Here is a 144,179-nt window from a genome sequence, read left to right as displayed (position 1 = left end):
ACTACAAATCACCTTGCTTTTAGGAAGCATTTAAAAACGTGGCGGCTATTTTACTCCGAAATCTTTATTTGCACTACATCCATTTCAGCCAGTGCCAGGGCACCTGAATCCGTAACTATGTTCTTAATAAAATTGCAAAATACATATGCCATCAGAGGTCTTGAGATGGGCAACAAAGCCTTAGCCAAGAATCTTGACCTGGAGAAGGCTTTGCAGACTAAGAGGAGGGTTAACAAGCACGGATTACCTCAGAGGAGAGTGAGGAATCAAAGCAAGAGTCCCTTGAAGACAGAGGAAAACCGACCAGAGGAAGCGTTTTCACCTAAACCATTTAGGGCTGGAAGCAGCACAGCAGTCCACAACTTTATACATTTGAATCTGCAGCTTGATTTTGGGAATATGAGAATATGAAACTAAAAGGGAGCAGAAGTTCATGCTGGCTACTCTCACCCTGAAGGAGCAAAAACAGTTGCAGCCCTTGCCTTGGATGAGAGGAAGGAGGGTACATTATCCTTCCAGGAACAAAAAAGGCCCTAGTGTCTCTAGAGAAAATCCAGTGGGAGATTGACCTGGAAGCCAGGAGGGCCTTGGAGCATGATATTGGTGTTGCTAGCAAAAGAGTGTTGAGTCAAGAAATATCGCTCTGCCGTAGTGTTAACAAGCTATGTGGTTGGTGATGACATGGAAAAATAGTTCATTTCTTTTGGAGAGGCATCACCTTGCATGAGTATGAGGATAAACACTAGTAGATAATACTCTGAGGGTGTTATGTGGTTCATATCCCAAATGAGGCTTTGTGGAGAATAAAGTCAAAGGCACGGGAACCAGTTGCCCTTTGAAATACTCTGTTCAGCTGATTTAGATTTGTTCCTCCCTACAGCAATGGCATTTCTATTTGAACTATAAATATTGCATGTTATACATACACATTAGTCACAACTCATGCACAGCAGACCATGAATAGTCAGGGGGCACTTTTTCTGGCAGGTTGTATTTCCTGATTCTGTAGGCTAAAGTTCAAGGGCCCATTGTGAAGTTTTTTGGTAAGAGAGAAATCTGAGATTGAGAACACCTGGAATCCAAATGCACACACTTGGGAAATTTAGGGGATTCTGCAAGTCAGATATAATTTGAGTATTACTAAAAAATATGAATGTTTGAAAAATAGGCTCATTTCAATGTAAAATTAATTTGAAAAATCTGCTGAAGGGTTACGTTCAAAAGGATTACTCTTTGCCACAAATAAGCTGGCATATTATCCTTTCTCACTGGAAAGATTGTGAAAGAGAGAATTTGAGGCCATACGCCTTGTATACGCAGATTTTGAAAGGAACAGTATGCAGAGAAGTCCTGAAGTAATTAATCCAGTTAGTTTTCACCTATATTGGCAGTAATGTTTGCTATATGATTTAAGTTGTGAATGTTAAGGTACTAATCATTGTTGTCTTTCTTATTCTCAGTGAGACTAATTCAACTCTCATTCCAAAAACATGATCCAATAGTGAATGCAACTACTAGTCCACGGAACAATGCAGTCCATCATGTATGATGTGGAAGGATTCTGTCAGGTAAATTGTTAAGAAGTCTGTTGGAAGAGAGCCTACAGTGAGGTCTACTGTCTTCGCTGGATCTATTTCCCGCAATCGGTTCCCTACTCCCCTTCAACACATCGTATCATGGTTTGGCATATATGGTTTGTTAATGGCTACCTTATACAAAGTTGTTAGAAGCGGCTGTCTCTAGTTGGCAGAGGTATACACTTCTGACAAATAGGGACACACCTTTTCTAGTCAGGGCAAGGGGATCACACACTTAGATAACCCCTGCTCACCCCCTTGGTAGCTTGGCAAAGCAGACAGGCTTATCTCAGAGGCAGTGCGTTAAGCATTTATGACCACATACAGTAATAAAGTGTATACACTACAAATGGACACGACACAGTAGTTTTATAAAAATAAGTATGTTTATATAACGCTTAGCACAAGCCCAAATAACGGCAAAAACTATACCACAATCTTAATAAATACTCTTGGAAGGAAAAATAATAGTTCAAGTACGGTTTCTTCTTAGCACAAAGTCTTTAGTAACAAAAGCAACTCTTCTTCTTTAAAACACAGTTCTTGGCAACAATGTAACCCACACGGGAGTCACACGACGTTGAGGCAAAGTTAATCCAAAGGTTCGGCGTCGACCGCGAGGAGCGCTACGTCGAGCCCGGAGTCGCACAGACCCCCACAACACAGTACCTTGGAAAAGCGAAGCACACGGTGATCAGCGGCGTCGAGATGTCCGGCGTCGCGTCTTCGGCGTCGATCGGGCCTCGGAGTCGGGGCGATCTGCAGCGGCGTCGACAGATGTCAGGCAGGAGCAGCGCTCACGAGGCGAAGCAGGATACGGCGTCGTCGTCGATGTCGATGATGATGTTGCAAGAGTGAGCAGCGCTCACGGCGTCGAGAGGTTCAGGTTTCCTTGTCAGAAGTGATCTAAATTCTCAGTTCAGGGGTCCTTCTCTTATACCCCTTTTTGGCTTTGATCCCTTTGTCCATGCAGGGGAATTCCCCCCCCCCTGGGTTTGTTGTGGGTATTGCCAGGCCGAGGCACCTGGCCTATTCACGGTGCAGGGCAGAGTCTTCAGCCACCCAGCAGGAGTGGAGCCAGCATTGTCACTGGCAGGGGCAGGGCCATCAGTCGCCCGGTAGGAGGTGGGGCCAGGATCGTCCCTGGCAGGCACAGAGCCATCAGTCGCCTGGCAGGAGGTGGAACCAGCATTGTGTCAGGCAGTGCAGGCTATCAGGAGCTACTCTTCCCCTACTCTCAATGCAAATGCCCCACTCACCCCACACTGACTCATTCAGACTTCTGGAGCCACCCAGCTCCTGTCACACGCACACCAAACCAGCAGAGACCAGTAGACAGTCAGACAAGAAAATAGCCACTTTCTAAAAGTGCTATTTTCAAACACAGAGTCCAAAAACCATCCACCCACATGGATGCGTTATTAAACCCTGAGTTCAGGGATACCAAACTCGACATTGCACCATGCTCCCCGAGCCCGCTAGGATTATAGCATTAATAACCCTGGCAGCCCATTCTAACTCATGGAGAGCAGGTTACCTTACAATAGTGAAAAACGAATATGGCTGTAATTCACTATTAGGACATGCCAACCTTGTCAGGCTTGTCCTACCTTATGCTTACAATGCACCCTGCCCTTGAGCCTACCATAGGGGTGACTAACATGAAGTTAAGGGAAGGTTTAGGGACTGGCAAGTAGGTGTACTTGCGCAGCCCTCGTGACAGTCAGACTGCACGTGGTCTAGCAATGGCAGACCTTCAGACATACTTTTACTAGGCCGCTCTTGTGGGTGGCACAACACGTGCTGCAAGCCCACTAGCAGCATTTGTATTTACAAGCCCTGGCACTCCGGGTGCACGCTACTGGGGACTGACAGTAAACCAAATAAGCCAAAGATGGAATTCAATCAATACATCGATTTCACATAGGGAGCACTTGCACTGTGGCACTGATCAGCAGTGGCACAGTGCCCAAAGCAATATACCATCAAAAACATCGTAAACAGCGGAGGCAAACCAAAAAAAATGGAGGAGAGACTCATGCCAATGATACCAGGTCTAACACGTGTCCCCTCCAGCTGAAATGTGGGGAGAACTACCCTTACCCTAGGGAGTCCTCATCACTAAGGCTGAAAAATCTGGACAGACCATCAGCATTGGCGTGATCTGTACCAGGGCGGTGTTCCACTGTGAAGTACATCCCCTGTAGGGAAATGGACCACCTCAACAGCTTTGGATTCTCACCCCTCATCTGCATCAACCATCTGAGGGGCCTGTGGTCTGTCTGAACCCGGAAGTGAGTCCCAAACATGTAGGGTCTTAGCTTCTTCAGCACGCAGACCACAGCAAATGCTTCTCTCGTATCGCACTCCACCTCTGTTCCCTGGGAAGTAACCTCCTACTGATGAAGGCTACAGGTAAGTCTCGGCCCTCTTCATTCACCTGAGCTAGTACAGCCCCCACGCCATGCTCTGAAGCATCCGTCTGGACAACAAATTCTTTAAAAAAGTCGGGTGCCTGGAGTATGGGTGCTGTGCACATTGCAGTTTTCAGGGTGTCAAAGGCCGTCTGACAGGCGTCAGTCCAGATCACGAGTCTTGGCTGCTTCCTGGAAGTCAGCGAAATCAAGGGGTGCACACTGTTACCATAGTCCTTGATAAACCTCCTGTAGTAACCCGTGAGACCTAAGAAGGCTCTCACTTGAGTCTGGGTTTTGGGCGGTGCCCACGCCAGGATGGTATCAATCTTGGGTTGCAGGGGGGCCACCTTGCCGCTCCCTACTTGGTGCCCCAAGTACACCACTGAACCCTGCCCAATCTGGCACTTACTGGCCTTGATTGTGAGGCCTGCTCTGCGCAGGGCCAACAACACTTCCTGGAGGTGGCGCAAGTGTTCCTCCCAGCTGGCGCTGAACACTGCGATGTCGTCCAGGTAGGCGGCACTGAAAGCCTCCAGTCCAGCCAATACCTGGTTGACCAACCTCTGGAAGGTGGCAGGGGCATTCTTCATCCCAAAGGGCATAACCCGGAACTGGTAGTGCCCATCTGGTGTGGAGAATGCTGACCTCTCTTTTGCCCCATCAGTCAAGGCAATCTCCCAGTACCCAGACGTTAGATCAAACGTACTAAGGTACTGGGCAGCCCCCAACCGATCTATGAGTTCATCAGCTCTGGGGATGGGGTGCGCGTCAGTCTTGGTGACTGAATTGAGTCCTCGGTAATCCACACAGAACCGAAGTTCCGGTGAAGCACCAGGCGCCGCAGCCTTCGGGACCAAGACCACTGGGCTGGCCCAAGGACTGCTAGAGGACTCAACCACCCCTAAGGCAAACATTTTGGAGACCTCGACCTTGATGTATGCTCTGACCTTGTCAGTCACTCTGTAAGCCTTGTGCTTCACAGGAGTGCTGTCCCCAGTGTCCACATCGTGGACGCACCACTGAGTGACACCAGGAATCAAGGAGAACAGATCGGGGAATTGTCCCAACAGTTGGCGACAATCCTGCTGCTGTTCAGGGGTCAGTGTGTCAGAGAGGACAACACCATCCACTGACCCATCCTGCTCTTTTGCATACAGGAGGTCAGGAAGAGGCTCACTCTCCTCCTCCATTCCAGCATCTGTAGCTAGGAGCATGCCCACTTCGGACCTTTCTAAGTGGGGCTTTAAACGGTTGACATGCAGGACCCGCAAGGGGTTCCTGGGAGACTTCAAGTCCACCATGTAGGTGACATCGCTCTTCTTCTCCACAACCTCAAATGGTCCTGTCCACCTGTCCTTGAGCGCACAAGGTTCCACAGGGGACATGACCCAAACTTTCTGATCTGCACAAAATTCTTCCCTGGAGGGACCACCATCCTGCTGCCAGTGGGTCAGCTCAGGCAGGTCTCCCAGTTCAGCAATTTGTTCCCCTGTGGGCTCCAGGGCATCCCCCTCAAGGGCTGCCTCCTCCTGGACCATAGAAACTACGGGGGGCGGTTTCCCGCGCCCCCTGCCTCTTCTCTTCACAGCTGGGTCCTGGGCCATACTTTCAGGCTCCAGGACCCCATCAACACCCTTACTTGCTGTCATTGATCGAGTGGTTGCACACACCCACTCTGGCACACCCAACATTTTCAAATGTGTCTCCCTCTCCACCTTAGCCCAAGGGGAGTCTTCCAAATCATTGCCCAGGAGACAATCAACAGGCATGGCGGGCCTTACAGCAACCTGAAGAGTACCTGAAACCCCTCCCCATTCAAAGGGAACCTGAGCTACCTCACACTCTCTCTGGGAGTTGTCAGCAGCTATCACAGGGTAGAATGCGTGGGGGACCACCTGCTCTCTGGACACCAAGTGACACTTGACAGCTGTCAAACTCGCTCCGGTGTCTCTGAGAGCTTCCACTCTATGGCCATTAATGGTCACCCACTGCCTATATTTATTGGTGTTACTAGGCAGAGGGGGTGGAGGGACCATTTCCATGTCTCCTAAAGAGACCAGGGACATTTCTGCGGGACCCCTCCCACCAGGGGCAACCATCTCCTCCCCTCCCAGGGCTACACTCGCCAAGGGACGGGGGTGCACGTGGTGGTGCATTAGAGTTCTTCAGGGGACACTGAGGATCATAATAACGGTGTCCCACCTGCTTACAAGCGTAGCAGGTCATTGGGCCCCTATGAACAGGTTTACCTGTCGGGGCCTCTGACTTCTTCACAGGGGGAGGCTGGAAACCCTTCCCTTGGTTCCCTTGGGGATTACTTTGGGGCACTTTCTGGAACTCCCTCTGTTTACCCTTGTCCCCCCCACTCTTCTGCTGGGAACCCTGCCCACCTTCGGCTGTGTCTCCCACTGGACCCTTGTGGACCCTGGTACTGACCCAGCGGTCCGCCTCCACAGCAAGTTTTCTAGGGTTAGATATCTTGCTATCAATAAGGTGATGGCGCAGCTCTGGAAAACAGTTATTAGACAAGTGCTCCCAAGCAAACAAATCATAAAGAGCATCATAACTTTCCACTTTGCTGCCCTTTACCCAACCATCCATGGCTCTGCAAAAAAATGACACATATTCAACCCACGTAGTACCAGGCAATTTCTTACATTCCCTAAAGGCCTGTCGGTACTTTTCTGGGGTTAGGCCATACCTTAACATTAAAGCATCCTTCATATGAGTATAAGACGTCCTATCCTCAACAGGCATGTCTAACAGGGTATCTCTTCCCTCATTCACAAAGCGACCCCACAACCCCGCTCTCCAATCCTTCTCAGGGACCCGGTGGGCCAACAATGCTAACTCGTATGCTTTAAACCATTGACCAATATCTTCATTCTTCTGAAAATCTTTGATCACATCTTTAGGAAAATAAAACCTACTTTCTGCAGGCACAGATGGGATGCTGCCACAAGAGGGATTCAATTCTAAATTCTTAGCCTTGAGCTCCATTTCCCTCACCATTCTCTCACGCTCAAAAGCTAACTTTTCTCTTTCAAACTCCAATCTTTTGATCTCCATATCAGCTTCTCTCCTGCTTCTCGCATTCTCTAACTCCAACTGCCCCTCTATCTTAAGTTTTGCCATCTCTAACTGGTATGCTCGCTCCTTCGCCCTGTCTTCCAATTCTTCAGGAGAAAGACCCTTGGAGGACACACTGCTGCCGGGAGGGGATCCAGGCCCATTCATGGGCACTTCCTCTTCCCCTTCCCCTGTCGGTACCACCACCGGATCAGAGGGATCTCTGGCCTCTAACCAGGCCTCCAATGCTTTGGAGTATTCTTCCTTAATTTTGAGGCCTGTTGTAGGAATTTTAAATTGCTTGCAAAAGGATTTCAGCTGCTGTAACTTGTAATCCTTTATCTTACTCCTATCAAACTCCTCCACAACAACAGGGGTAGTGCCTCCAGCATCACTCATGGTCAAAACTGGCAGTTTCAAAAATCAAGCTTCAGGAAGCGGAGAACAAAAATAGGATATCCAACCAAAACAGATTGTGGCTGCGCTATGGTCTGCTTTCACTATGTAGCGCACACTAATCACTGCACATGGGTCATCAATGCAAAGTTTAAATCCTCACCGCTGCCCCACCAATGTTAGAAGCGACTGTCTCTAGTTGGCAGAGGTATACACTTCTGACAAATAGGGACACACCTTTTCTAGTCAGGGCAAGGGGATCACACACTTAGATAACCCCTGGCAAAGCAGACAGGCTTATCTCAGAGGCAGTGCGTTAAGCAATTATGACCACATACAGTAATAAAGTGTATACACTACAAATGGACACGACACAGTAGTATTATAAAAATAAGAATTTTTATATAAGGCTTAGCACAAGACCAAATAACGAAAAAAATATACCACAATCTTAATAAATACTCTTGGAAGGAAAAATAATAGTTCAAGTACGGTTTCTTCTTAGCACAAAGTCTTTAGTAACAAAAGCAACTCTTCTTCTTTAAAACACAGTTCTTGGCAACAATGTAACCCACACGGGAGTCACACGACGTCGAGGCAAAGTTAATCCAAAGGTTGGGCGTCGACCGTGAGGAGCGCTACATCGAGCCCGGAGTCGCACAGACCCCCACAACACAGTAGCTTCGAAAAGCGAAGCACACGGTGATCAGCGGCGTCGAGATGTCCGGCGTCGCGTCTTCGGCGTCGATCGGGCCTCGGAGTCAGGGCGATCTGCAGCAGCGTCGACAGATGTCAGGCAGGAGCAGTGCTCACGAGGCGAAGCAGGATACGGCGACGTAGTCGATGTCGATGATGATGTTGCAAGAGTGAGCAGCGCTCACGGCGTCGAGAGGGCTCGGTGTCGATGCGATCAGCGGCGGCGTCGACACAGGGTCACTTGGAGCTGGAGCCGAACTCGCTACTCACTGGCGTCGCTACTGGCGTCGATCGGGCCCGGCGGCCGGCGTCGAAGGTGCGGGACACGGGAGCTGCACTCACAATGTCGAGCTGGATTCGGCGGCGTCCGTCGGCGTCGAGATTGCTGGATTCTTCAGAGGTGCTGGATTTTCAGGTTCCAGCAACAAGCACTTTCAGCAAATAAATGAAGTCCTTTGACCCTGTGACTTCAACAGGGGGCTGGCACTCTTCCAGCCCTTGGAGATTTTCCTTGGCAAAGCTTAAGAGTACACACTCAGTTCCTCTCTCCTGGTTCCTTGGCAAAAATAAAGAAGCAACTGCAGGATTCCCCCAACAAACAGCACACTGGCAGAAGGTGTAGGCAAGTCCTTGGATCAGCAGGCTTCTTGTCCTTGGTTCAGGTTTCCTTGTCAGAAGTGATCTAAATTCTCAGTTCAGGGGTCCTTCTCTTATACCCCTTTTTGGCTTTGATCCCTTTGTCCATGCAGGGGAATTCCCCCCCCCCCTGGGTTTGTTGTGGGTGTTGCCAGGCCGAGGCACCTGGCCTATTCACGGTGCAGGGCAGAGTCTTCAGCCACCCAGCAGGAGTGGAGCCAGCATTGTCACTGGCAGGGGAAGGGCCATCAGTCGCCCGGTAGGAGGTGGGGCCAGGATCGTCCCTGGCAGGCACAGAGCCATCAGTCGCCTGGCAGGAGGTGGAACCAGCATTGTGTCAGGCAGGGCAGGCTATCAGGAGCTACTCTTCCTCTACTCTCAATGCAAATGCCCCACTCACCTCACACTGACTCATTCAGACTTCTGGAGCCACCCAGCTCCTGTCACACGCACACCAAACCAGCAGAGACCAGTAGACAGTCAGACAAGAAAATAGCCACTTTGTAAAAGTGCTATTTTCAAACACAGAGTCCAAAAACCATCCACCCACACGGATGCGTTATTAAACCCTGAGTTCAGCGATACCAAACTCGACATTGCACCATGCTCCCCGAGCCCGCTAGGATTATAGCATTAATAACCCTGGCAGCCCATTCTAACTTATGGAGAGCAGGTTACCTTACAATAGTGAAAAACGAATATGGCTGTAATTCACTATTAGGACATGCCAACCTTGTCAGGCGTGTCCTACCTTATGCTTACAATGCACCCTGCCCTTGGGCCTACCATAGGGGTGACTAACATGAAGTTAAGGGAAGGTTTAGGGACTGGCAAGTAGGTGTACTTGCGCAGCCCTCGTGACAGTCAGACTGCACGTGGTCTAGCAATGGCAAACCTTCAGACATACTTTTACTAGGCCGCTCTTGTGGGTGGCACAACACGTGCTGCAAGCCCACTAGCAGCATTTGTATTTACAAGCCCTGGCACTCCGGGTGCACGCTACTGGGGACTGACAGTAAACCAAAAAAGCCAAAGATGGAATTCAATCAATACATCGATTTCACATAGGGAGCACTTGCACTGTGGCACTGATCAGCAGTGGCACAGTGCCCAAAGCAATATACCAGCAAAAAAATCGTAAACAGCGGAGGCAAACAAATAAAATGGAGGAGAGACTCATGCCAATGATGCCAGGTCTAACAAAAGTTGAGAGAGGCATTCAGTACCATACTTCTCCAGCATATGTATTGGGTCTTGCCGGATGCTGTCATTCCCTCATCCCTTCCATAGGGTAGAACATAAGCTACACTCACATCTATGTTAAACTCTATCAATTTTTAACTTCCACCAGGCTCCTTTCCAAATGCCCTTAAATCTGCACAAATCATGTTACCCCTACTAGCTAAACTTGATACCACAATGACCTTGTCAACTACTGTCAATCACACATGTGCAATTCCTCAACAAACCTAGTAGCAACACCTTCCCTCAGAAGTATTAGTACAGTTTCAGACTGTGATGCAGCTCAGAAAAAAAACTAAAATCCAAGCAGCGACGCCCACATTCTCATCTACTTAAATTGCCTGCAACATTCAACACAACTTTGCTGAGTATACTTGAACAGAGAATGGGATACAAATAAACCACAGTAGAGTGCTTGAATTTGTATTTGAAGAACAGATCATTGTGTAGCCAAAGAGAACACTAGGTCAGAACCAATTCTAGTAATACATGCCATCCACAAGGTTCCATAATTTCACCTGTTATTTGCAATATGAACAAGGAAGTTCTGAGAGTTCCGCTGGCTGATCTAGACTTGGGTGACTCCCAATATACAGATGCCATGTAGCCTTATCTAGGGATCATATTTGCCCACAATGTTGCCTAGCTGAAGACAAGGCACACATCTGTAAGCGACATAGTATTGCAAACGGTGTCCTAATGAATAGTGCTGAATAGGAGGTGGTATATATTGCACCCGGTACATTTTGTTACTCCATTAAAGGGGGATTATTGAACAACTTGGGGTTATGATGCCTGCAGAAACTCCAAATTTTGCAGTGATCAGAATTTTACCCAGTATTTATAGAGAGGACCTAAGAGTTCATCCTCATCGTTAATGGCACTAAACACAAGATCCAAATAAACTTCCACTCATCCGTAGAGCCAACTCACTTGTTTTCTATAATGACTGAACCATCTTTTTACAATGCAAGGAATATGTGTAAGGAGAAATAATTGAAAGATGAAACCAACACATTTCATAGTTGGGATTCAGCTAGATTTTTCAGAGTACCTTGTATAAACTACTTAAGAACTGTAAAAAGGGAAAGCTTGTCGATACATTTGAAAGAATATCTACAGATATGTTTTGCATGCTTTTATCCACCAAAATTCTTGACCCACATAAATTGCATATTACAAGACATCTCAGAGTAATAGGCATCTTCTGTTACTGTTCAAATTGACTTTTACATAAAAACATACTATCATTTAAGACAATGCGCCTTTTTGATATCTCAATTGAAAATATAGGATCTTGTGGTAGTCATCAACGGAAATAGAGCCTGCCTCACATGATTTGCAAAATTCTTCATTGATGGGTGGAGAAGTCATCAAACATGTTTTGGTTTGGCAACTGCTAACTGTCCGGGATTATGCTACACTACATCATATAGAAACAGAACAGGAAAAGTGAAATGACAAAGGTGCATCCAACAGGATACATACATCCTAACAGATCTCCTTCCTGGGGAACAGGAGGTCTAAGGGACTGACACAGTACTAAAGAGTCTCCTTTATGAGGGAATGGATGGGCTCACTGTTTTAGCACCAGATACAGGGTCTCCATCCTTTGTGAATGAGTAAGCTCAACAAATTATCAGACAAATATTGGTTCTATTTCTTTTTGAGCTACCAGGCTGCTCGGATTGGCAGAGATATGCGTTGTATCTCTCCTTTGGACCTAGATGGTTTTAAGGGAATAGCCATAGGGACCTAAGGCATCTGACTCCTAGAACTGAATGAAACAAAGGATTGGTGCATATACATGGAATCTCACTCATTGGGAACCAGATGTGATCAGGAGACATGCACAGTTATTTAATATCTCTTACCTTGAGAGCTAAATACATTTGAATCATGGTGACTCATTGGCACATTTTGTACACTCTGTAATTGGACAGAATACGAGGATGGTAGATGGCTACAGGTGTTGCAGCTTCTCAGGATGGATTGTATGTGAGATGCATAACTCCAGTTCTGTATCTTTCGGCAGAAGGAACATGAGGTTAAAGAGGCACAGTGGATCCTACACAAAGGCAGGCCCATACATGGGTCCATGCTTAAAGTTTGTTTTGAATGATGTTAATTTTAATGATGACAAATACATAATGCCATGTACTATTGCATTGCCTACTATTCCAATGCATTGGGTTGTTGATATACTTCTGCAAACAAAAGTATCATAGCCATAATACAGTTTCCCGAATCTTCTCCATGTCTCCATTACCCTTCGCTAATCAACTGGATTGTGTGTTCTATCTTAGTGTTAATGTGAGACCACCCAGCTGTCTCAAGGGGTGTTGCACAGGCCCCTGCAGCCCATGTGGTGCTTGGGTGCCCCAACCCATCAGGGTCCAAAGTCCAATGAATATTTGTCAGATATGGAAGACTCAGGGGTACCGCTTGACATTCTGCGGTTGGGGCATCCTTTTGTGTTACGTCACTAGCATGTTTCACCCCATTCATTTACATTCATCCTTCAACATTCATCTGTGGCGTTCCAGCAACAGTGGTGCATATTGTTGGCCGAAAGGTAAGCGACATGACAAGTATGAGGTAGGACTAGAGTAAGACAATCATGTCCTGGTAGGTGGGCAGTGGGTGCAGAAAGGGGAGAGACGTGTGTGGGCCAGGCTCAATGAGGGGAAAGGATTAGCCTGATGTATCTCGGAGTGTGGGTGAGGTGAAGGCCTGTGAAGAGAGGCTGGAAGAGAGCTGGCCTGACAAGTATAGGTCATGGGTCGCAAACTAGACTGAAGAGCAGGTCATTACCCTTTTGACCAGAAGTGAATAATGACCAATATCCAATAGGTTTCTCACCAGAGAACACACAAGGCCACCTATTAGGCAGCACTGGACAGGAAGATTTATATTACTTTTTGTGTGGGGCATTGACATGGTTTTGTGTTGTCATCACAATGTGAAAGTTGTCATTTGTTTTGTCGAATTTATGTCTTATTGTCCTTATTCAGTCAGGTTTGCAGTTGAGGCTGCAGAGTTATTTCCTATACCAAATGCGATTCTTTATTGTGAGAAAGATCCCGAAAACACCGAAGGGCTTAGGAAATTAATTGTGTGCAATTACCTTGTGGGTAATTATGGAAAAAGCAGGATAAGGTGCTGCAGTGGGACCTGCAATCCTCTATAAATGCTTCAGAGGCAAAGCAGCTGTAGAACAGACAGAAGGCTTGGCAGGGAGAGGGCATTTCCAGCTTGAGCTTGAGCATGAGCTGATGAGATCTGATCAGATCTGATTCGGAGGAGAAATCGAAAAGGGCGCCCCTCTCAGAAGTGATAACAATTGTCGACTTTACATATGATCGTCTGGATCCTGGCTACTGATATGATTCTTTGAAAGGTGAAATATGGGCTCTACCCCTGCCTAACAAGTCCATGTGCTTCTCCAGCGAGCTCTCCAATGGGACACACGGCATTCTTCAGAAGGACAGTCAGACATTGCACAGAACTCACTTGGCTCATTCTAGATGCGAAAAGTTCCATGGAATTGTGAGTAACCCTCACTTAATTGTCTTAATCACAAAGTCTTCAAATAAGAAATGAGAGGACAAAGAAGTAAAGCACCGAGTTTCTTAGCTCAGGGCAGTGAGCTGCACCATCTTCTCGCAGTTGTGTGAATGGCAATAATGTGATTGGATTAAGTCAAATATAGCTCTATTCGGTGCTTAATTTCAGCTGGTGTTTGTTGGTGCACTCACTGGCCCTCATTTTTAGAGACAGGCGTTAGTTTTTAATCAACAGACTAATGGGGAAAGACAGAGAAAGAGAAATACCTGAAAATGCAACAAAGGGATGAAACAGGGATGAAAAAAAACCTGAAAGGAAGAGATAAAGGGCTAGGTAGGGTGTGCTGCTGGATGAAAAGAGCCTGAGATGGAATAAGGTCTAAAGATGACCACAGCTATTTAATTTTACCATTCATAAGCGCTGGTCACAATCTTCTGAGCAAAATTGTGGCCCGACATCTATTTTAAATTATGCACTGCCCCAATTACTGCTAGTGAGTTATAGCAATGAATTAGTCTGCAGAAGGGATGGGACTCTCTGTCATGTTGGTAACACAGTATAAGGCTATACCAGGGCTTCACCACTCGTAGAGACAAGATATTCATAGCTCAGATAAGCCATTTGTTATGCCCTAGCTCATTGTCTCAGTGTCTTGGTCAGGTTCACTGGCTGAATATTTGAAGTTTAGCCATGATAGCTAAAGTCAGTGAAAGACATAAAAAACATAAAGCTTAGACATTGGACATTGGACATTGGACATTGGACTTTCTAATACTAATTCATCTGCCAGACTGGACACTACTACAGAACAACCAATAACTTCCTAAGTGGGTGCCAAAATAATTAAATAAGCAGGGATTTTTTTTTTAATAACCCTTATAATAAATTATGGTGCTGATTTGGAATCATAGAGGCAAGCAACACAGGTCAGTTGGTCTACACAAATCAACTTCGGGACATGGGGCCACATTTACTAAAGACTTGCGTTGTGCTTGTGTGGCACAAGTCGCCGCATGACAAAGCAAGTCCCTAATGACATTTGGAAGGCCATGAAAGGATGATTAGCGCCGCCTTGTGAGACTTTGTAAAGAAATGTAACAACACAGCAGCTAAGGCTGGGCTGCAATATAGTTTGTTGTGGAATGTGTTCCATGGCTGGCGCAAAGGCGTTCCTGAGCATCCACCCATGGAACTTCCTGCAATCCCAGGTTCACTAAAGGCAGTAATCCCTGGATTGTTCCAAAATGGTGTGCCTACCACAGAGAGGTGCAACAAGGAGAAATATCTTTAGTTCTCCTCGTTACTTCCAAGATATATGCATTTTGCATCACACATAGAAGAACAAAATTGTCTTTTAGGATTATTTTTATGTTGGAAGGTGTCTCTTCCTATACAACCGTAATAGCCTGACAAAGGGTCCCTGCGTTTGCACTAGGTAGCACACAGTGCGCCAGTGCTAGGAGACAGAGGAAAGCACCATATTTTAATATATGTGGTGCATTTCAGCTCTTTCATTTTTATGCAACGCAGGGCAGTAGGTTTCCTTGCAGCTTTGCGTTGCATGAAATATTAGTAATTCTGCCCCCCATAATCCTTTCAGCTGCATTAAGTTTTTTTTACATTTGTATTCTGTTGCTGCATTTGGGTCTTCCCTTTTCACTTCCATTTGGGAGAACTGACGAGGACCGAGGATCCTCTGCACACAAAATGGGTTTGAGGGTCTTTGAATTGGCTGAGCAATATCTCCCAATCATCCTCTCTGTTGTCAGTCAGATGGAGGCATGGACTGTGCATGAATTGCAAGAAACTGCCCACACATAACGGATTTGGTTGTCAGTGTAGTCTGAAGCTTTGCAGGTCCCTGGCAGGAGGTGACAGTCCGCCCACCTCAGAACTCTTGACATAGACAACCCCGTTTACTGCTACTCCAGCTGCCATATGTCTGTCTTCTGCCACCCGACTTACCAGAAAACAGAGCTGATCCGAAGGAAGAGGCATCTGACTGCCCGGTGACGTCCCCTTGGTGACTCATACACAACTCTTGGCACAACTCGTGGGTCCTTGGTTTCTAGAAACTGAAGAAAGACCCCCTCAGCTTAACGGAGCTGACACATTGCCCCCTCTCTAATGGCAATGGAGTGGCAGTGACCCAATCTCCTTTAAATAGATCAGCTACACGTTAGTAATTCAAGTCAATTTTGTTCCGATTGCAATTTATGTGAATTAAGTGAATGAACGAATTTTTATTTTTGCATAATTACGTAAAATCTTTGCAAAATTGCAGTACATTATCCAGAATTACAATAAAATACGTATCTCACGACATTATAAAACATTTAACTAAACGTGTATAATAATTTAGGACTGACATTCGGTCAGTAATACCAGGCCATATCTAAAATGTGACCTTGTTCTTAAATTCATTGTAGCCTGAAACAAATTCAATGTAGTTCGTTTGAAAACGTTTGGATCTATTTGTTCATTCTGACTTGCTTTTTTGTGCCTAATTGTGCTGAAAACATGCGGAAACCAGTATTACCTCAAAACGTCCTTAACATAGCGATACATTATCACCCTTTCTTGATAATATGGCCCATAGTTCTCTCACAGTTCCCCGAAGACTCTACTTTCCTACTTTGTAAGTCGGTTGTTTTCTTCAGGTTTTTTCTTTAATATTAGTTGCATTTCAAATAAATTGATTTTATAGCTAATTCATTCAAAGTCATTTCATTTCTCACTATTTGATTCGAATTAAGGTCCATCGGCTGATTCGCTCGTCAGAGAGACCTAAAACAGAATTTATTGAATGAACTTACGTCATCTCAATCCACTTGTAACTGAAGTTCTCAAATCCTGAAAGAAGCCACCTGTGGGCAATATCATAATATGGCCCCTGGTTTTCATGTTTTCTGTCACGTTCTTTCCTTTTCTCACTGAAACTCTTTACCATGTCTCCATAAAGCTCTCTGCTACCCTGTGTCCAAGGTCTTGAGGCACTACATCAAAAACCTAAATAAATTAAATGAATGGCTTAGAACTATTTGACCCCCTCTGCTTGTCTACATTCTGAATGGTCATTAGATCGGCCGCCTTGCCAGACACAGGGCACGCGATTCTAGCAGGCACACGACTCTGCTCATCCCTCAAAGCCTTTTCACAACTTCAGCCCTTTGAATTCTTTTTTCTTTAGCTCAATCTGCCTGTGGTGCTTGGGAAGGGCGTGAGGATGCAAAGAAACTGTGCAATAAGGGAACTGCAAGTTACTGCACGTCAATACGTTATAGTCGGACTCAGCAGTGCTTACCTCTGTAAATTTTGCATGAAATATTTTAAGTGTGAAAAAACAAACACAATTTGTGTTTTAGATCATCAAAATGAAAAGTAAAATGTTTGTTTTTCTCTTTATTTGATGTATTTTCACTATATTTTTGCTTTTGAACACGTGTCTTAGGTCTGTATACAAGAAGTGTCCTCGGCTAAAACAATACGTAGGAATGCATAGAAACGGGAGCCCTGTGCATTGGAAGGAGGTGCTAGGCCTGCTGATGCCCTGTCTTGTCATGACATCTTTTGGCCACAAGGTGGAGTCCAACTGCCTCCATGGTCGACCGTCTGTGGGAGGATTTTCAAGAGCTGGAGACGTCCTGATCGGAGCAACATTCCCCGTCCATTTCCAAAGTGTGCAGCAAAAGCTCACCTTCACAAATGAGCCTTCTCAGACTGTCTGCTTCAAGTAAGAGATCACAATTTTATATAAAATATAGCAATAATTTGTATCTATTTGTAACTTTGTCGCTTCCCAAATGCACGAGCAGGTGTAGGTTAGTGCTTATTTTGAACCGGTGGTTTTCGGGGCTCAACATCGGCACTTATGACAGTTTGCTGCATTAGGCGCTCTTTGTCTCATATAAAGACGACCATAACAACAGGTGTTTATTAATTCAATGCACCTTAAAAATGACTAATACCTGCCGCCAGAGCAATTCTTAGAGCTTTGGTGGCCTGGGATAGTCAGAATTGTCACACTTGTAGGTGTGTGATGGTTAGTAGTTGTGCTGTTCCTGTTATTGGCAGCGCAGGCAGGGGCAATGGGCGTTGCAGGTGGAAGTGGCCTCCTGAAGTGGGCCCTGGTACTTCTATTTTGACAAATTAAGCACTGGTGTAGGTCACACAGAGAAGTAAGTGTACCTGTAGGCAAATGCACAAATCTCAATGCGAGAGCACCACAGGTCCCAGGCAAACCACATTCTATAAAAATAAGCAAATAGGCTGACAGAAATAAGTATGGGAACAGTCTAAGGAATAGAACTTGTCCGGGAGAATAGGTCATGAGCTCTACAGCAGACATTTGTTCATCAGTATCCCTTTGACGTCTTTCTTGAATGACACAATAGAGGGGTTTATTCTAATTACAGGGGTTAGAGCGTTCCATATTCTCGGGGCAATACCTGAGAACATTATACGTTTTCTGTTTATAAAGTTTTGGTGCTTTCAGCAGTAAGGAACTGGAGCTCCTGGAAACTCTAGTGCCTCAGATAGCTCCAGATTTTGGCCAGGTACCTAGCTGTGTTGAAGTTGATGGCTTTATGGGTCATGCAGCCAATTTTCAAATGAATCCTTGCCTCATATGCAAGCCAGTTTAGAGATTTCAGATCAGGAGTGACGTTGTGTAGTTCCTAAATATCCTATACAGAATCTGTGTGTTCGGATAACATAAACTGTGGATTTGGTGGCAGACTGGTTCTGAGCACCCCCACCGAGAATGTTAACCTGTTTGCATTAGCTAGCTCTCAGTGCCACTAGAATCTCCTCTTATCGGGGAGAGAATAGTTTCTAGCAACCTTAGAACATGACAACCCTGATTCCTCAGAATTGTGGAAACAATGTACTACCTTTCGCTTAGTCACTCGTGCTCACTTATTCGGTCTCAGAGAGTTTACACAGAAGAAACCGTCAGGCGTATCACAATAAGAATTTATTGCACAATTGTTCTTCTAGTGTAAAATAGATGTGCTGCAACAACCTTTAGATAGTAGCAGATATACATGATTAGCAGTACAGTGAAGATAAAAGGATAGTACAGTTCTACCATCTTGCAATAATCATTAATACATACGTGAATATAAATTCTTGATAAAAAAGAAAGTGCATACTCCTATGATGCCTGTCTAGATGTACCTAAGTGTACTTAGCATGTGAGTCGGTGGGCAGCCAAGAATCCCTCTAGAATTTAGTCTAACCCCAATTCCTGAAGTGAGAGAGTGTGGGACCCCGTCCTGATCTCGAGTTGGACACCCTGCGAGGGATGTGTCAGATCACAGTCAGCTGGAGCGTCTGCATGCAGGAGCCTAAGTGTCTCTGGTCAGTGTGTCAGTGTGTCAGCTGGGAAGTCCTGGTCTCCTCTATCCCATACTAGTAAGATGTGCTGTATTTATACAGAAAGAATCTAGGGTTCCTGTGTCCCTCGCTTCTTGTATTAGCCATTGTTGGATTTGAGTATGACATATGGGGTGAACCTTGTACGTAGATATTATGCAGGTGGTGTAGCCTCGGCCTGGTTTCCAAGAACCCTTATGAATATTCATTCATACTGTGTGAGTCTATTGATGAAGTTATAGGACATTATTGTTCAGGGAAAAAAACCCTCCTTCTGTGCCCACGACTAGAACTAGGTAAAGGTTCAATCCTATAAGGCTTGTTACTGTGTAGCGTAAGGGAGGTAATGTAGGTGAAGGTGTATGATATTACCAGGGCCTATATAAGGATACCTATATGGAACATAACTGTGATAGTTTCTTTTCAATCCTTTGATGAGCCTAGCTGTGGATTGAAGAGAGTCCCTAAGTGGTGCCAGCTTAGCTCTGGGAAGGCTGCATGGAGTTGCACTACCATAGTCCAACCAGGGAATCACCAGGGGTTGAACAGCTGACTTGAAGTCATCCGGGGGAAAGAAGGGACTTATTTTCCTTAGGATGTTCATGTGGAAATTTGCCCCTTTGGTGGCAGAGCTGATGTGCTCCTGCATGTTCATGTTCTGGTCCAGCATTATTCCCAGAGATCTATTTGACTCTATGATGTGTGGCACGTAGTTCAGAGCTGTCAGTTGTTTCATCCAGTCAGCAAAGTCGGTTGAATGATTGATCTCTCCTTAGAAAAGATGTGAGAGGTGGAGGTGGAGATTTCCATTTGTAGGTTTGTGGATTGAATTTTGTAGTAAGTAGTGCTGTTGTCGTACTACTTTATGTAGTACTACTGTAGTACACGTTTACATTCTACAAAATGCAGTTTGAGAATCAGAGCTATTATGTTTATTTTATGGAATGCATAAAAATGGACACATAGATGTCATAAAAAAGGCTTAAGTAATTGTTTTTAATACAGAGCAGTGATCTATATCTCTTTCTTCCTGCATTTAGAAGATACAACTGCAGAAGTCGGGGAGTTTTCGTATTATGAATATTGGCATAATTTACTCTGATGGGAATGCATAGCTTTTTCATGGAGTTACTACCTTTCTTGCAATTATGGCTCATGTGGATAATGTGATGCATATTGCAATATGTAACGAACAATGATTGTGCAAATGTTCTATTCCCTGGCCCAACCTAGGGCTCAATTACGAGTTTGGCTTTACGGGAGTAGTCCACCATGCTGATGGTCTGCTCCATCACCACCAAACCCGTGGTCAGGCCACCAGCCATATTACGAGTTCGCTCATGTCTGGCTATTTTTAGTGGTGCCTCTGAAAATGGGCACCGCAATTGGAGCACCAAAAACAGTTCCTGCATGTACTGTAAAGTCCATGATGTGCAGGAACTGGGGTGCATGCACACAGGTGGACACATGTTGTGCCCTGGTGCATGCATCCCCATGCAAATGGCCAGGCCCCCTTTGTTTCAAGACCACCAACCTTTTAATTGAGGAAAGGCCTCCTTGACACCGCTGGTGGCCTTAAACCTGAAATATGCTTGGGGATGCTGCAGCAGCACTACCAGAATATTACTCAGGCCCTGACCGCCACTCCATCACCAGGGAATGGCAGTTCACTGTTGACTTTGGCATTGCAATGGTGGTCCGACTGCCCAACTTATAATGAGGCAGTTGGACCACCAGTGCAGCAGTCGCTGGACTGCCACTACCGCACAACCGTGAGTCTGGTGGTCTATGGACCGCCAGACTTATAATAAGGTCCTTAACTGTTTCCTCTTCACTAAACGTGTACATCACTCCTCCCTCAATATGGGCCTGTTTCACAAAGATACCTTTGGTTGTAAAGGTAAGTTTTTGAGCAAACTTTCCTCTTTCACATCTGTCAGAAATCTACAAATGGGTTTGTGGTAGGCGTAAATGGATTTACGAGTGCAGACATCATCATGAGTGCAGAGAAATCTGCATTCATAAATCACACTAAAGGCATGGTTTTCTTTGAAAGCTCGGTAATGGACATAAACAAGGCCATTTTTGGCATTCCCAAAGTTTGATCCAACTTTTTACTGCTTGGACATTGTTGCAGAATTACTCGAGCCAGGAGCTGAACAACTCCTCTACCAAAACTGAAGAAGGCTAGATCCCCCACATTTGGTGGAGGTGTATGCTGCGGTCTTTCTTTTCTGTAAATACTTTTCAGTACTTATTTCAGCAAGACTAATATTGGGGTTTCATGCTAAATTCTGAATAGACCAAAAGACACTTATTAAATAAATGCATTAGGCCAAGCACAATACTAGCCCCCTGGAAGCTAGGCGTTGTTGATTTACGGGTGCAGAATAAAAACAAGAGACAATAAAATCCACAATTAAAAAGATGAATGCTTAGAACGAGACATGACTTTATTAAAATGCATAAACACAACTCTGTGACGTCACGCTACCAGACGATTTCTAGACATGGAGAATCCGTTTAGGGTGAACATTCAATGATTGGAACAAGATAACGCCACGCTAAAAGCATAGAAGCAGCAAGTTATAAACCTGTGATTATAAAGGAAAGTATACAATTCTGCATTGTAGATTGAATTCTGTCGAAAGGGATCAAAAGTCATCTTGTAATTACAATATATTAAACAACACGTTGAGATAGTAGTTTGGGAAAAGAGCTGAATGAATGAAAGAATGAAAGAATTCCTAAAGCACATGGTTACTGCGAGAGTGTCTGAACAGTGACAAACTGTGGGGTCGGAGCATTCCAATGGAACTCTGTTGGCATGGTAACATTGATACACAAAACAATGACTGTATGAAGAATGAATTGAATAATTTATTTCATAATTACTCAAAATCATTGCATATACCCACTTGTATTATCAATAGACCTTAATAAAGTCTGCTATTAAAAACAATACCAAACCGATAAGAGAGACAAAATAATGTTAAAGAGGAGTAACGAAAAACCTTTTGTGGCAAAATCTGATGCTAAAATGGAGCACTTCATGAGTTATTTACACTATAACATGTGCAAATTTAAAAGCAAACAAATATCATGCTTCAAAATATCCACATTTCTTTCACAGATGTGGTTAACTGAGTGCTGGCAATTTTGTTATACGTGGATGATGCTGTCCTCCTGGCCCGCACCGCACATGGCCTGCAAGCTGATTCAGATATACCTATCTTGCAGACAGAAAAAAGAACAAAAGGAATACTGGACCCCTACACCACCCCCTCCTACCGGGAGTACTTAAGGTGTACTTACCCAGCATTCCATCAGTTTTTTTATCTGTCTGCCGAAAGAATAGGACAAACAATATGTGTGCCGCTCCTGTGGGTCCAGAGTGGTGTCTGGGGATGCTAGTCTCAGCAGGGCAGGGGTGACGGGGGCAGGTGAGCTCATCTCCTTGCCAGCCGCGCAGGCAGGCAGTCCTGCAGGCACCATGGTGGAGATTGTTTGGGCAGGATGTGCGCCCTGCTCACCCAGTCAGTTTCTGTATTGCTGTGCACTGGGGTCGAGGATATCTGGCGCCTCCATCCACACGCTGAAGGCCGAAACGACTTCCGGGTCATGTGGTGGCTCGATGGTAAGCATCTCCCGGGTTGCCTGTGATATGCTCTTCTTGGTATGTTACTGATTTCCAGGCCTGATAACAGAATGGGGTCCAAGGAGCGTGGGTTAGTGAGCGCTTCCTAAGTAACCTGACTTCAGCCTGGGAAGTGCTGGGGACACAGGCTTGCTGAGGGCTGAGTGGGATGTATGACAGTACAACGCGATCATTTTGATCGCGGTACTTTACATCGCGGATTTTACAATGCAAGTCGTTACAACGACTTGCGTTGGAGAGCGCCGATTGAGGATTATTATAATTTTATATTCCAACACCAGTCCACGTAACAGTAGGGAAGGTGTTGGAATATAAAATTACAATATTCCTTAACCAACAGCGCCATCCAGCGCAAGTCGTAGTAACGACTTGCGTTGTAATGGCAGCGTGGTAAAGGTCGTGCGGTGGAAACACCGCGTTGTAAACGACGTTTACCGCTGAGGGCGTGCCTGTGCGTCCCGTTGTCGGCATCTTCTGGTTGGTAGGAGGTAGAGGCTGCTGTCAGCTGTTTATCCTGGGGTGAGTACCACTTGGTATTTTTCGTGATGCCTTCCTGTCTTGCTGGGTAAGTTCAATCCCTGCAACCATTGGTAAGAACATGTAAACCGATAGAGCACCTTGACATGGGGAAAGCAGTTCAGTTGGTTGCTTTTTCTTTGCGGGCGGTTCAGCCATGCCAACTCCTGCCCCTTCTCATTTACAGGAGTGCCTCAGTAGAGTATTTGTCTGCTGCAGGGATATGTTGGGTAATGTGTTTAAGTTCCTTGGGTCCCCGCTAGGCCTCCTGAGGTCGACGCACTGAACACTGTTCTCTTTGGTCCACCTGACCTCTTTTATCCGCACTTTGGTTCTCGCAGTGCTGAGCAAGGGGCCGCTTCTTGTAAGTGTTGTTTTGTGGCCACTTGTTTCTGGGTGTTCCCTGGCTGGCCTTCCAGCAGGGTGTGGGTGTCAGCCAGTGGGGACGCTTCTTCCTGCCCGCTAAATGGCTAGGGTTGGGAGTCCTTGTTGGTGGCTTCCGTTTTTGGGCACGTGCCAGGCTTATTCCTAGCCATTCTGGTTGTTGCCCGTGACTCCCAGGACCAGATATTTCTCTGGTCTCACTTTGTGCCTAGTTGGTTGATGAGGCTGTGGGGTATCTGGGGTGCCTTCTTGGTATCCACTGCCACCCCTGTTTTTTGTTATTCAGTTGTCTCAGGCTTCTTGCACTTCCTGGACAAGTGTGGCTTCCGGCCTTGGTTTTAGAGTTGGCTTGGTTTCCAGGGTCATGCCTGCTTCCACTTCTACTGCTTGTGTTTGTGCCTTGTGGGTTACAGGTCTGATTCGTGAGTTTTCTACAGTCTGTTGGCACTCTAGTTTGTGTGGCGTGCACAAAATTTTTTGCTGTCACTCTGTTTTTTTCAGTTGACTTGGCATGTGTACTTGGGATGTGGTGTTTCTGGAGGGTGGCCTTCAATTTTGTAGCTTTTCCGTCCTCTTCTTTTTTGGTACGTATGGGCCCTGTTTTTGTTCTGCTGTGTGTTTCCTTATGGAATGTCTTTGGACTCTCAGCTCTTCCTGCCTTTATATCCTGGGTTCACTTTGGTCCCGGTCCTACCTTTTGGGGACAGGCCAGTGGGTCCTGTTTGTAGTCTGGCTTGGCTGTTTTTTTGGGGCTCACCTGCTGGTACGATGTCCCCAAAAACCCATCACATCTCTCTGGGTTTTTGGGCTAGGTTGGTTTGTTGCCTTGGTGTATTTTTTTGGGGTATGCTTCTCCCTGTCCTCTCCCTTCTTCTGTCTCATAATTTTTCCCCTCTACAGTCCTTGGGGGTAGTGTTGCTGTCTCAGCTTTGGCAGGGGTTTTTTCAGTGTTTTCCCCTTCTGCGTTCCCTGGCGACTGTCTGGCTGTTTTGTGGGATGATTTTACGGGCAGTTGGTGCGGTCTCATTTGCGGACCAGTGGGTCTGCTTTCTTAGCATTTGGGTCCTAATTGGGGTTCCTGGCTGAGTGGAGATGTTTCTGTGGTGTTGCCTGGGTTTCCTTACTGGGTCTGCTCTCTGGTGTTGGGACTCGGATATCCGTCCTTGGTATTGATGATGCCGGAGGGGGGGCGTTGCCTTTTCTTTTGGCCTCAGGTTTATTTTGACCAGTGTTGGTTGCTGCTTCTGTTCTGCAAGGTGCCATTCCAGAGCCCTTGTGGATCGTGGGGCAAGCCTTGCTGTTTACATTGATGCACACATCTTCCTTCGGGTAGCCTGTCTCTTGGTTGTTTCTTTTGGAGCTTCCTCCCGGGGGATCGGTAGGTTTCCTCTGTGTCTGTTGGTCTGTGGATCATGCACAGGTTCAGCTAGCTTCCTCACTGTTTGGGGCGCTTCCTCCGTCAGTGGTGCTGTGCTTTCTGCCTGGGACATGGCTAATTATTAGACTACTTTTGATTGGGCATGCTTTTCGGTACTCCTATGTGTGCCTGTTTAAGCGGCCTCTTTTTCCTTTGTTTGGCGCTTTTCACCTGCATGTCTTGAATGCTAATTCCCTTTTTTCTTTTTTTTGGTTTTTGAAGGCGTGACCAGTGGCGGTGCGTCCATTGGGGGCGTTGGGGCGTTGCCCCACTAGCCATGGACGACCGTCAGGCTGAGGCAGGATGGGATGTACATATTATAATGTGAGTGTAAGCGCGCACGAAACTTCTCTGCGGCCGGCAACCCTAGCTCAATAATTACCGGGACAAGGCTGGCTGGCTGACATCATGGAAGGTGTGGGGGCGGGGCTGTGGCAGTGATTGACAGCACATACACAGTACAGCAAGCAGTCTGCAGAAACAGCGCAGCTGCAGTCTGCGCATGTCAATGTCTGGCTACTCGATTTTTCGACTTGCCCGCGCATGCGCTCATGTTACAGTACCTTCCCCTCCCTCCCCAACAGCGAGTCAGAGGGCAAGGGACCCGGGCCCCCGGGGTCTCATAAGGGCAGGACGTAACCCTGCTCTTAGCCAATCCTGGCGCAGTGGTGCTGCTAATGCTGCGCCAGGATTGGCTGAGACTCCACCGCGCAGACTGGGTGCATTTCAAACAACTGATGATGGAACACTCGAGTCTCTGAGGCGGCGGCACGGCGTGTGATTCGGGCCGGGGTGTGGAGAAGGAGCGGAGCCGAGGTCCGTAGGAAGGTAAGGTTTTCTTTATTTTATTACCCTTGTCGACGCCGTCCCCTGTGCAACACTCCTGGACCTGTACCGAACTCTCTGGTGGTACTGGGGGTCTGAGCCTCACTCTCCGGCACCCTCCTTTTGCTGTCGCTTCCAGGCTTTGCAATTAAATAATTTTGCGGCAAATAAGTAACATAGCGGGTTTAATTTCAGGCGGGGCGCGCTCCAAGAGTCCCTGCGTTCCCAAGAGGAATGTGGTGGGGCCGGGGCAGTGTGTTGTTGGGGGGGTGGGGAGGGGGGCGGGGCACACCTTTCAAGTTCCCCAAAGACTGAGAAAGCTCCTACCTGCTTCCGGGGTCCCGATCTCACCATCTCCAAGAGCAGCAAGAAAGTGCAGAGCAACCAGGAGCTCATCCTCCGAGGGCAGGAGGGACCCGCGAGCCTGGGGGGAGAGAGGAGGCAGAGGCAAGGAGGGAGAAGGGACCGGGAAGACAGGGTGAGACCGGAGAGCATGGGACAAGACAGGGAGCAGGGGACAGAACAGGGAAAGACAAGAGAAAGCGGGGCAAACAGGAGAGGGGCAAGACAGGAAAAGACAGGAGAGAGGGAGGAAAGGCAGAAGAGAGTGGGTGGACAAGACAGGGAAAGACAGGGGAGAGGGGGCAGGCAGGAGAGGGCGCAAGGGACACAACAGGAAAAGACAGGAGAGAGGGGGGCAGGCAGGAGAGAGCGCAGGGGGCAAGACAGGAGAGAGGAGGGACAGGCAGGAAAGAGAGGGGGGCAAGACAGAAAGGAGAGGGCGAAGGGGCGCAGAAAAGGGAAAGAGCAGTAGAGAGTGGAAGGGCGAGATTTTGATCGATACCTTATCACTATTGATCCAAACCTCGATCTGGTCGACTGAACCTTTGTTGCCTGTCTTTGAGGAAGAAAGTGCATCTATTTCCAAGCTAGTTCACCCAATAAAGGACTCTGCTCCCAAAGATCACAAACAACTTCTAGCTTTCAAGAGTTTATTGTAAGGATAGGATAAGCTGCAAATACAGGCATCTCAGAATGAGATTCACGAGATACACAGGTCCAACTACATACATGTGCTCTCTGAAAGCCCTCAGACGAGCAACAGAAATTACTAACACAAGTTCTAAGAATAATAAAGCTATCAGCATTGACGCATATCTCTCCTTCATTTAAGTTGGAGGAAAACGCACAGGTTAGGCTGTCCCTACCCTGCTCTAGATGGTATCCCTACTTAACCAAACCCCAACCTAACAAAGGTGTCAGCAGTGAATGACCCCCAAGGGAAGTCACTCACTCTAAGTCTCTTGGTGAAAACCTATAGTTCTCCAGTCATGACCCCTCTCTGCCTACCCATCCGCTCTCTAAAGGGTCCTCAGGTATCTGCTCTAACTCCACCCAAGGGTGCTGTCCCTAATACAAAACAGTCAACAACATTTGAGACGCCCTCACGAGACGCCCCTCACGTGGTGTAGCTTCTGGCTTTTTCCATGATGCTTTGTATTGGGCCTCATACGTTGGAGTTGACCTTGCTTCTCAAACTCTTCTCCGGCCCGCTGATACCCCTTAAACATTCCGGAACCCTCCTCCATGTCTGGGCCGTCTACTGAACAGACCTCTATTCATATTATTTATAATTGGATTCCCCCTTTTCTCTTGCAGACAGACATCTGCAGCCAAGATCCCAACTCTCATAGACTTCCAAAAAGGTTCGCAACATTTCTTGGCCCAGACATGTACGTGTAAATCAATGTTAAAACATTTCAGGCCTACAGCATTTCTCATAATGATTATAGCATTCAACTTCTTCATTAATTAAAGCATGTTAATACTCTTATTCTATTATTCAGTAAACACATCTATAAATCATGGCCCATTAATGCAATGACCAAAACATTAATGCAATCTATGTCGTGAAAAGAAACACCTTCCCTTTTAGCTCTGGCCCTGAGGCCTACCACATTCTGCGTTTAACCACATGCCATCTTACATTTTAACAGCTACACGACATGGATTCAGGAATAATCACATCTAATAAAATCATATAGTGTCACACATTTTCTGTATTAGTTCCACTTCTACTTAAATCTCTACATTAGCTATACATTCAGAATATAATTGCAGATACTACTAGCACTCATGGCATTTCTCCTCATGATTTGTGCTTACTACATGTAAGTGTGATGCACTCATACATTTAGGTCAGTTGCGCTCTCTCAGTTCCCCCCTTTGATGACCTCTCGGGGTCATCACTAACATTTAAACTGTAGTTATTGCTAGCATAACTTGTCTCTGCGCTTCCAGAGCCCTCAGACTCCTGTACTGATTATCTTGTATGGCAGCCAATCTCTGCAGCTGCTCTCTTTGGGCCCTTTCTGACCTTCTTGCTCTGTACCATTTGAATACCCTCACCAATCCCCACACTATGATCCCACAGATCAATATTATGATGATAGGTTTTAGTATATACCACACAAAGCTTTTGCCTAAGGTGGAGATCCACCCTCCAACTTTACTCATTCCGTGGCCCACCTTTTCCCAGACATTTTCTCTACTCAAGTCTTCGATCTCCTTGTGAATATCAGTTATGTTCCTAATAACTTTCTCAAGGGGCTTTGAATTGTCTGGAATGTAAGTACAACATTCCTGGACCTTCAAAGCCTTACAGACTCCGCCCTCTTTTGCTAGTAGGACATCTAACGCAAGACGGTTCTGAAGAACCATAGCCCTTATCGATTGCATCTCTCCTTCTACCAGCATTAAGGACTGAGCAGTGCTGGCAGACAACCTGTCGACGACTGTTGCCAGTCGTCTAATTTTAACATCATTAAGGATTAGTCCCAAAAGAGGGAACATAGCTCCAAAGACATCTCCAACCATTTCTGCATCTCCTACATCTCTCCTTCCCCTCGACGATGTCTTGCCCTCAATGATCTCTAAGTCTTGTGCATGATATATTTTGGGGAAGACAATTGCTAGGTAACATGATCCATACCAGTTGTCAGGTAGTCTCACATAGGCATTTCTTCCACATACAAAATACACATTTGGAATCACTTGCATTCCCTTCAGGAAATCTTTAGTATAGTACTCTATATTGAAAGCATGTTCACAGTCGACTTCTCCCACGTATACATTTTCATAATACGTTTTGGCTCGGTGAAGACATAGCTTTCCTCTCTGCGTCTTATCTAAAGCTATTGGACCACTACTACCCTTTCTCTTGTGTGCCTTCTCTTCCTCGGTCCAATCTGTTTTCCATTGTCCTGATTTTTTCAAAATCTTTTGTCTCCTGTAACGATCATCCACCTGCCCTATGAACTTCTTCTCGACTTCTGACACCTTGCATGTCAGGTTATTTCTACGGGCATGTGAAGTATCTAAGGTAATCCAAGGAATGAAGAACTTGGCCAATCTGTCTTCACTCTTCCAGTAGTCCCATTTGTTCATCTGCTTATAATTTGGGACTTCTGGCAACACTGAATCATAGTTGGAGAAATAGTATTCAAAACTATCTCTCTCATAAAATATACTAAGCAATAAGCTACATGTAATGCCATATGTCAGCGGGAGGTGATGGTACCTAATGCCTTCATCTACAGACGCCGGCAACTGCATGCAGACGTAACAGTCCTTAACCTCCATGGCATCCACGTATTCATATAAGAGTTTAGCATAAGCATTTGACCTAAAGTCTCCTTGGGACTCATCTACGTGTAACCTGCGGGCTTCTGCAGCTAATAACGCTTTCTCTTGAATGTTTTCCCTTTTCTCACCAGCAACAGTAGGTGTAAGCGTTTCTACAGATTTCACATCAGTTACCTTCGCCTCTTCCTCATGTCCCTTTACATAAGAAATTGTTACCACTAAAGCTATCAATATTATCACTCCTACTATTAGTGTACCTATTATACATTTAGCTCTGCGGTTCTGGGTGCCGGCTTCCATTTCGTCAGACAATATGGCTCTCTCTTATCTTAGCAAAAAGTTCTTTTCTTCTCGTTCCTTTACAGTCTCTTTTTAATCCTTTTGTCTTTAGAATCCACACAACTGGAAGCTGACAACCTTCTTCGCAAAAGTCCTTTAACAGTTCAATAAAGACAACCCTAGCCCTTCTCCATCAACTCAAGGGAAGTTCCCTAAAATTCTCTGCTTCCTGGGCGCTAGGTAATCTTCTTTTTCTGCTCGCTTTATTTACAAAGTCCTTTAACAATCTACTATCAGGTTTGTGCCTGCAGCTTCGATAGCAAAGTTCAGTATTTCCAAACGAAGATTGTGCTCTTCATGTGCTGTTATCGTTGTACCAAAGTCGGGGAATTGCAATTCTGAGAGAAACATGTGTTTTAACTTGCTGAGGCGGGGAGGTCTGGGGAGCATGAATGTTAGTGACCCTTCTTGTTCGACTCCGGGTACCAACAGTCGTATTTCCACGGTGACGATGGGCTCAGAACTGGACACCACCACCGCTCGGATCCTCCCTGTCTCCTGTTTCACAGACATTTGTCGCCAGATATGTCCACTCAGGGGTGGAGTATCTTCTGCTAGGCACACGCACTCTTCTTGACCTTCTTCGGTCCGGTGCTTCAGCGCCCTGAGCACCTTCTTCCGGGTCTGAGTCTTCTGATATCGGAGGAAGGGTTACCTCTGGAGTTGACCTCAGGCTAGAGCTCCTTCTTTGCGGCCAATTAGCTTCTCCACGTGCCCTTCTACTCCTTCTCCTTCTTGTCTGTTCTCGCTCTCTGTCAGACCTGTCAGTGTCTGACTCGTACTCCCAGCTACTTTCTCCTTCTGTAGCGTCGTCTGTTTCGCTGTTGTACTGACCGTCCTCAGCTTGGTCAGACTCGTTCCCTGCTTCCGCTGGCACCTCTACAGCTTGGCTAGCCCCCTCTATGGCTTCTCGGTCCTCTGCTGGACGTCTATCCGAGAGAGGAGCTGTTTCTTCCCGAGGTGCTGGAACCCTTCGCGTATGTGACGCGTGGATCCAATTGGGCAGGCCTCCCACCTTCACAGCCGTGTTCGTGATCAGGATGATCTGGAAGGGCCCACGCCAACGAATATCCAAGCAGCTTCTTCTCACATGTTTTTTCACCAGGACCCAGTCCCCAGGATACAGGTCATGACACGGGCCCTGGCACGATGGAACCTCGGCAGCCTGCACCTGAAGGGACACAGAACGAATGGCGTCAGACAGCCCCTTACAATAGTCCAGGATCATATCATCTGTGATATTTAACAGTGCAGTAGTTGGGACAGATGGCAGCCTCATTGCTCTCCCCATTAACACCTCATGTGGTGACAACCCCGTTCTTCTGTCTGGGGTACTACGAAGGCTCATGAGAACCAATGGCAGGGCGTCAGGCCAACTCAGGGTCGTTGAGGAACAAACTTTTGCTATTCTGGCCTTGATCGTGCCATTGATCTGCTCCACAATTCCTGAGGCTTCTGGTCGGTAACTGCAATGCAACTTCTGATCGATATTCAGAGCTGCACAAATCATTTTCACAAGCTCGCTGTTAAAATGCGTTCCCCTATCTGATTCCAAAAAGGCCGGCACCCCGAAGCGCGGAATGAGTTCCCTAAGCAATAACTTGGCCACTGTGAGGGTGTCGCACCTACGTGTAGGGTATGCCTCAACCCATCTGGAGAATACACAAACAACCACCAGGACATAGCGGAGGCGGTTGCACCTCGGCATTTCAATGAAATCTATCTGCATTCGATTGAATGGACCTCCAGACCTTCCTATGTGACTCAGTGCAACTGGTGTTCTTTTTCCTACGTTCAGCTGCTGACAGGTCACACAACGCTGGCACACTGCTTCTGCTGCTATTCTAAACTTAGGATTGTACCAAGTCTGTCTAAACACTCTCAGCATAGCATCTCTCCCTAAGTGTACGGGACCATGTATGAGTCTGGCCATTGGACTCACCATCTCGTTGGGCAACACTGCTCTGCCGTCTGCTGAGACCCAAAAATGGGACTCACCCATTACACATCCTGCCTTTTCCCATGTTTCTTTTTCAAAATCAGGAGCATTTTCTTGCATGTTTGCCAGTTCATCCCAAGTGTCAACAGTTTCCAGTATCATGGCTAATTCAGTCCTTACATTTATTCCACCCACTTCCACCTCTGTGAAAGAGTACCCTTGCTCCGCGCAATACCGCGCAACTTCATCAGCATATCTATTGCCTTTCGAAACGAAGTCCTCATTTCTGGTATGTGCGGTGCACTTTACAACTGCTATACCTGCTGGGCATTGCAACGCCTCTAACAACAGGCGCACAAACTCTCCATTGCGAATGGGAGAGCCTGAAGAGGTCATGAACCCTCTTTGAGACCATAACTGCCCGTAATCATGAACCACCCCATAACCATATTGGCTGTCGGTGTATATGGTGACTCGAATTTGATTGCTTGCCAAGCAAGCACGTGTCAAGGCAATAATCTCGGCTACCTGAGCGGAGTGTACTCCTTCCAGGCACCCAGCTTCCACAACTCCAGCAATTGTACAAACAGCATAAGCTGCTCTCAACTGCCCAACTTCGTCTCTTACACATGAGCCATCGACAAAGAAAATTTCGTCTGGGTCGGTCAGTGGCTCATCTACGATGTCGGGTCTGGGTTTGGTGCATAGTTCAGTCACATCGAGGCAGTCATGGTCTGTACATTCATCATCATCCTCGATATCATTTGGGAGTGGCATCAAGGTGGCAGGGTTCAAAACAGAGCATCTCTTGAGGGTCACATTCTCTGCAGCAAGAATAACTTGCTCATAGCGCGTGAGCCTGCTGTTGGTCAGATGCTGTGTTTTGGTCCTGGTCATCAACAGTTCAACAGAATGGGGCACGCACACCTCTAACGGGTGCCCCATGACGATATTTTCACATCTCTCAATGCTGACACCCGTTGCAGCAACGGATTTGAGACATCCGGGCAACGCTGCGGCTACTGGGTCTAAAGTAGCCGAGAAATAAGCAACTGGTCTACGGGCATTCCCATGGATTTGGACTAACACAGACAACGCGCAACCTTCTCTCTCACAACAGTAAAGCAAAAATGGTTTATTGTAATCAGGCATTCCCAATGCCGGAGCACGACACAGGTCCTCTCGCAGCTGTAAGAATGCCATCAAACAGTCTTTGTCCCATGGTACCGGATCGCTCACCTCCTTGTGCGTCAGTTTTTGCAAGGGCTTTGCTTTCAGTGAAAAGTTCGCGATCCACTGTCGGCAATAACCCACCATCCCTAGGAACATCCTGACCTCTCTCTGTGTCTTAGGCGCATTCATTTTCATGATCGCCTCTATCCTATCTGGTGATACCTTTCGTTTTCCTTTCTCTATTCTGTGTCCCAAGTACTGCACTTCTGTCAGGCAGTACTGCAATTTTCCCGGGGACACCTTGTGCCCATTGGCAGCTAGGTGATTTAACAAAGCAATGGAGTCCTCCCTGCAAGCTTCTTCTGTTTCTGACGCCACGAGGAGGTCGTCTATGTACTGGACCAGAACTGACTTCTGGGGCAGCACTAGACTTTCAAGATTTTTCTTCAAAAGCTGGTTAAAGATCGATGGGCTCTCTGTATACCCCTGAGGAATGCGACACCATGTTAGGACGCGACCTTCCAGCTTAAATGCGAAAAGAAAATGGCTTTCTTCGTCCAGAGGGATCGAAAAGAAAGCCTGACAAAGATCGATCACAGTGAACCACTCAGCTTGGAATGGAATCTGAAACAGTATCACTGATGGATTCGGTACCACTGGACAACACGAAACGACTATGTTATTAATCTTTCGAAGGTCCTGCACTATCCGAAATTTCCCATTTGGTTTCTGCAGACCCATAATCGGGGAGTTGCATGGACTACCCACGATTTCTTTCAGTATTCCCTGTTTAATCATGGACTCGATCACGGGTTTTATGCCTGCAATCGTTTCTGGAGTCAATTTATATTGGGGTGTTCTTGGGAACTCAGCATGCGGTTTCACTACAATTTTCACTGGGTCCACCCCTTTGACCAATCCTATCTCTTCCCCAGTGAAATCCCATACTTCTGGTGCCACTGTCTCTCTCAAGTCCCAGGGGAGCTCATCTACTGTCAAAGTAGGGTACAGCTCCACGCATATTCTTGAGTTTGCAACTTTGAAATCTGCATCATCATCATTGGTCAATACCTCCACTCCCTGAGGTGTACAGTATATTGTACAATTCAATTTACACAACAGGTCTCTCCCTAGCAGACACACAGGACTTGAATCGCAAACCACAAACTGGTGCTCATCGCTGTACTTCCCTATTTTCACCTGTACCGGTTCTGTCAATTGGCTGGTTATTCTCCTGTTTGCGACCCCTACCACTTGTATGGTCTCTCCAGACATGGGCAGGTCTGGAACTGCAGCTGATCTGATCGTGGATCTAGTGGCTCCTGTGTCCACCAGAAATGTCGTAGGGCACCCTGCTACTTCTGCTTCAACATAGGGTCCCCTCTGGTCCACCTCCAAGGCTGCCCCGAGGGTGCAGTCTTCTCTTTCCACTCTCTGTCCGGTTAATGGGTCCACATAATAGCACTCTTCTCCTTCTACAAACAGGGGCATCTGTCTATAGGTCTTACCCATAGTCCCTACTCGGGGAGGTTGCGGGAACTGGGCTCGGGGAGGAGCCCCCCCCCCTTTGAGCACCTTTCCCTGGTATGGCATCACCCCTCTTGTAGGCGCGCTCTGGACCTTTTCCTCCTCTATCTCTTGTTCTCCTATCTCTACATTGTAGGGACACTCGCGTTTCCAATGCCCCACCTCGTTACACTGGTGGCACCTAGTCGTTTTCTTCAAGGCAGCTATGTCTATTCTGGGTCTAAAGGTGGAACTCTCCTCATTGCCCTTGTTCTGACTGTACTGCTTCTTTCCTCCTGTACCTGTTCCTTGCTGCTGTTGCTGCTGTCCCCCCTTCCCTGCTGCCTGCATCTGTACCACCATCAACTTTTCTTTTAGTTTCTTAGCCTTGGAGTCTATCTCATCACAGCAGTACCTGGCATACCTCAGTATTTCGTCTAGGGGTTTACTTTGCCAACAAATCGAGTGTTGCTGAATCATTAAACTAATATCCGGTCTCAGTCCCAGGACGAACTTGGACACGAATTGCCCTATGTCTTTTGGATCCATTACATCCAAGCCGCTATACTGTTTAAACGCCTTCAGCAATCTCTCGTAATATTCGTGGACTGTCTCTTTAGGTTCCTGTCTGGTTCGGTCTATTCTGACCCAATCTATGTCTTGCATTGGCACTTTCTCTTTCAGCCAAGTCATCACTCTCTCGAATTTTGCCATCACAATCTCGGACGGCCCATTAGTCTTAGCATCTCTCTCTGGCTCTGTTGTGGGCCACTCAGCGCTAACCTTGCATGCTGTCCACAGATCTCCTGGTACTACAATGTCAAACAGCGTGTTCAGATCTATCCATAGGACCTTTGAGATTTTTACAAATCTCTCGACTTGCTTGTACCACTCCACTGGGTTTTCCCGCAATTTGGGGAAGGAGGTGGTAAAAGCAGCTAAATCTCCCCTACTCCAAGGGACATGCACATAGTTCCCATTTGCGACTTCACGCAAAGGGTATGCTTCTATTCCCTGCAGTCCTCCTGGTGTCATACCAAGCGTGCTTCTCCTGACGGTCCCTTTCTTGGACCACCTCTCTTCCCACTTATCTAGAGCCCTCCATGTCCTTATTCCAGTGATCAGTTCCCTTATGTGCGTTTTCAGCCCAATCGTTCTCCTCTCATCTAGGTCTCGATCTGTGTAATGTAGCCTGTGGTTACCCTGTAATGCTTTGGTTCTTGACAGGTCCACCATATATTTGCCTGCTAGTTCGACTAACTTCTCATGGATTGCTCTCGCCTTTCGAGTAATGTCCTTTGCCATATACAGTATTTCATCTTGCTCATACATTTCCATTCTTTCTAAAGGCAGGGTACCATCTATCATGTCATCCAGGTCTGACCTTAAGCTGGCGACATCGAGTCTCTTGGCTTTTATCTCAGCTCTCAATATGTCTTTCGAAGGGGGCTCACTAGTCTCCCTACCATCCCAACTTCGAGCTCTACGTTTGGGCTCGGGAGAGTTAATGAGTGGTCTCCCTTGCTCCCATCTCTCCAGGTCCCATGCTCGGCCATCCGATCTTGGAAGGTGATGGAACACGGGCCTGTTACCCCCACTCTTGCTCTGCCCACTCTCTTCTTCTTCTCTCCTTTCACCGTACGCCTCTCTGTTATTTTCCCTCTGGTCGCTACTCTCCCTTTGCCTAGTATCACTCAGTATCCGATACGATCCTTCCTGGTTCCCCATATTCCCTGGGCTGCGCTCATTTCCGTCATCACAGGGACTATGGTGCGACCTCTCACAACTCCCATTCAGTTCTCTGGTGCCGGGCACACAGTGTGGACACTTAAAGCTGTTTCTGTACTCTTGCGCTCTCCTCTCCCCTTCACTGAGTATTGGGCGCGACACCCCTCCACTCCCGGGGCCCCCGTTTTCCAGGTCTGTTCTATCTCCACTCCGGGCCCAATGGGTGACTCCCCTACTATCTCTCTCTCTACAGTCCCACTCCGGGCTGCTCTCCCCAGCCCCGCAGTGAGTCCGAGCTCTGCTGTCCTGACTTTCCCTTTCAGCTTCTGCAGCTATGATGCTCTTGTGAGCCTCCACTGCCTCATCCCACTTCTTCATGTACTCATTTAGCTCTTGAAAGGATTTTCGTCCAGATCCCCTCAGATCCACTGGCCATCTAGGGCCCCCAGGATCCCCTCCTGGATCCCCTGCTGTGTGCATCGGGGTGCTCCACTCTCTTGGTATCGGCATCTGACTTGGGGAATTAATCGTATCGTTCCTCCTTGCCGTCCCTGCTCTTTCTCTGTCCTTCCGTACCCGTTCTTCCCCTCTTGCTCTCTCTTGGTCATATATCGATATTATAGGACCTATGGTAACAGGTACCTGTAGTGCATCTGGTAATGCGTAGGATGTGGCGCTCTCCGTTTCCGGCGCTCTTTGTACCACAAACCTCCCGACTACCTGTTGCACCTGACTAGGCTGGGACAGCTCTTTCTTTGCCTCAGGATCCCACTCTGAACTGGGAAGCGGTCCATGCTCTCCTGCATTGCCCCCCTTTTCCCCTTCACTATGCTCGACCTCTCCCCCTGCTCTATTATACGGGGGTGGCCTGTCTGTCAATAATCTGTTTATCAGGCTATCCTCTGTTTCGCTCTCATCATCTTCTTCTAGGGGGCTTTTATTTCCGGGCACCTCTAACACTGGGTACAGTTTATTTACTTCCATGTTATGCACTCTCCATCTTTTAGCATCCGCATCCCACCTGGCATCCTGCACTGCCCTTACCGATCGTTTCACCCTTTCTTGTCGTCTGTTCATATTCTTTTCATGCGCTGCCCTAATCCATGCATCAAGAGCTTCAAACTGGGTCGGTCTAGGCAAGGGTCTCATTGAGGTCATGACTGATTTTAATCGATGTAACACCTCTAATCTGAACGTCCCGTACTTCGGGAACGTCAGTTCCTCATTTCCTTCCGTAATCTTACTCCACTCTGATATCCAAAGGATCGTATGCAACCCAACATTCACTGCCATGTAACGAGCCGGCGTACCCTCCGGCGGGGCTTCTTCCCCTTCATACGATCCCCGCTTCTCTTTTTTAAACACCGCTCTCAGCCATTTAAAACACTTCATAATTATGCGCACAATATCCAGCCTCGCTACTCTGTTTACTTCCTGATGACAATCCACCAATCCTGTCGCGGCTTTGCTAACTTGGCCTATCGCAGCGCGGTCTTTCTCCGGTCGGCCAATCACGTCGCGACCCTTTCTGACGTCTTTGCTAGCTGGCCTATCACAGCGCGGTCTTTCTCCGGTCGGCCAATCACGTCGCGACACTTTCTGACGTCACTTTTCTTCGCTTCGCAGCAGCACCCCTCCTTTCTCAACTCGTCTCCCGGTCATGCATGCGTCCCATTCATACACCGAAAAATGACTACTTCCGACCAAGCGGTCACTTCCCTCGACTGTACGTCCACAGTCTATATGTAATTGTCAACACAACTGACGAAATGTCTATCGTCTCTCTGATAGGTTGCTCACACACACAGTAACCTCCGACCAGCGCCCGTTACTCACGCACTCACTCTTACGTTCCCCCTATCTCGGTCTTTCGGGTGATCAATGGTACCTCATGACCCCCTTCACACTAGTTAACAATTACTCTGGGTGTCCGATACACCCGAACCACTTAAGCTCTCCTTGAACTTAAGATTTCCACCGGTTGCGCGCGCTCACAACCTGTTCCACAGTCACTCTACAGACATTCAACTCCGCCAGACATTACAACATAGATACAATACAAAAACACCGCAATCTAACACGCATGACCCTTTATACTCACTCTCGACCGATACTGCTGCTTTTTCTGTCTCACGTCATCCGGATCTTCTTCAGCGGGCGGTTCTTCCGATCATCGATTTCTAGGGGCCTTGGGGTAAGCTAACCTGGCCTAGGTCACCGTCCTCAAGAAGGCAACCATCCTCTATAGCTACCAACTGGAAGGGCGAGATTTTGATCGATACCTTATCACTATTGATCCAAACCTCGATCTGGTCGACTGAACCTTTGTTGCCTGTCTTTGAGGAAGAAAGTGCATCTATTTCCAAGCTAGTTCACCCAATAAAGGACTCTGCTCCCAAAGATCACAAACAACTTCTAGCTTTCAAGAGTTTATTGTAAGGATAGGATAAGCTGCAAATACAGGCATCTCAGAATGAGATTCACGAGATACACAGGTCCAACTACATACATGTGCTCTCTGAAAGCCCTCAGACGAGCAACAGAAATTACTAACACAAGTTCTAAGAATAATAAAGCTATCAGCATTGACGCATATCTCTCCTTCATTTAAGTTGGAGGAAAACGCACAGGTTAGGCTGTCCCTACCCTGCTCTAGATGGTATCCCTACTTAACCAAACCCCAACCTAACAAAGGTGTCAGCAGTGAATGACCCCCAAGGGAAGTCACTCACTCTAAGTCTCTTGGTGAAAACCTATAGTTCTCCAGTCATGACCCCTCTCTGCCTACCCATCCGCTCTCTAAAGGGTCCTCAGGTATCTGCTCTAACTCCACCCAAGGGTGCTGTCCCTAATACAAAACAGTCAACAACATTTGAGACGCCCTCACGAGACGCCCCTCACGTGGTGTAGCTTCTGGCTTTTTCCATGATGCTTTGTATTGGGCCTCATACGTTGGAGTTGACCTTGCTTCTCAAACTCTTCTCCGGCCCGCTGATACCCCTTAAACATTCCGGAACCCTCCTCCATGTCTGGGCCGTCTACTGAACAGACCTCTATTCATATTATTTATAATTGGATTCCCCCTTTTCTCTTGCAGACAGACATCTGCAGCCAAGATCCCAACTCTCATAGACTTCCAAAAAGGTTCGCAACATTTCTTGGCCCAGACATGTACGTGTAAATCAATGTTAAAACATTTCAGGCCTACAGCATTTCTCATAATGATTATAGCATTCAACTTCTTCATTAATTAAAGCATGTTAATACTCTTATTCTATTATTCAGTAAACACATCTATAAATCATGGCCCATTAATGCAATGACCAAAACATTAATGCAATCTATGTCGTGAAAAGAAACACCTTCCCTTTTAGCTCTGGCCCTGAGGCCTACCACATTCTGCGTTTAACCACATGCCATCTTACATTTTAACAGCTACACGACATGGATTCAGGAATAATCACATCTAATAAAATCATATAGTGTCACACATTTTCTGTATTAGTTCCACTTCTACTTAAATCTCTACATTAGCTATACATTCAGAATATAATTGCAGATACTACTAGCACTCATGGCATTTCTCCTCATGATTTGTGCTTACTACATGTAAGTGTGATGCACTCATACATTTAGGTCAGTTGCGCTCTCTCAAGAGTAAGAAGAGAGGGATTACAGAGGTGCCGAGGGGAGACAGAGCGAGAGGATGGGACATGAGCAGAGAGCGAGGCGAGAAGGAGACACAGAGGAGAGGGACAGAGTGTGGGAGAGAGTGAAAAGACAGAGGAGAGAGAGACCCCGGGAGGAGCGAGGACCGAGGAGAGCGGGCGACAAGATGAAAGTGAGAGCCCAGGAGAGGAACAAAGTGTTGGCAGATAAAAGGAGGGGCGAGGGGAGCGCAGGTTACCGAGAAGAGGTAGTGAGGAGGGAGGCCGGGGTAAACTTCAGAAGGGAGTGAGGGGCCCGCTGTGAGAGAGCAGGAAGAGGAAAGACCAAGGCAGGGGGTGAAGGAGCGTGAAGGGGGGCTGGGAGGGGATGAAAGAAGGAGCTGCGGGCGAGTGGGGAGGGGGAACGAAGTGAGGTGAGGAGGCTGAGGAAGAGTGAGGAGGGACGGAGGCTAAATCATCAGAGCGGTCAGTCCTCCGCAGCTCAGAGTGAATCGCCTCTCTTCTCTGCCGCTCATCAGTGCGCTGGTAATTATGGTGCTTAGAGTCTTCCGTACATTTATTTGCTAAGTGAATATTTTTAAATGTGTAACGTTCATAACAATTATGTAGCGCTTCGAACTGTGCTTCTGGTATTCACAGCACAAAAACAGTGTATTTGAATATTAACTTGTGGTGCTAACAAGGATCAGATGATTGTGGCACATTGAACTGTGTTGCTAAGCTGATTCCTCTGAATAAAAAATACACTCTGTGTTGTTTGAGCAGATGGTGGTAAATCTAAATAATAGCATGCTGCGTGATCAGCTGTGGCCGAGTGGAGACAGCACTTTTGCTGAATAGTTTCTCTCCCAAGGAGTTTGTGGTTGTGCGTGGGAAATTAGTTAGCACTGTAGCACACTAGTCTAGCTCTTAAGCTTTAGTAGCGTAGCTGCCTGGTACGGGACAGCAAGAATATTGATAGTAATAACAGGCATTGGTCACCGAGGCTGAGAACCTGTATATGCCTCAGCCTTGGTGCAATATGATGATGGCAAATATTGGCCAGATAGTAAAGGAAATCCACACAGCTGTAGAGCACCTAGGTTCTGTACGAGGGTAGGCTCTGGCCAAGGTTAGTACTGAAGGGGAATCTATGGGTCATGACACGGCATGCAAGGAAGCTTGTTGCAATCAGTGGGCCCATGTCAGCTGGGAGCTCTCTAATTTGGTGTTCTGTCTGTGCCAATGCAGTGCTGTGTGAAAGAATTGTATATTATATATACACTGTATATATCGTAGACTTCTGTTTCCAAACTGTTCATATCCTGATGAGAGCCACTGTGTGTTTGTTTGCCTGATTTGTGAGGTGTTTGCACATGGGAGCTGCTGTGGGGTGGAGCACGAACTTTCCGCTGCCATTTGTTAGAGTAGTGAACAAACAAATGTTCAGCTTACTTTTGTTTTACCTTCTGATTTAAAAAACAAACAAACACTTTTTAGGAAAAACAATTCCGACATGTTTTTATAAGATGCATAGATCACTTGAAGTGCCACTATTGAGAGCTCTGAAGCAAAAGGTGAAGCCGTGAAGCCAGTGCGAATATTTCATGGTGTCTATTGGGTCAAAAAGGTGTTCAGAATACTTGCTTAGTCATCCAGTCCTTGGCCTCCCTGCTAGCAAGCAGAGCAATGGTCACTTATTCCAGTTGCAATTGTGATTCCGTGCAACTTTGTGTGAAGGAAGTTGGCAAAATATTGAGAATGCAGAAGTAAATCTAAATGCAGTACTTACAGGTGTGTCGGTGTGTTGTACGTTTGTGAAGTGAAGGAGATGCAGGGAAGTGCATTACGGAGTCAGTGAAAGGAGTCTTATGAAGATAAGATATACATATGGGCAAGATGTAGAGAGAGTCTCCGGCCTCGCTTTGACATGGTTCTGCTCCTTTCTCAAAGACAGATCCTTCCGGGTGTCAGCCCTCCATTCCTATCCAAACCCCATCCGATTGCACAGGGAGTTCCTCAGGGCTCTGCTTTGAGCCCCTCCCTCTTCAACCTTTACGTGCAGCCACTTGCAGCAGTGGCCAAAGAGTGGGGCCTGACGCTGGTGTCCTACGCTGACGACACACAGCTGGCCATCACTCTCACGGAAGGCCCTTCCATCTTGGCCTCTAGATTTAGGGATGGCCTTGCGGCAGTGGCCCAATGGATGACGGATAACTATTTACAGCTTAACGCCGGAAAAACAGAAGTGCTGCTCCTTGGTAAAAACACCTGCCACTGGAATGAGCACTGGTGGCCGTCATCCTCAGGCCCCATTCCCCCTCCCAAGTCCCTTGTAAAAAATCTAGGAGTCTGGATGGACGCCTCACTTAGCTGTCAGACACACACCAAGAAAGTGGCTGCTACGTGTGTTGGTCTGTTGAGGAGTCTCAGCCCTATACTTGGCTTTTTTGACGCTAAAGTCCGCCAACTTATCATCCAAGCGACAATCCTTTCTCGCTTAGACTACGCCAATGTTCTCCTCCTAGGTGCTAACAAAGGAGAAATAGCACGACTGCAGCGCGTGCAAAACGCTGCGGCAAGAGCACTAGCCGGCCTTCCCCGCAGATGCTCGGTTAGAGCCACTATTCGCAAACTGCACTGGCTACCCGTTGACTCCAGGATCCATTTCAAAACCCTTATTATGACCTTCAAAATCCTTAAACTTGGAAGCCCTATACTCCTACGACCTCTCCTCACTCCTTATGTTCTACGACGTGATCTACGATCCTCCAGCCAGCACCTTCTGAGCATTCCCCGCACAAAGCTCTGCCGCATGGCGGCCGCTTCCTCAGGGTTATGGGAGCCAAGCTTTGGAATGCTCTTCCTCTAAATATCCGCTGCATAGAAAGCCTGCCCACCTTCCGCAAGGCCATTAAGACACACCTGTTCCCCTCTCTCTAACCCACCCTCTCTTTTCCCTCTTTTCCTAGCTCAGGTTGGGGTCTGTGGCCCTCATTGGCGCCGGGACGCCTCCTTGCTGGGGCAGCTGTTTGCGCTTTACCAAAACCATAGAATAGAATAGAATAGAGAAAAGGGTGCACTAATCTAACATAGAATGAGCATGACTGCACTATTGAGGCACTCTGAACATCACTACTACCCCTTCCACATCTGACCCAAAACAGCCTTTATTTTTAGATAACTGTGCTCTGCCTGTCACGATAAAAGTTGTGCTGCAGCAAGTCATGATGGCTTTGCTGAACTACTTCATGAACAACAACTGCATCATTTGCAATGTTCATAAAGTATTCAGCTGGTTTTGATGCTGTAGAGGACCATCAAGGGGAGCTAATAGAATTCAATCAGGATGGGGGTGATGTGATCATATTTCTTCATCCCCTCAATGAGACTTGCAGACTGGCTACTCCCAGAGATGTATTCGCCAAGCCACCTCTTTCTCAAATGTGCTTGAGAATGCACCATTTTCCCACTTTTTTCAAAATGTTCTCGTGGGAGAACCCCCCGACCCCCCATAGGTGGTTCGGCCTCACTCGCTGCGCTCACTCGCCACAGTGCAGTATTTACGCCTCACCACTTTCAAATGTCACCAGCCGCCACTGGGCGTGACACTCCTGCTTCGGTTTTCGGCCTGTGTTGATCCATCACCTTTGGGCGTAGTTGCCTCGTGTGATGTGATTTGGTGCTTTCGCTCTACATGAATGCCTGGTGTCTGGCTTGAGTATTCTCAATCAGTAATGAATAGGACGAGAACAGAAGGGACAATGGAATGAGGACAACAGGACCAGGAGTAGTGAAGATTACTGGTAAGTGATAGGGCATCACTTCTCTTAACATCGTAACTTCCTAGAGAGCATTGTCCCATTTCCAGAACAGTAGACCCTTGCATTTTCGACTTTGACTACGATTTTTTCAGCATTTCCTGTTTTGGAAAACATCTGTTTGACATTATACTTACATTGTATTTATTTTCACCAAATGCTTCTGATTAAATGTGCTTTAAAACACACAATTTTCCAATTAAGTACTTTGGAAAGAGCCATACACTCGTAAAAAGGTGTCCTTGAATTCAATATTTATGACCAACATTATTGGTCCAATGTGATTTATACCATACAATTTGCCTGCCACTTATTTTACCTAGATTTACTTGGGACACAATCTCCAAATCTCCTTGTTCAAATAGTGTCCATTTTCTATTAATAATTTCCCTTGTTGCTTGGAGAGTTGCCCACGAAGTTCCTCTTTAGGTTTCGGCTTAGCAGCGCATGCGCTGCATGCGCTGTCTCAGCGAGACTAAAGTAATCTGTATGTTGGCTTAAACTTAGTGTCATTTGTTATGCAGCTTGCCATTGGTTTAACTCTGGCATTGCTGTTGTAATCTAGCTTTCTGTTGGCTGTTAATACCATACCTAACTTCCGGGCAGTCCGGAAGCAGCAAGCCCTAACTACAGTTTCCCTCCACAGCAACACTCTGAAGGGCCACAGGGAACTTTCTTTTTTCTCTTCAGCAGCGCCCACCTTACAAGTCACATGCTGCTCGGGCGCGCCTCCAGCAGCAGAGTGGTGATTAATTTTCGGCCCTTTTCTTTTGGCTTCCCCCGCCCCCTACTTAGCGCGTGGAGAATCTCTTTGTATTTAACTGAACTATCTACGACAGGCGCAGCTCTCCGCCCTCCCCCAATGGAGGCTTGCACCGTGCGGTGACGTCACAGTGATTGCCAGCTCTGCCCGTGCTGGTTCTGAGGAGGGGGCGGGGCCAGTCCCTCGCCACAGCTCGAGGAGGCAGCAGCTCTGCCGAGTCGTTGTCTGCGGCCGCCTTCACTCCTTCACTGGGCTCTGCCTTCCTCACTCCGTTGGCCTCTCCTCCGGGCTGACCCAAGGGCAGACATTCGTCCAGGTCATCATTGTATCAAGTATAGAAAAAGAAACAGGGTCCGCAGCCCATTGGAATGAGCACCAGAAAAGCCTCGACGATAGGCGCATGGCTGGTCATTATTCTTCACGTTTTTCCGCCTGTCAAAAAAGTTGCAAAAATAATTTTAAAAATTCTGCGCGTTATTTTTACCTCAGCACCTTTGTCTTTCATGCACTATTTATTTCTTAAAGCTTATTAGACGTTCCATTGGGATCGCGTTTCAGTCACCGCAGTGTGTTTTGTGCCGAAAGCAGCTTGGATGTTGAGCCATAGTTTCTCTTTGCTGAATGTTTTTCCGCAGTATTTTGACAACAGGAAGTTTTTTTTTTTTTCGTTAATCCCTTCCATGCTCATGACGAGCTCAGCTCGTCATGGCATATACCTCTCAGGTGCTCATGACGAGCTGAGCTCAACATGACCCCTCCCGTTTTCGTTGCTGTCCTGCACAGGAGGGTAAACTAGCAAGCAGCGATGTGGTTAACTCTTGTGGAAGTGATGGAGAGTTCTGCGCATGCGCCTTGCACTTTCTGTGCACTTGCTCTTGGCAGTGGTAAGTTTCGTGTCTTCCACACAGCACTATCCCTTTTAGAGTGAGCGCGCCTATGGCTGCCCTCAGATGGCATTTTAAGCTCCCTGGCATGGGCAGGAACCAGCTCCGGGGCTTCCTAGTGCCACCATGCCAAGGCGCATCACTCGGGCGTTTGCTGGAAAGCTGGGGCAAGTCGGGACATGGCACCAGGGGTTTATGGGGGCTTGGAGGCAGGCAGTGCTCCACTGGTGGCATATACCAAGCCAGGGCTCCGTGCTGCCAGTACCCCGAACCCTATCTACATCCGAACCCTTGGCTCCACATCAGTATCGGTAACGCCGGTCTGTCACTCCTCGTGATCACTCACAGGTGGGCCCGGCAGACTCCGAAGCTGGCTCTGGTTTTTTCTTGTGCCTCGTTGCCAATTTTCTGCAGCTTTGTCTCCAGGCCATGGGTGCCTTTTAAATTGGCACCCAAGGCCAGGAATTCTTCACCTTTATCTCCCATGTTGGAGTTTTTGTTGTTGCTTTCCAGTCGCTCATTGCCAGTGTTATGCATCTTTGTCTCCAGGCCGCAGGTGCCTTACTCTGTCGCACAAGGCTATGTATTCTGCACATGTTCTCTCTCATTTTCCAGTGCTGCTTCATTGTAGCTCATTGCCAGTGTCCTGCATCTTTGTCTTCGAATGATTGATCAACATCAGATATGATCTGAATGGTTTATAAATCCACATGTATTAATATTAATTTATTTATAGGGTGTGTTTTGTTGCAATTATTGCACACAATGAAGCGGTATAACATCAATATTTCACAGAGAACCATGAAATAGTGGTAATACATTACAGTTGCCTGTGAAATACATTTTGTGGCATCATAATAAGATCCCCATACTACTCTGCAGAGCCTTAACATTGTCAGGGCTACCGGTATTATGCAACATGGAAGACCAAATTATGCAGCAAAATGCAATCAAGTGGCACATTCTCTGACAGTATTATATTTATTAATTTGAGGTAGAAGCAATATTTTGGTGAAATATGCAAATGTTGCAAATATGCAACAAATGCATTAAATCCACAATTATGTGGAAAACACCGCAGCCACACATGTGCCTAATTCCACTGGTCCTCACCATTGCCCACTGTTTTGTTAACAATTTCTTCAACAAAGCCTAAACAGTCTAATTCTAATCAGTGCCCATAGGTAGCTGCACATCTTTTCAAGCTAACTGCCCCAAAATAAAGTTTAATATAAAAAAAAGCATAATGGGTACCACGTATACTGTGGTCCTATATTTCCATCGACCTCGTGATCCTGGTTTATCTTTTCTGATATTTGGGCTTATGAAGCATTATATAGCAGGTATTAGCGCAGAGCATTTAACAAAGAGCCATTTTTGCCAGCGTGCTGCCCTCACTCAATAGGCATGTACTTGTACCATGGACATTTAATCTCATCACCAACATGGTTATTGGACTGGTAAAGTCCCTCTGGCACAGCTCAGTTGGATAAATACATGTACGATGAAATATCCTTTCACCACCAATAGGGGCAATTTCCTTCATCTATGATCAGATAATTTCTTGCAAGGATTTATGGCGTGCTCTTATAGACAAAATATGGCTTCTTGAAAAGATTTCTGTAAGTTGATCTAAAGTTAGGCAATAGAGCACGGATACAGCTGACGGTGATACACACTTACACAGACAGTTCCGGACACACTCACGAATGCACACTTCTGCCTCCACTCAAGATATTGCATCTTATTGCTATTGACTGAATTCTTCTAGAAAGGGGGCATGTTGTGTACAGAACTACAACTATCCTGGACATGAGAGAGGTGTGGAGTGTTAGAAAGGATTTTTTTAAGTTAAGGGGAGATTTTATGAGGGAACACAAGGTGCTGGCTGATTAGTGACCGAGATTTGAACTGATGCTGGAATGCATTGCTAATGCCCTTCATACATCCTTACAATGTTCCAGACAGCTGCTTGGGCACAATACAGCCAAGCAAATCCTGCTCAGGAGTTTCAGTGAAATTGGTATTCAAGGGACAGCCATGCAATGGCCATGGAGTTTTCTGACACACAGAACTCAGACTTGGGCCCTTTCCGATCCAAGACGACGGTACTGACCAAGGGAGTTTCCCAGGGATCCTGTCTCAGTCCCACCCTATTTAACATTTATGTTGCCCCGCTGGCAGGAGTAGTAAGGGATTTAGGGTTCACTCCTTTCCCATATGCTGATGATACCCAGGTTTTACTCTCCTTTCACAAAAACTACCCAAACGCTCAGTCCATCTTCTCAGAAGGTATGAAGACCATTGCCTGCTGAATGAGAAACAATTTCCTCCAGCTTTATGTGGGAAAAACTGAAATTGTGCTGTTCGGCGACGCTTCTTTGAGACTGTCCCCGAGCTGGTGGCCAGCGGAGCTAGGATCCACACCTACCCCCAAGACCGCGGTAGAAAATGTAGGGGTCCGCTTGGACCAGAAGTTGCTATTGAAGGAACAGGCCTCTACCATCATCAGTGCCTGCTTCCATGTCCTAAGCTTCCTGCAAAGGGTATTTCCCTTCTTCCCCCGGTCCACTCGGAAAACCCTCATTCAGACACTAGTATTAAGTCACCTTGATTATTGCAACGCTTTGCTGAATTCACCGAAGGAAGCATCTTTGAACAGACTACAAGTGGTCCAAAATACAGCAGCCTGGCTTATCTCCAATACTCCCTCCAGCACTTCTTCCCTTCCCCTCTTGCAGAGCTTGCATTGGCTCTCAGTGTGCAAGTGGATCTGTTTTAAGATATGTTGTATTGTACACAGATCCCTAAATGGTAAAAGCCCCAGTTATCTGACAGAAAAATTCACAAAATACCAGCCTCCCAGGGCACTTCGGTATGGCTCCAAATCTCTTCTTGTAGTTCCTCGCTGCAACCAATACCAGCAGGGAGGTAACGCGTTCTTCCATTTAGCCCGACCTACTGGAACCAACTACCCATCCAGCTGCAGGAGTGCGCCGATCACCGGCAGTTAAAGAGGATCCTTAAGAAGGCACTGTTTTAATAGGTCCCTTCCTTGGCCAATGGAAGCAAAGTCCTAGTGCGGATAGACCTCTTACGGGGTGATTCAAGCGCTTTACCAACCATAAATGAAATCAAATCAAGCAGATTCTGACAAATACTGCTTTCATACATGTCTGCCCAAACCACACCAAAGTGCCATACATCATTGGATTTAAGTGGAGTTACACATTCAATATAAGCTAGACATCCTCTTCCTAGGATAGGACCTCGTGTTCAACAGACCCACCTGGCTCCCATCACGACTGATAAATGTATCTTTAGATGATCAAGTTTGTGTCTGTGGGTCTCTGAAACTTGTAGCAGTGCATTCTGGGACGAAGAATTCAAGAATCTGATATCACATACTCCTTCTAACACTCTTTATTTCTCTCGCATGCTAGGATAAGGTAGCTGGTCTGAACTCCATTGAATGTTGTAATAAAACAAGTATTAACTTCAGTGCTATGACATAGGGCAAAATGGTTGTGAAATTAATATTTGTATTCACTTAGATAATCCGTTGTATATTTACTTGAATACTTATAAAGCACAGCCTTCATCCGAAGTCATATTGACTCTAGTTGAGATGATCAGAAAAAATGGAACTACATGCCCAACAAATAAAATCAGCAGAAGAGAAAGGTTTGAAGTGATTTCCTAAACTGCAAGTATTTCCGGGTGTCCCTCAATGACAGAGGAAGGAAATGCCAGATGTAAGGGCCAAGTTTGGAAAGATAGAATTAGATACGACCTACAGCCTATGCTGTTGAGAGAGCGCAAACTGATTTAAATATATGAGTACATCACACTTACCTGTAGTAAGCAAATCATGATGAGAAATGCCATGAGTGCTAATAGTATCTGCAATTATATTCAAAAACGTATAGCTAATGTAGAGATTTAATAGAAGTGGAACTAATACAGAAATGTGTGACATTATATGATTTTATTAGATGTGATTATTTTGAATCCATGTCGTGAAGCTGCTAAAACATAAGGTGGTATGTGGTTAAGAGCAGAACGTGGTAGGCCTCAGGGCCAGAGCTGGAGCTAAAAGGGAAGGTGTTTCTTTTCACGACACAGATTGTTTTAACGTTTTTGGTCATTGCATTAATGGGCCATGATTTATAGTAATGTTTTCTAAATAATAGAATAAGAGTTTTAACATGCTTTAATTAAATGAAGAAGTTGAATGCTATAATCATAATGAGAAATATTGTAGGCCTGAAATGTTTTAGCATTGATTTACACGTACATGTCTGGGCTGAGAAATGTTGCAAGCCTTTTTAGAAGTCTATGAGAGTTGGGTTCTTGGCGGCAGATATCTGTCTGCAACAGGAAAGGGGGGATCCAATTATAAATGAATGAATAGAGGTCTGTTCAGTGGACGGCCCAGACATGGAGGAGGGTTCTGGAATGTTTAAGGGGTATCAGCGGGCCGGAGAAGAGTCTGAGAAGCAAGGTCAACTCTAACGTCTGAGGCCCAATACAAAGCATCATGGAAAAAGCCTGAAGTTGCACCACGTGAGAGGCGTTTCGCAAGGGGCGTCTCAAATGTTGTTGACTGTTTTGTATTAGGGACAGCACCCCTGGGTGGAGTTAGAGCAGAGACCTGAGGACCCTTTAGAGAGCGGATGGGTAGGCAGAGAGGGGTCATGACTGGAGAACTTTAGGTTTTCACCAAGCGACTTAGAGTGGGTGACTTCCCTTGGGGGTCATTCATTGCTGACACCTTTGTTAGGTTGGGATTTGGTTAAGTAGGGATACCATCTAGAACAGGGTAGGGACGCCTAACCTGTGTTTGTTTTCCTCCAATCTAAATGAAGGAGCGATATGCGTCTATGCTGATAGCTTTATTATTTTTAGAACTTGTGTTAGTGATTTCTGTTGCTCGTCTGAGGGCTTTTCGAGAGCACATGTATGTAATTGGACCTGTGTATCTCGTGAATCTCATTCTGAGATGTCTGTATTTGCAGCTCATTATATCTTTACAATAAACTTTTGAAACCTAGAAGTTGTCCGTGATCTTTGAGAGTAGAGTCCTTTATTGGGTGAACTAACTTGCAGATAGGTGTACTGTTTTCTTCCAAGACAGGCAACAAAGGTTCAGTCGACTAGATAGAGGTTTGGATCAATAGAGATAAGGTATCGATCAAAATCTCGCCCTTTCAGTTGGTAGCTATAGAGGATGGTTGCCTTCTTGAGGACGGTGACCTAGGCCAGGTTAGCTTACCCCAAGGCCCCTAGAAATCGATGATCGGAAGAACAGCCCGCAGAAGAAGATCCGGATGACGTGAGACAGAAAAAGCAGCAGTATCGGTCGAGAGTGAGTATAAAGGGTTATGCGTGTTAGATTGCGGTGTTTTTGTATTGTATCTATGTTGTAATGTCTGGCGGAGTTGAATGTCTGTAGAGTGACTGTGGAACAGGTTGTGAGCGCGCGCAACCGGTGGAAATCTTAAGTTCAAGGAGAGCTTAAGTGGTTCGGGTGTATCGGACACCCAGAGTAATTGTCAACTAGTGTGAAGGGGGTCATGAGGTACCATTGATCACCCGAGAGACCGAGATAGGGGGAACGTAAGAGTGAGTGCGTGAGTAACGGACGCTGGTCGGAAGTTACTGTGTGTGTAAGCAACCTATCAGAGAGACGATAGACATCTCGTCAGTTGTGTTGACAATTACAGATAGACTGTGGACGTACAGTCGAGAGAGAAGTGACCGCTTGGTCGGAAGTAGTCATTTTTCAGAGTATGAATGGGACGCATGCATAACCGGGAGACGAGTTGAGAAGGAGGGGTGCTGCTGCGAAGCGGAGAAAAGTGACGTCAGGTGGTGTCGCGCAGTGATTGGCTGACCGGAGAAAGACCGCGCTGTGATAGGCCAGCTAGCGAACACGTCAGACAGGGTCGCGACGTGATTGGCCGACAGGAGAAAGACCGCGCTGTGATAGGCCAAGCTAGCAAAGCCGCGACAGGATTGGTGGATTGTCATCAGGAAGTAAACAGAGTAGCGAGGCTGGATTTTGTGCGCATAATTATGAAGTGTTTTAAATGGTTGAAAGCGCTGTTTAAGAAAGAGAAGGGAGGATCGTATGAAGGGGAAGAAGCCCCGCCGGAGGGTACGCCAGCTCGTTATATGGCAGTAAATGTTGGGTTGCATACGATCCTTTGGATATCAGAGTGGAGTAAGATTACTGAAGGAAATGAGGAACTGACGTTCCCGAAGTACGGGACGTTCAGATTAGAGGTGTTACATCGATTGAAATCAGTCATGACCTCAAAGAGACCCTTGCCTAGACCAACCCAGTTTGAAGCCCTTGATGCATGGCTTAGGGCAGCGCATGAAAGGAATATGAACAGACGACAAGAAAGGGTGAAACGCTCGGTAAGGGCAGTGCAGGATGCCAGGTGGGATGCGGATGCTAAAAGATGGAGAGTGCATAATTTGGAAATAAATAAACTGTACCCAGTGTTAGAGGCGCCAGTAAATAAAAGTCCCCTAGAAGAAGATGATGAGAGCGAAACAGAGGATAGCTTGATAAACAGATTACTGACAGACAGGCCACCCCCGTATAATAGAGCAGGGGGAGAGGTCGAGAATACTGAAGGAGCAAAGGGGGGCAATGCAGGAGAGCATAGACCGCTTCCCAGTTCAGAGTGGGATCCTGAGCCAAAGAAAGAGTTGCTCCAGCCTAGTCAGGTGCAACAGGTAGTCGGTAGGTTTGTGGTACAAAGAGCGCCGGAAACGGAAAGCGCCACATCCTACCCATTACCAGATGCACTACAGGTACCTGTTACCATAGGTCCTATAATATCGATATATGACCAAGAGAGAGCAAAAGGGGAAGAACGGAAACGGAAAGACAGAGAAAGAGCAGAGCAGGCAAGGAGGAACGATACCACTAATTCCCCAAGTCAGATGCCGATACCCAGAGAGTGGAGCACCCCGATGCACACAGCAGGGGACCCAGGGGGAGATCCTGGGGGCCCCAGATGGCCAATGGATCTGAGGGGATCTGGACGAAAATCCTTTCAAGAGCTAAATGAGTACATGAAGCAGTGGGACGAGGCAGTGAAGGCTCAAAAGTGCATCAATGCTGCAGAAGCAGAAAGGGAAAGTCAGGACAGCCGAGCACGGACTCACTGCGGGGCTGGGGAGAGTAGCCCGGAGTGGAACTGTAGAGGGAGTAGGGGAGTCACCCATTGGGCCCGGAGTGGAGGTAGAACAGACCTGGAAAACGGGGGCCCCGGGAGTGGAGGGGTGGCGTGCCCAATACTCAGTGAAGGGGAGAGGAGAGCGCAAGAGTACAGGAACAGCTTTAAGTGTCCACACTGTGTGCCTGGCACCAGAGAACAGAATGGGAGTTGTGAGAGGTCGCACCATAGTCCCTGTGATGACAGAAATGAGCGCAGCCCAGGGAATATGGGGAACCAGGAAGGATCGTATCGGATACTGAGCGATACGAGGCAAAGGGAGTGTAGCGACCAGAGGGAAAATAACAGAGAGATGTGCGGTGAGAGGAGAGAAGAAGACGAGAGTGGGCAGAGAGAGAGTAGGGATAACAGGCCCGTGTTCCATCACCTTCCAAGATCGGATGGCCGAGCATGGGACCTGGAGAGATGGGAGCAAGGGAGGCCACCCATTAACTCTCCTGAGCCCAAACGCAGAGCTCGAAGTTGGGATGGTAGGGAGACCAGTGAGCCCCCTTCAAAAGACATATTGCGAGCTGAGATAAAAGCCAAGAGACTTGATGTCTCCAGCTTAAGGTCAGATCTGGATGACATGATAGATGGTACCCTGCCTTTAGAAAGAATGGAAATGTATGAACAGGATGAAATACTGTATATGGCAAAGGACATCACACGAAAGGCGAGAGCAGTCCATGAGAAGTTGGTCGAACTAGCAGGCAAATATATGGTGGACTTGTCAAGAACCAAAGCATTACAGGGTAACCATAGGCTACATTACTCAGATCGAGACCTAGATGAGAGGAGAACGATTGGGCTGAAAACACACATAAGGGAACTGATTACTGGAATAAGGACATGGAGGGCACTAGATAAATGGGAAGAGAGGTGGTCCAAGAAAGGGACCGGCAGGAGAAGCATGATTGGTATGACACCAGGACAGCAGGGAATAGAAGCTTACCCTTTGCGTGAAGTTGCAAATGGGAATTATGTACATGTCCCGTGGAGTAGGGGAGATTTAGCTGCTTTTACCACCTCTTTCCCCAAATTAAGAGAGAACCCCGTGGAGTGGTACAAGCAAGTCGAGAGATTTGTAAAAATCTCCAAGGTCCTATGGATAGATCTGAACACGCTGTTTGACATTGTAGTACCAGGAGATCTGTGGACAGCATGCAAGGTTAGCGCTGAGTGGCCCACAACGGAGCCAGAGAGAGATGCCAAGACTAATGGGCCGTCCGAGATTGTGATGGCAAAATTCGAGAGAGTGATGACTTGGCTGAAAGAGAAGGTGCCAATGCAAGACATAGATTGGGTCAGAATAGACCGAACGAGACAGGAACCCAAAGAGACAGTTCATGAATATTATGAGAGATTGCTGAAGGCGTTTAAACAGTATAGCGGCTTGGATGTAATGGATCCAAAGGATATAGGGCAATTTGTGTCCAAGTTCGTCCTGGGACTGAGACCGGATATTAGTTTAATGATTCAGCAACACTCGATTTGTTGGCAATCTAAACCCCTAGATGAAATACTGAGATATGCCAGGTACTGCTGTGATGAGATAGATTCCAAGGCTAAGAAACTAAAAGAAAAGTTGATGGTGGTACAGATGCAAGCAGCAGGCAAAGGGGGACCACAACAACAGCAGCAAGGGACAGGTACAGGAGGAAAGAAGCAGTACAGTCAGAACAAGGGTAATGAGGAGAGTTCTACCTTTAGACCCAGGATAGACATAGCTACCTTGAAGAAAACGACTAGGTGCCACCAGTGTAACGAGCTGGGGCATTGGAAACGCGAGTGCCCCTACAATGTAGAGGTAGGAGAGCAAGAGATAGAGGAGGAAGAGGTTCAGAGCGCGCCTACAAGAGGGGTAACGCCATACCAAGGAAAGGTGCTCAAAGGGGGGGGGGCTCCTCCCCGAGCCCAGTTCCCGCAACCTCCTCGAGTAGGGAGTATGGGTAAGACCTATAGACAAATGCCCCTGTTTGTGGAAGGTGAAGAGTGCTATTATGTGGACCCATTAACCGGACAGAGAGTGGAAAGAGAAGACTGCACCCTTGGGGCAGCCTTGGAGGTAGATCAGAGGGGACCCTATGTCGAAGCAGAAGTAGCAGGGTGCCCTACGACATTTCTGGTGGACACAGGAGCCACTAGATCCACGATCAGATCAGCTGCAGTTCCAGACCTGCCCATGTCTGGAGAGACCATACAGGTGGTAGGGGTCGCAAACAGGAGAATAACCAGCCAATTGACAGAACCGGTGCAGGTGAAAATAGGGAAGTACAGTGATGAGCACCAGTTTGTGGTTTGCGATTCAAGCCCTGTGTGTTTGCTAGGAAGAGACCTGTTGTGTAAATTGAATTGTACTATATATTGTACACCTCAGGGAGTGGAGGTATTGACTAATGATGATGATGCAGATTTCAAAGTTGCGAATTCAAGGATATGTGTGGAGCTGTACCCTACTTTGACCGTAGATGAGCTTCCCTGGGACTTGAGAGAGACAGTGGCATCAGAAGTATGGGATTTCACTGGGGAAGAGATTGGATTGGTCAAAGGGGTGGACCCAGTGAAAATTGTAGTGAAGCCGCATGCTGAGTTCCCAAGAACACCCCAATATAAATTGACTCCAGAAACGATTGCAGGCATAAAACCCGTGATCGAGTCCATGATTAAACAGGGAATACTGAAAGAAATCGTGGGTAGTCCATGCAACTCCCCGATTATGGGTCTGCAGAAACCAAATGGGAAATTTCGGATAGTGCAGGACCTTCGAAAGATTAATAACATAGTCGTTTCATGTTGTCCAGTGGTACCGAATCCATCAGTGATACTGTTTCAGATTCCATTCCAAGCTGAGTGGTTCACTGTGATCGATCTTTGCCAGGCTTTCTTTTCGATCCCTTTGGACGAAGATAGCCATTTTCTTTTCGCATTTAAGCTGGAAAATCGCGTCCTAACATGGTGTCGTATCCCTCAGGGGTATACAGAGAGTCCATCGATCTTTAACCAGCTTCTGAAGAAAAATCTTGAAAGTCTAGTGCTGCCCCAGAAGTCAGTTCTGGTCCAGTACATAGACGACCTCCTTGTGGCGTCAGAGACAGAAGAAGCTTGCAGGGAAGACTCCATTGCTTTGTTAAATCACCTAGCTGCCAATGGGCATAAGGTGTCCCCGGGAAAATTGCAGTACTGCCTGACAGAAGTGCAGTACTTGGGACACAGAATTGAGAAAGGCAAACGAAAAGTGTCACCAGACAGGATAGAGGCGATCATGAAAATGAATGCGCCTAAGACACAGAGAGAGGTCAGGATGTTCCTAGGGATGGTGGGTTATTGCCGACAGTGGATCGTGAACTTTTCACTGAAAGCAAAGCCCTTGCAAAAACTGACGCACAAAGAGGTGAGTGATCCGGTACCATGGGACAAAGACTGTTTGATGGCGTTCCTACAGTTGAGAGAGGACCTGTGTCGTGCTCCGGCATTGGGAATGCCTGATTACAATAAACAATTTTTTCTTTACTGTTGTGAGAGAGAAGGTTGCGCGTTGTCTGTGTTGGTCCAAATCCATGGGAATGCCCGTAGACCAGTTGCTTATTTCTCGGCTACTTTAGACCCAGTAGCCGCAGCGTTGCCCGGATGTCTCAAATCCGTTGCTGCAACGGGTGTCAGCATTGAGAGATGTGAAAATATCGTTATGGGGCACCCGTTAGAGGTGTGCGTGCCACATTCTGTTGAATTGTTAATGACCAGGACCAAAACACAGCATCTGACCAATAGCAGGCTCACGCGCTATGAGCAAGTTATTCTTGCTGCAGAGAATGTGACCCTCAAGAGATGCTCTGTTTTGAACCCTGCTACCTTAATGCCACTTCCAAATGATATTGATGATGATGATGAATATACAGACCATGACTGTCTCGATGTGACTGAACTATGCACCAAACCCAGACCCGACATCGTAGATGAGCCACTGACCGACCCAGACGAAGTTTTCTTTGTCGATGGCTCATGTGTAAGAGACGGAGTTGGGCAGTTGAGAGCAGCTTATGCTGTTTGTACAATTGAAGGAGTTGTGGAAGCTGGGTGCCTGGAAGGAGTACACTCCGCTCAGGTAGCCGAGATTATTGCCCTGACACGTGCTTGCTTAGCAGGCAATCAAATTCGAGTCACCATATACACCGACAGCCAGTATGGGTATGGGGTAGTTCATGATTACGGGCAGTTATGGTCTCAAAGAGGGTTCATGACTTCTTCAGGCTCTCCCATTCGCAATGGAGAGTTTGTGCGCCTGTTGTTAGAAGCATTGCAATGCCCAGCAAGTATCGCAGTTGTAAAGTGCATCGCACATACCAGAAATGAGGACTTTGTTTCGAAAGGCAATAGATATGCTGATGAAGTTGCGCGGTATTGCGCGGAACAAGGTTACTCTTTCACAGAGGTGGATGTGGGTGGAATAAATGTAAGAACTGAATTAGCCATGATACTGGAAACTGTTGATACTTGGGATGAACTGTCAATCATGCAAGAAAATGCTCCTGATTCTGAAAAAGAAACATGGGAAAGGGCAGGATGTGTAATGGGTGAGACTCATTTTTGGGTCTCAGCAGACGGCAGAGCAGTGTTGCCCAATGAGATGGTGAGTCCAATGGCTAGACTCATACATGGTCCCGTACACTTAGGAAGAGATGCTATGCTGAGAGTGTTTAGACAGACTTGGTACAATCCTAAGTTTAGAATAGCAGCAGAAGCAGTGTGCCAGCGTTGTGTGACCTGCCAGCAGCTGAACGTAGGAAAAAGAACACCAGTTGCACTAAGTCACATAGGAAGGTCTGGAGGTCCATTCAACAGAATGCAGATAGATTTCATTGAAATGCCAAGATGCAACCGCCTCCGCTATGTCCTGGTGGTTGTTTGTGTGTTCTCCAGATGGGTTGAGGCATACCCTACACGTAGGTGCGACACCCTCACAGTGGCTAAGTTACTGCTTAGAGAACTTATCCCTCGTTTCGGGGTGCCGGCCTTTTTGGAATCAGATAGGGGAACACATTTTAACAGCGAGCTTGTGAAGATGATTTGTGTTGCACTAAATATAGACCAAAAGCTACATTGCAGTTACCGACCAGAAGCTTCAGGAATTGTGGAACAAATCAATGGAACGATCAAGAGCAGAATAGCGAAAGTGTGCTCCTCAACGACCCTGAGTTGGCCTGATGCCCTGCCATTAGTTCTCATGAGCCTTCGTAGTACCCCAGACAGAAGAACAGGGTTGTCACCACATGAGGTGTTAATGGGGAGAGCAATGAGGCTGCCATCTATTCCAGCTACTGCACTGTTAAATATCACAGATGATATGATCCTGGACTATTGTAAGGGGCTGTCTGACGCCATGCGTTCTGTGTCCCTTCAGGTGCAGGCTGCAGAGGTTCCAGCGTGCCAGGGCCCTTGCCATGACCTGTATCCTGGGGACTGGGTCCTGGTGAAGAAACATGTGAGAAGAAGCTGCTTGGATATTCGTTGGCGTGGGCCCTACCAGGTCATCCTGATCACAAACACGGCTGTAAAGGTGGGAGGCCTGCCCAATTGGATCCACGCGTCACATACGAAAAGGGTTCCAGCACCTCTGGAAACAGCTCCTCTCTCGGATGGACGTCCAGCTGAGGACCAAGAAGCCATAGAGGGGGCTAGTCAAGCTGTAGAGGTGCCCGCGGAAGCAGGGAACGAGTCTGACCAAGCTGAGGACGGTCAGTACAACAGCGAAACTGAAGACGCTACAGAAGGAGAAAGTAGCTGGGAGTACGAGTCTGACCCTGACAGATCTGAAAGAGAGCGAGAACAGACCAGAAGGAGAAGGAGTAGAAGGGCACGTGGAGAAGCAAATTGGCCGCAAAGAAGAAGTTCTAGCCTGAGGTCAACTCCAGAAGCAACCCTTCCTCCGATATCAGAAGACTCAGACCCAGAAGAAGGTGCTCAGGGCGCTGAAGCACCGGACCGAAGAAGGTCAAGAAGAGTGCGTGTGCCTAACAGAAGATACTCCACACCTGAGTGGACATATCTGGCGACAAATGTCTGTGAAACCGGAGACAGGGAGGATCCGAGCGGTGGTGGTGTCCAGTTCTGAGCCCATTATCACCGTGGAAATACGACTGTTGGTACCCGGTGTCGAACAAGAAGGGTCACTAACATTCGTGCTCCCCAGACCTCCCCGCCTCAGCAAGTTAAAACATATGTTTCTTACAGAATTGCAATTCCCCGACTTTGGTACAACGATAACAGCACATGAAGAGCACACTCTTCGCTTGGAAATATTGAACTATGCTATTGAAGCTGCAACCACAAATCTGATAGTTGACTGTTAAAGGATTTTGTAAATAAAGCAAGCAGAAAAAGAAGATTACCTAGCGCCCAGGAAGCAGAGAATTTTAGGGAATCCCTTGAGTTGATGGAGAAGGGCTAGGGTTGTCTTTTTTGAACTGTGAAAGGACTTTTGCGAAAAAGGCTGTCAGCCTCCAGCTGTGTGGATTCTAAAGACAAAAAGGATTTAAAAAAGACTGTAAAGGAACGAGAGGAAAGGAACTTTTTGCAAAGATAAAGAGAGAGCTATAATATCTGACGAAATGGAGGCCGGCACCCCGAACCGCAGAGCTAAATGTATAATAGGTACACTAATAGTAGGAGTGATAATATTAATAGCTTTAGTGGTAACAATTTCTTATGTAAAGGGACATGAAGAAGAGGTAAAGGTAACTGATGTGAGTTCTGTAGTAACGCTTACACCTATTGTTGCTGGTGAGAAAAGGGAAAACACTCAAGAGAAAGCGTTATTGGCTGCAGAAGCCCGCAGGTTACATGTAGACGAGTCCCAAGGAGACTTTAGGTCAAATGCTTATGCTAAACTTTTATATGAATACGTGGATGCCATGGAGGTTAAGGATTGCTACGTCTGCATGCAGTTGCCTGCGTCTGTAGATGAAGGAATTCGCTATCATCACCTCCCTCTGACATATGGCATTACATGTAGCTTATTGCTTAGTATATTTTATGAGAGAGATAGTTTTGAATACTATTTCTCAAATTATGATTCAGTGTTGCCAGAAGTCCCAAATTATAAGCAGATGAACAAATGGGATTACTGGAAGAGTGAAGACAGATTGGCCAAGTTCTTCATTCCTTGGATTACCTTAGATACTTCACATGCCCGTAGAAATAATCTGACATGCAAGGTGTCAGAAGTCGAGAAAAAGTTCATAGGGCAGGTGGATGATCGTTACAGGAGACAAAAGATTTTGAAAAAATCAGGACAAGGGAAAATAGATTGGACCGAGGAAGAGAAGTCACATAAGAGAAAGGGTAGTAGTGGTCCAATAGCTTTAGATAAAGCGCAGAGAGGAAAGTTATGTCTTCACCGAGCCAAAACGTATTATGAAAATGTATACGTGGGTGAAGTTGACTGTGAACATGCTTTTAATTTAGAGTACTACACTAAGGATTTCCTGAAGGGAATGCAAGTGATTCCAAATGTGTATTTTGTATGTGGAAGAAATGCTTACGTGAGACTACCTGACAACTGGTATGGATCATGTTACTTGGCAATTGTCTTCCCCAAAATATATCATGCACAAGACTTAGTGATCATTGAGGGTCAGACATCATCGAGGGGAAGGAGAGATGTAGGAGATGTCGAAATGGTTGGAGATGTCTTTGGAGCTATGTTCCCTCTTTTGGGAATAATCCTTAATGATGTTAAAATTAGACGACTGGCAACAGTTGTCGACAGGTTGTCTGCCAGCACTGCTCAGTCCTTAATGCTGGTAGAAGGAGAGATGCAATCGATAAGGGCTATGGTTCTTCAAAATCGGCTTGCATTAGATGTCTTATTAGCAAAAGAGGGCGGAGTCTGTAAGGCTTTGAAGGTCCAGGAATGTTGCACTTACATTCCAGACCTTTCGAAGCCCCTTGAGAAGGTTATTAAGAACATAACTAATATACACAAGGAGATCGAAGACTTGAGTAGAGAAAATGTCTGGGAAAAGGTGGGCCACGGAATGAGTACAGTTGGAGGGTGGTTTTCCACCTTAGGCAAAAGCTTTATTTGGTATATCCTAAAGCCTATCATCATAATATTGATCTGTGGGATAATATTGTGGGGATTGGTGAGGGTATTCAAATGGTACAGAGCAAGAAGGTCAGAAAGGGCCCAAAGAGAGCAGCTGCAGAGATTGGCTGCCATACAAGATAATCAGTACAGGAGCCTGAGAGCTCTGGAAGCGCAGAGAATGCTACCCATAACTGCAGTTTAAATGTTAGTGATGACCCCGAGAGGTCATCAAAGGGGGGAACTGAGAGAGCGCAAACTGATTTAAATATATGAGTACATCACACTTACCTGTAGTAAGCAAATCATGATGAGAAATGCCATGAGTGCTAATAGTATCTGCAATTATATTCAAAAACGTATAGCTAATGTAGAGATTTAATAGAAGTGGAACTAATACAGAAATGTGTGACATTATATGATTTTATTAGATGTGATTATTTTGAATCCATGTCGTGAAGCTGCTAAAACATAAGGTGGTATGTGGTTAAGAGCAGAACGTGGTAGGCCTCAGGGCCAGAGCTGGAGCTAAAAGGGAAGGTGTTTCTTTTCACGACACAGATTGTTTTAACGTTTTTGGTCATTGCATTAATGGGCCATGATTTATAGTAATGTTTTCTAAATAATAGAATAAGAGTTTTAACATGCTTTAATTAAATGAAGAAGTTGAATGCTATAATCATAATGAGAAATATTGTAGGCCTGAAATGTTTTAGCATTGATTTACACGTACATGTCTGGGCTGAGAAATGTTGCAAGCCTTTTTAGAAGTCTATGAGAGTTGGGTTCTTGGCGGCAGATATCTGTCTGCAACAGGAAAGGGGGGATCCAATTATAAATGAATGAATAGAGGTCTGTTCAGTGGACGGCCCAGACATGGAGGAGGGTTCTGGAATGTTTAAGGGGTATCAGCGGGCCGGAGAAGAGTCTGAGAAGCAAGGTCAACTCTAACGTCTGAGGCCCAATACAAAGCATCATGGAAAAAGCCTGAAGTTGCACCACGTGAGAGGCGTTTCGCAAGGGGCGTCTCAAATGTTGTTGACTGTTTTGTATTAGGGACAGCACCCCTGGGTGGAGTTAGAGCAGAGACCTGAGGACCCTTTAGAGAGCGGATGGGTAGGCAGAGAGGGGTCATGACTGGAGAACTTTAGGTTTTCACCAAGAGACTTAGAGTGGGTGACTTCCCTTGGGGGTCATTCATTGCTGACACCTTTGTTAGGTTGGGATTTGGTTAAGTAGGGATACCATCTAGAACAGGGTAGGGACGCCTAACCTGTGTTTGTTTTCCTCCAATCTAAATGAAGGAGCGATATGCGTCTATGCTGATAGCTTTATTATTTTTAGAACTTGTGTTAGTGATTTCTGTTGCTCGTCTGAGGGCTTTTCGAGAGCACATGTATGTAATTGGACCTGTGTATCTCGTGAATCTCATTCTGAGATGTCTGTATTTGCAGCTCATTATATCTTTACAATAAACTTTTGAAACCTAGAAGTTGTCCGTGATCTTTGAGAGTAGAGTCCTTTATTGGGTGAACTAACTTGCAGATAGGTGTACTGTTTTCTTCCAAGACAGGCAACAAAGGTTCAGTCGACTAGATAGAGGTTTGGATCAATAGAGATAAGGTATCGATCAAAATCTCGCCCTTTCACTGTACAGAGACATGAAATGATTAATAACAGATTTGGGGTGATGCGAAGATTGCACAAGGACTGATCGATAGAAAAGTGATCATGAAGGCAGAAAGCTTCTGTGTCATACAAATTATTCGTATAAGACACAGTCAGTGCTTAACTTGAGCCATTGATTGCTGGTGGGGGCTACCAGCACTTATTTTTGGGGACTAGCACTTGCTTTTTCTCATCAAACACTTTCCTGAGTAAAGAGGCATGAGGACCGCACATCCTCAGTACTGGTGCGCCAACATTTATTAGCACTGGCCGCGGGCTTCTGAGCAGAGTTTTGGTCCCCAGCACTCACTCTTTTACATATTAAGGACTCAGCACAGTGCTTTGGATTGACTCTTTGAACCACAGGCAGTCAATAGAACAGTCTGAGGGCCAATCAAATCAGATCAAATATCCCCGAGTAATAATCTTCCGGAGTGAAAAGTTTTATATATTTGTGGGAATATTTGCAGGCCACTTTGTATCCAACACGCAACATGGTGCAAGAGCGACACAACCTTAAAATGAGATTTATGAAGCCTCACAAAGCCACCCTGCGTGTGTGTGCAACTTGCTGCGTTGCATTACACTGCGCCTGGGAGGAGTTTCCTTGGGTGTTGCATGGGTGTTCCCATGCAACATCCATGGAATTCGATGCATTTCAAGATTTACCAGAAGTTGTAGATCTGGAAGTGTACCAAAAACCTACGCCTCCCCAGGTAAGGCATACAAGGAGAAATATCTTGTTTTTTCCTCTTTCCATGTGTGCTGCATTCTGCAGCACACATAGAAAAGGAAAAAGCCTCAGTGGACTGTTTTTGTTCAGGAAGATATTCCTTCCTGAACAAAAACAATCCTCATTACAACGGTACACAGACATAATATAGACTCCAAAATATCGTTTGGACATAATATCGACTCCAAAATATCGTTTGGAGAAAATATCGACAGGACAGAATATCGACAGCCAAAATATCATTTTTAAGGTAAGTGAAGTAATATCGTTTTTAAGGTAAGTGAAGTAATATCGTTTTTAAGGTAAGTGAAGTAATATCGTTTTTATTTTTAGGGTTCAGGGTCAGTTTTGGGTTTTTGGGTAAAGGGGTATTTTTAGGGTTCAGGGTCAGTTTTGGGTTTTGGGGTAAAGGGGTATTTTTAGGGTTCAGGGTCAGTTTTGGGTTTTTGGGTAAAGGGGTATTTTTAGGGTTCAGTGTCAGTTTTCAGTTTTTGGGCAAAGGGGTATTTTTAGGGTTCAGGGTCAGTTTTCAGTTTTTGGGTAAAGGGGTATTTTTAGGGTTCAGGGTCAGTTTTCAGTTTTTGGGTAAAGGGGTATTTTTAGGGTTCAGGGTCAGTTTTCAGTTTTTGGGTAAAGGGGTATTTTTAGGGTTCAGGGTCAGTTTTCAGTTTTGGGGTATTATTTTATTATATTTTATTACTATATATATATGTTTAATAAATATGAAATAAAAAAATATTTATTTAACTTTCATTAATTATTTAATTATTATAAGTTAATTTAAGTAATTTTAAGTATATTTTAGTAATTAATTATTAATATTAATTTAATTTAACACTGTTTTTAGTAAATACGATAATTTTTACAACTATATTTTTGTAAACGATATTTTTAACTCGATATTTTTGTACTTACCTGTTTGTAGATAGAAACTCGATATTTTGACTGTCGATATTTTCTCAACGATATTTTTGATGGTCGATATTCTGTCCGTCGATATTCTTTCAGTGATCCCATTACAACGCAGGCACCCTTGCACACATGGCACAATGGTGCCTGCATTGGCGCTAGGCAGCTAAATTGGTGCCGGTGCAGGGGAAAAGGCAGAAATGCATTGCATTGGCTCAACCCTACCCTTTCCCTATCACACAGCGCAGCATAGCAAGGTGACTTGGAGTGCTGCACTGCATGACTTGGCCATTAATATGGCCCTCTGTCTCTTTTTGACAAGGTGGTACTTTCAATCAGTCCAGAGAGGATTCTTGCCCAAACCACTTGGCGATTAAGGTTCTCAGGAACCAAAGGAGAGACCTTTCCAAGGGATTTGAGTGTTCAAAAGCTGATATGGTAACAGAGTTGATCTGCTTTTTGAAGGGCAAGATTTCATTCAGAAAGACTCCTACATATTTACCATGAGAAGACACACAGGGTGGTACCTCCAATCTGTGAAACTGGCTGAATTATAACTTCTAAGGGGTTGCTTACCATTCAGTATCAATTCAGGTGCAGTTAATTGATTTTCTAACAGTTGGTGATCATCCATCCTTGAATATTCAGCATGGCTTGGCAAAGGGCAAGCATAAACACTGGCTCCATACAGTTTCTCTGGATAATGCGCCAGGTGTCCCTGCATGAGATATATCTTTCCATCCAGATGATCTAATACGTTGGGTAAGTAGTGTTATTTAAATGCGAAAAAGAATAGGGGGCAGAACTGATTCCTGTAGGACCCTATAGACTGTGGTTGATCTATATGGAGGTAGAATTGAAGGGTGTTAGAGGTGGTGATGGAGCAAGGGAAGTATGATTGCATTGACCTAGAGAAACCCACCTCATTTAATGTAAATGTAAATGTAAATGTAAATGTACAGGAATTTATATAGCGCAAATCACCAAGCGGTTTCTAAGCGCTTGCTTAGGGAACCCGTCCTGGTATTCCCCTGTGAGATAACCCCGGCAGGGTATCCGCAAGGTGAAAGCCAGGCATCCCGCCGCGAGGGGCCGTTGTGGAGATTAAGCAAGCTATTGCCCAGAGTCGCAGAGTGTGAACCCGTGAATCGAGTAGGCACCGAAGCGAGAATTGTCAAGTCCATGGACATTTTAGGACTCAAGACCCCGCCGAGCCGGGAATTGAACCCTGGTCCCGGGCTGACCTCTGCTTCCAGGTCTGCCTCCTCTAACCAGTGAGCCACACTTCTCCACTTTTAGTGTCTGCTCTATGGTAAGATGATTGATGGTATCAAAAGATAAGCCTAGCAGCTTCAACCTTGTCCAGAAGAGTCCTGAGCTCATGACTGTAATCGCCAACATCAGCATTGTACCATTTCCAGATCGGAAACTGATCTGCCAAGCATCAAGAAGATCACAATCTTCTAGTATGTAAGCAGAAACTTGTTTCACCATTTTCTCTTCATTATGCTCACTTCTGGGAGGAAGCTAATTGGATGATGATTACATGGGGAGGCCTTGTCCAAATCATCTATTTTAGCAAGGAGGTCGCCACCCTAGCATGATGAGACCACACCTGTGGCAAAGGAAACTTTAGTAAAGTTTAAATCCTTTGCATGTTTAAGGGTGAAAGAGCTTTTTAAAAGGGTAAACAGCGTTTACAACGCAACTTTTACCACACACTACCTTTACCACACAACTTTTACAACGCAAGTCGTTACAAGGACTTGCACTGGGGGGCGCTGTAGGATAGGCAATAGTTTAATTTTCTATCCAAAACCTTCCCTACTATTCACGGAGACTGGAGTTGGAATAGTAAATTAAACTATTCACTATCCAGCACCCCCCAACGCAAGTCGTTGTAACAACTTGCGTTGTAAAAGTTGCGTGGTAAAGGCATGCGTTGTAAAAGCATGCGTAGTAACGACATACATCCTTTAAAAGCAGCCTTTTTTCAGAAGTAGTAGCAATAATGTGCAGTTTATAATAGCTGTAAACCAGAGCAGATCAATAACCAAACAAATTGAAAATGTTTGATGCTACTTATTTGGACTAATGAAGAACATCATTATAAGTGATGACAGAGGTATGAATCATCGGATGATGGTGGAAGAGAGAATTTCTGACTGTAGATATATTAAATGGCACACTAATGTTTGCTATCATTTCAGATTTGGGTTTCGGTATTACCGCTGGGTAAGAAGTATGGTATTTGCCATCGAGGAGATCAACAACAACTCAGATATTCTCCATAATATCACCCTTGGGTTCCAGATTTTTGATTCCTGTGCAGCCTTGAAGCAAGCTTTACAGGGAACCTTCTGGATGCTGACAGGTCAAAGCGCATTCATACCTAACTACCAATGCCGAGGCAGCACCCCGCTCGCCTCAGTCATAGGAGATTCAGGCTCAACACGTTCTATCATCATGGCGCATCTACTTGGTCTCTACATGATACCGCAGGTGATGAAGACTTCCTTATTTCAAGAGCAAAGGGTTGGTTTCAACATGGAGTAGTGTGGTCTGCAGAGGAACTGCTGGGGCATCTAGGTGACCAGTATATGTGTGTTATATTGAATAATGACCAATGAATGCATTGAAAAAGAGGCTGCAAAATGTGCAGCACTCACAAGGTGCTGAGTGGAGGATTACATAGCATCCTATAAGAGTGAAAAACCTTGATGAATACATTTCTGGGCAAGTTAATACCACGGTCTACTCGTTCACAATTATCAAATCTTTAATGAAGATAGCATTTGTCAAACATATGTGGACTTCTCAATGAGCTGGTCCAATAGATAGATATAATCAGAACCATTCAGAAGGTGTCTGTCATCATATAATTACCAAATCTCTGGTTTACACATCTCTATTCCACAGAGGACTCAGTGACAAGCACACATTGGTGTGTTAAAATATATTTGGAATAACTTTACTTATGAAATAACAACTTTAGTCATTAGATGACAGGACATGACTTTATTAAATATATCAAATTGTGCCATTTAAAAAAAGGAGAGTACAATTATATGAGGGCTGTTTCGTTAGCAATGCAGGCAGTTAAAACGCACTCTACTCACCGCACCAGAATCTTTGAGTTTTGCACTATTACTTGGGAGTTTTTGCAAGGGTTTGGACAACTTTGGAACTTTTCAAAGTTTGCGAGGTTGGTTGTTTTAATGCAACACACAGTAAATCATGAAAATACATCATATATCCATGTTTAGCACTAAAAATGGTTGTACAGAGATACACTGTCCAGGTATCATTTTGGGCCCTATGCACCAATAAAAATGTCAAAGTATTTGCAGAGATTTACATCTCTACCTCACATTGCCAGTAGTACACCTGGAGAGCCCGGGTGCAGGCATAACTCAGACAATGTAATGTGGCAATTCCCAGACCACTTATTTCCTCTGTGCAGATTTATACATAGAGTTGATGTCCACAGAAAGGTCAGAGAGCCACGCTGTTCTTTCTCTGCAGATAAAACCTGTTTCCTTGGGAGGAAGCTCTTCTCCTATACCTCCTGCAAATCTAGGGATGACACGTTCTCCTTCCCATCAGTTGACGGAAGTTAACCAGCCCTTTGCTGGAATAGATCTGTGACCTTTCCAGATGTGAAAAGCGAGAGATCAAAGTGTGGCTTCCCACTGCTCAGCAGTATGTACTACTTCAGATGTATCCACACTCCTGGAGGATATAGGGTTAGGGTTGCTAGTAATTATAGAATTCATGTTCACTCAAATGTATCATTGTGCCTATACTCAGAAAATGACACACATGCTCCAATTCACCCTTCACTCAGCTGTTTCCATCTGATGCGCCTTGATGCCTCCGGGCTAAGTTGCGCTATACAAATTCCCAAAGGCTTTCTCAAACAGCCAGGTATTCAATGCTCGTCTAATGTTTCCAATAATGTAAGTGATTGAATTTGCATAAGAAGAAGATTCCAAAACTCAGAGACCGGAACTGAAAACCTACGACCCCCATCCTAGTTTTATGAAACCTAGGTACCGCTAGCAGGTTAGCCTTGGGAGAGCTCAATGTCCTTACTGGGATGTATTTGGCAATTCATCCAACAAGAAAGTCCAGGCTAATGCATTAATAGCCTTTAAAGACTAAGCAACACACTTTAAATTGGATGCACTGTATGTGAGTAGTGAGTGCTCTGATTGCAGAAGAAATGGTGATGTTAGTGGAAATAGGGATAGTAGTGACAAAGGTTTTATTTGTGATGGTGATAAAAGTGGTGATAGGAGTAGTGTTGATGGTGGTAGTTTAGTGATGGTGCTAGTAGTGGGGAAGGAGATATTTATGGGTTGGTGGTAGTTGTAGTAGTGACGATGGAGATAAAGATAATGATAGTGAAGATTCTTTGAGTAGCTGTGCACTTCACAGATCCGACGATTTGATTTAGTGGTGGTGGTGATTGTGTTAGCAGTTGTGGGGATCATGGTGGTAGTCATGAGGATGGTGATCGGGGAGTGTTTGTTATGATGATGGTGCCGATAATAGTGGTATTAGTGAAGATGATGTTGGACAAAGTGTAAGTGCTGGTGATAGTGTTGATGATGGTGATGATAGTGGAGGTGATGGTGGTGGGTGAAAATGAGGTTGATGACAAAATTGATAATAGTAGCTGTGGTGCAGTTAGTGATGGCAATGATAGTGATGGAGGCAAAAGTGGTTGTGATAGTGGTATCAGTAGTGGTGCTGATAGTGTTGGTTTACATTGTAGTGATGATGGTGATAAAGGTAGTGGTAATGGTGGTGCTGGTAATAGTGTTACTTAAGTGACTGGCACAACCAGTGCTGCAGGCTCACTAGTATTTAATCTATAGGCCCTGGTTACACAGCCTACCATGGGCCACATGATAAGGTTTAATTGACAGTTAGACTTTATGAATTCATCTTAGACAACCACACAATAGAGTGATTAGGTGTGCCTGAAAGTGCCATCTGCTGTCAGGAAGGGTGAGTGGAGAGGAGCACAGGCCCATTTACACTTGGATGGCCAATGCTCTGTCTTCACACACAGGGCCTAACAACCAAATATTGTCACTTTAGCCATCTTGGTGCTATTGCAGGGGAGGCAGGATATTCCAAGCCCTTCTAAGAATGTTTCCAGACCTCCTCCCACCTTCCAGAAGAAGGGAACCAGGGTATTAAAATGTTACTATTAGACACACTCTTCAGTTCACAACTGTACTTGCGGAAGGACTCCGAGAGGACTGCCTGCTGCTGTGACCTGCTGTGCACTCTGCCAGACTGCTGCTGTACCGGAAGGACTACTTTGCTGCATGGAGCCAACCTTGAAACTTCAGAGGCCATCTCTTCTGCTGATCCCTGCATATACACCTGCAGCCAGTACTACCAGAAGAGACCCTAAGGGCTAGTTTGCCAACCTCCTGTTCAGATCCACAGGAACATAACAGATTCCGACCATCTTGAACCTGCTTCAGTGAGTCCTGAACCCCCATGGCGTCTCCCATCATCCCTGAACCCTTGGTTGATGTGCTAAAGTTGCCCAGATGGTCATTTTCCAAAACTGAGGAAAAACGAGAAACAAAAAGTACTCTGAGAACCAAGAGGAGACTGCAGCCAAATAGTTTGCCTCTCTGCCAGAGGAGCATTGCCAGTCGGATTGACTTTGTGGTTTATCGCGCTACCTTCTTCTCTGCAGTAGCAAATCTGCTTCAGTTGTCCTTTGCCACTGTAGTTTTTTGACTTCCATTTCAGTAACTAAGTCCGAATGTAGAAATCTTTACTGCAGCTTCGACCCAAGGCCATCTGACGATGATGATGTCCTGCATCCTTGCCCAACTAAACGTTTCCTTTTCAGACATTTTTTCTTCACAATTTTTTTCTAAATCTGAAGTTAAGCGGTGCCGGGCCCACTCCACATCTTGTATCCTAACCGCACTCCATCATGTTTGGCCTTAACCTTCGCCTTTGACCCAGTCTCGCGTGACTAGATGTCTGTGGTTGTAGTTCTGTTGATATGGTGTAAAATGATTTATTAAAATATACTCTATTTTTCTAAATTGTGGTGAGATTTTCTTATTTTGTGTTTTTTCTTTATTGCTGTTTGTGTGCTACATAAATACTTTACACATAAGTTAAGCCTGACTTCTTTTGTGCCAAGTTACCAGAGGGTTAAGCACAGGTTAATTTAGTCAATTTTGTGGTTCACCCTGGCAAGGATTGTAGCTGTTTCCCATACAGAGGTCATCCCCTTCAAAGAACAACCTAATTTCCCTACTCATAAATAAAAGTTTGACTATTTTTGTCAATCTGTTTATTAAAATGTTACTTTGAAAAAGCATTTTAAAGCAGATGCACATGTAATGAGGTAAAATGTCATCACTCAAAGGGATAATAGAGGTAATTGCTAAAGTGGGTTGACTCATTAGCCAATGGCTGAAGATAGCTGATCCATAAGCTAATGGCCAAAGTGAACTGACCCATTGCTTTATACTGTATGCTGCAGTGTGGGTGTAAGCAAAATGTGAATGACAATCGAATAGACTTTACTATGTATTCAACGATGGACACTTGTTCTTTTATGAATTTTTTATTACAAATCATGGCAGGCAAGTATTGTTGTTATGCCAGACCTAAAACAGTGCTCCAGGAAACCGACATAGGGCTTGCACCTACATGTTGTAAAGAATCTGACTAAAAAGCAAGGTGCAAATATACATATTATGAGGAGGTCAGCTCAAGAAAACGACTGACATTAATGGCAGGAAGCAATAAAATATGGGTTGTGAGGATGTCACTTTGAAAATAAATGAAAGGCAGAAAAAAGAGACATGATGGCCCAACAAGACAGGATTCTATTGTGGAGCATCAGTATTAGAATATTAGAACACCTGTACTCCAGAACAATATTGCTTTGTTGGTATTGCTGTTATGCCACGTAATAAGTTATTATTATATTCATGTTACAGATTAGTTATTTTGCAACAACTTCAATCCTGAGTGACCGGAGCCAATTTCTGTCCTTTTTCCGGACAGTACCAAGTGACAGCTTCCAGTTCATTGGTCTCGCCCAGCTACTCAAGCACTTTGGGTGGACTTGGGTGGGCTTGCTTGCTACAGACAATGACTATGGCCAAGAAGCAATGCGCACTCTTAAACAAGAGATCAGCAAGATGGGGTTTTGTGTTGCTTTTTCAGAGATGCTCCTGACTAGTCGCTCTGACAGAGAAGCTTCCTACATTTCACAAGTGATCAGGAGCTCTACAGCCAAAGCCATAGTTGTCTTCCTGACTGAACTAGACATGGTGGTCTTGTTGGAGGAGATGGTGAGGCAGAAGGTCTCAGGGAAGACCTGGATTGCCAGTGAGGCCTGGTCCACATCTGCTCTTCTTTCCATCCCCAAGTATTCTGGAGTTCTTTTTGGTACCATAGGTTTCTCAATCCAAAGGGGAGATATCCCAGGCCTTCAGGAGTTTCTTAACAGCCTCAACCCTGCCATGAATGCTGATGATATTTTTGTTGAAGAGTTCTGGGAAGAAAACTTTGGCTGCAAATGGGTAAACCAGAAAGACTATTTGGGGTCCGCAGAGAACAGAACTAATGTTTGCACTGGGTCTGAAAAGATGGCTGAAACCCAGAGCATGTACAACGACGTGACAAATCTGCGCATCACATGCGGTGTCTACAACACAGTTTATGCCATTGCTATGGCATTGCAGGCCATGCTGTCATGCACAATGGGGCAAGGGCCATTCCTTAATGGTGACTGTGCAGATATTTTGGACTTTAAGCCCTGGCAAGTAAGAAAATCTATATTCTACTACTTGTACATGTTTATTATTATTTATTCTTAGTGACTACCTGTTGTGTAAGATAAATATTTAATGGGGATCGTCATCACCATCAATACACTTTATTTTGATTATAGAATATAATCATAAAAGGTCATACAAAAAAGTTTAAAATCCCATATTACATCCTTCAGTAATTACAGCTAAAAAAGGAATTGTAAGATCAAGTACATACAAGATGATTGAAAAGAAAACAAAAGATAAAAGCACATTAAAACATGATTCAAAAATATTATAAACTATTCACTGCAGACTCTTCTCAGTTTGTAAACCTAAATAGCAGTAGAATTGCGCCAGTAACGTGCATTCTTTAGAAAAGCACACACCAAATAGGTCCCTGAATGAAAAGGGAGCATCCAAGTTTTTAAGTATGAGTAGAAAGGATTTCCTTGGTGCACCATAACATTTGCACAAAAAAACCATGAAATGTGCTAAAGTCTGGGGTGATAATTCATCACAAGGCCAGATCAAGATGTTTTTTTAGTCAAATTGACCAAGGGGAAAGCTCAAATATCATCTAATAGTGCATAGGCGAAACGTTGTCAATGACGCTCTTTCCCTTAAGTTGCTGACATATAGCTAATATGGCACCACCCCTTTTGTCTTTTGTAGGTCAATCACTTCACTCATATGCGATTTTCCTCCATCTGGAGACTACCACAATCTCTGTACCCCCATATTCCATCCCCATAAAAAGTAGGTACTTCAGACTATAGATTTCCAACAATGGGACGATGGGTTTGCTGCTTAAAGAGAGCCCCACAGTGCTATTATATCCTTGAGCATTTACCAGAGAGACAGGGCCCAAAATTGTTGTTGGTATTGGCAACCTTGATGGATGTTGCTCTCATCTTGCATAGCTGGGGGCCGAACACCATATATTGCGACTTAGAGATGTTGGTATCTAAGTCCAATTTTCCATAAACGATACAACATTCTCTAGGCATGTGAGCGAGCAAGACCTCATTGTCGGTGTAAAGGAGTGCCTTTACAGGGTTTGACTTAATCTTATCTAGGTCATGGCAGCTACTGATAAGAAAGGAATCTAGGTCATTTGTATATAAAGGAAAAGAATAGGGGTCAGTATGCACCCTTGATGGACACCTCGTGCCAAAGAGAATCGGGGGGTACATCCCCCATCTGTTCCAAACCTCACAAAACCTCACCCTGGCTGAGACCTCACAATGCATTCAAAATGTTAACCAGATCCTGCGTCAGACCAATCTGCTCCAGAATGGACCACATTTGAATCGGGTTGACTATCAAATGCACTGCTCAGGACTATCAAAGCGAGGCATAGTGGACATTATTTTCCGATTGTGTGTTTCCCCACAATTAGGTTCAGGTTAACACATTGTTCCTGTGTCCCCAGACCCTCCTGAAAGCCTACTGGGCCCTACTAAAGACTCCATGCAGGGCTTGATGCAGCCCTCAATCCTATGAAGGCTCACCCGACCTGCAACCTTGACTACAGAGTCAAGGAGTGAGATTGGCCTGTAGCAGCGGGGTTCATGCCGAAGGCCCTTCTTGAATAGGGGTACTATGATTGCTTGCTGCCAGGATCTTGCTGGATACCGCAGCATTCAAAGCAATGGTGATGACCTGGGACTTTAATAGAGGGGCTAAGATTGATGTCCATTATTACCTCCTCAAGGTTAAACTTAATTTTTAAGGGGAAGGGGAGAAAAGAGTCATCAGGTCCAACAGGTGTTTGGTTCTCATAGGAATAAGCAGGCTTGAATTGGTCAGGCTAGCTCTGTGGAGTAATATTTGAGTCCTAACCCTCACCCTTGAGAACGGGGTGCTGCTTGTTGGTTACAATTGCCCAAAATGTTTGCGAATTCCTTGCTTGACAAGTCATTACAAGGCCATTCATGGATTCTTCCTTAATATCTGTCTTGCACTTTTTAATAGTGTATTTATAATGTTGTCTAGCAATGATGATGTTACCCTAGTCTCTGGGCCTGGAACTTAGGGCATCCATCAAATTTTAAGCCCCTATCGAACCACCATAAACTGGTCCCAATTGCACGAATAGGTAAAAGTAAAGATGTAATATTAGTATTAAGCATTTCAAATGAGGTGATAATCACCAAGGCAGAGCAGTTTTCGGACCAGAGGAGATCCATTATCAGGCTGAGATTTGCCGTAAATCCCCAGGCTGTTAAATGGGAATTTCTATCCCCTTCCACCTCAGCCTGAGTCCCTTATTCTCAATGGCCAAGTTGGTTGCACCTTTTTTCAGAACAGGTTAGTGACCTAAAGACAGATCAAGGGTAATATCTATGTGATGTTATTCACTAAACCACCTGTAGTGTAGTTCCTATATTCCCAATAGGCTCTGCGCATTGGAATAACATAAACGATAGTTTAGACGTAGGACTGAGGTCGACTAGGTCTCTACTGAATATGTTAGACATAATTGTGAATGCCAGCTAGCTCAGAGGTCATTAGACACTTTCTCGAGTGAACAGGAAGGAGTTAACTTTCCTGAATAGACAAGAAGGGATTAGTTTCTGACAACCGCATAAACATGACAACTTTGCTTCCTCCAGAATAAGGAGTATATCTCCAGAGTCGTGTGAAAACAATAGACAGCTATTTCACTCAGTCAATCGTGCATGCTCAGTTTCACCAGAGTGCAGAGAAATAGAGAGACGGGCGTTTTCAATAAAAGTTGTTGTTTATTGAGCAGTCCTCTTTCTCGTGCAAGAGAAGTGAATTGCCACAATTGCAATACTTGTCATAAAGTAAAGTGCGTACAGTAAAAGGAGTATTATGAAATAATACAGTAAAAGCATTGATATGGTTTCTGACCCATATGTTACTTAAAACGGATAAAATACATAAAATACATACAACGATAAAAGGTTGACTAAACATGCTCAACTGGTGTTTCTAAAATACGCCTACCCCAGTGTACCTGACCTAAGCGTAGTACGTGGGAAGGAGTAAGTAAGTCAAGATAGTTTTGCCAAGAATCTGCATCAAGAATTCTCTTAAGGATCTAATCAGCTCCGTACCTTGTTTATAGAATGAAGGAGGTCTTGTATCTCTTTCTCAGGACTCGATCTCCCAGCAACCCGCAAGGGTGACTGGAAACACTGGAGCTGGATTTCTCGGCAGGAGAAAAGACAGCGTCTCTCTCAGTGCGTCAAATGGGAGGGTCGGCTTCCTTCAGCACTCGCATCAGCTGGGCATCGGGCAAGTAGATAGCCGCTCTGCTCCAAACCACCGTGTGTTTGCTTAAGGCAGATGCTGGTATATTTATACCTGAAAGGTGCCGGGTTTGATGTAAGGTTGGACATAAAACGTCACTAAGAACTTACAGTTCTGTCTGAACTCCAGGAGTTCTTGCACAAATCAAAACAAAAGCAGGGGGAATTTACGGGCTGCTGGAGGCTTGGTTTGTTTAAAGAACGCGGTGTACTTTCTAGGAGTCTATGGGAGTAGCCTTGCCGTATTTGGACTGCATTGGCTATGACTAAATATGGATATGATTCTTATGCCTTTATAAGGATATTATTTGTTATAACCCCATAAGGGCATGAATCGGGAATATTTAAATAGGGTCCTAGATACGTTTACAACACACTTGTCAATAACTATGGGACATACTAAGTTTGGTTGCATAATAGTTGTCTCAGATATCGATGGCCATTCCTGCTTTGCAGACTTTCTGTCAAATGGCCCTCCAGATCCCTGGGATGAAGTTTAAGGCACATTTGCTTCCTCTGGGACTGCTGGATGTGGGGGACAAGAGAACGAACCCTGGTTTTGATGTTAAGTGACTGACACAAATTATACTGCTGCACATTATGCATTTCCTAAACAATTCTAAAATGGAAAAGAGACACTGCACTGAAAGTTCTCATCAGAATCACAGTACAAAAATGTGAGGACCAACGGGAGTGTAAAGTAGAATAAAATGCTCACAAGTGGCCAAAACGTGTTGACAAATGCCTCAGATTGATATGTAGTGCAATGCATCAGTCTTCCACACCCCACTATAAAACACCGAATCAGTCAAACGCATTTATGAAAGCCACAAGTCTCTATACCTGCCTGACTTATGCAAAGTATTCCACACTGGAATAAGGCAAGCACCTAAGGTTCTGGATAGAGGTGAGCGAACCAGTAAATTACCAGGGAGAGTCTAACAAAGGGTCTGACTAGGCTCTGAGAGCCCTTGCAAGAGCAGGGCCATGAAAATATCTGGTGTGTAAATTATGTAACAAACATCCTATAAAAATTTGATAGAACTCATTAAAACTAAAAAAGGACTTTACATTAACACGCAGAAGCTTTGCATCTTAGAACACCAGGTTATATCACTGTATTAAGATCCATTTATTACAAGTGATAGTTTTTAAACATGAGCTTAGACTCATTCCTGCCCAATATCCTGATGACATTGCCATTAGTGAACTAAGAGGCAAGTCAGTTGTCATGTGCTTCTTATATGTTTATTGTACATGGAACAATATTATAGTCTATTAACACGAAAGAGATATCTGTAAAATGCACATCCAGAAATCAATATTTCAAGGTGGTTTCATATGCAAAAATGAAGAAACAAGACACACAGGTTTGTTGCAAATAAAATATTAGCATATAATCTCACAATTTGGTGAAGTGGAGAAGCTAGGCTTGAGCCCATGGTGTCATGTTTCAATTGTTAAATCCAGAAACTAGATGGGTATCTCTTTCTCTCTCCTTTTTTGCATCAAAGGTTAATGCTTTGTCTTTCATACCTAGTGCTTGAGATAAGAACGATTGGCAGAAACCAAGTGAAATCTTGGCTTGTTAGAGACTCAATGGTTCAAGAGGACCCCGAACTGAGCTGAAGCCAAGCATCAGGCTCAAGCCTTCAATGGCTATCTCACCTCTAATGCTGCAGGTCAGGGTGGCAGGATGGCAAAGGTTTAAATGTATTAAAGCATCTCAACAACAGGGCAGAAAACATACTTTTCAGTGTTGATACCAATCCCATTGCTGATTTCTAAGCCACTTACTTGTGTTATAGAATTGAAGTATTGTACATACCTCTCTGCCACATAAGAATGACAAAAAGCAGACTGTTTTCTCTTAGAGTGTGCAGAAGGCCTAAACTGTAAGCAAACTGTATTCCAATGTATTTATAAGCCTAATATCACTTTGAGCAAACCCCTTTTCTGGGCATCTCACTATTGCGCTGATTCCTAAGCATCAGTAGTGAAAGCGGACCTAGTGAAGCTTTGGTTGGGCAAATTGGATTTGGGGAATATGCCTATTGCAATGTAGCAGCCATTTTGATATGTTGTGAAGTCCGAGCAGAGGGCAAAAATACATACGGTGACACCACAGGAATGAGTCAAGTGAGCACAAAGATGCCTAAGCTGTTTATGTGTTAGCAGCAGTACACATTGTGGAAGGGAACTCTGATTCCCTGAGTCAGCAAACCAAAGTGCATAAAAAGTGTCGATTCTTCGGCCACTCTGCAGAGATTCATTGGTTTTTCAACTGCGCGGAAAGCATGCAGTGGGAAGTTGTTCTTCTTTTGCAACAGAAGCCATCTCCAAGGGTCCATAACTGGAATTGGCACTACTTGGCAGGTCAGAGCTCCAGCAGTGGAGTTCAGAGGCTGCAGGTGAAGTCTTTTGAACGCCCTGAGACATCTTAACAGAAAGCAAGCACACACAAGCCCTTTAAGAACCTTGAGAAGCAGGATACAGAAAGCAACAGTCCAGTTCTTTTACTATCCAAGACAGAAGGAGTAAGCAGAAGGCCAGCCCAAAACAACAGTAAGCAGAATGGCAATTCTCTCTCCCGCAGCTCCTCTTCTTGCATAATCTCCATTTAGCCCAGGTATGTTCCAAAAAAGGGGGTCACAGCTCCAGATCTTATACCAGTTTCTGCCTTTAAAGTAGGTAAACTTCTTTGTAGTGCACAATGTCCTGCTTTGCCCTGACCTGGCTCCAGACACACTAAAGAGGGATGGAGACAGCTTTGCCTGAGGACATGCACAGCCCTATTCAGGTGTCAGTGACAACTCCTCCCACCTCTCTAGCTCAGGAAGAGCCAGAGCGGTGGGAGGTGAGCTAGTGGTAGGCCATCAAGATATGCAGGGCACACCACAGTTCCCTTTGTGTGACTGCCTAGAGTGAATGCACAAACAGCCCAACTATCACTCTCCCTCAGATGTGGATTCCACAGGCAGGCAGAGGCACAAAACAGTAAAGCAAGCAAACGCCCAATTTCTAAAAGTGGAATTTTCAAACATATAATTTAAAAACGAACTTCACTAAAAATGGATTTTTAAATTCTGAGTTCAGGGATCCTAAACTCCAAGGGGCACATGCATCAAGCATTTTACCGGTCGCAAAGGGCCGAATCTGCAAATCTGCTCGTTTGCGGTAAAATGCTATTTGCGATCAAGCCCAAAGGCATTCGCAAAACAGGTAAATGCCATTTTTGTGGATACCTATTTTGCTAATGCAGATAGGGAATTGCAAATTGCGATTCCCTAATTGCGATGCATTATACATTAGCAAATTGCATTTTCACAATTTGGAATCGCAAATTATCATCAACTTTAAGTTGATGGTAAATTGGGATTCCTTTAAAATATGCACAATAAATGCATTTTTTCAATGTACAATGTGCAAGGTGTGCATACTTAACTTTGTTGGGGTGCATCAGGGTGGCCTTTTGTCCCCTTTGCACCCTTGAAATTGCATGCACAATTTGCGATTACCTAGTTGGCAATCACAAATTGTGAATGCTGTCACATTCATTCCTATCGGCCTCTAGACCCATAGGAATGAATGAGAAGGTATTCCTTAATTGAGAATCACAATTTGCGATACGCAATTAAGGAATGTGTAGGAATTGCTAATATTTTAGCAAAACCTACATGCATAAGGAATTGCAATTCCTCAAGAATTGCTATTAAGGAATCACTATTCCTCAGCTTTATGGATGTGGCACTAAATCTCTCTCTTCCCAATTGAAAGTTACATGTCTATCTGGCACTTGCATCAACAATGCCTTTTGGAATTCCTTATAAGCGAAAAATAAGGATTTGCTAATAAGGAATAGCAAAAGGCTATGCATGTAGAAATCGCTTAAAAAATAGGGATTTGTAAACATTCCTAAATTGCGACTTGCAAATTGCGAGTCGCAATTAAGGAATACCTCCCTATTCATTCCTATGGGCCTCAAAGCCCATAGGAATGAATGGGAAGATATTCACATTTTGCGATTCTCAGTTAGAGAATCGCAAATTGAGAATGCAATTTCAATGGTGCCAGGGTGTCAAAAGGACACCCTGTTGCACCCCTGAAATCGGCATATGAGTACATCTTTGGGCATGTGTGTGTGTCTAAAATGAAACTTTGAAAAATGCACTTTAGTGCATTTTTCAAAGTTTTTGCAAATTACCATGAAGTTTAACTTCATGGTAATTTGCGTCCCCTATTAGCGAAATCACTTTTTTTTTACTTTAATGCATTGCATTTAAGGAATCTCAATTTGAGATTCCTTAAATGCAATCACAATTTAAGTAATCGCAATTTAGAGATTACTTAGATTGTGATGATGAATTCCAAATGCAAAAATACCGGTAGCAAAAGGGCATATTCTGAGAATCTGCCCGTTTGCGACCAGTTTTTGCTTTGATGCATGTGGGCCTAAGATGTTACAAGGTAGCTCCAATGATAACGTATGGGAGAGATAGCCCTCGCAGTAGTGGAAACGAAATTAGCAGTATTTCACTACCAGTAAATATAAAACATGCCAGAACATGTCCTACTTTTCACATGCACCGCACCCTGCCCATCGGGCTAACTTGGGCCTTCATTAGGGGTACTTTACATATAGAAAAAGGGACAGTTTGGGCCTGGCAAGTAGGTACACTTGCCAGGTCAACATGGCAGTTTTAAACTGCACTCACAGACACTGCAGAGGCAGGCCTGAGACATGGTTGCAGGGCTACTCATGTGGGTGGCACAATCAATGCTGCTGTATCGCTAGTCGCATTTAAGTTATTCGACCTGGGTACACATAGGTCACTTTACAAGGGATGTACTAGTAAATCAAATATGCCAATCAGGGATAGCCAACCATGATCACAATTTACACAGGAAGCACTTGTACTTTAGCACTGATCCAGTGGAAAAGTCCCCAGAGTCCTAGAGCCAACAAAAACAGGTCAAAAAAATTCAGAGGGAGAAAGCATAAAGTTTGGGGATAACCCTGCAAAAAGGGAAGGTCCAACAATTGGCCTAACTCTAATTGTCATATTTAACTTACCGTTCTGTCTCTAGTATATGGCACATGGTCTACTGAGGGCCTATAACTGAAGAACCTATTTGTGCCGTCCACTACAATTGCATGGCAAACATGGTTTCAGGCATTTCAATTGTAGCCTGACTGGAGCAGTTTTTGAACTGCAATTAAACATGTCAGGTCTAAACCTTTCTTTTAAATAATAACAACTCATCTTTACATAGTTGTTATTGACCATAAGGCAGGGTGCATTGGATTTCAAAGTAAGACATGTAATAATTTATCGTTAATAATGTCCTTACAGTTGAAGAAGTATACACCTCCTAAGGGGTTCACAGATACACCTGGTTCTTTTAAACCAACAAAGAAGAGATTGGCATAGAAGCTGTAATATAAAGAAAACATATTTATTGACCTCAGATGAAGGAGACTACGTCACACGGTACACTCAAGAAACTGTAGGAGGCATTCTAAGGAGTACAGAAAACATGGGCCTTATATATGCTTAGGTTACATAAGTCGGCAAAACACAAAATGCCTACACCCACCTTTTCTTTGAAAAAGAACAATTTACTTAGTGCAATAGGACAAACACACTTTCTTACATTTGTCCTGGTATTTTATTTATACCTGTTTACTTCCATATTTTTCTTTTGTTTTTATGGTTTATACAGAGAAAGAAAAAACAACATATATTCACATTATTGACAATTCAATCTATACCACACTATTTACAACACAAAAAAATGTACATTTCAATTATACAATTATCATACAATCTACATGTGATACAAAATACAAACAAAGAGAATAATTTAGGACAATATTTTGCTAATAGAGCAAATCTATATTCATAAGCAAGAAATAAAAAAAGGGGGGACAAAGTCAAGAAAGAAGGAGCAAAAAATGTCTGTTTGAAAACAACTTGAGAACCAGCATTAGCCAGTTCAAACGCTTGATGTTACAAATAACTCCCTCGGATGTGTTGACGCGTTTCTAGTCCAAGGAAACCAGTTCCTGGACTTTCATCAGGGCTCTGTCACTTTCTGTGTCAACATGCAGAAAAACAATAAAGCTGTATTATCTTGCTGCATACACCTATTATATTCAAATCACACTACTAATTGTCCACCCCAAAAGTACCTGTCGTTTCTGAAATCCTGGCCTTGCTTGATGCTTTCCAGGTCTGAGTATTCTATACTGCTGTACTATATCTTTGAGTAAAGGGCCAAACCACCTACACAGAGGGGAGGAGTTGAAAGCTTCATTAACACTCTGAAGTGCATTGTTAGATCCATTCAAAAGATCGAAAAAACACTGTGTCCTACATTTCTCACAGCGGACTCAGTTCAAATATCGGCTGCCAATCACCTTGTGTGTCTAATTTTTATAATATACTCTGCCAACAAAAGTGGTCTTATTAGGGGCCTTCAATTGATGTAATTGTTTATAAATGATGCCAGAGTGTTATCTAGACATACATACCTTCATGCCGAAGATACGCGGGGTGTCTTGTTTGTGCTCAATTGATTCTACGACTCCTCACGGAGCACTTACCGCGCAGAACATGCTGCGCCTTCTCGTTATTTCAAACCGCCTTTCGCAAGCGTGGGTCCTCAATACGAACGCCTAGGGAAACATAAAGTTTCAATTTTCGATCATTCTAATCGCCTAAACAAGACCATCCCTGCGTGCGGCTATATTGCGCTGCAAGTACCTGTATAGTGGCAGTCTCACAGTAGTAGGTTTACTCGATACTGGTGCAGCGGGGGCCATTTTGGAAAATCTTTATAATTTTCGTGTTGGTTGTCCCACAGAATTGTGGGACAGGTAGTTCCGAATTGATAAAGAGGCTGTTCTAATCACCCACGGCGTCGGTAGGGCTCTGATAAAATTGATAGCTCTCATTTTAGATTAATTATCGCAACGGAAGGACAAAGTAGTTCCTATGGAACTTAGCAAAGGACAACCTTATTTACATAGATTGTTATTTTGCTGGTCATAGCCAGGACACAACTAGTTGGGGGCTCAAATAGCAGATATGTACACCCGCTCTAATGCTTACAGACGAGATATTTCAGACAAATTATTTAATCCTGTTACTGTACTGTTAAATTTGAGGATAAGATACGCCTCCTTCTGCAACAAAAATCTTTCTACATCTGTTGGGCATTTCGTCTGGCTGATAGAAAATAGAATCGACCACTTAAAGTCGTTCTCACTGTGCCCGTTCTCAACGAAGTGCTCAACCATGGGGGCTGTCATCACTCTCTTCTTTATTCGTGACCTATGCTGGCAAATTCTCAAGTTCACTTGTTGGTTTGTTTTCCCAATATAAATCTTATTACACGGGCATATCATCACATATACCACGTTTTTCGTCTTGCAGGTAGTAAACCCCAAATGTTTCCACTTGGTGCCCAAATGATGAAACTCATTTCCTTCCATCGTACTCGGGCAGGCAACACAGTTGCCACACCTATGATGACCTTCGAGTTGCTTCATATTCCACTGGCTCAATCAATCGTTCTTGGTCTTTGGAACAGCAATATCGGCTCTGATGATCTGTTGCCCTATACTCTGATTTTTTTTGTAAGCGAAAATTGGTCCCGGAAATGGGCACTCAAGCTCCTCTAAGAGGTGCCAATTCTTGAGGACTGCTTGCCTCATTTTATGAGTATCCGGGCCAAACGTGGTCACGCATACTAGCCTGTTAAGTTCTTTCTTGGGTTTTTTTTCCAACAGATATTCACGGGGCGTGAATATTGCTCTTTTTCGAGGATGCTTCAGAAGTTTCTTAGGATAACCCCTTTGGGTCATTTCACTACAGAATGTATTAGAGTGTTCATCATAGTCACCCAGCTCAGAGCAATTTCTCCCTATTCGAAGCAGTTGCCCATATGGTAGATTAGCCTTTAAATACCTAGGGTGAGCACTTCTATGGTGTAGAATTGTGTTTTTGTCTGTCGCCTTTTTATGTAGGGACGCCTTTAACCTTCCATCGGCAGCTGTTATAACGACATCCAAGAATGTCATCCGTACAGTACTGGATTCAACGGAGAAAGTAATGTCAGCGTGTCTTGCATTTAACTAGCCGTGGAACGCCAAAAGTTCCACCTGGCTCCCCTGCCACAGGAGCCAGATGTCATCTAAATAGCGCCACCACTGGCTGATATGGTGCCTGAATGGATTGTTTGTTTCAACAAATCTTTCTTCGTATTGTGCCATGAAGAGGACTGCCATCTCTGGGGCATATGGACATCCCATGGCAGTCCCCTTCACTTGCATGAAGAATTGATCGTTGAATTTGAAATAGTTCTTTTTTAAGGCCACTTCAGCTAATTTAAGAATAAATGAAGTAGGGACCTGGTGTGGTCTTTCTCTACTCTCGAGATACAACTCAAATACCTCTAGTGCCTCATCCTGGGGGATCTGGGTGTAAAGGGACGTAACGTCCATTGTCACCATTATCTGTGTCAAGGGGTCAAAAGGAGTTCCCTCAACCTTGACCAAAAAGTCAGTAGTATCCCTCAGGTATGATGTAACATTCTTTAAGAAGGGCTTCAAGAAAAAATTGACATATTTTGAAATGGGATCGAGACACAAATCGCACCCCGATACTATTGGGCGTCCCGAGGGGTCCTGTAAGCTCTTATGAATCTTCGGCAGTAGATAGAGAACAGGGGTTCTTGGAAACTTCTTCATCATGAAGTCAAACTCCTTTGGTCCAAGAAACCCTCCGTCCTTTCCTACTTGTAGGATACCCGCAATCAATCCCTGGATCTGTTTAACGCGGTCTTCAGGTAGTAAACGGTAACACATCTCATTCTGCACTTGTTTGAGGCCTTCTGACACGTACATGTCACGTGGCCAAATGACTACCGCCCCACCTTTGTCGGCCTGTTTTATTACTACAGACTGATCTTCTTTAAGTGCCTGTATCGCCATACGTTGGTTATAGCTAATATTTTGTTTGACATATGTTTTAGTTTTTTCAAGTTTGTTATTTGATGACAGCAATACCTGTTCAAAGGCCAAGACTTGTTTTGGAATGTTTTGATTGGGAACAAATGTTGATTTGTTTCCAAGGCCCATGGTTTCATTACTAGTAATCGTGGGTTGATTACAAAAGAAGGCCTTTAGTCGTACCTTTCTACAAAACTCCAAAGGTTCTAATTTGAGGTTAGTAAAATCAGTCTGCTTACATGGCACACTTTTAGTGTGGACAATTAGTAGTGTGATTTGAATATAATAGGTGTATGCAGCAAGATAATAAATCTTTATTGTTTTTCTGCATGTTGACACAGAAAGTGACAGAGCCCTGATGAAAGTCCAGGAACTGGTTTCCTTGGACCAGAAACGCGTCGGTACATCCGAGGGAGTTATTTGTAACATCAAGCGTTTGAACTGGCTAATGCTGGTTCTCAAGTTGTTTTCAAACAGACATTTTTTGCTCCTTCTTTCTTGACTTTGTCCCCCCTTTTTTTTCTTTCTTGCTTATGAATATAGATTTGCTCTATTAGCGAAATATTGTCTTAAATTATTCTCTTTGTTTGTATTTTGTATCACATGTAGATTGTATGATAATTGTATAATTGAAATGTACATATTTTTTGTGTTGTTAATAGTGTGGTATAGATTGAATTGTCAATAATGTGAATATATGTTGTTTTTTCTTTCTCTGTATAAACCATAAAAACAAAAGAAAAATACGGAAGTAAACAGGTATAAATAAAATACCAGGACAAATGTAAGAAAGTGTGTTTGTCCTATTGCACTAAGTAACTTGTTCTTTTTCAAAGAAAAGTTGGGTGTAGGCATTTTGTGTTTTGCTAATCATTGAATAGGGTCCAGCCTTCCCCAGCCCCTACATAGGACCTAACTCCTTAGTTTTCATAGGTTACATAAGTCAGCATAAAACCATGGGGAGGTCCTGGCACATACCAGCATGCAAAATGACTAATATGGGTATAAAAAATTTGCTTGCTCAACAAAGTGGGAGGAGAGATATTTCTCGTTACCTCATCAAGAATAGTCTGACAGTTATAACATAAGAGCAGGTGCATTCTACTAGCTATGCCCCTCTGAGCATGTGCAAGGCTCTGGAAGAGGGAAATAGCACATGGCAAGCACTTGGCTAACTAAGATTGCTGCCAAGTACAAAATGGATTTCAGCTCATGCTAACAGCGATCCCTGCAATCTTTAACACAGTGACCCTTGACCCAGTCACTCCACTCACCGCACGGCCCCCGTGTGCCCTGGTCACTGCTGCTGCCTCTAGCACCTCTAGCGCCGCCACTCCTGCCGCTGGTGCTGTTTCTATTTTCGTGCCTTCGCCCGCTTGCCTTCACCTTCTGCCTTGCCCTGCTCTTGCCTTCTCCCCTGTGGGCTGTTGCTGCTTTGGGCCTCCGCCCTCAGGCTTGCCCCCTCGCCGCTTCCCCCGTGGTTTTCCCGCCCTTGTTTCCCCCCCGCTCCCCGCCGCTGCTCCCCTGCGGCCCCGCCCCCTTCCTTAATCCCGATCCCCATTCGCTGCACCACTCCCGCCTCCCAGCTGCTCCTCCCTCCCACTTCGCCATATATGGCGGGGTCCACGCGTACGCGCACCGAGCATGCGCAGCGGGCGTGCAGAATGTGCACCGAAGGCGTGTCAAAGGCAAGCCCGTCTGCACCCGTCTGCGCCTGGACCGCGCCCAGAGCCAGGATCCCTGTCCCTCGATGATGCCATCCCACCCATCGGACCTACAACGCCGCCACCCTCCTCGCTCTCAACACCGGTCGGGACCCCGCCTGCTACCGAGCCACCCCGAAACGCACCCACGGACCCTTCACCTGCCAAGCCTGCAAATTCTCCTGCCTCCGAATCTGCACCGCACCCGCCAAGCTAAGCACCAGCAACAACCACCTCAAGTGCATCCTGCTCAACATCCGCTCCGTCCACAGGCACGCCGTCGAACTCTGGAACCTCCTCGACACAACATCACCGGACGTCGCCTTCCTCACGGAAACCTGGATGAATGCCTCCTCAGCCCCCGACATCGCCATAGCCATCCCGGATGGCTACAAGATCACCCGGAGGGACCGCGTCAACCAAACCGGAGGAGGCATCGCCATCGTCCACAGACACACCATCCGTATCACAACCAACTCCAGCGACACCCTCACCACCGCCGAGCACCTTCACTTCCAGATACACACCGACCCCAAGACCACCCTCAGAGGCACTCTCATCTACAGACCCCCGGGACCACGCACGCAATTCAGCGAAGCCATCGCAGACTTCGTCAGTCGACACGCCCTCACCTCCACAGACGACATCCTCCTAGGGGACCTCAACTTCCACCTGGAGAACAACAAGGACTGCAAGACCGCCGCCCTACTGGACAACCTCGCCAACCTCGGACTCAAGCATCTGGTGAACACCCCCACACACTACGCCGGCCACACGCTTGACCCCATCTTCTCCTCCAGCAAGCACATCTCCTTCAGCCACTACACCAGACTACACTGGACAGATCACAGCTGCATCCACTTCAACTTCATGAGAACCACGACCCACTACCACCCGCAACAGGTTCCCCGCAGAAGCTGGAGCAAGATCACCGCCGACCAGATCACCACCGCCCTCAGCCTGAACCCACCCACCAACACAACGGACCCCAACGAAGCAGCCCGCAACCTCACACAGTGGCTCACCAACTGCGTGGATGTCCTCGCACCACTGAAGAACCCTCCGAGCAGACCTGGCAGCAGGAAAGCCTCGTGGTTTACCAGCGACCTCAAAAACTCCAAGAAAACCTGCCGCACCTTCGAGAAAGCCTGGCGCCACGACCAGACAACAGAAAACATGACAGCCCTCAAGAACGCCACCCGCAAACACCACCAGCTGACCCGCACCACCAAAAGGACAACATTCAAAGAACGACTGGACAACAACACCCACAACAGCAAGAAACTCTTCAGCATCGTCAGAGAGCTCTCCAACCCCAGCGCCTGCAACAAGGACATCACACCCTCGCAAGACCTCTGCGACTCACTCGCCTCATTCTTCCACCGCAAGATCGTCGACATACACAACAGCTTTGGCGCACAGACCACGCACCCAACCACCGAACCAACGCCCCCCACCACCACCCTCCGCACCTGGACCCCTGTCAGCACCGAAGACACCACTCGCTTGATGAACACCATCCACTCCGGCTCCCCAACCGACCCCTGCCCACACCACATCTTCAACAAAGCCGACTCCATCATCGCACCCCAACTCCGGAACATCATCAACAGCTCCTTCGCATCCGCCACCTTCCCAGAGAGATGGAAACATGCCGAGCTGAGCGCCCTCCTGAAGAAACCCACCGCGGACCCCACGGACCTCAAGAACATCCACCCCATCTCGCTCCTCCCTTCTCCGGCCAAAGTCAACTCTCCGCCTTCCTCGAGACAAACGGATCCCTCGACCCCTCACAGTCCGGTTTCCGAGCAAACCACAGCACCGAGACCGCTCTCATCGCAGCTACTGACGACATCAGGTCCCTGCTCGACAACGGGGAAACTGCTGCCCTCATCCTCCTAGACCTCTCAGCACCCTTCGACACCGTATGCCACCGCACCCTCATACAGCGCCTCAGCAACACCGGAATCCAAGGAGCACCCCTGGAGTGGATCATCTCGTTCCTCGACGGAAGAACCCAGAGAGTCCGCCTCCCCCCGTTCCAATCCACGGCCACTGAAGTCATCTGCGGCGTTCGCAAGGATCCTCACTCAGCCCCACCCTCTTCAACGTCTACATGAGCCCTCTCGCAGCCATCGCACGCCAACACAACCTTAACATCATCTCCTACGCTGACGACACCCAGCTGACCCTCTCCGTCACCAACGACCCCGCCACCGCCAGAGCCAGCCTCCAGGAATGGAATGAAAGACGTCGCGAAATGGATGAATCTCAGCCGTCTGAAACTGAACTCAGACAAGATGGAAGACCTCTTCCTAGGACCATCCCCTTCTGCCTGGGACGACTCCTGGTGGCCCCCGGCCCTGGGCACCGCACCCAAGCCAACGGACAATGCACGCAAACTGGGCTTCATCCTGGACTCTTCCCTCACGATGACCAAGCAAGTCAACGCCGTCTTGTCATCCTGCTTCAACACCTTGCGCATGCTGCGTAAGGTCTTCCTGTGGATCCCCACCGAAACCAGGAAGACAGTCACCCAGGCCCTCATCACCAGCCGCCTGGAATACGGGAACACCTTCTACGCCGGTACCACAGCCAAACTCCAGAAAAGACTCCAGCGCATACAGAACGCTTCTGCGCGACTCATCCTGGACATCCCTCGTCACAGCCACATCTCGGCCCATCTGAAAGACCTGCACTGGCTCCCCTTCAGCAAGAGGATCACGTTCAGGCTCCTCACCCACGCACACAAGGCTCTCCACGACATGGGCCCGAAATACCTCAACAGTCGCCTCACATTCTACACGCCCACCCGCCAGCTCCGATCCGCCAGCCTCACCCTCGCCTCCGTCCCACGAATCCGCAAATCCACCGCCGGAGGAAGACCCTTCTCCTACCTGGCGGCCAAGACATAGAACTCCCTCCCCATCCACCTATGGCTGACCCAGGACCATCTCTCCTTCAGGAAACAACTCAAGACTTGGATGTTCGAGCAGTAGCGACTCCCCCCCCCAACCCCCCAGCGCCTTGAGACCCTAGCGGGTGAGTGGCGCGCTTTACAAATTTTGTTGATTAATTGATTGAAAAAGCTATATTTACTGTAGCAAGGCTCGCTTTGTCATAGAGGAACACTGGGATGCACTATTAAATTGAATAATGCTTTCTTTGTCCAGGAAAGCAAGGAAATGCTATTCTTGGGTCTTTGTAATATTTACTAAAAGCCCAATTCTTTGATGAAATCAAAGTTTAAATAAATATTTTTAAATTTCACTTTTAGAGAGTTAACTTCTCCCTACCCAATGACTCTGGAGGCCATTTTGCATTAGGCTTCAGACACAGCCCTTTGAGTGTTCAAGCCCTGATTGAGGTATGAAAACTGCTCCCAGACCAAAGACAAATGCTTGGGATAGGGAGGTATTTCTGTTCCCCTGGCAGGATGACCATTTGGGCAATACTCAGAAACTCAATAAAGTTTAAAGGGGCATTTCCTGTCATAGATAGATGTCAGATGACATCTGGCCAGGCGACTTCTTCTGTTCTCTCATTCAGACAGGCACCATATGTCATTAGGGAAGCAGCTGTCCTCAGAACTGGTTTTAAGTGAGTAGAAAGGAGGGTTTGGTCAATTCCTTGGCCATACCTTTGGGAAGAGTAAACTGGTTCTGCACAAGGGAAGAAGGGTACTACCATCTTGGATTTAGGCAGACAAGGGTACTGTGGGATTGTTTGAAGTTGGGCATACAGGAAATGCTGAACAAGTATGTAGAGAGTACTTTTATTCCATTGGTGTTAGATTTGGGGGTCTACGGTTGAAACAGGTAAATACTTGTGACAAGTAGGGGCCCTCTCCTATAGTCAGGACAAGGGGATTACCCTCCCAAAATAACCCCTGCTCACCTTCTAAGTAGTGTGACGCGAGCAGACAAGGCTTATCTCAGAGGCGTTATGGGTTAAGCATTTGGGAACTCATACAGTAATCAAATGACACACCACAAATGGACACCACACTAGGTTTATATCAAAAATAGTTAATCTTTATATAGAGACTTAGCACAAGACAAAATAACGACAATGCCCACAATACTGTTTAGCAATCAAGAGTTCCTTAAAAATGCGTAATTTCTAGTTCTGTGCGCTTCGAACCCTCTGTCCGACTCTCACGGAGATGGAAACAATGTCTAACAGAGTCAAAATGGCGCAGCGGACGCTCCGGTCCAATGTGTACACCACTGTGGTGCGAGTCGTTCACAGTACCTTAGTTGTTGTGTCCGGCATGGACGATGCTCTGTAAACAGAAGGTGATCCGGAAGCGTCGTCGACCCTTTTACGGTGTGAGCCCCAGCTCGTGCAGTCGTCGGTGCGAGGTGTAGAGCGGGGGGCCGCGTGGATCGAGGCGGACAGTCCAGGATGCAAGATGTTCACTTTACGATGCGGCGTACGAGCCGTACTGCGGGAGCCGCGGTTTCAGTCTTGGCTGCGGTGCGAGGCGGACGTACGGAGCGTACTCCCCTTTCAGATGCGATCAGCAGCTTCGAACTTCGCCGGCATTGTGTGAGTCGTACAAACCAGGATGATGCGCCAAAGCGTTTGTACGCGGCGGGGTCGGCCAGTCACAGTGCGATCTACGGATCGTAGGATGCGTTGATTGAGGTGGACAGGCGGGGTACCATGCGTTGCTGGACACAATTTGGTGGTACGAGGCATCCACAGCTCCCGGCCTCGGCAAAGGCTAAAAACAGCCTTTCTTGTGGCGGATTGCAAGGCGGATGAAGTCCACTGGTCCTGGGACTTCGTTCAGGGGGCAAGCTCACTCACAAACCCTTGGAGATCTTTATGGACAAGTTGAAGCAAAGTCTTTCTAGTCAGTTCAGTTCAGTTCATAAACTTTATTCAATTGTTCGTAAAAACATCATAAAAGTGTACAGAATAAACATGGCACATATGAATTATCACAGGATAGGGAAGTACAGGACGTAGCAGATCTCCATCAATAAAACATGGACTAGCAGCAAAAGGTTCGGACTAACATAATATTAGAAAACCATACTTTTTCTGGCCGTGATTGAGTTTAAAATAAAGGTTGCAATAAAAAAGCATATATCCGGAGTAGCAAGTGCAAATAAGAATCTCATAGCATTACCAGTTGTAGACACAAAATATTTCTTAAACAGGGGTTTGAGGTAGAAAATACGCAGAGGTTTATACAAAGGGCATATTAACATAAAGTGCAGTGTGCTTTGCTTAGTAATTCCGTCACATGGACAGGGGTGGCAGAGTAAATTTTCATTCTCGGGAATGCCACCAGGTTATGCACAATACCTAGTCTCAGCCTTGTAAGAACATATTGATGAGGCTGTCTAGTGATAACTTTTAGGTACATAGGAAAGCCAGTCCCTTCTTCCTTATTAGAAAAATAGAAGGCATTGGTTGAATAATCTCTGGTTTGTTCTTTACGCTTATTATGTTTATGCCTCAGGAAGACACCTTTAACCTCCTGTTTCGATAGAACAACGGCACACATTGGATCCTCGTGTACATCCAAATCGTAGAGTTCCTTAAAGGATGAAACAACATACTTTAGCCACGGGATCTGGTAGGCGTTATCCAAGCGTAAGCAGTCTTTAATTATTTCTCTGGTAAAGCTGGTTTCGTCCTTAGACCAAATAGATCTCCATGCCATTAAGGGTCTCAGTCCGATTAGATCAGATATGTAGTCCAACCCTAGTTCTTTATGGGTCAGTTCAATGGATGCCGAAGAAGGGAGGCAGAGGAGTCTTTTAAGAAAAGAATTCTCCAGTAATTGCAAGTCCCTTTGGGTCCAATGTCCCCAGACCCCTGAACCATATAGTGCAATAGATGCACACCTGTGTCGGTAAACATTCAGCATGTCCGGTATACGCCGGCTTCCCAATTTAGCAGCAAAACAATATACACTTGAGGAAGCCTTACCCATCCTAGCTTTGACATTATGTTGCTCTGGGGCCCAGGAACCGCCATTGTTAAAGGTAATGCCCAGATAGCAAAAGTTGTTCACAACCTCAATGCAGTTTTTCTTGAAATAAAATGATTTAAGTTGGTTTACCTTTTTACGGCCATGATAAAAGTTTTGGAATTATTAATTTTTAGTTTCTTCCCCTGTATGAAATCATAAAAGCAATTCATACGTTTCTGAAGGCCTATGGGGGTTCTTGAGAGTAAAACGGTATTGTCTGCATAAAGCAGCACCGGGATAGATTGTCCCTCAACTTGTGGGGCATCAGATTGCACTTTTTTTTAGTTCCTGCTCGATTGAATTTATGAAAAGGGAGAAAAGCAGCGGGGCCAGGACACAACCCTGTCTCATACCAGAATTAACCCTGATCTTCCTCGTACATTCCCCCTCGGGGCCATAGCGGATCTGGGCAGATAAATTAATGTAGAGTCTGGCCAGAAAATGAATAATTGCAGCCAGTGCACCAATTTCGAGTAGGGTTGACCACAACAAAGTATGGTCAACCAAATCGAAGGCACTGGAGAGGTCCGCAAAACAGAGAAACAATGAACCCTGTTTAGCTTTAGTGTATTTTCCTATTTGGAGATCTAGATTAATACACTGCTCAATAGTGCCGAGGCCCTTCCTAAAGCCGTATTGGGAGACGGCAAGAATGTTATTACTTTCGGCCCATTCCTCCAAGCGTAGCAATAAAACCCTACTCATAATTTTTAGTGAGGAATCCAGAAGGGAGATAGGGCGGTAGTTCTTGGCCTCTCCTCTATATCCCTTCTTGTAGATTGGTATTATTACGGATTCACTCCAAGTAGAGGGGGTAGTATCGTTAACAGCAGCGTTGAATACTTGGGTCAATAGGGGACTCCACAAGGCCAGATCGGTTTTATAAAGATCAATCGGTACCCCATCTGGGCCTGGGGCTTTCCCCCCTTTACTTTTACAGATTGCCATGTCAACTTCCTGGAGGGTAATCCCCAACGGTTGGTTGGGTATAATAGGGTTATTACAGGAGCTATCCTGGACCTTACCATTTGGGTCAAAAATCCCGGTAAAATGTAGGACCCAGCTGTCCTCGCTAACTTGTGCAGTGAGAACTGGAAATCCCTCCTTCTGGAGAAATGGACTATTAACAGTACTCCAGAACAGTTTGCTATCCCGTAGGGCTGCAGCCTTAGTCAGGTCCTCCCAGGCTTGCTCTCTCAGTTTCTGTTTCCGACGCTTCAACTCACAATTGTATGTAAACCTCAGATGTTTAACAGCATCCCTATCTCTCGGGTGGTTAGATAATGCCTTCTTAAGGTCTTGTAGCACGGACGTACACGCTCTATCAAACCAACCTAATGTGGCCCGCTTAGTTAATCCCTTGGTAATGGTGAGGGATTTTTTAACTATATTACCAAGTTCCTCGAAATCGGTTATAATGCGACTTGGGGTAGCATCAACTTCAAGGCATCGGGATATCACTTTGGAACCAGCTCCCACAATTTTTCGAAGTAATTTATCGGATTTATCTCCGCACCATTTGATTCGGATACCGTTTTCCCTACACGGTGTGATTTCATCTACAATACTACCAACAAATTGATTTTTGGGACCCCATATGAGGATTGACATCTTTAAGGCATTGTGGTCGCTGATACCAAAATCCATGATAATGGGGACCGTACAGAGGGGGACTGTTAGACCTGTCTGCCTTTGGGTAGTCCCTCCTATTAATTATTTATGTTGTCCCCTTTTTGCCCTCATTCCCTTTCTATCTTTTTGTGTCCACTGGACTATTTTTATGGAGTTGGCCTGGGGGATAGATGCTCTTTTGCCCTCGTATGTTTTCACCTCAGGCCTAGGTGCCTTTTCTGACTGGGATTCACCCAGATCAACACAATGGTGGATATTAACTGCCACAACTGTCATCCCCTAGAAAGCCCCATAGGTTAACATTGAGCCTTTCCAGAACCTTCTGGACTTTGCTGGACCTTCAGAGGGAGACCTATATAAGGCAGGATGCAAGGCAGCCATTTTGTGATGACCATAGAACCTGAGGAGTGAGGCTGTGACCTGGGGAGGGTGGCGCACAAGTAGTAATTAGTTACCTTTAAGGCTGACACTTTCCACTTGAGGACGCTCCCCCCTGAGTCCCTTTGACTGAGCCCCGGTGTGGTTCATTACCCCTGAGGGAAGTGGCCCTTCAAGCTCCTGCTGGCCCCCCTCAGGTCCTTCCTGAACATTCATCTCACCCCCTTGATAAGGCTCCAAAAGACTGACTTACCAGCCTTGTGAGTAGCGCAGCGCGAATCCACGAGGGGCCCTGAGGAGCTGTAGTCGAGGAGGAGCCCCTGGAACTCTGCGCGGGTCTGAAGAGGTACATCGCCCCTGGAGAAGTGTTGTGAATAGCGCCAGCTGAGGCGGAAGACACCGCTCCCTCGCGCATGTCCCGAGGCGCGGAGATCGTGATTAGGCGGCGCCGGGCGGAGACACTGCTCCTTCGCACCTGTTCTCTAGCGCGGCTGCCCAAGGAGTGAGGTGGGAAGCGCAGGAGAAAGCGTGTTCAGCGGCGCCCAGCGGAGACACTGCTCCATGGCACCTGTGTGGAGGCGCGGCTACCAAGAGGTGAGGTGGGCGGCGTAGGAGGCAGCGAGGGAGGCGGCGCCCGCGGGGACACCGCCCATCGCGCCTGAGAAGAAGCGTGACCACTCGTGTGGAAGGAGCGGACGCGAGTGGCAATTCCAGGCCACTGGTGCCTCGAGGAGGCCTTCCTTAGTTGTGGGGCTGCTGGGCATGTGGCCTGGCCTATGAAGGAGGCATCGACTTAAAGAGTGAAGCCCTGGCTGCTGTGGTTACCGCTTCTGGTCCCAAGTAAGGTGGAGAATGGAGGGGCTGTTAATTCACTGGGCAACCCCCGTGTGTCACCAAGGAGGGGTGATGCTCCATAGTCAGCCAGTATTTGGTTTACTGAGAAACTGAAGGAGAGGAGACTGAGTCTAAGGTCTATTGACCCTGCAAAGTGAGGAAACGGTGTGAATAAAGAGGGCGTTTACTTTAACCCCTGTGTGCCGCCAAGAGTGGGAATTATGCTAAAGATCTATAGTCTCTTTCAGAGGCGGGAGGGGGGAAATAAGCTCTGGGCTTGCTTGACCAAAAGTATTTAGGCTGTACAAATAAGCTGTGTTGTGCACTGAACCTGTCCATTGGAACCCTAAAATAGTCATCTGTTCTAAGGGAGGGAGTGTCACCCTTTGGGTGCCAAGGTGCCGATTTAAGTGTATACGCCTGAAGGTTTTCAACTGAAGTGAATGTTTAATGTAACATCAAAAGTACAGTAATAGGCTAAGTAAGGAGGAGAGGAAGAGTTTACATGATGAAGAAATGTGACCCTTAATTTGCATTGTAAAAGTGATTTTGAAACAACAAATGAACCTAAGAAAATAAGTAACTGACAACAAGAGAAAATATAAAGCTTTTTCTACTTTTATAAAAATTAAGGTGTAGTGTCATTTTTCAGTGGAATTGCAGGGAGTTACTGCTGGGTGGTGAGCAACCTTTACACATGTGCCTCTAATAACTGATTGTCTTGCCCTAGGCCAGGCTACCCTATGTGACCTGACAAATCTAGGTCCAACATATTGGTGTCTAGTGGTGGGATGTTGACTGTGGTTGCGACTACTCTGCAGTAACTAAGTGTAATCCACTAACCTACACCTGGAGTTTTCTCCTGGCGGACTTCCTAATTTTTTTTACCTTTGCTTTTTCCAAATTTATTCCTGGTGGTGGGGTGGAGGTAGCTTCAGGTTGCCCTTGTAACTCTATTCTTTTTGTGTGCTTGACCTTGAATTGCCTTTAGCAAAATGGAATTTTCACTGGAAGAACTGGACACTTATTCAGTGGCCCAGCTAAAAGACTTCTGTCAACAAATGGGAGTGTTCTTTAAGCGTGGTGCCAAGAAGGGGGAACTACAGACCAGTTTGAGGGCTTGGGTGGAAGCGCGCAGAGAAGGGAAAGAGGAGGATGAGGGGACAGACCGGGACACGGTCATAGAGGTAGAGGGATTATTCCACCCTGAGGTAGGAAACCTACTCCCAGGACCAATGACCTCCTCTAGGGGGGGCAGTAGTGTCTCCAGGGAAGCTTGACCGAAGCGGAACTCACAGACAGGAGGGAAAAGAGGCAACTGAAATGGGAGTTGGCCAAGTTAGAACAGGGGAGGGAGGAACAGAGGATGACTCATGAGCTTAGACTAAAAGAGCTAGAACTCAAGGCTCTACCGTTAGGACTTGCCAACTCTCCAAATGGTGGCAGCGAAATCAGAGAACCAACCAGGGAGTCCAGACCCTACTTGCCTAAGGATATAGTTGCCAGCTATAGTCAGGGGGATGACATAGCCAAGTGGCTGGCTGCCTATGAGGTCTCCTTAAGAGCCCATGGGATCCAGGAAGAGCACTGGGGGGGGGTGGGTTGTATAAGTATATGCCTCCTACTCGTCGGGACACTTTCTTAGCCTTAGAACCGAAGGAGCAGACCAACTACCCCACCAAGAAGTTAGCATTGATTAGGAAGTTTGGGCTAACCCCGGAAAAGTATCGCCAAAAGTTCAGGGGGAGCCACAAGTTAAGCACCCAGAACTGGGTGGATTTCCTGGATTATGCGAGGAAGGCATTGGAGGGCTGGGTACAGGGCAGTAAGGTGAAGGACTATGAGGGTTTGTATGACCTTTTTCTTAAAGAGCATCTACTCGAGAAATGTTTTCCCGAGCTGCGCCAGCACCTGGTGGACAGCAAGCTGACCAACCCCCGGAAGCTTGCAGAGGAGGCGGACATCTGGGCAAGTACCCGGGTGTCCTCAAAGGGGACTGGAGGGGATTCCCAAAAGGCCGGACAGGGCGCCCCTCAGTAGAAGGAGGGGGAGATAAAAAGCGGGAGTTCTCTAAAGGTCCCCAAAACAGTTTCCAGGGAAAGGGAACAGGTTTCACCCCTAAGGCTAACCCGCCCAGAAACCCTCACCCTGGCCAAAGCCAGCAGCCAAGGGTTGTCCACTGTTTTGAGTGTGGTGGTGTTGGACATTATAAGGGAGATGTCAGATGCCCAAAGAGACCACCCCCTCCCACCGGAGGAAAAGCCCCGGGAGTAGCTAGTGTAGCGCTCGGGGAGGAGTTGCCCTTAGATAAGGGGGGTGAGTGGGCGGGTGTCACCTTAGTGTCCCTGGGAGAACGGGAGATGGTTCCTAAGATCCAGGTGCCCCCAAATACTACCAAGTATGGGCAGTGGATCACCATCAATGGCCAGAGAGGGGAGGCTCTGAGAGATACAGGAGCCAGTATGACTATGGTGAGAAGTCATCTGGTGTCTCCAGAGCAGGTGATTCCCAATGTACTCCACCCCGCCGCGATGGCTGACGGCAGAATGGGCCACTACCCCGTGGCCGAGGTTCCCTTTGAGTGGGAAGGGGTTGCAGGTTCACTTCGAGTTGCCGTAAGCCCTGCCGTGCCAGTTGATTGTCTGTTGGGGAATGACATGGAGCACAATGCTTGGAGAGAGGTGGAATACCGGACGCATTCAGAGATGCTAGGTACACCTGACTGGGCCTGCGTAAGCACAAGGTCTGTGACTGCCCGGAGAGGGAGTTTGCCTGGGTTGGAGCCTGGAACAATGGCCCAACCCGCTGCCAAAAAGGGACAGACCCGAAGACAGGAGAAGCCTGCTTCGGCTTCCACATCCCATGTGACAGATCGGCTGCCTGCGGTGGTGGACCAGGAGTCCGTGGAGGGGGGAGTAGTTTCTCTGGAGGACCTGCCCATTCCTGCTGAGTGGCATGTGGAGGGAGGGCCTACCAGAGAAGAGTTCTGTAAGGACCAGAAGGAGTGCCCTACCCTTGAGGGACTGAGGCGACAGGCTGAAGCCCAGGCAGCAGGGGACGTTGCGGGACACTACCACATTTATTGGGAGGATGGACTCCTCTACAGTGAACCCAAGGTACCCTCACCTGGTTCATCAAGGGCCTTGGTAGTCCTGCAACGGTACCGAGCCTTTCTGCTGGAATTGGCTCATGAAATTCCCTTGGCAGGACACTTAGGTCAGGACAAGACCTTTGCTCGGCTTGTCCCCCACTTTTACTGGCCTCGGATGAAAGTGGCGTCTAACACCTACTGTCGGACGTGTGTAACCTGCCAAGCCAGTGGGAAAACAGAGGTGAAGCTGAAAGCTCCCCTGGAACCACTTCTTGTCGTTAGTACCCCCTTTGAAAGGGTGGGCATCGACATTGTAGGGCCATTGGATCCACCAACAACAGCTGGTCACAGGTTCATCCTGGTTCTGGTGGATCATGCCACACGGTATCCAGAGGCAATTCCTCTGAGGACTGTCACTGCACCTGTGGTGGCTAGGGCCCTGATGGGGATCTTTACCCGAGTGGGTTTCCCCAAGGAAGTTGTGTCCGACAGGGGGACCAACTTTATGTCAGCATACATGCGGGCAATGTGGAAGGAGTGTGGAGTGACCTACCGGTTCACCACTCCCTATGACCCCCAGTCCAATGGACTGGTAGAAAGGTTCAACAAGACCTTGAAGGGCATGATCAGAAGTCTGCCTGAAAGCCTGCGGAGGAAATGGGACGTCCTCCTACCCTGTTTGCTATTCTCCTACAGGGAAGTGCCACAGAAGGGAGTGGGCTTCAGCCCCTTTGAGCTTCTGTATGGGCACCCTGTACGCGGTCCTCTCAGCCTGGTGAAGGATGGATGGGAAAAGTCTCCCAGGAAACCCCCCCAGGATGTGGTGAGCTACATGCTGGCCTTCAGAAGCCAAATGGCGAAGTTGTGGAAGCAAGCTTCTGACAACTTGGAGGCCAGTCAGGCAGTAATGAAGGAGTGGTATGACCACAACGCTCACCCGGTGGAGTTGGAGCCTGGCCAGAAAGTGTGGGTGATGGAGCCTGGAGAGCTAAGTGCCGTCCAGGATCGCTGGACAGGCTCCTTTGAGGTGTTAGAAAAGAAGGGTAAGGCCACATACCTGGTGGACCTTAAGACCCCTCGACAGCCCCTACGGGTGCTACATGCTAACCGACTCAAACCCCACCATGAGAGGCCCAAGGTCATCTTAATGATGGTGACTGATGGAGGAGAGGAAGCAGAAAGCGAACCTCTCCCAGACTTGTTCTCGTCTCAAGAAAAGGATGGGTCAGTGGAGGGAGTGATTCTCTCCCCATCCCTAACTCCTGAACAGCGGGAGGACTGCCGCCAGATACTGGAGCAGTATTCTACGTTGTTCTCCCTTGTCCCGGGAAGGACCCACCTGTGTACCCATGATGTGGACACAGGAGACAGCCCACCAGTGAAGTCAAAGACCTACCGGCTGTCAGACAAGGTGAAGGCTAGCATCCATGGAGAGGTTACCAAGATGCTGGAGCTAGGAGTTATAGAACCTTCCAGCAGCCCCTGGTCCAGTCCAGTGGTTCTAGTGCCAAACGCCGCTCCACCAGGCACCACTCCAGAACTGAGGTTCTGCGTGGATTACCGGGGACTGAACTCAGTTACTAAAACTGATGCTCATCCGATCCCTAGGGCGGATGAATTAATTGACCGGCTAGGAGCTGCCCAATATCTCAGTACCTTCGACCTCACTTCAGGGTACTGGCAGATCTCCTTGACAGATCGAGCAAAGGAAAGGTCAGCCTTCTCCACGCCTGAGGGACACTTCCAATTTTGTGTGATGCCCTTTGGGCTCAAGAATGCCCCTGCTACATTTCAGCAGCTGGTGAACCAGGTCCTCTCCGGAATGGAGGGTTTCTCCGCTGCCTACCTGGATGACATTGCTGTCTTCAGCAGCAGTTGGGAGGACCATTTGCAACATTTGCAAGCAGTTCTCCAGGCCCTGAAACAAGGTGGCTTGACAATCAAAGCCAGCAAATGTCAGATTGGGCAGGGGTCGGTTGTGTACCTTGGACACTTGGTGGGTAGGGGAACAGTGCAGCCCCTCCAGGCAAAGATTGAGGCAATCATGACCTGGGAACCCCCCAAGACCCAGACTGAGGTCCGAGCTTTCCTGGGCCTCACCGGTTACTACCGTCGCTTTGTGAAGGGATATGGCACTATTGTAGCGCCCCTCACAGAGCTTACCTCAAAGAAACAACCTCGACGGGTAGTTTGGACAGAGGCTTGTCAGCAAGCCTTTGAAAAGTTGAAGCAGGCAATGTGTGCAGCACCGGTCCTCAGGGCCCCAGACTTCTCCAAGGAGTTCATTGTCCAGACAGATGCATCGGAACATGGCATTGGGGCAGTGTTATCGCAACTTAATGAAGAGGGTCTGGATCAGCCTGTAGATTTCCTATCCAGGAGACTGCTTCCCCGGGAACAGAAGTGGAGTGCAATTGAGAGGGAGGCTTTTGCGGTGGTGTGGGCTCTGAAGAAGCTGCAGCCATGTCTGTTTGGCTCGCACTTCCTGGTTCAGACTGACCACCGCCCCCTTCGTTGGCTGATGCAAATGAAGTGGGAAAATCCCAAGCTGTTGAGATGGTCCATTTCCCTACAGGGAATGGACTTCCGGGTGGAACATCGGCCTGGAGTGGACCCCGCCAATGCAGACGGTCTCTCCAGGTATTTCCGCCTTAGTGATGAGGACTCCCAAGGGGTTGGGTAGCTCTCCCCACTTTCAGCTGGGGGGGACGCGTGTTAGACTTGTCTGCCTTTGGGTAGTCCCTCCTATTAATTATTTATGTTGTCCCCTTTTTGCCCTCATTCCCTTTGTATCTTTTTGTGTCCACTGGACTATTTTTATGGAGTTGGCCTGGGGGATAGATGCTCTTTTGCCCTCGTAGTTTTTCACCTCAGGCCTAGGTGCCTTTTCTGACTGGGATTCACCCAGATCAACAAAATGGTGGATATTAACTGCCACAACTGTCATCCCCTAGAAAGCCCCATAGGTTAACATAGAGCCTTTCCAGAACCTTCTGGACTTTGCTGGACCTTCAGAGGGAGACCTATATAAGGCAGGATGCAAGGCAGCCATTTTGTGATGACCATAGAACCTGAGGAGTGAGGCTGTGACCTGGGGAGGGTGGCGCACAAGTAGTAATTAGTTACCTTTAAGGCTGACACTTTCCACGTGAAGACGCTCACCCCTGAGTCCCTTTGACTGATCCCCGGTGTGGTTCATTACCCCTGAGGGAAGTGGCGCTTCAAGCTCCTGCTGGCCCCCCTCAGGTCCTTCCTGAACATTCATCTCACCCCCTTGATAAGGCTCCAAAAGACTGACTTACCAGCCTTGTGAGTAGCGCAGCGCGAATCCACGAGGGGCCCTGAGGAGCTGTAGTCGAGGAGGAGCCCCTGGAACTCCGCGCGGGTCTGAAGAGGTACATCGCCCCTGGAGAAGTGTTGTGAATAGCGCCAGCTGAGGCGGAAGACACCGCTCCCTCGCGCATGTCCCGAGGCGCGGAGATCGTGATTAGGCGGCGCCGGGCGGAGACACTGCTCCTTCGCGCCTGTTCTCTAGCGCGGCTGCCCAAGGAGTGAGGTGGGACGCGCAGGAGAAAGCGTGTGCAGCGGCGCCCAGCGGAGACACTGCTCCGTGACGCCTGTGTGGAGGCGCGGCTACCAAGAGGTGAGGTGGGCGGCGTAGGAGGCAGCGAGGGAGGCGGCACCCGCGGGGACACCGCCCATCGCGCCTGAGAAGAAGTGTGACTACTCGTGTGGAGGGAGTGGACGCGAGTGGCAATTCCAGGCCACTGGTGCCTCGAGGAGGCCTTCCTTAGTTGTGGGGCTGCTGGGCATGTGGCCTGGCCTATGAAGGAGGCATCGACTTAAAGAGTGAAGCCCTGGCTGCTGTGGTTACCGCTTCTGGTCCCAAGTAAGGTGGAGAAGGGAGGGGCTGTTAATTCACTGGGCAACCCCCGTGTGTCACCAAGGAGGGGTGATGCTCCATAGTCAGCCAGTATTTGGTTAACTGAGAAACTGAAGGAGAGGAGACTGAGACTAAGGTCTATTGACCCTGCAAAGTGAGGAAACGGTGTGAATAAAGAGGGCAACTGGCCAGTGACGTTTACTTTAACCCCTGTGTGCCGCCAAGAGTGGGAATTATGCTAAAGATCTGTATTCTCTTTCAGAGGCGGGAGGGGGGAAAGAAGCTCTGGGCTTGCTTGACCAAAAGTATTTAGGCTGTACAAATAAGCTGTGTTGTGCACTGAACCTGTCCATTGGAACCCTAAAATAGTCATCTGTTCTAAGGGAGGGAGTGTCACCCTTTGGGTGCCAAGGTGCCAATTTAAGTGTATACGCCTGAAGGTTTTCAACTGAAGTGAATGTTTAATGTAACATCAAAAGTACAGTAATAAGCTAAGTAAGGAGGAGAGGAAGAGTTTACATGATGAAGAAATGTGACCCTTAATTTGCATTGTAAAAGTGATTTTGAAACAACAAATGAACCTAAGAAAATAGGTAACTGACAACAAGAGAAAATATAAAGCTTTTTCTACTTTTATAAAAATTAAGGTGTAGTGTCATTTTTTAGTGGAATTGCAGGGAGTTACTGCTGGGTGGTGAGCAACCTTTACACATGTGCCTCTAATAACTGATTGTCTTGCCCTAGGCCAGGCTACCCTATGTGACCTGACAAATCTAGGTCCAACAGGGACCATCTGTGTCGATATTATCAAATAGTCAATAACGGATGCAGTGTTCCTCCCTGTAAAGGTTGGGACAGTGTTACCTTCTTTATCCAGGGCGGGTTGGTGAATGGCCAGATCGTGCTTTAGCAGGAGAGTATTAAGGGAATCGCCATAAGGGGTATGGGAAAAATGAGCCAGATTCTCCCCATTGTCCCATCATATCCACATGCGTTAGTATAAGAATACGGACAGGATCTGATATTAAAGTCCCCCCCCAAAATAATGTCAAATGGTTTGTGAATGTCGTTACAGATTTTGTTTAAAGCTGTCTCAAGTTCGTCTACAACAAGGGTGCTTGTATGGTTAAATGTGTTGTTATAATGATTGATCAGCAGGATGTTCCGGCCCCCTCTATTTTCTAACTTGAGTAATTGGGAGTGTGAACCATCAGTGGAGTAAGATCTTACACGTACTGGAAAATGCACAGACAATAAAATCAACAGGCCACCTTTTGCCCTACCCATGGTGGATTCTTGTGCTGGGCAGTTATAGGAGACAAAGCCATCGTAGTGAATGTCAGTAGTAGGCCAGGTCTCCTGTAAGCAGAGGATATCAAACCCTGAGATAGATTCCCTCCAGCCCAGGGCTGACATCCTCTGTCGCCACCCGGCGATATTCCAGCTCGCCATTAAACAGCCTGGGGGACTAGATGTCAGTACTGCATCCGTCTGCGCGGGGTTAAAAGAGGGGGCTATAATAGCATGCCCCGTCTCAGACGGACCCAAGGCGTGGGGTGGAGGATGGATATCCGCTGATTCAACATGCAAAGAGGGTACCAAGGGCTGCATTTCAGGAGTTAAGGGAGTTAACAAACATTCATCTGGACTCATAACATTGCCCGCGATTTCCCCATCCACTATATCATTAACCATCTCAGGTGGAGAGGGCTTTAAGGTGGCAGTAGTCAATCAACCCCCTCTAGGCCCTCTAGACAGCTATACCGGTTATAGTCAGAAAAAGGATTGTACTGGGGGGTGTACTGGTGTCTTGTTTCATAATATCTCTGTCTACCCCTACGTTCAACCCTAGTCCAGTCGTGCCTTCCTTTACAATGGGTTACATTGTCGGGTGGAAAAAAGAAAGAGACTGGAAGGGTCTGGATGGTCGAGTCGAAAGACCTATTGAATCCCGCACAGATATGGGATACCGTTCTGGGGTCTCTGAAACTGACCATAATGCAATCCCCATTAATGGGCTTGGGCGTCTTACCTATCCATGGTACCCTCCTTACCATGATAATTTCATTGTGGAGATGGGCCGGAAGGGGTCTATTCCAATGAAGCCACTTAACAACTCTACCTTTCAGGGAGCTAAAGGTTTCAGTTTCCCCGGTTTCCAGAGGGGGAGCTCCAGCTAAAACTACCGTATACCGGTTTGCTTCCGGGGGGAGATCGGGCCGGCGTGGTCTAAGGGCTCTAAGATCTTTGATTGGGGACCCTAGTATCCCATCAGCCGTTGGTCCGGGAGGATTAGACATAGAGGGTTGATGACCGGGAAGTTGATGTGGGGAGCATTATTCCCCTTACTTGGGGGTTGGTAATCTACTGGGGGACCTGGTGCAGGACAGGTGGGGTGTTGGGTCACACTTGCTGGTTGAGTAACTGGCATGGTGGGAACAATTTGTAAGGTGTTTAGGCTATTAGGTTTGGTGAAGTTAGCTAAGATGGAGGCAGTGGCTTTCTCGATATTAGACAATCTGAAGTCCAACCTTTCCAATTTGGCCTCTAAAGGAAATAAGATTGATTTAAATAGGGCGGCCAAACATTCGATACAGACCTCTCCACTAGAGGGAACTGTTGGCATGGTGGTATGAGGAGGGGTGGGGTCGTGATATAACTTGGCTGTTTTTGAGGTCCTTCCAGCTTTTTTATCTTTCTTATTATACGATCTTTTCCATTTCACAGTAGCCCCTTTCCTGACCCCCTGAGACACAGAATTATTAGAGGTATCTTCATGAACAGAAACAATGGAAACAATATTAGTGTCAAGAACTTGGTTGATTTCGGATAAAATTTCATTCACCAAAATGTCAGGGTCCGCTGACGGCAGATTATCTACTTCAGGGAGAGGGGAATGGATAGCTGCCTCGGGGGTAGCGTTAACAACATGTCTTTCTAGTGTTTTAGCATCAGCCAATCCCCCAGGGAGGATCTTTAATAGACATCAATTCTTTGGACAGGAGTTTCTCAAGAGTGTTAATTTCCGTGTCAATGATGGTATTCGCCCTGATGAGAAATTTTTCCATACCTCCAGATGCAGATCCTCCGGCAATCGAGGTCTTATTCCGTGTTTCCCGACCCGCCATGGATGCCCGGTAGCACGTGCAGACGATTTAATGAAATAAGGTTAGGGGGGTGTCCCGGTCCGGTCACTGCTGGTCACGAACGGGCACAAACGGGCCCGCCCTTGGCCCGGGCTTCGCCCGGCGCACACCCACGCGCGTCCCGCGTACTCGTGGGTGGGTGTGGCTAAATAGTATTTCGAGAGAAGAGGCGGGGCGGGAAGAGGAGCCAGGTGCCACTAGGCAGCCTGGCCCTCAAAGTCCCGTTTGCACCGGTAGTTCTCTGCCCCTCGTAGAATGCCCCAGAGTCAGGAGACAAACAGCTTCACACAATCCAAGCCTCGAGCGGCTCCCGCGGTGCGGGGGCCGCGAGGCGCTAAGTACTGGAGAGAGGCGGGGCGGGAAGAGGAGCCAGGTGCAGCTGGTGACTTGCGGCTAGGCAGCCTGGCCCTCGCAGTCCCGTTTGCACCGGTAGTTCTCTGCCCCTCGTAGAATACCCCGGAGTCAGGAGACAAACAGCTTCACACAATCCAAGCCTCGAGCGGCACCTTTCTAGTCTTTTCCTCCTCTCCTTCAGCAGCAAGGCAACCACTGCAGGCCAATCTCCCAGGTCAGGGACAGTACTCCTCCTTACAGCTTTTCCAGTTCCCTCTCCTCACACAGAGGTTTCTTCTTGTCAAGCAGGATCTAATTTTTTGGGAGCAGGGCCCCAATACTTATACCCCTAATTCCTCTGTTCCTCTGGGGTTGAGGGGCCTGTGCCCAGCCAAAACCAGTTCTTGAGCACTCTGTTGACATGACTCTGACTTCTCATTCACGGAGCAGGCTAGAGACATCAGACACTCCACAGGGGGTGGAGCCAGCATTGTGGTGGCAGAGCACAGCCCTATTCAGAGTCCAGATGCACTGCTCCCACCCATCAGGATGTCAATCTCTCTATTCACCACCAGGCTTCCTAGCCCTGCCCTCGGGGATTCCCCAGCCCTGTCACTCACAGAACCCAGACAGAAGATACACATCCTAGCAGAGGCAGGCTGAAATGGTTCGGCAAGCAATCACCTACTTTCTAAAAGTGGTATTTGCAAACACAGAATACTAAAATAATCTTCGCTAAAAGATGTATTTTATTATTCTGAGCTCAGGCATACTAAACTCGAATTTCTACCGTGTTCCCTGAGTCTGTCAGGATTATAGAATGTAACAATTCCAACAGCCCATTCTAGCCTATGAGAAGAGGTAGCCTTGCAATAGTAAAAAACGAAAATGGCTGTAATTCACTATTAGGACATGCCACACACATCAGGGCTTGTCCTACCTTATACTTACAATGCACCCTGCCCTTGGCCCTACCATAGGGATGACTGCTATGAATAAAAGGGAAGGTTTAGGAACTGACAAGTGGGTGTACTTGCCCAGTCAGCATGACAGCACGAGACTGCACGCAGGCTCTGCAACCTCAGACCCTAGACACTTTTTAGAAGGCCTCTTCTGTGGGTGGCACAACCAGTGCTGCAAGCCCACTAGCAGCATTTGAATTTACAAGCCCTGGGCACTCCTGGTGCACTGTACTGGGGTCTGATAGTAAAACAAATAAGCCAATCATGGGATCCAATCTATATATACATTTTATACAGGGAGCACTTGCACTGTGGCACTGATTGGCAGTGGCACAGTGCTCGTAGCAGCTAACACCAGCAATACATATGAGGCACAGTAACAAAAACTGGAAGGGAGATGCATGCCAAGGTGACAGGTCTAACAATTGGTTAAAGAGGAGCCATGACACACCCCCAACCACAAAGTGGTGCCTTGGAATAAATGGGGTGTTCCCAATATCCTCCATAGAACACTACTGGACCTGAGGAAGGTCCGATGAGTACCTATCCTGCTGTTTGAGACCTGAAAAGCTCTGAAGGACTGGACCAGCTCCCTCCCATACCCAGGACAAAGAGATGGACTCCAAGGTTCATAAGGATAACCTCCTGTTCAATCAAGCTACAAGCAAACAGCAAGCTACAAGAGGCCTTTCCTGAACATTTCCAACTGACGAGTTCCAACTAGTCCTGAGCTGGACAGTGCTGTTGGCCTCTGTTGGAGTGAGTCCAGACTCCCAATTCCTGTTCCTACGGTCCTGGAACCCTTGGCTGGGTATGGATTGACACCTCCTCCCCTGAAAACCTGGGACTTAGAATCTTTTTGGATTCAAAGAACTCCGGAAGACCAAGACAAAACTGTCAAGCCAATTTGGCTAAGATGCATTGCTGCTGAGCTGACATTCCAGGTTTCCTTATTCAGACTTTTTTTGTGATGCTAAATCCCCTACAGCAGCCAACGCAGAGAAGGTGCCCATTATTGTGAAGAACTCTTCAGCTACAGCTTGCAGCCGTGCCCTGCTGGAGAAATACGAGTTTTAAAAAGTTACCATGTGCAAACAAATAAATCTTGACCAGATGAAAGCCCCAAAAGTATCCGACTGGTGAGAGACCTTTTCTGAGTGCAAAGTTAAAATTTCTCCAGCTCAGAGCTTTCTGGCCAAAAACAAACAACTTCACCAAGACTTCGTCAGATGGCGATATGACCTTTGTGGTGCCTTCATCTGCTCTAGCCTGCTCCTTGCCCCACTCAAAACTTTGGACACCATTTTTTGAGACTAAGGGGCATATTACCAAGCAATAGCAATAATTATCGCTATTGCTTGGTTAGAGACAAAAATTTACCGCAGAGCTGCGGCGATTTTTATCGCAGATAAACCCTGGTATTACCAAGGTTTATCGCAAATGCGATAAAAAACGGCCGCAATTCATGAATATCGCTGAAAAGTCTGCGATATTCATGCATTACCGAGCTAATGCTCTTAGCCATGTTATCCACCTCCCATTGGATAACATGGCTAAGAACTGCTCAGGGAAGGTGTTAGCTTTTGGAGTTATTTGCGCTTAGCGCGAATATCCCCAAAAGTTGGTAATAGGAGATAGCGATGTTAGCGACTGTTTCCAGTCGCTAACATCTTGGCACGCCCACTTTGCATGTCATTAGTGATAAATATCACTGACATGCAAAGTGGGGCCCAAGATGGTCGCTATCTCCTACTAGCTGTCGCTAACTGGTGTTAGCGACAGCTAGGTAATAGGGAGATAATTTTATCTCCGCTTTCTTGGCTTTTAAAGCCAAAAAAGCGGAGATAAACCCCCTTGATAATATGCCCCTAAGTCCCAAAGTATATTTTCCAACTGTGTTGAATCAGGTCCCTATATTCAACCCGCGCTATGCCTTAATTTGCGCCTAAGTCCCGGTCGACCAAGATTAGTTGACTGTGGTTGGGGCTTAATACATTTTGGTGTTATTTTCATTTAAAGTTTTAAACATTCATATCACCAGTTCCCCGTATTGATAGCTGTATCATTGTATTGTCATTTTATTTATTAAAAATTACTCTAAATTGATATGGGATTTTTAAATGTTGTATTTTGACTTTATTATTATTTTAGTACTGCATATATACTTTAAACAATGACTCTCAGTTAAGCCTGTCTGCTCTGTGCAATAGCACCCAGGGTGTTCAGCTTTGGTTAATTTGGTGACTTTACCCTAACAAGCATTGTGGTTGTTGCTCAAGTTTGGCAGTACCCCACTTAATTAACAACCAACATTTTTACAAGTGGCCTTAACAAATTTGTTGTTTTCAATCCTACCATGATCATTATATTCAGCATGCTTGCAATAGGTCTATGCCCACAAAAAAATTAGAAATCAGGCAATCTAAAGTAGTCCTGACCGCTTTGAGTCAGAGCTGGTTGAAAGTTCTGTAAAGCCTCCTGTGGTGCTTCTGCGAGGGACAGCAATCTCAGAGCTCGAATGACCAGAACAACTTGGCACCTTGGTCCTGCCGATTCTCAAGTTACAATACAATGAGCTATAAATAGGAAAGCTGCCATCTCTGCCGCCCAATACAGAGTGAATGTCATATAGGGTGTCCCAAAAGAGACGTGCGAAAAACAAGAAAACAAATGGATCAAGCCTGCTGACTTATTGCTCACTGCACACACTGTTTTAGGCTAAGGAAATATCAGCCTGATTCATGAAGCGCAATTGCGCTCGCAAAGGGCCAGATTCTGAGAATCTGGCCCTTTGCGAGTGCGATTTTTGCATTTGGGATTCATCATCCCAAATGCAAAAATCGGTAATTGCGAATTCGCTAAATTGCGAGGAATTACATTTAAGGAATCTCAATTTGAGAGTCCTTAAATGCAATTCATCATCCATTTATAATTTGCGAAATCGCAATTTCGGTCCGCTATTTACCGCGAGGTCAAACCTCGTGGTAAATTGCGACAACTTAGAAAAATGTATTTAAATGCATTTTTCTAAGTTGTATGTTACACACACACATGTGCTTTGGACATGTGTGTGCGCAACACCAATGTAGATTACATTTCAGGGGTGCTACGACACCCCTGCACCCTTGAAATCGCATCCTTATTTGGATTAGCTAATTGCTAATCGCAAATAAGGAATAACTCCCCATGCATTCCTATGGGCCTACAGGCCCATAGGAATGCATGGGGAGTTATTCCTTATTTGCGATTAGCAATTTGCTAATCGCAAATAAGGAACATGTAGGAATCGCAATATTTTTTGCAATTCCTACATGAATCCCGTTTTGCAAGTCCTTAATAGCGATTCCTTATGAATCGCTATTAGGGGCTCACTAAACGGGAGAATGATGAATCAGGCTGTAAATGAATTGAATAAATGAGGATGACGCAAAGCGGCTCCATGCCTTGTATTACTATTTTTATTGTGCAATGCTTGTAATACTGCACACTCCCTATTTGTTTTGCTTAATTAACAGATCTATGGGGCATATTATCAAGCAGGGCGTTAACATTATCGCCGCTTTAGCGGCAGAAAACTGCTGCTAAAACGACGATAATGGGCTTGATAATACGCTGTGTAGAATTCCCATAGAAGCCTATGTTCACACCAGAACATGGGATTCTATTGAAATTCTCAAGGGCATATTATCAAGCCCATTATCGCCGCTTTAGCGGCAGTTTTCTGCAGCTAAAGCAGCGATAATGTAACGCCGTTTCTTGATAATATGCTCCTCTGTTCTTTATCTGGAAGTAAGCCGTTTGCTTCACTGCTCATTTTGAGTCATTTTGTATTTATCTGTCACTGTTTATGTTACGTTATGATTTCCTATGCATTGTCATGTTATGCTACGTTATGCTATAATGATTAACCTGAGCATTATTGCACTAGTATGGCCTCAAGGTACTGTGGTTGGTATTGGAATGGATCAGAACAGTGAACTGGTTACTCCAACTCCTTATATGAGGTCCTCACTAATATTTTTATTAAAGGTGTGTTCTGTAGTATTGTTCATGTAGGTAATGTTAGATAACAGCGTGTGCTTCAGGGTGCAAAAGATAATATTTTATGCTTCAAAATAAAAAATGCAAGTGTTTTTGGTCATCATTGTATCATCAGTACTCTGAGTTCATCGTTTTTCTCAGCGACCATCTTGGGAATGGAAGAAACTGTTTTCTTTTCCCATGAGACCTGACAAAAATGGTCAGTGAAAAGCACCTTCTAGGTGAAAAAAAGATATACACCTATAAAATTAGTTTTAATAAAGAATGCATTTACAGTACCAAGAATCTACTGAACTAACCAAAATATAAGAGACTGTTAATTATCCTAACAAGGCATATCTCGTTCAAAACGCACTTCCTTGAATGACATTGACCTGCCTTGAAAGACGCATATGAAAAGATTGTTCACTAGAAAGGAATATATTATGACAGCTGACAATTCCCATTATTTGTTTTTTAGCTGCTCCACTATCTTAAAGTCGCCCATTTTAAAACGCGATTAGGCACAGAGATGTCTTTCGACAGGTATGGCAACCCTCCGGCACGATATGATATTGTGAACTGGCAGGTGGGTCCGGAGGGAAATATCAGGCATGTTACAATTGGCACATATGACGCCAATGCCACGCCAATGAAGAACCTTGTTCTGAATGAGAGTGCAATTGTGTGGGCAGCCAGCAAGAGTGCACAGGTAATGCTGATATCCATTTATTCCAATGTATTCCTTAATAAGTTTTGTCTGCACAGCCCTTGCCCTATGCTTGTGAAATCTATTGTGCTTTTTATTGGTTCCTGCGCTTGCTACTTACTTTTCCTCTGTTTCTATTGGCTGTAGCATAGTATTTCCTGTTGTACCTCTGTGTGTTTCTTTATCAATCTCCCAAGGCCCAAGTACTGTTTCCATCCAGTTTTTGAACTTCTTTTTTGGGTTTCCCCTCCACAGCACTTTTTTTCTGCATTTTTGCATAGCGCAATACATGAGCACCAGTTCTATTATTTAAGTTTCCTCTGCACAGCGCTTGCTTTTTGTACAATTTTACATACCACGATGCACGAGCACCAGTTCTATTACAAACGTACATATTCCCGAGAGATTAAGTAGCATGGAGAGATTAAGTGCAAGTCTCGTGCCGAGACTCCAACCCTGTTCCCCAACTTTCAAGATCCCCTGCTCTAGCCCTTTTACTACATTCTGTGCTCAGTGTTAAGATTCAAGCAGCCCAGCATACAAGATGGTTGGCGCTCCTTTGGAATACACAATTAAAATGCATTCCTAATATGCAGTCCAAAGCTGTGCCATCCATCGTGTTTGATTAGTTGTACTCATGCATTTTCAACTATGCATGTTTATTCATCTCGTATGGTAGTGCAAGTGTGGCAAGGGTGTACAATGCAACTTTGATCTCGGGGACAAGCCCTAACTACTGTTCTCACAGAAGTGTTGGCCATAATATCAAGAAAGAGCGATACATTATCGCCGCTTTTATGGGCAGGAAACTGTCGCTAAAGTAGTGATAATGGGCTTGATAATATGCCCTTGTGAATTCCCATAGAAGCCCAGGTTCAGGTGTTAACCTGGGCTTCTATGGGAATTCGCAAGGGCAAATTATCAACCCATTATTGCCGCTTTGGCGGCAGTTTCCTGCCGATAAAAGCGGCGATAATGTATCGCCCTTTCTTGATAATATGGCCCATTATTTCTGTAATTTTGAACGCAGGTTGAAAGCCCAGTCCCAGTTTTGAAGTGCTGCATTTCGCAGACAAGGATCCCTTTGGTGGCAAACTCTTCTCCTTGAGAGGCTCCATAGGCTCAATCAATCTTCTTCATTATCCAAGACAGCCAACAAGTAGCGCACTTTCAAAAAGGTCAGGAAAATCGCAATTTCGGTCCGCTATTTACCGCGAGGTCAAACCTCGTGGTAAATTGCGACAACTTAGAAAAATGTATTTAAATGCATTTTTCTAAGTTGTATGTTACACACACACATGTGCTTTGGACATGTGTGTGCGCAACACCAATGTAGATTACATTTCAGGGGTGCTACGACACCCCTGCACCCTTGAAATCGCATCCTTATTTGGATTAGCTAATTGCTAATCGCAAATAAGGAATAACTCCCCATGCATTCCTATGGGCCTACAGGCCCATAGGAATGCATGGGGAGTTATTCCTTATTTGCGATTAGCAATTTGCTAATCGCAAATAAGGAACATGTAGGAATCGCAATATTTTTTGCAATTCCTACATGAATCCCGTTTTGCAAGTCCTTAATAGCGATTCCTTATGAATCGCTATTAGGGGCTCACTAAACGGGAGAATGATGAATCAGGCTGTAAATGAATTGAATAAATGAGGATGACGCAAAGCGGCTCCATGCCTTGTATTACTATTTTTATTGTGCAATGCTTGAAATACTGCACACTCCCTATTTGTTTTGCTTAATTAACAGATCTCTGGGGCATATTATCAAGCAGGGCGTTAACATTATCGCCTCTTTAGCGGCAGAAAACTGCTGCTAAAACGACGATAATGGGCTTGATAATACGCTGTGTAGAATTCCCATAGAAGCCTATGTTCACACCAGAACATGGGATTCTAAGGGAATTCTCAAGGGCATATTATCAAGCCCATTATCGCCGCTTTAGCGGCAGTTTTCTGCAGCTAAAGCAGCGATAATGTAACGCCGTTTCTTGATAATATGCTCCTCTGTTCTTTATCTGGAAGTAAGCCGTTTGCTTCACTGCTCATTTTGAGTCATTTTGTATTTATGTGTCACTGTTTATGTTACGTTATGATTTCCTATGCATTGTCATGTTATGCTACGTTATGCTATAATGATTAACCTGAGCATTATTGCACTAGTATGGCCTCAAGGTACTGTGGTTGGTATTGGAATGGATCAGAACAGTGAACTGGTTACTCCAACTCCTTATATGAGGTCCTCACTAATATTTTTATTAAAGGTGTGTTCTGTAGTATTGTTCATGTAGGTAATGTTAGATAACAGCGTGTGCTTCAGGGTGCAAAAGATAATATTTTATGCTTCAAAATAAAAAATGCAAGTGTTTTTGGTCATCATTGTATCATCAGTACTCTGAGTTCATCGTTTTTCTCAGCGACCATCTTGGGAATGGAAGAAACTGTTTTCTTTTCCCATGAGACCTGACAAAAATGGTCAGTGAAAAGCACCTTCTAGGTGAAAAAAAGATATACACCTATAAAATAAGTTTTAATAAAGAATGCATTTACAGTACCAAGAATCTACTGAACTAACCAAAGTATAGGAGACTGTTAATTATCCTAACAAGGCATATCTCGTTCAAAACGCACTTCCTTGAATGACATTGACCTGCCTTGAAAGACGCATATGAAAAGATTGTTCACTAGAAAGGAATATATTATGACAGCTGACAATTCCCATTATTTGTTTTTTAGCTGCTCCACTATCTTAAAGTCGCCCATTTTAAAACGCGATTAGGCACAGAGATGTCTTTCGACAGGTATGGCAACCCTCCGGCACGATATGATATTGTGAACTGGCAGGTGGGTCCAGAGGGCAATATCAAGCATGTTACAATTGGCACATATGACGCCAATGCCACGCCAATGAAGAACCTTGTTCTAAATGAGAGTGCAATTGTGTGGGCAGCCAGCAAGAGTGCACAGGTAATGCTGATATCCATTTATTCCAATGTATTCCTTAATAAGTTTTGTCTGCACAGCCCTTGCCCTATGCTTGTGAAATCTATTGTGCTTTTTATTGGTTCCTGCGCTTGCTACTTACTTTTCCTCTGTTTCTATTGGCTGTAGCATAGTATTTCCTGTTGTACCTCTGTGTGTTTCTTTATCAATCTCCCAAGGCCCAAGTACTGTTTCCATCCAGTTTTTGAACTTCTTTTTTGGGTTTCCCCTCCACAGCACTTTTTTTCTGCATTTTTGCATAGCGCAATACATGAGCACCAGTTCTATTATTTAAGTTTCCTCTGCACAGCGCTTGCTTTTTGTACAATTTTACATACCACGATGCACGAGCACCAGTTCTATTACAAACGTACATATTCCCGAGAGATTAAGTAGCATGGAGAGATTAAGTGCAAGTCTCGTGCCGAGACTCCAACCCTGTTCCCCAACTTTCAAGATCCCCTGCTCTAGCCCTTTTACTACATTCTGTGCTCAGTGTTAAGATTCAAGCAGCCCAGCATACAAGATGGTTGGCGCTCCTTTGGAATACACAATTAAAATGCATTCCTAATATGCATTCCAAAGCTGTGCCATTCATCGTGTTTGATTAGTTGTACTCATGCATTTTCAACAATGCATGTTTATTCATCTCGTATGGTAGTGAAGTGTGGCAAGGGTGTACAATGCAACTTTGATCTCGGGGACAAGCCCTAACTACTGTTCTCACAGAAGTGTGGGCCATAATATCAAGAAAGAGCGATACATTATCGCCGCTTTTATGGGCAGGAAACTGTCGCTAAAGTAGTGATAATGGGCTTGATAATATGCCCTTGTGAATTCCCATAGAAGCCCAGGTTCTGGTGTTAACCTGGGCTTCTATGGGAATTCGCAAGGGCATATTATCAGGCCCATTATCGCCGCTTTAGCGGCAGTTTCCCTCCGATAAAAGCGGCGATAATGTATCGCCCGTTCTTGATAATATGGCCCCTTATTTCTGTAATTTGAATGCAGGTTGAAAGCCCAGTTCCGGTTTTGAAGCGCTGCATTTCGCAGACAAGGATCCCTTTGGTGGCAAACTCTTCTCCTTGAGAGGCTCCATAGGCTCAATCAATCTTCTTCATTATCCAAGACAGCCAACAAGTAGCGCACTTTCAAAAAGGTCAGGAAAATCGCAAGCAGAGAAGTTAAAAACAAAACGTTTCTGCGGTGGATTTGGCTGGTGTATTTATCAGATTACTTATATTTAAAGATAATTAAGAGGTGTGGCTTGCAGTGCAGCACAGCTACTTAAGTTGGCGATTTAGTTTTCGGTACACTGGACAATGAATTCAACCAGAGAAATTGTCGCCAAAATTATTGGAGTATACATCATGATACCTTGCTTTTCCAAAATCTTGACTGAAGGCATGGGCGCCCACTTAAGGCACTAAAAGCTGTTAACTTCAAGGCGCTGCACAGTGCTACTTCCCTACTTAACAGATTATTGGGCACGAAAGGACATTTATTATGGATTCTGCACCAAAGGCCAGATTGATGCTATGTTGCTTCAGGAAGGAAAAAAGTGATTTCTCTTTGAGGTGACAAATAATGGGTGGCTGACCATTAAATTATTTCTATTTTTTTTGTGAACTTGGCCAAAGGGCAGTAGAGCACTCTACAAGGGTGCCAGATTACATTACAGGAGGTCAACTTATTGTTTTTCAGGCATGGAGGGATTCAGACTTGTTGAGTCGATGCAAGAACTCGAACCTGACTCTCCAGGAACAAAGTCCATTAGTCTGAATCCCTTTCTCTCGCATCGTAACATAGTGCCTTCTTTCCCTATTTTCTTTTCTACCATCTGTTTTACTATTTTTTCCACTTGTTTATCTCTGTCCTACCTCTCTCCCCTCTGTCCAGTCCTAACTCACAATCACTTCCCACCTGTCACCCCTCCTCGCCTCTGCATTCCCTCTATTGTCCCTGCGCTAATCGGTTATTCACCTACAGTGTCCCACAGAGAGTAAGGTATTATTAATTTAAGTACATCTATCGGTGGCCATACACACCTTTTGCATGTCACACCCGTATCTTTGGCATTCAAGAACCCCCTTTCAAATATTAGTTTACCATATCAGTTTTACACCTGCACACGAAGCTAAAACGTACAACAAGTTTACTAAAAATCACATAGGCGAACACCATTGTATTTACCAATGCTTATTCATTTTATAATTCAGTGACATTAATAGGTTGAAATAGGTTCGCTAAAATCTTATGACATATTTATTAATAGTGAGTTTTTCACTAATGGCTTATCTTTCTTTTGAAAATGTAAAAAATAGAATCCTGGAATATTGTTTCATAATTCTCTTCTGATGGATCCCCACATACCAACCACATTAATAATTGGTTTCAAACACCATCAATCACGTCAACAGCCCTTTCCTTACCTATCACAAGAAATGCAGGTAAACACTGCATTGGTAACATTGAAATTAGAGTATGACAATGACAGTTCCGAGACATTTCTTTGTGTTTTTTGGAGATACTGCAATTACAATAATGCACCAAAAAGGAACCAGTCACAGAGTAAGTATTCTGCCATTCCTTCGTTATATGCATTTTTGAACGTTAAAAAAAGTAGAGATTTTCTGTTTTGGTCCACAGCTTCTCTTTTCTGGATAAAATATTGTCACCAGACTCACCGTTTCTGTCCCTTAGACCATTTCTGATTACAGTTCACACCTTCAGAGAAGTGAGAGGGGTATGCAGCCATTCTTTTTTTTTTACTCACTTCCAGGAGTGGAAACGTCTTCTAGCTGATCTCACAGTATAAATTAAACTTCAGTTATGGAAAAGATTGAGAGGGTCACTTAGAAGAGGGATAGTATTTGGATACCCATCAAAATCAGTGGATATTCTTGATGCCCTAATAGGTTTCTTATTTCTCAGTTAGATGTGGGGAACCCCTGAGCTTCCAAGTATAGAAACTCAACCAGCTCTGCCTCTGTGAACCCCTGACGGCCAGGTCAGCCACAAGAGTACTGTTGCCTAAAGACAATTGGAGGATGGTCTCAAGCAGGGTGCATACAGCAACTGTCTGTTTTTTTCCTGTGCAGGAGGCATGGAAGCACCAAGCAGGAAAACAATGTCCTAAATGCATTTAGGGATAACTCCTAATGTACCAAGAATCCCAATAGCAAATCTCTGCTTTGGGGGTTTGTTTTTGGAAAACCAATACAAATGCACACCAGTTCACCATATCGTCATGACAGAGTAGGAAAGGTAGTACTGGGCAGTGTGAGAAAAAAAATCCTTGTCAGGCTGAACCATAAAAAGTCACTAGATAACCTGTGTTTAACCCTCTAGTAGCTTGGCACAAAATCAGTCAGGCTTAATTTGGAGACAATATGTAAAGTATTTATGCAGCACTTAAACTGCAATAAAGTGAAAACGCAACACAAGAAAAATCCAACACCAGTTTAGAATAATACATTTCATTTTAATAACATATTTGATACCAAAATGACAATAGTCCAATCAGTAGAACCGAAGTTCTGATATATTAAATTTTGAAGTGGAAAATCGCATTTAAAAGATCAAAACGCACAAGATCGGAGAACAGCTGAAAGTTCTGGCTGACCGCGATGGAGAGCAGTTCAGATACATAAAGTGGATTGGGTCTAGTCTACACTAACCTTCGGACTTGAACAACATTTTGTGAAAAAATTCTCTAAGAATGTAAGAGTAGCGGTAAGACCGCAGGCGGTGTCTGTGAAGAAGGTGTCACCGTTGGGGAGGCACTGGACAAATTTAGGGTGAAAGACCCTTTGTTCAGACTTTCTTTCTTCCTTTTTTGGAAGTCAAAAATCTGAACTGGGATGAAGCTTCAGGCTGATGTCGATGAGGAATCCACAAAGCTGGATACCCTTCTGGACAGGAACCCCCAAACAGGATTTATTGCTGTGGAGAAGAACACTGCAAAGTCAGACTGACGATCAATTCACAAAAGGCAGATCGGCAAGCAGGAAGGTTTCATAAGTTTTGAATTTCGGCTAACCTGGAACTTTTTAGCACCACTTCAAGGGTCCAGGATTGAGGGCCACCACCTGAGGGTCAGGGCTCACTTAGGCTGGATCCAGGCATAGGTTCAAGATGGTTAGAGCCTTTTGTGTCCCTGAGGCTCTGATAGTGAGGCCAGCCAAATAGTCCTTGCAGTCACTCTGGAAGTCTTGGGCTATAGCAAGTAGGGGTAAATAATGAGACTTTTGCAAGATCTGAGCAAAATCAGCTTTTTTTTAGCTGCCTCAATTGCTAGATTACTTATTTTTCAATATTTGCAGACTTCAAGATGCCCACTTTTTGATCAATGGAAAACTAAAAACACAATTGTAATACACTTATGCCAAAAGAACCAATTAAATTGATAAATTTGAGCAGTTGTGGTGTTTTTTCTTACTGGATTTGTGGGTGTTAATTGTGCTTGTGAAAAAAGGAAATATTTATCAGCACTTGCACCTTGATATCTTTGTTTTGTAATTTTTAGAACTGCTTGTTTGCACAAATATGTTCTGCCCTTGATTGATAATATTGCACTAAGTGTGATTGCAGTTTGCACATTAAATAATGTGCTTTGACTACATAATATGTTTCTATGCCTGTATTAGGGGGGATTAGGTCTGTGTTTTTTTGATCGTTTTTAAACTTGTTTGTGTGCATAGTATTTTAATGAAATACTTTTCTACACTATGCAAGGAAACACTTGCCTACTTTGCACTTTAAATTCGTATTATTCAGAGTTCTCAAAGTCGTTTGGGAGTATTGCACCTTAACAATATGTTATTTTTGCATTAGCTATGATTGCACATGTCTATCTTGGACTTCTGGTAGTATCCCCAGACTTTGCAAGTATTTTTGTTTTATTTGTTTGATTTTTAGTTTAGAAAAGTGCCATTTTCCAAATTGTGTCTTAAAATCCAGCTTTACTGTTCAAAGAGGATTTTTGATTATAATTCCTTAGACACCAAACATATGATTGTATCTTCTCCCAAACAAACGTTATCACTTAATAAATGTAATAGGGTAACCCAAAGTTATCCTATAGAAGAGACAGGCCTCACAATAGTGAAAAACAAATCTGTGGGGTTTCATTACCAGGACATGTAAAACTTAAAAGTACTTGTCTCCTTTTTCAAATTCAGTGCATCCTGCCCTTTGGACTATTTATCACCTTCTTTAGGTGTACGTTATATATTAAAAAGGAAGTATTAGTCTTGAAAAAAGGTTTATTTTACCAAGTCAGATTGGCAGTTTGCTGCACACAAGCTGCAATGGCAGACCTGGGACGAGTTTTAAAAGTGCTACTTAGTTGCGTGGCACAATAAATGTTGTAAGCCGACTAGTAGCATTTAGGTTACTTGCCCCGGGTATAAGGTATATCACTTTACTATGAATATATTATATAGTCCAAACAGGTGTAAGTTAATTGGGCACTAGCACTTTAGCACTAGTTAGCAGTGGTAAAATAGACAGATCCTTAAGGCCAACAAAAGCTAATTTATCAAAGCTGGAGGGGAGAAGGCAAAACGTTTGGATGTGACCATCTAGAGAGATGCAAGCCCAACTAGCAGTTTCACTAAAAGTGCTCAAGTGCGCTGGCAAAGGTACCGTCATCAAATATTCATCGCCTTTTTGGTGTGAAACCCAGCTGACCACTTCACTAAAGAAGTTTCAAAATTATCAAAAGCCTCATTTCTGGGTCCCTATTCCTTGAACATTCTACCTCTTTCCTTTCATAGTCAGTCGAGTTTTCTCCTCCTTTAGTCCTTCGAGACTTCTCTGTTTTCCTTTTAACATGTTTATATTTACTCCACCCCTTGTATTAGATGAATCCTTGTAGCACCAGGATGCTTTTACAGGGGAGCCATCTCTGATGTCCAAATGGATATCATGGTTGTCCTCATCATCATCCTATCTTTGGTGGGTGGGCCATGGCTCAAGCAGCCATGCTTCTGAAAGCTTAAATGGGGGAGAGATCCAAAACAAGGCTCTTCTCTACATGCATGTAGCATACTCATTAGATGAATATTAGGCTGGGAGCGCTCCAATTTTATGCATGAAGGCCCACATTTTCCTACTGAAGTGGCTACATCGCTACAATTATTTAATCACAACTGGGATTAAACTTTCTATTAATGCACTTGCAATTTAAACTCAAAAGTAAATATTGAAATAATAAGCAATATGCCTGGCAACAGGGTACAGGAAGGTCGTCCCAGAAATGTTAATACCTCTTTTCTTCACAATTTCAAACCATGGCTGACACCAATAGTGCTTACATATTCTACACAGGATATCAAATCTAGGGGAATGATTCAATTAAGGTTGACAGATGCCAGAATCAAAATATCAAAAGGCTTTAACAACGGTTTTACCTCTGACACCATAAATCAAACGAAGTGCTTCAAAACACAGATGTCCCTTTTATTGATTCTGCATTTATACTTCTTACTTTTTTTACTTTTTACAAAACCTTCTTATCCATTGAGTGTCCCTACATCTGATACATTATTATCTCAACAATATTTTGTGTCACAATTATACACAACATATATACATTACATGAACATTACTAAACAACAAAAAAACAATATTTACAAATGTGTACCCATGTTATGTTCAAAGTCCCTTCTGGCATTACTATGCTCATATATAGGTTGTTGCCAAAATCTATATGTGTTACCCAAATTTCTATAAAGTCCTACTATTTTCTGCCTGAAAAAAACGTTTTCTTTCTATGCACGTTCTATATTTGGGGTCCTATTAGCGGTCAGAGATTATTGTGAGACTTGTTAGAGTGAGCTGGTACCCTCTAGCTCTACTCGCTGATTTAAGCAGTGTCCTTTAAGATTTTTTTCTGATCCACGAAAAATAATGCCGTCAACGCGTTTCGACCTTGCGAAATCTGGACGTTACTTTATTTAAAGGTCTTCATCAGGGCGAGATGTATTTGAGGTAGGACATTATTCAATCGGCTTTGTTGGCAAAGTACTCTTGATGGAGAATTGTTGCCGATATGGAGCATGAAATCTCGCTGCAGATCGTCTACTTTTGTTCTCTTTATGGTGTATCCTCCCATTTTTTGGGGGTTCTTACAGCTGATTACAGCATTTCTTTACGGTATCACAATAACGGGGGCCCTTTTCTGAAACGCTCCCGTCTAACTGTCTCCCAGCATTTATGGCAGTGCTCGCTGTCTCTTTTGGCCTTGCGTGTGACGTCTTCATAAAGGACCCTATTCTACACAACCACAGATAAAATGGCCCTTTGTTATACTGTAAAACCTCTTTTAGGCTGCAGGACTGATAGCTACTAATAGAGCTGCAACCTCACACAATCCTGTGATGCGTGAAATCCTGAAGGAGCAGCCCTGAACCCACAATTTTACTACAGAAACATTCATGATTTGCTGCAGAAAACTAATATCGATCCTGGGCAGTGTGTCATTTTCTGAAGAATCTAATACATTATGGATTTGTCTGCAAAAATGCCGCCACACCTAGCTTATTGTTAGACAGCTTAATAGGAGAAGTGTGCTCAAAATGAAGCTTTTGGCTGTTTTTCCTTACATTTTCTTTGGTGAAGGAAATCCTTAGAGCTCACCAGAGTAGCTTAGATTCACTGACTCCAGTGTATGTCTACTGGAACCTCTGGAAATTATTTATTCGGGGACGGAGAGGCAAAAGAGGCCACCACAGGTAAACGTCATGGGGCCATTTACAATGAGCAATCATGTGCTTTTATATAAATTCACACAAAAAAAGTTAAAGTGATGTTTTACTTAGTTGTTGAAATGTGTCAAAAACTGACACTTGTATGTCAAAAAGAAATACTGAAATTCGTCAGTTATAGTTCATTGAACGTGAAATTTGCCATGCAATTATGACCTCACATATTACGTCACTCATAAAATGTTAAGTGACTATATTGATGACATCACTGATGACACAATCCAATTAATGTGATGTTTTTATAAGCTTTTCATACTGGAAGGTATTAAGCACGGTACATAAGACCCAATTTTCTAAGACATCAATAGTGCTAAAGGATTTAACCTTTCACAACGTGTAGAATATGAAATACACCTGTGCAATCCCCCACAATTAGTAGTAACGGCTTCACAGCAAGAAACAGCCTGCCATTGACATTCAGAAGATCCTGGATGTGAGAAGATTCTATTCTATAGGATTTCTAAAGAGCATGGCTACCTGTAGGCATCCCAGGACTTGCATCCAATCGACACTTACTGACAGCATGTGCTACCTATTGATTCCGGACCAAAACATCTAGCTTATTTTGGAAATTGCCAGGTTTTCAGGGACTTCCTAAATGTAAGTTCAATATCCATCAGACGCAGCCACCTCAGAATGGAGTTCCATCGTTTTGAGGCTAGATAGAAGAATGAACTCCCTCCACATCTCATCCTGCGAATGTTTGGAACCCTCATGAGTCATGTGTTTGTTGACCTCAGACCCTTCCTGGTGTGTAAGACTGCAGTAAGTGTTTCAGTAGCGGCTGGCCTTTTCGCCTGTAATGCTCTATTGTCCAAACACAGAGCCTTAAACTTCACCCATTGATCAAATCGGAGCCAGTGAAGCATTTTCAAGGATGATTGATATTTTGGAATGTTTAAAAGGAGGTATGGAGCCAGATTTTGCATACCTTGAAACCTCTTAATTGCATATCGAGATGCTCCAAGATACAGAGAGTTGCCATATTCCGGACACGATAGCACCAACTCCCTGAACAATAAGCCTTTTAGAAAGGAGAGGGAGCAAATCTATAATTTTCCTGAGCATTCCGAGAAGGCTGTAACAACTGACTGAAAGTTTACTTTGAATGAATGTTATCAAGCCACGCCCCCATGCTCTTTACCAGAGTTTTTGGGGATGGGTAGTCCCTAAACATTCTGGATAGCCTTATAAAGACTGAATTTTCTGATTTCTGCCCAATAACATTATTTCTGGTGTTGCCTCATTGAGCTTAAGGCAACATCTGGCCATCCAGTTGCCCCCTTCCTTCAAACATGGAGCAAGTTGTTGAGATTTTGGACCAAACTCACGTGAGATGGATAAAACTATTTGCATGCCATCAGCAAACAGAACATTAGACATCCCAAATGCTCATACAATCTCACTGAGGTGGCAATTCAAACATTGAGATTGGAAAACATGGAACTGAGCAACAATCGATGGAGCACTATGTATTTCAAGGGAAAAGTGTCAGAGTACCATGTTTTATCCAACACCTGAAAGGTCCTGTCTCCAAGAAAAGATGTAAGCCATTGTATTTCACTGCTTGTTATTCTGAAATTAGCAATTCTCTGAAAAATTCCATGAACAACTGTATTTAAAGCACCACTAAGATCATGGAGAATAATAGTGGCAGATCCTCCTAGATCCAGGAGCATCTTGAGTTCAACAACCTCAAGAAGTGCTGCTTTGGTACTGTGCTGCAGCCTAAATACTGTCTGAGTGGGGTGCAGGATATTATTGGATTACAGGAACAGGACCATGTGTTGGTTCACATGCTTCTAGAGATGGGCCTGTGTTTTCCCAAACATAATGGGTCCAGATTACATTTTTTTAAATAGAGGTTTTATTACTGCATGTTTCCATGTAGGGGGGGCTAGGCCTCTTATTAATGAAAGATTAATTAGTTCCAGAAGAGTACATTAAGAAATGTATTGCAGGGCATGAGGAGTTCCAGGGTCGACTTCACCTTGCTAAAAAGCGCTAAAAGAAGGTCTGCTCTGATAGCTGGGAAGATTGATAACAAAATCGTTGAATTCCCCAGAGCTACCCCATTTTATGAAGGGTCTGGCTCCCTTCTGAAATTCAGGAAGGAAGAGTAGATGACTCTGATTTTCCTAAGAATTTTGCAAGATCATTACAGCAAGTTACCTTTAGCTTAGGTGGGGTGCTATCTGGTGTAGGCTCAGTCAACAGTTTGATAATTTGAAAGATTTCCTGGGGGAATTTAGAGGCCCTGTTGACTGTGGATGTGTAATATCAGGCTTGAGTAGATTTAATTCCTGTGGGATCATTTCAGATTGCAGTACGATGTTCCTTCTTACAACTCCTGTCAGGTGTCTTCTTCCACTTTCTTTCTAGCCTTTTCCAGTCTTTCCTTAGTGACAGTAAGTGAGGGGTAAATCATGGAGAAGGTTTGCTCTTTCGAGTCAGTTTATAGGTTTTGACTGGGATAATCTGGTTCATTCAACAACTTTGTCATTGGGCAAGGATGGATGGTTTCCTAGTTCAGACCTGGAATTATTAAGGATATTCTTCCACTACTTGATATTAAGTTTGGACCAGTTGCAATACTTCTCTCCCATGTTGAGAGAGAACGACTGGAGATGAAGATGGCAGATACCAAAATGAGCCAAGTGAAATGGAGAGATGATCTAGGAAGACAACTGTGAGGTTTACTCTTTTGAATAAAGACTCGCTTAAAGAGAAGCAATATCAGTAAGAAATATTTTACTTGCATAACAGTTACCTACAACCAACTAAACTAGTATTACATTCATTTTTGTACTCGAGTAACCCTTCCAAGAATCATTGTTTTCATTCAAATCTTAGAAAGTCACATACAGAGGACAATAGTTGAGTACTTATTAGTATTTGGTGCAATGTGTTTACCTACCCCTAACTTCCATTCTCTCCCACCTGATGTTTCCAGAAATTGCCAATAACTCTTAGAAGATAAGCTATAGCAGATAAGCAGAAAAAGCGGGCTTTCTGTGGCCAAAATGTTGGGAGAATTGAATGTTTTTTCTCACAATTTTTTTTAAGGATTGATTTGTTTTGTACAAATTCAAATTGTTGTTGTTATACACCTTGGTCAAAACACTCCTTACCTGCATCCCGTACTATCATGCAGATTTGAGAAGAATAAGTATTTTACTGTTGTACACTTAGGGGACATTGCACTCTAATGCTCTGATTCAGTGTATAGGTGCTATTAATTACACCTGATAAATATCAATACCACAGGGGTTCATTATTCATGGGTTTGACAAATAACACCTATTTCACGTTTCTGAGAATAACATATGAATGTTGGTGTATACCTCCCAAAATTCAAGTGATATGGTAAATAGCATATGCTTTCCTCCTGTTAAATTTCAGCAAGTTTGACCTGATGAGATTTAATGAAGGTTGCTGTATTTAATGCATCGGATAATTATCGGATGTGCTAAATTCAACCAAATTTGTGTGCCTGACCACTGCATAGACAGGGGTTGATGTAGGGGTTGGATAACAATGACCCACGCGTAATAAGGCCCAAAATCTCTCTTTGGAGTGACCATAGTACATAAAATCTTTCAATGCTTAAAACCATTCTTTTAAGATCAACAATGGGGTATCTGCTAACTACCTGTAAAACAATAAAACCCACTGTTGAGGAGAGGTACACTCCAAAAGTCAGAGGTTCAATCTTGTTTGGTCCAAAGGGATCTCTGATTGTTACAGCTACTTGCATCATGCATATTTGATATGTATGTGAGGATCTTATCTGAAAGGGTGCATTGAGTTCAATATATATACTAGTAAAAACAGGTTAAATAAACAACCACATTGATCACAATTGTTCATCATTTTATATGACTGTAGATCTCAAAATTCGTGATAGAATGCAGAAAGCCTATAATTAGGTTGAATGTGTTCAAAACATCCTCATGAGTGGAAAGCAAACAATTGAAGGCATGGTCTACATTTAAAAATTGGAAGACAGGGTACTCTGTCACAAAAGTGACAGAGTACCCTGGGTGCAAAACCCGTGGTCCACTCGCTCTACTCTTAGTTGGATGGACCATTAGTTTTCTCTCAGCGGTTCCCCTGCTGTCTCCAGCATTGGAAATCTTACTCAGCTGTTGCAATAGATCAGAGGCCATTGGAGAAAGTCTGATGTCTTCTTTCCTGATTGATTTCGAAAAGAAAAACATTGCATGTCTGAACTGTTCTGAACAAACTTTGGTACTGTGTTCTGAAAAACAAATACTTTTCAGGAATGGCCACCCAACAGATGCCAACTATCCGCCAAACTTTTTGTACCTAAATAAGTACCACTATGATTAACTTGCCTCTCAAAATATAGAGGTCTTCTGTCTTTCAGGGTGGTATATATGTTGTCTTCAGCTAACCTGACAAAGTACAGACTACAATACTTTAAATCAGGGCCTTGGCTTTTTAGCTTTAATATTGCATTTCAAATTAAATTAGTGCACTTTGAATTAAACTAGTATCAAACTTAATTTTTACTTGAAAAAGCAGAAAAATCTGCAGGGTGAATTCATATTTTTCATTCCAGGTTCCACCCTCTTCATGTAGTGCCAGCTGTGCACCAGGTCTCAGAAAAACTGCTATACCAGGAAAACCTGTCTGCTGCCACCTATGTGTGTCCTGTGCTCAGGGTGAGATTTCCACTCTAACGGGTAAGCAGCAATAGTAAATGTGTACTACAGCTACAATCACGCCCTGAAAATGGCTATTGATCATAGTAATATGTTTTTATTCTCTTGCACCAGATTCTACAGAGTGCTTCCGATGTCCATGGGACAAGTGGCCCAATGCCAGACAAGACCAATGCGACCAAAGAGCAGAAGAGTTCCTTGGTTTTGACGATGCTCTTGGAGCTGTGTTGGCTGGAATGAGCATTTTCTTCTCATTAATGCCATGCTGTATTCTTCAACTTTTCATCCAACATAGAAATACCCCAATTGTGAAAGCCAACAACCGGACCCTCAGCTACCTTCTTCTCCTCTCTCTCACCTTCTGCTTTCTCTGTTCATTGATTTTCATTGGATATGCTACACAAGTCAAATGCCTCTTCCGCCAAATAGCCTTTGGTGTAATTTTTGCCCTTTGCATCTCTTGCATTTTAGCCAAAACGATCATGGTGGTCATTGCATTTAGTGCCACAAAACCTAAGAGTGACTTAAGAAGATGGGTTGGACCTTGGCTGTCTTACTTCATCATTTGTGTATGTACACTCATTCAGGTTTTTCTTTGCGTGAGTTGGTTGGTGATCTCACCTCCTTTCTCTTACTTTAACAATCACATTAAAGCTGGAAAGTTAATCATTGAATGTAATGAGGGTTCTCTGATTGCTTTCTGGTGCATGCTGGGATATCTAGGGTTTCTGGCTACAATTTGTTTCCTAATTGCTTTTTTAGCCAGAAAACTGCCTGACAGCTTCAACGAGGCCAAATTTATTACTTTCAGTATGCTTGCCTTCCTCAGCCTCTGGCTTTCATTCATTCCAGCCTATTTGAGCACCAAGGGCAAGTACATGGTTGCCTTGGAGATTTTCACCATCTTGTCATCAAGTGCAGCCTTATTGTCATGCATATTTTTTCCAAAGTGTTACATTATTTTGTTGAGACCCGAAACTAATACGAGAAAAAATGTCTTGGGAAGAAAAGCTGACTAAAAATATTAGATCATCCAATATCAATTGCTTATTTCTATGTAGCATACATATACATGCGGAATATAGACGTAATTCTAGGGAATGCCATTCATAGGGGCAACTTACAATTACATCATTATACACTGTCCTGGAAAAATTGTGGATAAGATAGCCCAGTGGCATGCCCCGTTGTTGCTAAATCAGTGCATGCATTGCAGGTCATAGTATGGGATTCAGCAGGTTGATTCAATTATTCTTCCTTCTGAAATTGATGCATTGAGTACCATGCAGCACTCATTGGTTGCATTAATTCAGTGTTTTCATGCACAGCATAAACAAAAAAATTACTTTGATGCTCAGGGAGTTTTCTCTACATATGAGAGGCCATTGTTTCTTTTACCTGCCCAAGATCTGCCCAGAATCTCCATGCATTGCACAGTTTACTGGGCAGAAAACATATATATTATCAGATCCTCCTTTCATAGAGCAACCTCCTGATGCATGAAAGATGGTAACCTTATGGCAGCCCTTGTTCGACTGCCAGCTGCTTGTGGTCAATACATTGTTCCTGTGCTCCAAGAGTGGCAGAGATGTCAGTGAAAAGCTGATGTCTTCTGTTTCTCCCAAGTCAGAAAACTCTAAGGAACCACATTAGTCACCCAGAGCCTGGGGTTCATCTCTGTTCCAGCAATCGTCCCTGTCCCTGATGTTACAGTTGCCTTACACCACTTACTGCTGAAAGGCTTCCACTGTCTAGTCAGTATCAGACAATAACAAATATGAAATTTAAAAATCTAGCTACGATAAACGTGATTGATTGAAGGTTGCTGGAAACATGTACGTACTTGTGGTCCACTACATAAAAAGAATAAAAGAGAGCTAGTTCTCCAGCTAGAAGAAAGTTCAAAGACCTATAGCATACTAATGTAAGGAAGATGATAGAGGCCAGAAAAGATCCACCAACGAGTCTAGTACATTTATTGTAATGCCCAAGCAAAACACATGTGGCTGTCCTGATCAATAAGTGAGAAAAAGGACTAATGTAGTATTATTAAAGAGAGGCTAAATCAATAAATGTACCACATGAAGGGAAACCAAAAGACCCTAAAAACAGAAAAAAGAGCAAGACCTTATTGAAGAACAAAACCTGATGTAATTTGATATAATAACTATTGGTAAAGAGGGACTAGGAAAAGGTGACTACAAATACACAATGCACATAACATTAAAAATCATAAATGTCCCTAAAATACAGCTTATTTTCTGCATAACGTCCTTGAAGATTAACTGCAGTGATAGAGTTACAATAAAGATTTGTAAACGTCAAGTTGAATAAAAAATGATTCTACAATCTTACAGTAAACATTGCTGGATGCACACATGCCACTGATCTAACAAGAAGACTATAGTAGTACGAAAAAATGAAAAAAATAGCATCTTAAAAAATCACACATCAAATGCAACTGGATGATGAAAGTCATACAAAGAAATACAAATGATACAAACAATATAACTTGGGATCAACCAGTTGTTTTCTCATATGCAAGAAGCCCTAAGTAATGCTAAGGAGGCAAAACCCATGCGACTGACCTATTGTTGTAAAGTGATACGTTGTAAAGTGATACAGGGATTAGTTCTTACAAGCAACTTGAGGCCTGACACATTTAAAGAGAAAGACATGGACATTTGTTGGTGACAATGGGTCTGCCGGAAAATACAGAAAAGGAACCACCTAATATCAAAGGACACTAAAAGTGACAGAAATATAAGCAAGGAGCCTGACTAGGTAATGCCTTACAGAAAATCAGGACCTCAAATTTAACAAAAGCAGGAATTACTTCAAAATGTCATCATCCTACTCTTCAGGGGGAAGTTCCACAATTCATAAATGTGTTGCCTTGAAATTGATTTTATAGCCACCACTGCATTTTTACCAAGCTTCTCTCCCATACAGTTTGTATTTGAGTACAGTACTATGACTCTACTCTCAGTGTAAACCATTATCTGCTTTGGTTCTGTACTGCACAAAGCTAGTGCTTTCATCTTGACCTCAGATGTGCATGAATGCCAGACTGTGTACTCTCTCCTTGGGTGTTTGAAGCATTTAAGCTCACAAGAGACATGAAGTAAATAAAGATTGTGAAAAAAATGTAATGTAATCATGGGTAACCAATGTTAATTTAACATGGGTTAGATCCAAATATATTGTAAAAATCGTAAATCCAAGTAAATTGTTCTACATATCTTTAAGCTATGTAAACATTTCCGATACCTAATATTTTGGATGCAAATATATGACATTTTGAGAAAAAGGCATCTACCCCTTTACAATAACATTGGTCCATTCTGCTGCCATTTCATCAAAAGGTCTAGTTTGATATAAAAGAGAGATGACTCTCTGTAATGTTGAAATAAGTGCAGTTTGGGAGACATTAAAAATACCTTAATTAAACTAAGCTAACATACAAAAATATCAAAACCAGAATATTGACTAACACTTGGGGCCTGATTTTGAGTTTGACGGATGGGAAACTCTGTCACAAGCGTGACAGATATACTTTCTGCTGTATTACAAGTGCATTATATCCTATGGCCATTGTAATAAGGTGGAGTTGATATCAGTCACAGCTGTGATAAAGTAGCCCATTCAACAAACTCTAAATCCGGCCCTTCATCATCAATATATGGTTAGATTTACCGTTTTGACTCCACATCTACAAACATTGATGAAATCTATATCATATATGTTGAATTAAGGTTAGGAAATATATAATTACCAATGCATTCTTGCCTTGATGATATAATGATAGTAAATATCCTGGATATAGTGGTAGTTAATAGTCTAAAATCAATGTTTGTAAATCCATATTGAAAACTAAAAAATGTTGGTGAAAACTTTGGTAACCAAGATTAGGCACAATATAAATGTAAATGTCAGCATGAGATAATTGAAAGACCAGGGCATGTGCTACTCATTTGCCCACTGAACCGAAATGAATGCATACCTTTCCAAAAGACATTGCAAATGTGGCATAACAAATGTTGATTGTGAGTATGATGATTAACAATATATGCATTACCAGAGTTTGGTTTATGACCAGAAAACGTTTGTTCAGGAGATGCTGGCACCGCCACCTACTAAATATGATGTAATATGTTAGCTTGATCAGATAGTTTAATCAGATACAGAAAGAAATGAATGAAGGTATAAAGAGAAAAGTATTAAAAGTATATCATTGTGTATCAATAGGATAGATAAACGTTCCAAAAGCTGGGAACACATTTTTTCAATTTTTTATTTACTTGAGTTTCATTGTAACCTTTAAAGAAACAGATTGTAAAGGCACGTAAAGTACAATTTAACAAAGTATAAACATTTAACTTCCTGTTTTCATAATGTTTGATTGAATTAAAGACCAATGCAGAAAATATCCAACATGCTGCAAAAGTACAGAATAAGGATATTGAGGGCCTAATTTATAGTGCCCAATCTGAGGGAGAATACAACTGAGAATTTTATTTTCCAAAATGTACCACTTTCTCCAGAAACATGAAGACTTTCCATTGGATACCAACCATACATTTGGACCTCTGTTCTTCAGTAATAATTATTTAATTGTTTCCACCCTTTGAATTTACTGGAACCGCTAATGGTAAATGCTAAATCCAGGAAAGAAGCAGAAATTACAGAGATTTTTCTGGGCTGCTCAATGTTTTTGGAAAAATCTAGAACAGTGCCGAGACATTTCATTTACGCAATGTACTTTAAATGTCACCTGTAATGGAATGCCTGCCTCTCACCACCCTTCAAGAGCCAGCTTTGATTGCTAATAGTTGCTAACACTTGAGATTGAAAGCCTAAAGGACTTTTCCATTGAGTTACCTTGGAGTAGCCATTGGTTACTAAAGTTCCAGCTACAACATACAATACTAGTAAGGATTGATCAGTTTTTTTTATTATACCTGAGCTCATAGGCCATGAAGAACTGACGAGGCACCTGTGTATCATGCCTTCTTTTCAGACTTCCTCAGGAAGCTAAGCAAACCTATCAGGAAACCTGTTTCAGCACCTTACAATCTGCAAATGTGCCTAAATAAAACGTTTTAAAAATATTGCCCTGCAATAAAATTGTACTAAACAAGTATATATTTACCCTGGAAACATACCAATGAATATTGAAGCCTTACTTTTTTTTTTCTTTTTTTTTCATATCCTCAATGCGTCTTTATTTTGCCACATCACTGCCAGCGTTTTTGTCCACCACCTTGCCAATATTATGTGCAGCATTTCTGTTACAAGGGCTTGCAAACACACAGATACCGAACTTTAAGGTACTTTTTCAGGGAAAGAACGGCTGGCGTTTTCTCCTTTTGCCACTGATGAAGGCATGTATTCATGTTAACACAAAACATACAGATTTAACAAAATATTCTAGTTACATGAACTGTACCTTATCCTTTTCGTACAATTACATCATAAATATTCTTTAATGACTACCCTTCAAACTCGAACTTGTCTAAAAGCTGAAAATACCTGAAAAACAACTCACATGCCACGATTTTAAAGTTGCGTTTCATGCTCTTGGCGGTCCCAAAGTAGAGGAAAAAGCAGAGCTGTATTTCTATTTTGACTTGCACTTTAGTAGGTCAGATGAACAAACCACAGTGAGCATGCCAATAAAGAAATCAAAGGGAATGATTTTTTTTGTTTACATTTTTTTATTAGGGTTTTGTACATAATATTGCAGCCTTACTTATGCCTTCTACCCCTCCGGCAGTGTGAGTCATACACCAGGCCTCTCCATTCACCTCTGTCCTAGGCTTTCCTTTCAATCTGACTCCATATGTAACTCATCTCCTTGCAGTCAGTTATGAGGCTCCAATGCCAGGTGTTTCTTGGCCTTCCTCTTTTCCTTTTCCCTAGAGGGTGATGTTTGATGCAAGCCTACAGAGGGTGTGACCAGCCCGAGTCTTTTCATGATTTTTTCATGAGCAGGGAGTTGGAATGTCTGCTGCTCTAGCTTGTTGTTTCTATGGTGTTTGGCCGTAGGATTTGAAGGATTTTCCTCACAAAAGTTTTGATAAAGGTCTGGACTTTGTTGGTGGTGGTCACTGTTGTCTCCTAAGTTTCAGCTCCATACTGAAGGACACATTTTACATTGGTGTTAGAAAGCCTGATCTTGGTTTCCAGCTGTAGGTCCTTGAGGCTCCTGATTTCCTTTAGCTGAATCAAGGCAGCCCTTGCTTTGCCGATTCCTGCCTTAACATAAGCATCTGTGCCGCCCTGCTTGTCCATGACACTGCCCAGGTAGGTGAGGCCTCAGCCTCTTCCAGTGCATCGCCGGCAAGTGTGACTGTAGGTGTGCTGCCATTTTATCCTTCAGGATCTTGGGTTTCCCCTTTGAATGTTGAGGTCTATTTGTGCTGATGTGGCTATTACCGTGCTTGTATTCTCTTGCATTTACAGATGGGTATAGGAGAGTAGGGTAAAGTTGCTTTCAAAGTCCAGTTTGGCAAGCTGTGTCCAAGGTGTCTGTCCACTGGATCCCATTTCTTCTTTTTGCTGTGAATGTCTTCAGGATCCAGTAAGAGAAAAGATGAGAGCAAACAACACTGGCGGACTTTGGCCCTCACTTGGAAGTATTCCGTGACTTTTCCTTCATGGACTATATTGCAGTTCAATCCCTCATAAGAAGTGATTCTTATATATTTTGCAGACACACCATTGTAGCAGAGGAGTTCCCAAAGTTTCTCTCTGTACTAAGTGTGGGCCGAAAATTCGTTCCGCTTGCGGAATTTGCGGATTTTCTGCAATTTCGCGATCCGCGAATCTTGCAAAATCGCAGAAAATCCGCGAATCCGCGAGCGGGACGAATTTTCCATGAAGCACTTACAGGGTTACAGCAGAAGGTGCCCAAGTTGAAGCTAATTTCTTTGTAACAATTAGCTTCAACTTGGGCACCTGCTGTAACCCTGTAAGTGCTTCCTGAGTGGCGCCTCGTTACCTACTTGCAACTATTCTCTGACCCTGCTCTGACCCTCAAAGCAGGGTCAGAGAACAGTTACAATTAGGCAACGAGGCTCCTGTCACAAAAATTAAACATCAGCAGGAAGCACTTACAGATATAAATAAAGCAGGTGCCCGAGTTGAAGCTCAAATTCAGTAACGCATTATAATCAGCCCAAGAATCTAGTAAGCACGGTCGATGCTAGGCAGGTGTGCTTTTTCTCCAAATCTACCATCTACAAATAGCTGTAATCCGTGATGGAGGTCTAGGCATCCACAAGTTTCTCGAGCGCAATTCCCCTGTACTTCCAATGCCAGGAGGCTGCTTTCTCCTCATCTGCTGCCCTGATCGGTCTCTGACCCTTTATAAACAAGAGGTATGTGAACTCGCACAGAAGCCCGACCCCACACACACTAGGCTATGCGTCCTCTTCCCGCCCTTTCCCCTACTGTGATGGACAGCTCACTCGAGGGACCTCGGCACCTATGGGCGCGGTGGCAAAGTTACAGACACACGTGGTGACTGGACAACTCTTCTGGGCCTTTACGCAGCTGTAGTGTAGGAAAAGCACGATACATTTACCCAATGAGGTAGCACTCACTGCTTTCTCCTCATCTGCTGCTCTGATCAGTGTGTGACCCTTTATAAACAAGAGGCATGTGAACTCGCACAGTAGCCCGGCCCCACACACACTAGGCTATGCAACCTCTTCCCGCCCTTTCCCCCACTGTGATGGACAGCTCACTCGAGGGACCTCGGCGCCTATGGGCGTGGTGGCAAAGTTACAGACACACGTGGTGACTGGACAACTCTTCTGGGCCTTTACGAAGCTGTAGTGTAGGAAAAGCCCAATACATTAACCAACGAGGTATCACTTACTGCTTTCTCCTCATCTGCTGCTCTGATCTGTGTCTGACCCTTTATAAACAAGAGGCATGTGAACTCGCACAGAAGCCCGGCCACACACACACTAGACTATGCAACCTCTTCCCGCCCTTTCCCCCACTGTGATGGACAGCTCACTCGAGGGACCTCGGCACCTATGGGCATGGTGGCAAAGTTACAGACACACGTGGTGACTGGAAAACTCTTCTGGGCCTTTACGCAGCTGTAGTGTAGGAAAAGCACAATACATTTACCCAATGAGGTAGCACTTACTGATTTCTCCTCATCTGCTGCTCTGATCAGTGTTTGACCCTTTATAAAGAAGAGGCATGTGAACTCGCACAGAAGCCCAGCTCCACACACACTAGGCTATGCAACCTCTTTCCGCCCTTTCCCCCACTGTGATGGACAGCTCACTCGAGGGACCTCGGCGCCTATGGGCGTGGTGGCAAAGTTACAGACACATGTGGTGACTGGACAACTCTTCTGGGCCTTTACGAAGCTGTAGTATAGGAAAAGCACAATACATTTACCCAACGAGGTAGCACTTACTGCTTTCTCCTCATCTGCTGCTCTGATTGGTGTCTGACACTTTATAAACAAGAGGCATGTGAACTCGCACAGAAGCCCGGCCCCACACACACTAGGCTATGCAACCTCTTCCCGCCCTTTCCCCCACTGTGATGAACAGCTCACTCGAGGGACCTCGGCACCTATGGGTGCGGTGGCAAAGTTACAGACACACGTGGTGACTGGACAACTCTTCTGGGCCTTTACGCAGCTGTAGTGTAGGAAAAGCACGATACATTTACGCAACGAGGTAGCACTTACTGCTTAGCCAGTAGAAAGTACTCCAGTTGAGTATAGTGCAATTGCAAAAAAATCCGCGATTTCGCAGGGAAATCCGCGAATTAGTGGATTTTTTGCGAATTCGCACAAATTTGCGAAAATTCGCCCATACTTACTCTGTACACCCTGTTGAATGCCCTCACATAGTTGATGAAATTGACATTGAGGGGGAGATCCATTCTACTGACTGCTCTATGATAATGTACAGTGTTGCAATCTGGTCTTCCATCCTTGCAGAATCCAGGTTGCTAATTTTGCAACTGAGTGAAGATGTCCCATGTCAAGCCTTGGAAGGTGAAATCAGTCACCTCGACATGACGAAACCACTTTCCTTTGCATGTTTGAATGATCATGTTGAGGTGACTGATTGCCCTTCCAAAGCTTGACATGGGGCAGCCCACCATTCTTCTACCCATCAACGTATGGTTGTTGGACGATGGTATTAAGGAGATTCGCTGCACCTTTGCCCACATTCCTGAAGCCTTAAGTAGCCCTCCAACTATCCAGCCTGAGTTCCCTTGCTGTGTCCAATTTGGTGCTCGTTCTTTCTGTCCTGATGAAGACCCCATGCTAAGGATTCAACAACCTTGATTATTGGATGAGGTCGCAACGTCGACTTTTGTTACTTTTAATAACAAGATCTAATGACTGTGATTAGTTTTCAGAGTCTATAGACTGCTATGTTTCTGTTGAGTGCTTTGCTTTCTTTAGGCTGGACATGTAAATATGATGTATATATGGTACATTACCTTTCCTTCTCTTTCAACCCTCACTAACGCATATTTACCCATGAGCACTTTACTCTTCCTCCACCCTGAGCACTATTCTCCAAAGTGTTTAGACAGTTGTGATGTCTTTAACAATTGATTTTGATGTTTTGAGAATAAACTTCATCTACTGCAGAGGTATGAATATGACCTTGTGAATGCTTTCATTTTTTCATATGTTTGCTTTGAAGTGTATTGCTATTGTGACCATCTTCTTACTGTACTATAGTTCTTACCGCGGTCCGGTAGCATTACGGGTTACACACTTGTGAACTAGTCACACTTAAATTGATACACTGGCCCATGCTGCTCTTAGGACTCAGGGTATTCTGTTTAGTTTGGTTATTATTTGAAAATCCTTCATCTTCCTCTACTGTGTTCTGCACACTGCATTGTAAGCAAATTCTGTAGCCAACTATCATTTATGGCACCAAGATTCTTTCCTCTTCTCTTTCCATTCTAAAATCTTGGGTATCATATTGCCATGTACTTAGTCTAGAACATACACCTCTACACGTCCTTTGTGCTCAGGTCCTGCAAGAAAATCCTGTCATATCTACCGACAGATTGGCCAAAAACTGGTATCACCTCCCTCAGCATGGCGAGGCTAGACTACTGCAATAGTCTCTATTTTAACATGCAGGAAGGACTACTTCGAAGGCTGCAAGTTTTGCAGAATGTGGCTGCCAGACTGGTGTTGGGCATTCCTAAATATTCCCCTATAGCTAATGAGTTAAATAAGCTGCACTGGCTCCCAGTTAAGAAGCGTACTCGGTTCAAGGCGTTGTGTTATGTGCATAAAGCACTCTATGGATGTGGACCAGCATATTTAAAAGAGCGATTGTACTGGTACACTCCAAATAGACCACTACGCTCATCGGATGCCAAACTGGTTCATGTGTCATTTGCAAAAAAAGATACATTGGGCGGAAGAAGCTTTGTGGTTATTGCAGCCAAAGCCTGGAATCACCTTCCCCTGCACCTAAGGGGTTTGTCGAATCTTTTTGCTTTCCAGAAGGCCTTAAAGACTTGGCTGTTCACGGAATAGACTGATCCCGATTCTGTCCTAGGAAGGGTCACACAGCGCCAGGACACCTATGGGTAACAGTGCGCTTAAGAAATGTTATAAATAAATAAATAAATAAATACATAAATAAATAATTTATGTTACAAGGGATGCTTACAACTAATATGTTGTTGCTTTCCTGAAAAAGAAGTGTAGTCTACCAAAACATGCATAGATTATGACCACATTTTTGCATCAAAGACTCAAGAATTTAAGCCACAGCTTCTTTAATTTTCATAATTGATTGTTGGCATTTGTATCTCATTTGGAGAGTTCTGTATGTTTATCATACAGAACTTTTCTCAAACAGCACCCAAATTCAGTGCCAAACCGCCGCCCAGCTAGATTGGTCAGATCATTTCTTGCTGGATTTTTGGATATTGGAAGTGGACAAGCGCCCTAAAAAGAACACTTTTCCACCAGTATGGCGCAGACAGTGGCACAGAGTAACGGTGGAGGAGTTACAAAGGGTCTGGGAAACGCTTAACCTTATGGCAACAGATGATGTGGAGGGTGCCCTAGCTAAATTCAATGATTCCATAATTGTAGCAATAGACAAATTGGCCCCCCCGAAGCTGCATAAACAATTCCCTGTAAATAAACAAGAAAAATGGTATACCGAGGCATTGAGAGTAGAGAAGCAAAGCTGTAGGAAGATAGAGAAAAAATGGAGGAAAGCACGCACAGAAGAAAATAGTAGAGCACATCGTGAAGCTCAGTCCAACTATTATAAGAACATAAAGTTAGCGCGGAAGAATAGCATAACTCAGAAACTCGCAGAGGTGGGCAATTCCTCTTAGGAATTATACAAAATATTACAGGCATCTCTTTGCTCTTTGAAAATAAAATCAACTCGATTTACGAGAAAATTCTGAAGGCTCCTAGCCATCAAAGTAACATTTGTGCCTCTATTCCTCCACCTATACAAAGAAATGTCTCCTTAACAGCCTTTCCACCAGTCGGTGAATTAGACCTCCCCTCCCTCATTGGCCACATAAAATCAGGATCTCCTAACGATTTTATACCAGCTAAAATGATGGCCCCCTTGAGTACTCTTCTTGGACCTCAAATCCAAGATATAATAAACCACTCTCTCAGGGAAGGCCATGTGCCTGGGGAATGGAAAAAAGCGGTGGTGAACCCTATCCGGAAGAGTGCCGCACTTCCATGGACAGACCTCTCTAACCTCCGACCCATCTCCCTCCTGCCATACCTTAGCAAAATGGCCGAGAGGCATGTGAACACCCATCTGTCGAATTATATCGAGACAGCGGAGGGCCTGGACCACTCTCAATCTGGATTCAGGCCCAATCACAGCACCGAGTCGGCCCTGATCTCAGTGACCGATAACATCAGGATGTCACTGGATGGGGGGATCAACGATTCTGGTGCTGTTAGATTTATCCGCTGCCTTCGACACGGTGTCGCATGAAATACTTCTCGGTCGTTTGAGGGAGGTGGGCATAGAAGGCATGGCTCTGTCCTGGTTGGAAAGCTTTCTTTCGGGTCGTCTACAAGGAGTCAAGTTGGGCTCCCATAATTCCACCTTAAGGGAGATCACCAAGGGAGTGCCACAGGGCTCATGCCTAAGCCCCACGCTCTTTACCGTGTACGTGGCCCCCTTGGCGGACATTGTAAGAAAATACGGGTTCACCCCGGTGTCGTATGCTGACGACACCCAACCCCTGTTCCTCTTCCAGACTCTCACGCCCGCAATTCAAAAATCTTTTGCAGATGGGATGAGGGCAGTGTCAGACTGGATGGCACGAAACTACCTTCAGTGCAATGTAGCCAAGACGGAAGTTATGTTGTTTGGGGGGGCTACTCTCCTATGGTCCCCAGAATGGTGGCCCTTGGAGTTGGGACCTGCTCCCAGCCCGAAACAAGTTGTTAAAAATCTTGGAGTACGTCTGGATCGAGCACTCCTATTCAAAGAACATACCAACGAAGTTACAGGAGCATGCTTCCGTGCAATCGGGCTGTTACGGCGTGTTTTTCCATTCTTGCCCGACAATTATAGGAAAACACTAGTCCAGACATTAGTAATCAGTAGGATGGACTACTGCAATGGCTTGCTTATCGCGGCCAATGAGGAACAAATAAAAAAATTACAAGTGGTCCAAAATACTGCGGCGAGGCTGGTTCTTAATGCCCAACCTAGAACCTCCTCTCGTCCTCTTCTTCACCAGCTTCATTGGCTGCCAATAAGGCAACGCATAAAATTTAAGACGTGTTGTATAATACACAAATGTCTGTTTGGTACAGGAACCAAATACCTGAGGGAAAAGTTTATACCATACACCCCTGGACGCACTTTACGCTCCAGTAGTCATCAGTTACTACAGGTCCCAAGGTTTAGAAGAACTAGATAGGGAGGTCGCGCCCTCTCCTATAAAGGCCCTGTTCTTTGGAATTCTCTTCCACCCATGCTGAAACAAATTACCAATCTAGAATCCTTCAGGAAAAACCTCAAAACTTATCTTTTCACTCAGTTTTAAGTAACATTTTTCTGTTATCAGCATATTATCATGTTTGAGTCAATCAGATAGGAGCATAAGCGCGGAGATATCCCTTCGGGAATTGACTCAGGCGCTATACAAGAAAATAAATAAATAAATAAATAAATGGAGTATGTTTTATCATGACCTTGTTGGGCTTTTCTTTATTTACTGATTATCTGTTGTTAATATGACTGCTTGTGAGGAGGTGTGACTGATATGTTGTAATATGATTTGATTGAAATTACACTGTTTTTGAACCCTAGAAATATACATCACAAGGTGTTGAATTATATTTTTGCACCATTTGGTTCAATTAATAAACCAGTTCATATGTACAGGTTCACTTGGCCCACTTATATTTGTCTTTTGTGAGCTTTTCATTTATTTAGTTGCAGGGGTTTCTTTTGTACATTTGGAATGGACAAATCAACAAATTGATAAACAAACACCAGCAATTTAACACCACCCTCCTCAAAGATGCACAGAAACAGTCACCCTCAGTAAAATGTTTCAACTCCTGCCTGCAAGAACTAGAGGATGACAGAGACCCCTTAGATAGTAAGTTGAAGAAGATCAAAGAAACAGTGACATCAGCCTGCTAGGATCTATTGGATTCAAAGATACACCATCACAAAAGAATGGATCTCCACTGAGACTCTCTGCAAAAAGAGAGAATGTAAAATAAATGTGCAGTCAACCACATTACAACCTACATGCTCAAACTGACTATCACATTATCAGATTTATGGAACATTAGCGTGGGGACTACTCTATAACCCTCCTTGATGGGTTACTTAGCCATATTACAGCATTTGTCACTAAAACAGTATAGGATTAGGAGGTGTCAGGGTACCACTAAATATAGAAACACAGTAGGAAATAGCTTGGCTCATTTTAAGGTACCCCGTTTGAGACTAACAATAAGTTTGTTGAAACCAGTGTTACCTTTATGATACAGCAATATAGTCAAAACTTGTCTAAGGCGCAAATGCGTATATCTGAGTTTTTTAATTCCCTGCACATTTATAAAGTATAAAGCACTCAGGGGCATATTACCAACAACTAGCGATCATTATCGCTATGTTGGCTTAGCAGCAATAATTTTATCGCCGTGTTGCGGCGATGTTTATCACTTAGGAGCCTTGCTATTATCAAGGTTTATCTCCTAAGCGATAAAAATCGTCCGAAATGCATGAATATCGCTGTAAAGTCAGCGATATAAAGTCATCCACCTCCCATTGGATAACATGGCTAAGAACTGCTCAGGGAAGGTGTTAGCTTTTGGAGATATTCTCGCTTAGCGCGAATATCTCCAAAAGTTGGTAATAGGAGATAGCGATGTTAGCAACTGTTTCCAGTCGCTAACATCTTGGCACGCCCACTTTGCATGTCATTAGTGATAAATATCTCTGACATGCAAAGCGGGGCCCACGATGGTCGCTATCTCCTACTAGCAGTCGCTAACTGGTGTTAGCGACAGCTAGGTAATAGGGAGATAATTTTATCTCCGCTTTCTTGGCTTTTAAAGCCAAAAAAGCGGAGATAAATCCCTTGATAATATGCCCCTCAGTTTTTACCTTGTGTAATAAAGCCTGTACCCTCACAAATGTTTCACAGGTTTAACTTACGAACATTAATACTTGCAAAAGGCACTGCAAATATTGGTACATGCGGAATTTGGGGGAGAAAGAATCAATATTTCACATGGTATGCCTTATTTTAGAGCAAAACTTTCCAGAGGCGCTACTGATACACAACAACCAATATGCTTTGAATCTCGTGATGTTGGATTTTATTAGGTGTGATAAATTGTACTGCCATGGGGTACTCGTAATCAAAGTCTAAATGCAGCCATGGTTCTTTTTAATGGTCCATTGCAAAAGTGAGGTAGGCTCACAAGTGAAGGAGCACAAGTAGCAATTGGGTGTGTCTCTGAAATTAGCAATATCTCTGCACTTTGGTGTTTCCTATTGGGCTGAGCACATTCAAGTAGAGTCAAATCATGGTGGGTGGGCGGAAACAATGATTAGGGATGCTTGTCGGTGTTGCAGGAATACAGCACCCTTAAAATTGCACATTATATTTTCCCCTAGTGAATTGCCAGAGTCACTTTTTTATGGAGTCTATTTCTGCTCATAAAGAGTTTTTTCCTGTACTCAGCCTCTACTCTTCCCATGTTACAAACCAGAGCATATTTTGGTGTTACATTGTGTGAGTGATGTGAATGGAGTTTTTGCTGCTAGGGAAGCACCGGGGTCCTAAACCACTACTTTGTGAGTACCAAGCTAGAATGACCACACTAATTAAATTTTACAGACCACATTAAAATAAATCTCATGTAAGTAAAGTGAACATTTCAATTACTTACCAATTTCTTATCTGTAATAACACTACTCTTAGACCTACTCACTCTCTTTGTTACATGCGCTAAAGCTTCCTGTCTCAACAGACCGAATCCCTAGAAGGGATTCTAGGGATCCTTAAAAGGCCCATCTCTCTGGCCACTTCTCCTGTTCATAAAAAAAGTTCGATATACAGAACAACTCAATTGCTCCAGACTAGGTGGTGGAAGGGACTCCCCAATTAAAGCAAGGGGGTAGGACAAGGAGTAATGTCATTTCTGGTAAGTAATTGAAAGATTACCTTCACATCTCTCCTTCACTTGTATGGAGGACTAATGAGATGTAGCAAGCATGCAAACACAACAAAACCGAACAACTGAATTGAATGCATACCAAATATCATATTTATTCTTCCAGATTTTAATTTCCTCCAATCATGTTATAGAGGAAAAAACCCTATGGCCAAACACATCTGAGATATTTTGACACTCCCCCACCATGTAATGATTCAGAAAGTTCAAAAGAGTAGCTAAGTTGCTGCTCTACATATCTACTAAATTGACGCCCCCCTGCAGTTCTTCCACTGAGGAAGCCATACTCCATTTAGATTTGCTCTGAATTCTAGCTGGTGGCACCTTACCCATTGTTATGGTCGCTGTCTCTTTAATAGAACACTGCCTGTCCTACATCATTGATGGAGTGTTTACATTCCTAAGACTGTGTCAGTTACTGAAGCTTGCTGTTGATGGTTGTATTAATAAACCAGCTCTTCCTACTAAATCTGATTTAAGAGCTTTTATCACTGGCGACGAGGGTCAAGGCTTGATTGGGGACAAGCAACCATAACCGTCAACTCCCCTACCTTTGGAATTTCGTTTTGGACTTGGATTTGTTCGAGTTTCGTTTTTTGGGCATTAAATTGCACCTTGGACACTGGATATTCGATTTGGACTTGGCTTCAATCAACTTGGATTGATATTTTACAGACATTTTCTTGGATTTATCTTTGATTATATTCTTCTATTGAATTTCTGCACTTTCTGAGATTCCTAAGACTGAATGTGTGAATCTGGCTGACTGTTCTCATTCATTTTGATTTTGGATAACATTGGTTGTGCTGTGTCTACATTGGAGAGAGGCGAGCCTGTATTGGACATCGCGCTGAAACATTGAACACACAAAGCTGTGGGAAGATTTCACCTTCGTCCACTAAGCGCTTTCCGTTGGACCTTGTTTCCCTTTGAAACCCTGAGGCAAGGCATCGCGTGTGACCCAAGCAGTGTGTGCCATTGTGGATAAGGCAGCGCGTGTGTAACAGCAGCGCGGGCGTAACAGTACCTGTGCACTCGCTCTCCTGCTCGCTCTCCTGATCACCCTGACCTCGCGTGCGACATCATCACGTTAGCACGCGTCATCACGTCGTAACAGCAGCCAATTTGTGGACATTTGGTTACCATAGTAACGCCGATGCGCACGGCAGCGCATTTTGCTTCAACTTCACAACGCTGACACTGCAGTGTATCCTTGAGAAACCGACACTAATGCACAACGACGCATTTTGACTAAATTAACAACGCTGATACACACAGCTGTGTATTTTTGGACTACCAATTCAACAACGTCGATGTGCACGACCGCACATTGAAAATTCTTCTTTACTAAAATATATATTGAGATGTGAATTACACATTTACATTATATTTATTGTTTTAATTTTTCTTATCTAGTTTGATTATTTGTTTACAACATGACTTCTACCTCCAGTATGTCACAACCCCCACCTTTTCTCTCTGAAGAAGGAGAGCCTATTCTCCCTTGGAAAAGATGGCGGAACCTTTTTGATTCATATTTAGTGGCAATTGGTGGTGAAAAGTTCTCAGCTGCCAGAAAACAGGCAATTTTATTGCATAATTTAGGAGTTGAGGGTAGGCACACCTATGATAGCATGGACACAATACCAGTAGGTGGTGCTGATGGGGAACCCTCTGACATTTTTGAGATGTCTATGTCCATGTTAGAAAATTACTTTGGTCCCAGAATTAATGTTACCTTAGAACGTCACAGATTTTTCACTCGCGCACAAGGTCCTTCAGAACGTGTTGGTACATTTGTAGCTGTTCTAAAAACTCTCGCGCGCACGTGTGATTTTGGAGATTTAGCTGAATCGTTAGTGAGAGATCAGCTTGTAAGGTGTACGAATAGCGCTAGAGTTCAAGAAAAATTATTATCTAAGAACCCTTCATTGAAAGAGGCCATGGATATTGTAGAAGTCATGGAAAATACATCTACGTGGGTTAAGGAGATTAGAAAAAATAAAGAGGAAGCAAATCACACTTCTATTGAAGTTAAAAAAATAAATCAAGATGTTATACACAGATTAGAAGAAGATGAGTTTTTAGAAGATTCTCCTGATTCTATTGCTAAAGTTTCAGGTACTGTAAGGAATAAACTGCCCCAAAAGAATATCTCATCTCAAAAAACTTCTCAAGAGAATCGTCCTTTACTTAATAAAGAGACTTCTTTATCCAAAGAACGTGATTTTAGACAACAACGTTCACTTTCTAATCAAAGACTGCGTTGTTTTAGATGTGGTAGTTTTTCTCACACTTCTAATTATCCAAACTGTTTTGCAAGGGATAGCATTTGTAACAATTGTGGGGGTA

The sequence above is a fragment of the Lissotriton helveticus genome, chromosome 12 (assembly GCF_964261635.1).
Source record: "Lissotriton helveticus chromosome 12, aLisHel1.1, whole genome shotgun sequence".
NCBI lineage: Eukaryota > Metazoa > Chordata > Amphibia > Caudata > Salamandridae > Lissotriton > Lissotriton helveticus.
Note: the sequence above shows the minus strand (reverse complement) of the source record.